The following is a 123,654-nucleotide window of genomic DNA, read 5'->3' as shown; positions in this document are numbered from 1 at the left end:
GTTTGCAAAAACCATTACTCTCTCTTAGCATTGCTTCTTTGTTCTGGCTAACGAGGGTTTTTGCAAGTGGGGTTTCTAGCCGCAGAGAATCCCAATTCTGCGCGACTGACGAAGCGTCGTTCGTGGCTAAAAGAGAACCGCCGACAGGGAGGACGGATTGGCGCAGGCGCACCCTGGGTGGAACCGCTTTAAGCTTCCGAGATTGCGGACGACTCACTCGTGATAACACTGACGGCGCAATAATTGAGGGTGGCAATTTGGGTGTTTGACGAATCGATTACGGAAACCGCAAACTTTTCAAATTTAGACCAGCCAAGCCCGATATATGGCGGCGACGACGCGCGCTAAGCTCCGGAATACAATGTTTTATCAGCTTGAATTCTTCAATCACGTGCTTTTTGAAAGCGCGGTAAGTGCGATTGGCGCGCGCCTGGGACGTAAATTGCTTGATAACCGTCAGGTGCCGCCGCAGTGATACACAAAGTTCAAACAAGGAAACGCCATTTCTCAATCGAACGACGGCACGTAGCGTTAAGGTGTCGCGAGTTGTCCGGGGCGGGAGTCTTAAATTAGTCAAAAATGTCCATGTTTTTGTGGATGGCCCTTTAGAGGAAATTCTCGTATGTTTGGCAGGTTAAGCACTCGCTCCTAACTCCATCAATTTGCTGATTTTCACTATTTAAACAACTAATTTTGCAAAACTTTTGATAGAAACTGGCTTGCTCACTTCTTATTGAGCTATTTATCACTCCATTTCAGTTGAAGACGCCTTTAATTAGCTTTAATTGAATGTCAAAGTTCTGACCTGCCAACATTAGAGGCACGCTGGAATTAGATGCTGTTCCCTACTTATTTTAGAGTACCAACAAATCTAAAAAACCTTAAATTGATCAGAAGAATATCGGTTCAGTGTTTTTTTTTTATATTTACTTCGATTTTTATCAGAGTTCCCAAATGAACCGGTTAGGCTAGGTTCACCTATAAACTTGGTTCGGCTTAAGCCTCCCTTTGTGGTTCAATCCTGGTTCAGTGAACCATGAACCATGGCTTAAGCCAGGCTAACCAGGCTAATAAAAACCATAGGAATAATGCACTGTGTAACAAATCTTATATTGTAGCAATGTTACAATGTAACATTTATTACACCGTAACATTCGTTACACCGCATCATTCGCTACACCGTAACATTCGTTACACCGTAACATTGTTACACCGTATTATGATTACACCGTAACATTGTTGCACCACAAAATTCGTTACACCGTAACATTGTTACACCGTAACATTGTTACACCGTAACATTGTTACACCGTAAATTGTTACACCGTAACATTCATTACACCGTAACATTGTCACACCGTAACATGGTTACACCACAACATTCGTTGCATCGTAGCTATCATTACACCGTGACATTGCTTACACCGTAATAATGTTACGGTGTAATACTGTTACGGTGTAACAAAGTTACAGTGTAACAATGGTGTAACAATGTTACGGTAACAATGTTACGGTTTAAGAATGTTACGGTTTGAGCATACTACGGTGAAACAAAGCTTGCCGTTTAGCCTAAAATTCTTTGATCAGGTTCAAGCCAGGTTCAAGCCAGGTTCAAGCCAATAGACAAATCCAGCGAAAGCTCAACGCTGCTTTTTGATGGTGAGAGATTTGACAGCTCCCATACTAAATGTCTCGATTTTCATACTTTTTGTTAATTATCTTTTAAAATAAAATACTTAACATATGAAAACTATATTTTTAGTGCCCAAAATTCCTGCTGAATCGAATGGTGTACTTATCTCGATTGCAAATTTTTTGAGCAGTTTTCATTTTAATAACATTCTAGGCACATTTTGTGCACCTAATCAATCAATACTTTTATCATAAATAATCATTTTATTGCTTAAAATTGAGTTTTCATGAGCTCCCATATTCAAATACATGGAAGCTGTCATTTCTAACACCATTGGCCACCTAGCGGCCATTTCAAACTGGATTCATCTATGGTTCATTTTGGCTAGCCTCGCCTGGTTTGAACCAAATGAACCATGGCTCATGGCACTCAGTGAGCCTGAGCCGACGATGCTTGCCGACGTGTGGTGTGAACCTGAACCAGAAAAATGAACCTAGCCTAGCCGATGGCTTAGGCTCGTGGGAACACTGATTTTTATATGTAAGTAAAAGTATTTTTTTCCCATGGTTTTTGGTAGATTTTTTGGTACTCTAAAATAAGTTGGGGAACAGCATCTAATTCCAGCGTGCCTCTAATACGGAGAAAAATGAGTTCCCAAAATCTTGAACAAGCGTTCATGAAAATGGGAACCACGAACAATGTGTTCAAATCCCATGGTACGTTTTTGGAAATCGAGTCCTGTCTCGGTGGAATGGTAGGCAGTTGGATTAACAATCCAAAGGTCGTCAGTTTGAATCCCGGGGTGGATGGAAATTAAGGTGTAAAAAGAGGTTCGCAATTGCCTCAACAATCTAGCCTTCAGACACTTACACACAAAAAATAATTCCGAATGTTACATCATTTATGATGTAACACTTTTGCACGTCATTAAAGATTAAAATTCAAATGCAATTTGATGTAAATAAGTAACAAATTATACGTAAAAACATGATTCTACTTGTGATTCAACCGTTTACGTCGAATCTCAAGATTACATCAACTGAGTTTACATGTGATTCATTTTTTTCCGTGTGGAGTAAATTCACATTTTTTTCTGTGTAGTTTCGAGTAGGAATCTCGCAATTGAGAACGCCAAGGCAATGCTGTAGAGCGAATAATTTGATTTGATTTTTTGATCATTAGGTAGGCTTACACAAAGCAAAGTTAAATTGAAACAAATAAAATTGAAACTTAAGAAATCGGTCGAGCAATCTTCCAACTTCAACCATGAAAATCTCGCCAACACCTCGCTTAAAAAGGAACACGTGCGTAAAATGTTGTGAGGAAGATGATGGCGAGGTCAAATCATAAATTAAAATAAGAGCTAAATGTGAAAATAAGTTTATCCTATATTCCTTAAGGTTTGAATTTAATTTCAGTATGCTGGAACTTTTTTACTTTTTTGAGCAATTCTCTGAGATTTCGGTCACTCGATTTTTTTTTTTTTTGTTTTTTTTTTTTTAATCCGGTTGAAACTTTTTTGGTGCCTTCGGTATGTCTAAAGAAGCCATTTTGCATCATTTGTTTGTCCATATAATTTTCGATACTAATTTGGCAGCTGTTAAAATTATATGAGCAGTTCTCTAGGATTTCGGTCATTCGATTTTTTTTTTGTATTTTTTAATTCAACTGAAACTTTTTTGGTGCCTTCGGTATGCCCAAAGAAGCCATTTTGCATCATTAGTTTGTCCATATAATTTTCCATACAAATTTGGCAACTGTCCATACAAAAATGATGCATGAAAATTCAAAAATCTGTATCTTTTGAAGGAATTTTTTGATCGATTTGGTGTCTTCGGCAAAGTTGTAGGTATAGATACAGACTACACTGAAAAAAAATGATACACTGTAAAAAAAATTTGGTGATTTTTTTATATAACTTTTTATCACTAAAACTTGATTTGCAAAAAAATTTCAACTTCATTTCTCGATGTAAAATCAAATTTGCAATCAAAAAATTACTTCACTGAAATTTTGATAAAGTGCACCGTTTTCAAGTTAAATCCATATTTAGGTGACTTTTTTCAAAATAGTCGCAGTTTTTTCATTTTTTTAATGCACACCCACTTTTGGTTTGAAAAGCTGAGAAAATTCTCTATATTTTGCTTCTTGGGACTTTGTTGATACGACCTTTAGTTGCTGAGATATTGCAATGCAAAACAGGAAAATTGATGTTTTCTAAGTCTTACCCAAACAGCCCACCATTTTCATTGTCGATATCTCAGCAAGTAAAGGACCGATTTTCAATGTTAATATATGAAACATTTGTGAAATTTTCCGATTTTTTCGAAAACAATATTTTCAAAATTTTTAAACCAAGACTTACATTTTAAAAGGGCGTAATATTGAATGTTTGGCCCTTTTGAAATGTTAGTCTTGATTTGAAAATTTTGAAAATATTGTTTTCGAAAAGATCGGAAAATTTCACAAATGTTTCATATATCAACATTGAAAATCGGACCATTACTTGCTGAGATATCGAAAATGAAAAATGGTGGGCTGTTTGGGTGAGACTTAGAAAACATCAATTTTCCTGTTTTTAACCTTTGCATTGCAATATCTCAGCAACTAAAGGTCGTCCAAAAGCTAAATATATAGAATTTTCTCAGCTTTTCAAAATATTTTTCAAAAGTTTGGTGCAATAATTGAAAATTGAAAATTGCGACTATTTTCAAAAAAGTCACCTAAATATGGATTTAAAATGAAAACGTGCACTTTAACAAAATTTCACTCAATACTTTTGATTGCAAATTTGATTTTACATCGAAAAATGAAGTTGAAAAATTTTTGCGACCAATATTTCGATTTTTTGAAAATCAGTATTGATTAAAAATTCATAACTCGGTCAAAGATTTTTTGCACAACCTGGAAATTTCTGAAAAGTTGGCATTTGATGTCCTCTAAAACATATAAAAAAATAAAAATAAAAATAGTGTTTTTTGCAAATCAAGTTTTAGTGATAAAAGTTAAATAAAAAAATCACCAAATTTTTTTACAGTGTATCATTTTTTTCAGTGTAGTCTGTATCCATACCTACAACTTTGCCGAAGACACCAAATCGATCAAAAATTTCCTTCAGAAGATACAGATTTTTGAATTTTCTTGCATCATTTATTGTATTGAATTGAATTTTTTGATCGATTTGTCTTCGGCAAAGTTGTAGCTATGGATAAGGATCACACTGAAAAACAATGATACACAAAAAAATGTGATTTTTAATTTCACTTTTGTCACTAAAACTTGATTTGCAAAAACACTTTTTTCATTTTCTGATATGTTTTAGGGACATAAAATGTCAACTTTTCAGAAATTTTCAAAATGTTCGCAAAAAAAATTAAACTTCATTATTCGATGTAAAATTTTTCGATCTTTTCGAAAACAATATTTTCAAAATTTTAAATCAAGACTAACATTTCAAAAGGGCCAAACATTCAATATTACGCCCTTTGCATGGCAATATATCAGAAACTAAGGGTCGTATCGACAAAGATCAAAAACGCAAAATATAGAGAATTCTTCAGCTTTTCAAAAATATTTTATCTCCTAGACCTACGTTCACCGATACATATCGACTCAGAATCAAATTCTGAGCAAATGTCTGTGTATGTGTGGTGGGACTTTTATCAAAACAAATATGGCACTAGATTATCTCGGCACTGGCTCAACCGATTTTGCCTGTTTTGGCCTCATTCGATCCGTCTTGGGGTCCCATAAGTCGCTATTGAAAATTATAAAGTTAAGTTATGTACTTCAAAAGTTATGCAAAAAAAAAACAATGTTAACCAAAGTCCGGGAAATTGTAAAACGGGTGGCTTTTGTTAGAAACCCCTCCATGTTATAAATTTTTAGAAAGATATTGAAAATTCCTTCCCAACGAGTTCAAAAGATTGAAGAACTGATAACCCTATCAAAAGTTGTAAGCACTTCAGTGTTATTTAAGCACTTTTTGGAAGCCGAATCTCAGATATTTTGATGAAAACGGATCTACCAGGTGACCTGTCGTTGGATAGGTAATCCTTTCTAACGAGTTCGAAAGATTGAAGTTTTGACAACCCTATCAAAAACTGTAAGCTGTTTTTATTATTATTTTTCCGTGTTGTTCCTCTTGTTATAAAATACTTTAAGCAACAGCTAACATTCAAACCAATTCAATCACAATTTACTGAAAATTGCTTGTTGAGGTACATTGAACATCCCCTTTTACAAGCTCAGTGATTTATCTTTATTCTTTTTCATTTTGCAAATAAAAAACTTCATCCTATCAATGTCACCCCGGTTTACGGTAACTGTAGTAATATTTTATGATATACTGTTTTAAAACATCAAAAATGAGGCAGGAAAATTTGTAAGGCAGGCAGGAAACATTGTATTAAATCAGTTGTAGACTTATTCTGATTTTTTTTGTAAAATTATTTTTATTAGGTCCTTTTGGTACTGGGACCTGGTTGGGACTGAGTTGGCTTTTGTAATTACATTTTACTTAAAGCTAAGAGTAATTACAGAGGATTTTGTGTGTAAATGTTAGTGGGAGGGGAGCCGATTACTCGGGACCTACATTCTGAACATTAAGGAAAAATAACAATTTGAATAACTCTTTTCTTTTTTTTTCAAAAGAGTTATCTAATATGAAGCTGAATCATGCGTAACGCATTCAGACCACCTGAGTTTATTGCGTGTTGATAAAAACGAAACGCTGTCACAAAATAATAAATATTCAAACTCAGCTGGACTACGATAAGGATGTTTGTTGATTAGAATTAATAAAAAACCCCAAACTGTAAAGACAAAACAAATCACACGACATTATGGTTGTGCAACTCTAAATACTTAAGATTCGATGACGCACAAGTGTAAGCTTTTATAGCAATTGGTTGTCGATAAAACACTTTTTCGCTTAAAAAACAATGCATTGAACAAATCCCTCTACAAATAGCTAGTAATTCTACAAGTCTACCACATTTCGCGTTATCGTTTTACAACTCTAAAGTGTTACGTAGCAAATTGCTGGCTCACAGTCATATGATCGGCGAATATTCAGCCTATCTCTGTGGGAAACGCGGAGACAGTAGGGAAGCACTCACCCTATCTATAACGAGGTTAAAAGCATTGGACGATACGCGTATCAAGCGATAAGGCAGCTGTGTCAACGGCGACACTTTACTGGTGAGATTGTGTTTGCAAATCTGGCTCAAACCTCCTTCTATAGAAATTAATTATTTACATTAATGTGTTAAATACTTCAATATTACATCCTGCTTAGAACCCACTTTAATCGTTTTTCAAAGATTTTCTTCAGTCTACAATAAAAGGATAACCGTATTTTTTTTAGATTTAATGAAATGAACATTACATTGGATAAACCACTGCTCCCACATGAGTTCATAGTCCGAGATGCGGCTCCCTCAGGTAACTTGTAGAGGAAAGAATGGCATTGTATGTATCTGTAAGTCTGTGTATCTTCTACATGTAGGCATTTTCAGCAACAGCTGAAGCATGAAAGCAAAGTGTTCTTTAGGTGGTGTTCTTCGTGAGAGAGGAGGATAAATAATTGCTACCCTTCCAGGAACATGCGGTTTTCGATCAGCTTTGGTCCATCTCATGGCTTGAGGATTGCAGTTTTCGCTTCAAACGTGTGGCACAGATATCCCAAAAGCTCCTTCATTTGCGGCAGGGTGTCGTAGATGTTATGGAAAGTTTTGGCAAACCTTCTCAACGCGTTGATTCTGTTTGTGTGTCGCCCGAGCGATTCGCACTTCTTGAATGACCGATTTCTTCCATTTTCACTCGGTTTAACTGCGTCACCTTGGTGTTACAACATGTTAAATCAATTTAAAAACAGTATGAAAGCTAAATAATAAGCAAAAAACACTTTTAAGCACTTAAAATTGCGTTTTTAATACGCAACAAAACACACACTCGCGCGACCAACTCAACACAAACCGATGAACTGAGGCGCTTGTGCAAGCAAGGGAAGGAAAATGAATGACGGACAAACCATTCATCCCGTCCGTCATTCATTCATTTCTCTTCTTCTCTCTTGTGGTGTTTTTGGCTAACGTAACTTGGTTTGCTTCAGGTACAGTACGAGTGTTCGATTAACGGAAAAACATTGCATTCGAAATTGTATTTGGTTAGAAGTTTTCGAAGTAGGTATGTTTTGTTCCAGAGGTATCGAATTGTTAAGGTTTGAAACAGTCCAGACTCGATTATCCGAAGGCCTTGGAAAAATTTCACTTCGGATAATCGAACCAGGATTTTTTTTATTGTCTTATTTTTGATTCTTGAGCTTTAGTATGGCCAATCAACTACTCTAAAGTAATTTAGGATTTATAATAAAGAAATATTGAAAAATGCATTTTGTATTTTATAGGCAATCAACTACAGTTAAACTCCTGACGCGAAAATCGGCGACGCATACACGATTTTTTCAGATCCATTCACTGAACCGCAAAATTGTGACATAAACAAACCCGACTCAGTCGTGAGTGCCCTAGCTCACTGAGCAGCTGCAATAGAGATATCCACGCGCGAGAGTGTGTTAGTTTGGAGTTTAGTTACACGCAGAAGCAGGCAAATCGAGTAGAAAGATTCGTCTGTCAAAATCAGCTGTGTCCTTTGTTATACCACGAGCACGTGGTAAACGGCTGGTTTTTACAGGCGACTAGTCTACTCGATTTGCCTATGTCTGCGTAAAAATAGTGTAAACAAAATCAGCTGCTTGAAATTCAGCCAATCACAATCGATCAAACCCAAAACAATACTTTAATTACGAATACTAACACAGAATCATGGTGTGTGTGAGAGAAATCGTACACTCAAAAAAATTCACACGTAGATGCTACGTGAAAAATCACGTAACCCCAATTTCCCCTAGGCACGTTTTACGTGACACACGTAAAAACAATGTGTAAGTGTACTGGCAAAAAACATATTTCACGTTGATGTTACGTGAAAAACCTCATAGTATTTTTCCACTAGGATCTTTCATGTAGCTTTTATGTGTTTGGAAATGTAACTTCAACGAGATTCAAGTGCGTCATTCGGCCAAATTTCTACGTGATTATTTTAGTATGAAAATTGTTGGCGTACGGTGAAGATCTGCTGCTATTTTGTTTTAATAATTCATGTTTATTTTTCAGATCTTTTGAAGCAGTATCTTCTTTTCTGGTAACCATGGAATTCTGGCCATACCCTCGAAAGTATTCCCAGGCGCAACTCTGCGATTTGGTCCGTCGGAATGACATTCATGGTCGAAGCTACCGTGGAGCGCGAGGCCACCGGAAATGTCACGAACATGGCCAACGGGTCGTCGACCTTTTCTAGTGTGCCCCGGAGAAGTTCGAGTACGGATTACACAACTCGTTTCAGGTCATAGAGCTAGTGTCCGGCCTCTGTCCGAGCATCCACTCCGGGTTTTTGTGGCCACCCTCTCATCGTCCGACTAGTTTCGTTACAACCGTAAGTTAAATTCGGGTTAAAGAGATTTTAACGATGATTTTAAGAAACATTATTTCTTTATTTATCAGGAAAAATTCAAATCACGGTGACAGTACCAACGAGGACAAAACGGCAACGACGGGCCTAGACGGGGCCAATCTTGTATGCCATCACTCGTAACAAAGATGACCAGTTAGACCAGCTGTCAGGTCACTCCGTCGGAACGATCGCCCTGTGGCCAACTTCGATTCGTCAAGCGGAAGTCAAAACGGATGCCCAACTTCGACACGGAACACTACAAAATCGTGAATTTGAATTATTTACAAAATGTTATTAAAAGAAAAGTTCAATAAACCATTTAATTAGAATTGAAAATTGCATTATTTTGTTATTTTAAACAGAAAAAATAATCTGAAATAAGATTACATAAGTACTAAAAGGTTCCTATAAAAATCACTAAAACGTTCATGTAGAATTCATCAGCTGATACATTTAGCTTTCACGTGTGAAACACGTAAAATCAACGTGAAATGATCTGGCCAAGCATATTCCGCTTCCACTAGAACCACCTCGTAGAAGTTACGTGAAAAGTCTAGTGGAAAAATACCACATAGCTTTTCACGTAACTTCGACGTGAATATTTTTTTGAGTGTGGAGATCTCTATGCGAGGCAGTAGTCGACCAATAGAGTTATCTACGTGCGCATGTATTGCGTGTACGTACACGAAAAAGATTGAGGTTAAAATTTGTACCCTCCAGCAAATCAAATGGCGTGCTAGTGTGCGTGAGATCGGGCTTAGATAACTCTATGCTCATTCGACGTTGCACGCACACACATAAAGAAACAAGTTTTTACACAAAAAGTTGGTATTTATGCGTGGAAATGTAATTTTGAATATAAGTTATGGTTGTTTTAAGTGTTTTGCACAGTCTAGAACCATTCAATTGTTTAAAAATAGTCAAAATAGTGTTTAGAGAGGATTTTACGAGTCAGTCATACGACACGAATTGAGTGAGTGTAGCTCATTTTTTCACGTCTCTCATTCTCCAGCAGCCGACCGGCACGAGTCAGGCGGCAGTGGTTGAACGGACACAGTAGGCTTACAGTCACATGCTAGCAGTGAACTGACATTTTGGTTTGCTTCATGTGTACGCTGGGTTGGAAACATTTTGCAGGCCTGCCTCAGATCATATCTAGATACCTACTGAGAACTTTGGCTCGAGCCTCGAGTCGATCTGGCTCGAGATCGAGCCTGAATCGAGTCGAGGCTCGAGCCAAAATTCTCAGTAGGTAGCCTCAGCGAGGTTCAGGGACTAGTCTACCGATATGTGGAGATGTTTTGATGTTTTGTTTTGTTTTACTATTGAAACAATTCAATGTTTTAAAATGTTTTCAAAATGCAGAGACGGACGGGAATGTCAAGTACCTATTTTGAGGGGAAAATCACCCGAGCAACGCGACCGAGTGTCGGTCGCGAAAAAGGAGGGGAAGTAGCAGGCGGAAAACATATATAAGAAGGTGCGCCAGTTTTCATACCAACATTCACGTCTCAGACGTCGGACCGGCCAGACCAGCAGCAGCAGAGCAGAGAGACCAGAACACCAGCAGCAGCAGCATAAGAGAACCAGAGCAGCAGGAGAGAGAGGGACTAGAGCTACAACAGAAGCGCGCATCGCCTTGTCAGCCAATTGCCTCTCGATGGCCGGACCGTTTGAATACTCTGAGGAAGGGGGTGAGGCCTGTCCAACTCTTCGGAGTTGCCCTCACTCCCCGTCCCTCGTCCCACCCGGGACGAGTCTGCAACGAGACGAGGCGCGCGCCTGCTGCCTTCTCGCCGAACAGTTGCCATGGCCAAGCCACCCGGGACTCCCTCTCGTCCCATCCGGGATGAGTCGGTGAAATGCCTTTCAGGAACGAATGTTGGTCTTCGGGGTGACGAATTGCACAGCTTTTGAGGCTACTCGCCCCAACCCCTCTCCCTCCCTCAATCTACTACCTAACATTCATTCGGTTCGCGAAAAATCGTTTTTCGTTCTTCTCTTTCCTTCCTTCTATGTTGATGTTTGAATAAGGCTTTCTAGTCAAAGATTTACCAACCCATTCAAAATATGTTTACATAGAGTTATCGAAGTCCGATCTCATGTACATTAGCACGCCATTTGTTTTGCTGGAGGGTGCAAATTTTAACCGCAATCTTTTTCGTGTACGTGCACGCAACACATGCACCCGTAGATAACTCTATGGCAGCTGCAGTTTTGTTCGCATTACATTTGCCATCTCTTTCTAGTGAAAGTCAACTTAATCGGAATTCAATTCGAATCGTATACGAATTCCGTTTCAACAACCAGTACGTACAAGTTCCGATTGACTTTACTGGCCTAAGAGTGTGTAAGTTCTGTCTTGTTTATCTAGCTAATTCTTCAAAATTAAAATATGGAAAACTCTATGTCCACATATCAAAACTTTACGTAGTCTACGCCATTCCGGTTATGTCTATGACATAACTACTTTGACTTTTGATAGTACCATCAGCCTTGCCAAATTTGAGCATGATTGGAGAAGATAATTTTCCAGGTGTTTAAAAATAGTAACGTTTTTTGTTTTGAGACATATTATTGAACAAAACTTTTTTTTCGTTATCTTTTTACAATAAATAATGGTCCTCTTAAATTCATTGTATCTATCCTACACCATGCATCAACAAATAAAATATCGGTTAAATTTGATATAAAAATAACAGTTTCCCTAAAATGAACAGGCGAACAAACTTTTTTTTCAGGTGGCTTTTTTCTGCATAAAAGCAATTAATTAATGAAAACGTTACTTAATCCACCGTAAGGTGGTTGATTCCTTCCTCACATATTATAGTTTTCAGTTTAAATAAAAATGTACAACCTACAAATTCTCTCGAAATAAAACTTTATAAACTTATAACTGGATAGGGTTGACAGATCATTGATCTTTTGGACTCGTTGGATAGGTATTTTGATTACACATACAACGATATGTCGCATGATTGATCCAGCCATCGTTTTTATCGAAATATATTAGATCCGGTCTCTAAAAAGAGTATAAATAACACTTAAGTACTCATAACTTTTGATAGGGTTGTCAGATCTACGATGTTTAAGCTCATTGGAAAGGACTTTTAACATCTGTAATAACAACCCTGCAATGTCGACATACAAGTCGACAAACCTTTGTAAGCAAAGTCGATAAGCTAGTGTGAGCAATAAGACTCTGTCTCTTCTACTGCGAACCACCGACCTACTCGGTCCTGTTTTCCTTATCTCATCATCCGAGTCTTAATCACTTTCACTTACATTAAAGTGGCGACGACGGAGAAGTACTAGTAAAGGAAGGATTCTTTTCTCTTGCGGCGGTGGTTTTACGCTGATTTTCTGCACCGGCTGCTGTGGTCTTCGGTCATTCTTGACAAGGTCATCTGGTTTGTAGCAGATTAACAAGTAAGTTTCACGTTAGCAGTAAGAAGTTCGTTTGTTTGGACGCTGAAAATATTTATTCGAGACACGTTTGGTAGTCTCCAAATTAGCAACTTGGGCACCATTTTGTTTTGCCATTGTGTGTTAGAGAATAAAAGAGTTTTTTGTTGTTTTGACGCCATTGTTTAGCACACGCGGTAGTCATCAGCTTTTGACGCGACACTTGAGTGTCTGACGGTGTTTAATAATTCAAAGTTGTGTGGCATCGCATCGGGCTTAACAATTTGACAGTTTGGTTGCTCCTGTTGCATAGTTTGCCAAGTTTAAATCGGCTGTGTTTTATTCTCCAAAATGCCCAACAGCATGACGCTGGTCAACCAAATCGAACAATTCATTCCCGGGACCATCCCGTTTGCGCAATACCTCGAGCAGTTGAGTGGGTTTTCGCTCACCACCAGGTGGAGCAGGATGAGGATAAGAAGAAGGCGTTTTTAGCTGCGAGTAGCAGGGAGGTATACACCGAGCTGAAAAGCTATTCCCGGGAAAGACCTCAAAAGGAAACTTTCGTGTCGATTACTACTGCTTTGCAAAAAAGATACGATAAAACCGATAGTGACATGATTCAGCGATTTAAATTTTATCAGCGCAAACAGCGGGAAAACGAGAGTGCTGAAGATTTCATTCTAAACGTGAAACAGCAGGCGGAGCTTTGTGACTTCGGGCAGTTCAAGGATCAAGCCATTCGGGATCGTCTTGTTTGTGGTTTGAACGATGAAGTTCTTAGGCAGCGGCTCTTTGACGAGGAAGATCTTACGTTAACGAAAGTTGAAAAATTGATCGTAAACCGGGAGCTTGCTACAGTGCGGGCCAAGCTAGTGTCGGACAATGATGTTTATAGAGGAAATGTGCTTAATCGTGTTGGTGACCGTAACAGGAACAACAGAGCGAACGGTGCGCCCAGTTTTCGTGGTCGATCGCGCAGCAGGGGACGTCCGGGAGGTAGGAGAGAGAAGTCGTTCGTTCTCTGCGGGTCGCAGGCATCGTTCACCGGCGGCGACTAATCGTAAATTTTTCTGTAATCACTGTCGTCGGCCTGGTCACACGCGTAGTTATTGTTTTGACTTACCGGAAAATAAAAAAGCTGTGAAATTTTTGGACGAACCAGCTTCTACTTCCAAAAATGTGAATCGTCGGCTGGTTAACTATCGTGAAGACGAGAGTGATTATGACGAAGACATGAACTGTCTTATGATCTCGTCTATCAAGAAGTTGAGCGAGCTTGCTTGCGCCAAGTTTACGTCGACGGAAAACAGCTGGAAATGGAGGTGGATTGCGGAGCAGCAGTTTCTGTGATTAATTCGGTTGTTTACGAGAAGAAGTTTAAGCATATCCCTTTGATGAAGTGCGACCGGAAGCTAGCCGTAATCAACGGAAGTCGGCTGAACGTTGAGGGCAGATTTCCGTCGAGGTTGTTTTCAACGGCATCAGGAGTAACGTCAAGCTGATCGTGCTTCGTTGTAGCAGTGTTTTTGCACCTCTTCTCGGGCGAGACTGGCTGGATGTGTTTACTCCGCGCTGGAGAGATGCTTTTGGAATCAGCGCTGGGATCAAGCAGCTGGACGTTTTTCAAGATCATATGGTCGAGAAGTTTAAGCGTAAGTTTCCTAATATTTTTGATAAATCTCTGGCATCACCAATTCAAGGGTTTGAAGCAGAACTTGTTTTAAAATGTGACACTCCAATTTTAAGCGTGCTTATGATGTGCCGTTAAGGTTGAAAGACAAGGTGATTGAACATTTGAAAAGTTTAGAGCGTGATGGTGTGATTACACCAGTAGATGCAAGCGAGTGGGCATCACCAGTCATTGTTGTGATTAAAAAAGACGGCGGTATTAGAATGGTCATTGACTGTAAAGTTTCTATCAATAAAGTGATTATACCAAATACTTATCCTTTGCCTTTAGTGCAGGATATTTTTGCGTCTTTGGCTGGTGCTAAAGTTTTTGCTCACTTGACCTTGCTGGTGCTTACACGCAATTATTGTTGTCAAAGAAATCACGTGAAATAATGGTAATTAACACAATTATTGGTTTGTTTGTTTATAATAGACTACCACAGGGTGCGTCTTCCAGTGCTGCTATTTTTCAGCGCATTATGGAGAAAGTTTTGTTTAACATAGATGGGGTCTATTGTTATTTGGACGATGTTTTGATTGCAGGCAAGGACAAAGAGGACTGTGTGTAAGCTTGAATTAGTGTTGGAGCGTCTCTCTAATGCTAATATCAAGGTCAATCTGCAGAAATGCAAATGGTTTGTGAATAGTTTGCCATTTTTGGGCCATGTTTTGACCGACAATGGTTTAATGCCTAGCCCAGATAGAGTTGAAACTATTCGGAGGGCTAAAATTCCGAATAATGTTTCTGAACTTAAGGCATTTTTGGGTTTGATTAATTACTATGGTAAATTCATTCCCAATTTGTCCACACGCCTCAGTTGTTTGTATCGTTTACTTAAAAAGGAAGTGCGTTTTGTTTGGAGCTCTGAGTGTAATCGAGCTTTTGAGCACTGCAAGCAATCTTTGTTAAACTCAAAATTGTTGGAATTTTTTGACCCGAGTAAGCCTGTGATAGTTGTGACTGATGCTTGTAGTTATGGTCTGGGTGGAGTTATTGCACATCAGATAAATGGTGAAGAGAGACCAGTTTGTTTTACATCTTTCAGTTTAAATAATGCACAAAAATCTTACCCAATTCTGCACCTTGAAGCATTAGCTGTTGTTAGTACCATTAAGAAGTTTCACAAGTATTTGTTTGGCAAGAAGTTTACAGTTTTTACTGATCATAAGCCGTTAATTGGAATTTTTGGCAGGGAGGGGAGAAACTCGTTGTTTGTGACACGGTTACAAAGATATGTTTTGGAGTTGAGTATTTATGAGTTTGATATTGTTTACAGACCCTCTGCCAAGATGGGGAACGCAGACTTTTGCTCGCGTTTTCCTCTACCTGAAGAAGTTCCAGCTGCGCTTCAGCGAGAGTATATTAAATGTTTAAATATTACCAACGAGTTTCCTTTGGATTTTGCCCTTATTGCAAGGGAAACCAAAAAGGATAAATTTTTACAACAGGTTGTTTATTTTATGAAAAATGGTTGGCCAGATAAATTGGACCGGAACTTTCGGGATGTTTACGCTCAACATCAAGACTTGGAAGAAGTTGAAGGTTGTTTACTTTATCAAGATCGTGTTTGTATTCCAGTTTGTTTACAAAAGCGGATTTTAAGTTTGTTGCATAAAAATCATTCAGGTATTACAAAAATTAAGCAACTGGCAAGAAGAACTGTTTACTGGTTTGGCATGAATCATGACATTGAATGTTTTGTTAAATCATGTAATATTTGTTGCGAAATGAACGCTGTTTCAAAACCAGTCCCTCACTCACCTTGGATTCCGACTAAAAAGCCTTTTGCTCGTATTCATGCAGATTTCTTTTATTTTGATAAGAAAGTTTTCCTGGTTATTGTCGATAGTTTTTCAAAATGGTTGGAAGTTTATTACATGAAGTTTGGAACAGATGCCAGGAATGTAAAATCAAAATTTATGAGTTTTTTTGCCAGTTTTGGTCTGCCGGATGTTGTTGTTACCGATGGAGGCCCACCGTTTCATTCTCGTGAGTTTGTTGATTTTTTGGAGAGAAACAACATTAGGGTGATGAAGAGCCCACCGTATAATCCATCCAGCAATGGGCAAGCTGAGCGAATGGTTAGAGTCGTCAAGGAAGGGTTGAAAAAGTTTATGTTGGATCCCGAGATGAAGGGAATGAACATAGAGGACGTAGTTTCGTTTTTCTTGTTTAATTATAGAAATACCTGTTTGGATAATGGTTCGTTTCCGTCCGAGCGTTTGTTTAATTTTAAACCCAAAACATTATTAGATTTGTTGAATCCACGGAGCAGTTTTAAGAAAAATTTGACGACTAACGAGAAAGCTGAAAGTGTACCTGTTGCTCCAGTGAAAAGAGATGAGATTGACAATCTTCGGCCGGGAGATCTAGTTTATTTTAAAATTTCAAATCAACAGAAATTCGTCGTTGGTTGGAAGCAAAATTTCTTAGACGGATTTCTTCTTATACATTTCAGGTGTCCGTTGGGGGCCGCGTTTACCTGGCCCACCGAAATCAGATTAAGGTAGCGCGTGGTGGCTACACCCGGGGCGGTCTGCTGGTGGCGTCGAGGTACGAGAGAATGCAGAATCGAAAGAGAAGCCGCGAAGAAGAAGAAGACGATGCCGATGATGAATTTTACGGGTTCGTCTCCGATTCTTTCGTCTTCCACGAGCCGATGGACGTCGACCAAGAAGGTTCTCGCGAGTTCGATCCCCAGGAGGGTTCATCAAGAACTATAAGGTGCCCTGAGAATTTGCATTCAGAAGGTCAACAAGATCATTCGGAATTCAATCCGCGTAGATCGAGCCGATTGAAAAAGGCTAGGAAAGATAGTCGTTTTGTTTATTTCTAAAAAAAAAAGCAATGTTGAATTTCTTGTACAAATAATTGATTGCATTTTTAATTGGTGTCTTTCATTCAGAATTAAATATCAGTGAAATTTTGAAATATTAATTGTAATAAACTATAACTCAAAAAGGGAAGAACTGTAATAACAACCCTGCAATGTCGACATACAAGTCGACAAACCTTTTGTAAGCAAAGTCGATAAGCTAGTGTGAGCAATAAAACTCTGTCTCTTCTACTGCGAACCACCGACCTACTCGGTCCTGTTTTCCTTATCTCATCATCCGAGTCTTAATCACTTTCACTTACATTAAAACATCTTTCTAAAAATGTATGTATGTGTATGGGTTTTCTTACAAAAACCACCATTTTTACAATCTTCCGGACTTTTGTTAAAATCGTTTTTTAGCATAACTTTTTAAGTACTTTTCTAAACTGCATAATATTATGAATACAAAGAGACGAGTAGTTTGTTTTAACTTCGCTATATATGTCAATATCTTGACAGATAGTACTTACCTACGTACTTCGTCTACTACTTGCAGACTTCATCAGTGTTCTGTTCTAGTCGAGAACAAGTTTGGTTCAACTGTTATTGGGAACAAGCCAGAAAAAGGTCAACAATCAACCGTGCGGCCCCGCTGGACTTCTAATATGGAATGTGATAAAAACGAAATAATAAAACAACCATTTGATTCAATGTTTACCCTTTGAAGACATTTATTCAATATTTTGATCAGCAAATTTCTGTCTTTTAGCTTATCCATTAAACACCAAACGAGGTCTCCTCCCTTGCATTGGGAGAAATATTAGAGAAAACAGAAATCAACAATTTTTCATCTTTCCTTGCTTAAACACTATCTCGCTAGCGAGAATGTGCGCGTGTCTTGGCGGCGGTCACTCTGCATTTCGTGATCCACACAATCTCGGTTTGTGTTTTGGTTATAGCGCGGGAAGTTACACGTTACGAGGGGGGGGGATCGATCCTTTAAAAGTATTCTTCTCAGTCGGCATGTAAAAAGTCTTAAACTCTGTGTAATGTTTCATCGCGGGAAAGAAGACTTTTTTCGCTTTTTTGTTTGCATGTATAAATCAACGCGCGGCGATGGTGCACCAAGAGTTTGTGGTTTCTTGCTAATAAATATTGGAATTGGACTAGATCTTGTTCTATATCTTCTCGTGCGTCAAAGTAAAACTGGTTATGTGGTTGATTTTGATTATTTGTTGGTGGTCGGCTTGTTTTAACTACTTTGTTATGTTAACCATTGTTCAACAAGATTCATGTATGTTTTAGTACAAATTTATGAAACTGCTTCTAAAAGATTTTAGCAAACACTCCCGAAACATACTGTGTAATAACCAAAAGCCTCTTTTTACTGATTTGTGAACACACGCGAGTGCTTGTTTTTTTTGGACTGACTTTATAATCTTTGCACGAGAGCTCAAAAGTAACTTTTAATATGTCATAACTTTACTATATTTACAGTTTTTTTTTATTTAATCCAAAACTACTCAAACAGCGTGCCAGCTCAGAGAGAAATTTGTAGTATTTGGCTGTCTGGTGTCAGTTTGCATTGCTATATAATACTATGTTTTGTTTTGTTCGAGTTTGTCTTAAATCTATTTTTTTCTGATGAGTTGAATGAGCAATAGCCAAGAATCATGACGTTTGATAAAAGAAAAAATGTTTTTTTATAATTTTAGTGGAAGAAACATTCGACTGTACGTTTGATTTGCTTTTTATTCTTTGGAGATCATGTTTAACAGTATTGCCAGCAGACATGAATAACGGTTTGGTTATGAAAATGAATTTCGAAAGCAACTTATTTCCGACGAAATAATATCACACTTGTGTACAACAATTTCAAGGATAGTAATAAACTTTTACTAGTCTTCAAATCACCTAACAAGACTTAGAGTTAACGAATAATGAATAAATTAACTACCATCATGTGTCCAACTACTTTCCTAATCTTACAGCTGCTTCTTGTCCTCCCCATCATCGACTGTATCTTTACCACCCTCGTTGACCGACTTCATTTTCGGCGAATTGCTGTACGTCTTTCGCTTCAAGCTCGCGTCAATGTCCGCCTCTATGTTGGTACACTTGGGCTGCGCCGTCCCCTTTTGCTGCTCCGTCGTCCCACTCCCTCCCCCAGTTCCAGCGCCACCATTACTCCGGTTGAGGTTGTTGGCGAACAAAAGCGGCGAATTGCTGGCCATAAAGTGCTTTTGCTTTTCCCGCAACGCCTCGATGTTACCGTGTGCGATCCAGAAGCGGCGTGCCGTCAGCATGCAAACGTCCTTCACGTACAGCACGCACTCAAACAGCTTGAACAGCACGCCGGAAACGGTGTCGAACTCGTTCGGGATGATGCCGTCGACCGAGCTTTCAAAGTAGGAGAACATCGGGAACCAGTGCTTGGTGCGGGAGTCGTGCGACATCAGTGCCTGGCGAGGGGAGAAGAACAAAATTGTATTTTGGAATTATTCGTTGAAATTATTGAGGTAGCCGGACCCTGAAAGTTCACGTTTCCCGGAAAGAACGAAAATTCAAATTTCAAGCCTAAATTACAAAGCATGACACAATTGTCCACACTCTATACAAAAAAAGTTGGTGTCACGCTCTCAGAGAAAAAAAAACAAGGGAGAAATTAAACAGGATGATTTCAAGCACACAGACACACTTCCGGATTCGGTCGAATGGTCAAATACTAAAACAAAACTATGAAATTAAATTTTTGACATTTAAAAATCAACTCCCAGAAAATCCCGATCACTGATCGTAGTAACCAACCAAAATCCACCCCTCGAAAAAACAACGATCACCACGGCCAGCCGTAACCATGGTAGCCATAGTTACCCGAAATCAACAAATCAACAGGCTGAAAAGTTATAGTGGTCGAGTGCAGTCCCATCAACCAGGCATACCCGCTTGAGAGGTTGTAGTGAACGGACGCTACTAATTTTTCTCTTTCTCGTTTCAGGAATCATCACGATGGGAGCGAAAATGTCTCGCCGAAATGGGCGTAGAGCGGCCACGGTTACTCTGGATGACGATATGCAGACGGGGGGGACGGAACTCGACCGGGTTGCGAGTAGCGGACGGGTCGATGCTAAGCCGGAGGTTCCGGGACCGGATCTGCCGGTTGTCGAACCAAATTTGAATAAAGTTTCTTTTGAAAATTACGACAATCCGGCAGATTTGGTTCTGGAATCGCCGTCGGTAATTAATATTTCATTAAATAATTGTTTGGACATGACTGCGGCGGTATCCATCTCGGAACCGCCTGCAGATGAAAATTTTTCTTTACAGGTTGTGACGACGACATTCGAGGAGGTGGTTCCAATGCCGGATCCACCGATAGAGGAGCAAAATTTGATGAATTGCGATTTGGAAATTTCCGAAAAATCGGTGGATCCGGCATCGGAGCCACCGAAGACCGACGACGACTCAAATACGCTTTCGAATCCAACGGCGGAGGTGGTTTCCACCGTGGAACCGCCCGCTGACCTTAATTCATGTAAACTTGAAATCTCTCTTTCAGATAACGATCCGGAACCACTTTCGGAACATACAAATCTAAATTTAGAAACTAATTCTCCCCAAATTCTAGATGATCCCGGACAATGTTCGTACTCCGTTTCGGTCGAAATTCCTCCGGAAGTGGTTCCGGGGCCACCACCAAATTCCAAATCTGACACAAAATATTTTTGGTGCTACGTTTGTCAAAATTCAGGTACAAACACATTGCCATGGTTGCTTCGATTGAAGTATTCCAAGCCGGCAATGTGTTTGAAATATTTGTTTACAGGCTCGATGTGCTGCATTGCTCTAGGGTTGCTTGTTTTTGTTTAACTAATTTTTGTTGTTATTATTTAATTGCAGCTTCACGTTTCTTGTTTCATGAGCGATTCTCTGTTGCTTACTGATGATGATTTCCGTTAATTGGATTGGAACGATTGGAGATATTTAGTGCAATAAATAGAATTGGTAACTATAAATAAAACCAAATTTAATTGAAAACTACAACTGCATTTTGCATTACAGACTGTACTTTTTGAGGAAGACGATGATGACGTGGAGATGATGATACTACTGACCATATGAATATATTTGATGTTGAGAAGATTAAGGTAATGAAAATTTCAATAGAAATAGAAGCAACTGTAACTAATTCAATGCTCTACTTTAAACAGGCCGACTGGACGATTAGGTCGATGGCGAAGGAGCACGATGGCGAAGACGCACGATGGCTGCAGCGGATGTTTGAAGACTTGAAGATTTATCATATTAATGAATTGTAATATATTGATTTGTATTGATATTTGAATTGTTTGGAATAAACGATACAAAAAAACCCAACAATCTCGGCAACAATTTTGTTTTCATTTCAAATATGAGAAAGTTAACCATTAGGGTGGGTACGGATTTTGAAAAGTTCTCAGATCAAGTTCTGGTGTGGTTCCCCTTGTAGGGCATACCCATAGGGACTCTCACGCCAAATTTCAGCTCATTTGGTTGAAAACTGGCTTGTCTCAAGCGGTTCAAGTTTACATGGAAATTACCATGGGAAATTTTGAATTTTCATTCATTCGCTCCTACAGGCCTGGGGAAAACATGTAGAAACTTCTAGGATCCGGGGCTTTCGGAACCAACGGTTTTCCCCAGAAAAGCATCAAATTTTCCTTAGCATGCTATGAATGCTTGATGAACACCTCGACGCCACATGTCAAACATCTACCACGTGGACTAGCATCGCCTATAAAAAATTACTTTTTATTACTTTTTGAACCATAGAATTATCATTCATGGTGATCAGGATACCATTCAGCTGTATTCTGAACCTCCAAATAAAAAAAAACTTTTATGGTGCAAATTTTACAATCACGTGGTAGCTGTTTGACACGTGGCGTCGCGGTTTTCATCAAGCATTCATAGCATGCTAAGGAAAATTTGATGCTTTTCTGGGGAAAACCGTTGGTTCCGAAAACCCCGGATGTATTGCCGTTGAGCTCGATGGGGGTTGAACGAATCGACCTGGTCCCTTAGGGAAAGTTGTTCTCCAGACGATTCCGCTCATTTCTGGCCATCCTAGAAGTTTCTACATGTTTTCCCCAGGCCTGTAGGAGCGAATGTATGAAAATTCAAAATTTCCCATAGTAATTTCCATGTAAACTTGAACCCGCTTGAGACAAGCCAGTTTTCAACCAAATGAGCTGAAATTTGGCCTGAGAGTCCCTTTGGGTATGCCCTATAAGAGGAACCACACCAAAACTTGATTTGAGAACTTTTCAAAATCCGTACCCACCCTATTAACCATACGAGGCTCTAGTTTTTTTTTAAGATTTTAGGCAAATTTTTAAATTGATTGTACTCAATTTGACTTCGTTGTTTAACTGAAACTACGACTTAGGGTTCTTTGCGCTATTTTAAACTGTAACATTTTATTTTACACTTTTCAAAACCTTATTAATCATAATCACCCAATGGTGGCATGCATTTTTCACAGATCTTCATAATATTTTTTGAACAATAATAGAATTTTATTTATGTTTCACTTAGTTAATCCAAAAAATTGCTGCAAACTCATAAACATTTAAAACAAGCAAAATACAAAAACTCGAATAGAAATTCTGTTTTTACGAGCATAATTCATTACAGTTAAAATATCCGTTTCGCAAACGATTTGCGAGCAAACAAACTATTGTCCAAATTTTTAACACTGGGGTTTTCTCCGCCAACTCACACAACAGTTGCCCCGACCCATCTTCGATTTGCGTGAAATTTTGTCCGAAGGGTTAACTTTTGTCCCTGATCACGAATCCGAGGTACGTTTTTTTTAATATCTTGAGACGGAAGGGCGACCCTTAAATTTTGAACATGCGAAACGATACATGTTTTTTATAATTTGCAGCCTGAAAAGGTGTTGATATAGAAAATTGGTGTCAAAGGGACTTTTTTGCAATTCCGTCGTGAAACTACTTACTTTTCCTGTCATTCTTGAACGACGAAATAGTTTACTTTTCTGTACCAAAAATAACAGAATCGAATAGCAACACTTTTCAAAATAAATGCTGAAAAGTTCTACTTTTCAGCACTCAAATAGGTGCTGAAAAGTTGAACTTTTCAGCACTTGTTTTGAAAAGTAACACTTTTTAACATTTTTTTGATTGAAACGATGTATTGACAAAATACATGAAAATTTGACATAAAATTTCACTCAGTGTGTGTTTTTTGGAATCGCAAAAAATGTTGTATGAAACTCGTTGCAAAACTTGATTTTTTGAGCACTCTTCGTATTTATCCAACTCGGTGAACCTCGTTGGATAAATGTACGACTCGTGCTGAAAAAATCTTCTTTTTGCAACTTGTTGCATAAAATACTATTATGTAAAATTGGACGCCCGATTTGATGGCGTGCTAAAAATATTGAAACAATTGATGAAAAATCGATAAAAAACACAAAAAAAATTAAAAACTCTGCCATTTTCAATCAAAATTAAATTATTCGCTCTACAGCATTGCCTTGGCGTTCCCGATTTCAAGATTCCTACTCGAAACTAGGTGTCCGAAGGCTTGATTGTTGAGGCAATTGCGAACCTCTTTACACCTAAGCTTCCATCCACCCCGGGATTCGAACTGACGACCTTTGGATTGTGAGTCCAACTGCCTACCAGCGACTCCACCGGGACAGGACCCAGGGAGACGACTCCTACACCTGGACTGAGCTATCGACCTAACCTATAGGTTAGACCGGGGCCAACATTTACTTCCCCATCCGACGGAAGGCGTGATCAGACAAATCTCGTCTCAAAATTTGCCACCGGGACCTTCTGGGATCGAACCCAGGCCGACTGGGTGAGAGGCAATCACGCTTACCCCTACACCACGGTCCCGGCTTATCTGCCATTTTACGTTACTTAATTGTCCATTTTTGGAACATGTCATTTCAAGGGATATTTCCAGAGCAACATTTGAAAGGGGCGGTACGACATTGCTCTTACGGCCTTTCATTACACGCGTTTAAATGGGACGAAAGGCCGTAAGAGCAATGTCGTACCGCCCCTTTCAAATGTTGCTCCAGATTTAATGTACTTTCCGAATCTACATAAACCCTGAACGGCATTTTTTCATTTAGAACAAAAATTTTCATTTTTAAATGTTGTGTTATTTTAACTTTAACTGGTTATTTTTGAGAGTTTAACAATTTTCTACACAGTGGTAGAACAGACAATTACAAAATTGTTGATGTATAAACATAAGGAGTTTTTTTTATTGGAAATTTAACGACATACAAACATACATTAGAATGGAACAATGGGCTTGTTCCGGTGAGCGCACTGGCACTGAGTCCAAATTCCAAACATGAGCTTGATTGAACGTAACAGGAGCCGTCGCACAGTGTGGCAAATCATCAAATTCTCGAAAAAAACTTTTCCTGCTTTCTGGTTACATTTTAGAGCTTTGGTGTCTTCGGCAAAGTTGTTGGGCATGACAAGGCCCATCTAGTGGCATACCAGGTTAGTTCATTTTTTGTCCGCATAGGTGGCGCTGAAATCTAACTTTTTACCCTGAATGTTTAGAGGTTTGGTGTCTTCGGCAAAGTTGTTCAGCTTTCAATTTTGAGCAACTTTGTCGAAGACACCAAAATTTTTTGACAGCCCGGTAAAAAGTTACAGGCATTGCAATGTTATTAGAACACAGCGCGCGTATTTTGTTTGTCAAGATTACGTTTTCATATGCGTTTTCGTTAAATTAAAACTTTTTTGAACTTCACGTCATTTGATCGTCAAAAATCGGATATACAAGCAATAAGTAATCGGTGAAATTACATGCTGCTCCCCTACGACTTTGAATAATGTACAGCTCGTTTGGAGTCACGCACACATATTATCAATTATCACTGAGTGTATTAGTGAGATGATGTGATTGTCATTTCATTTTAGTTTTTTGCTTAGCAAAGCACTTTAAAGCGTGCGCATCTTGATCACGTGTTTGATGTTTAATTTGAAATTATATTCGTAATATTTCGTGAAATAATACTTTGTGAACCGTGAATAATGGAGAACCTTGAACTTTTTACTGGAGCCTCGGGTAAGTCATATTTAATTTTGTACTGGAGGTAAATCAGCAAGATTTGTAATCAGGAAAGTGAAACACCATGTGACTCCATACTTTTGAAAAGTCCTCAGCAGGTCTAAGGAAGTGTGATGTCCATTATATTTGTTAAAAATAGAATATCATAACTATAAAAATGAATTGCAGATACTTGATATATGAAACAAATTTGTCCGCGGCAATCCTTACTTGGTCTTAAGGTCTCATAAAAAAATGCCAGGGCTTCCTAACTTTGATCAAGCAAAACGAATTTGTCATTGCATTTTAACTTTTATAGTCATTTTGAGTACCGTCAATGGGGGTGACATTGGGTCTGGGGGGTGAGATTGGGTCAAAGTATTTTTTACGGATTTTACCATTTCTCAGGTGAAGTACCTGAAACTGAAATGAGCTGTCTAAAGTTGAGGTACGGTTATGGCCAAAAATTACCTCTCGAAAAATCAACTTTTTAAATTATTTGTTGGAATTGATCAAAAAGTACCCAAATGTTTGAAAAACTCTACTTCAAACATTTTAGCATGTCAATACGATTCCCTCGAACAAGAAACACTGATGACTTGTTTTGCCATATCTTTGTATTTGAGCATCATTCTAGTTTCATTTGACCCAATTAGGTCAATTTTCAAGCGATTGCCATTTAAGGTAGAGTTTATCAAATTACACCATATTTTGGAAAAAAAATGTTAGTAAACCATCTAAGATCAATTCTACCATAAAAGATTTTCTTTGTTATTTAAATTGTTTTTGTTATTGAAAAATTACGAGAGGTGCATCGTTTTTTGACCCATAGTCACTCCCACTGACGGTATGTCTAAAAGTTACACTTAATTTGCTGCCTAGAACAAATTCAAAAATCTATCTGTGTGCCCATGATAACACAAGAACTCGGAGATGTAGCAATGTTTTGAAATAATTTTTGCTCGTGTTTAAGAAACATAAAAACTAACTTCTAAGCTAATTTCATCTTGATTAGTATTGATGGAAATTTGCATCGAGAACATAAATCTGATACATTTGGAAATCTAAGAAGCAATACACTGCAAATGGACCAAAACATGGACTTACGTGATCATGACATTGAATTTGATATTTGAATGTGTTGAGTTTTACCAGAAGTACTCTTTGTTGAGTACATGTACTCTTTTTTTCATTAAATTATTTTTATTAGGTCCTTTTCGGTACTGGCTTTTTTCTTAAAGCTATGAGTTATTATAGAGGATTTTGTGTGTAAATGTTAGTGGAGGGGAGCCGATACATGTACTCTTTTGAGCCGAAAAAATGCGTACTCTTTTTTCAAAAACTAGCTTAGGGTACTCTATTTTGAACTTTGTGGGAGAGTCTTTAATTTTTAAATTATTTTTTACGTTTATAACAAAGACTTCGCAAACAGTTCTATATAATATGTCTAGACTTTTGCACATTTTTCAATTCAATTGGTGTTTATTAGAATTTAACAGTTCTGCTCCAGGATGTTACATTTGCAATTCAGAGATTTGGAGAACCTTTCAACTGAGATCAATTCATAAGCCTTTACAGGGAGGGTACATGTTTCTATGTTTAGATGTTGCTAGCTGCGTGCTCTTTTAGGGAAAATAAATTTTGAGAAAAAACCCTAACTTTTGCACATATTTTCCATAGTTTCTTATTTTTTTAATTAAACATAACTTTACAACTTTACAATCTAACTGAATAAAATTAACAAATTTTTGTTTTCGTTTTGCGACCCATTATTATCATTATCTTTATTTTTTATCAAAAAAAGAAAAGATTCGATTCCCAAATCATTAATTGTGTTCATGAATTAGAACAAAATTCAAGGTTTAAGGAATTCACTATTTTAAATATACCGTTTTTTTTTCAATTCGAAGAGGAAAGTTATAAACTAAGATCATGGATTGATTGAAAAACCATTTTGTGCAAAAGTTCAGGGTTTTTTTGCAAACTCGTTATTTTAAAATGATTTTTTTGATGATTTCAAGAATTTTCTTTGTTGAAAAATGCGTACCCTCCATTGCAACGCATTTATTTTATTTGAAAAATGTGGCCAGCTATTTTTTATTTTTTTTACGGAAATTTTTCAAACATAAAAAAATAGTTAAGGAAAATAACAAAAACATTGTTACTTAAAAAAGACATGACATCTTCATCAAATACAATGTTGTGGGATCAAACATTTTACCATTTCTAACATTTATATCAATTTGATTGATTTTCAAGTTGAATATGTTAGTAAATCCCAAGTTTATTCTTCTATTATTTCATGAATTGAATGATTACAAAGCCCCACTATGGCTTCGTAAAAGTAACATATTGCTTAAAGAATTATTAGTAAGCATTCCTTTTATGATATTTTATCCTATTGAAAATTTATACTCTTTTTTCACGGGCACCATCTGGTAATGTGTTTTATTTATTTTAAAAAGATTGGGCAATAAATTCTAGCAACTAGAAAATGAGCTATACTTAGAATAACTGAATAAAAACAATTGATAATAGTTCAATTAATACGCAATCCACAACATTTTTTAAACAGTTTGTAAAATTAATTATTGAACCTATGATTATTTTAAAAATAAGTTGTCTCGGTCTATTTATATTATCGGCTTATCAGAACTTTGATCATGGATTACAGCTTTCATATAGTGTTTTTGACTATTTCAAAGTAATAAATAGCTCGAATAGATTTTAACAAGCAACTCTCCATTGTTGATTTATGTGAAATTTCGTTTGAAACAGCAAAATAAATTTGAAGGCATTTGGTTGAATTATGACCTAGATACAGCCATTTAAAGTTAGCAGTTTCAAAAAAGAGGTGCCACGATATCTCAACACTGCTTTGACTAAATTGGTTCAAAATTTTGGTGAAGACTCGTGTGCATGACGAAGGCCGATTTTCAAAAAGTTAACTAAAAAAAAGATAAAAATATTTTCATGTTTTTCATTTAAAAAATATGTTTTAGATTTACTACTTTTTGGAAAAATTATTTTTTTTTAATCGGGTTTCGTCATGTACACGGGATATGTCTTGAGAGTCTTCACCTCAAATTTAAGGCAATTCAATCCATCCAATCTCGAGATATCGTGGCACCTGTAAATCAACTCGGTGTTTCGAAAAAAAAAACGCTCAGAATGTTTGACAGTCCACTTTGAACAAGGCAAAATTTCAAACTCAAATCATCTATTACTTACTCAAATCATTAAATTTCTTCATGGATGTTTCAGGAGTGTTTGGATAGCATCTTTAGAAAGAAAGAATTTACTGTAATATGATACTTTGAGATTTTCTACATTTATGTAACCCCTCAAATGTTTTTCTGCAGATTGAAGTGCTTGAAAACATGATCGGTTCAATCTCCATGAATTCCATAATTAACTAAAGAAAACATTTTTTGGAGATCTCCAAAAAATGTCTGTTGTTGTTGTTTGATACAAGAGAATTATTTTTTTAGATAATTATGAAATTCATTAAGATTGAACCGATCATGTTTTCAAGCACCTCAATCTGCAAAAAAACATTTAAAAAAAACTACCTCCAAAAACCCCGGAACATTTCCGATGGTCAGGAACCATTTTTCCGAAACTGATCTTATCCTGAAAATAGAATCAGTAAAAATATTTGGGTATTTTGTTCTAAATTTCCAAACTTCTACCAAACATGAAAACAGAATCGCCAAACGGCATAATATGTCATAATGTAAGTTATTATTGTTTAAATATTGGTTTTTTTTTTGAATATATTTTTAAACTTTCCTAACATAATTGCTCGTCTTCTATTTCGTTGTTTTGTACCAGAATCAAACTGTGCTGATATTTTTATAACGAGAAAATCCTTTGCGAGCAAATCAATTATGGCAACTCGGATCCCGAAGAGCAGCCAACTATTCTGGAAAATTTTATTTCAAATCTCACTCATTGTACAAAAGGCCGAGCCAAAAATTTGAAGAGAGCAATATACCTTTTCATGACTGATTTTAATGAGCGGTGGCAAGACTCTTCTCGTACGTACATGATGTTCATCTCGGCTAACAAAGAGTGGTTGGCCTCATCAATTGGATTTAAAAAGTACTCCGATAATCAAGGTCGACCGGAAAAAGATTTCGACAAGTGTACACCAACCGCGAAACGGCTTAAAACTGCAGAACTTAGAGCAAACAATTCATCAAAAAAACTGGGATTCGCGACCCAGATGAACCTGCGTGAAGATGGGTTTGTTGATGCAAGCAAGCTGGTTAAGAAGATTAGTGAGCATCCGGAGATAGCAAGTAAATACCTGACAGCAATGAAAAATATTGAGAATGTACCAAAAATGTTGACTGGGGCGGAAGCCTTATCACATTATGTTCAAACCAAGTTAACTGTGGATGATTACAATGATTTAAGAAAAATCGACAAGCAAAAGTTTCCGCCCTACAAAGTTGTAGCCAAAGCAAAAGAAGAGTGCTATCCAAGATCAAACTCAATTAAAATTAACGAAAAGGGAGCAGAGATTGAATTACAATCGTTACTAGACCATACGGCACAACGGATTCTGCTGTCTCAAAAACCTGTTTTGGACACACTTACGAATAAAATTTTAAGCAATGTGACACTTATTTCAAAATGGGGCATGGATGGCACGACTCAGCCAAGTTCCCAGCAAACGTTTGCTGATAAACCATTCGATGATTCACACATTTTTATATCATCAATAGTACCAATTAGAATGGAATCACACGGAACAATAATCTGGCAAAATCCTCGACCGTCCTCGACGCGTTACTGTCGTCCAATTGAGTTTAAATTGGAAAAAGAAATAGACGAGCTAACCCGGTTTAAAAAATCAATGATGGATAAACAAATTGAAAATCTCATCCCACTAAAAACATCAATAAATGATAAAACCATCAATGTATCTTACAAAATGATGTTTACTATGGTTGACGGAAAAGTATGTAACGCTGTCACAAGCACTGGATCGCAAAGATGCTATCTTTGTGGTTTAACATCAAAAGATTTTAACAAGTTGGATATGGTTCTAAGAGCAGACATACAAAATCACGAAAATCTTAACCTGGGCCTTTCGACACTTCATGCTTGGATAAGATTTCTTGAGTGTATCCTTCATGTATCATACAGGTTAACTATCCAGCTGTGGGCTGCAACTGGTATTGGTTCATCAAATTATAATGTAAAATAATATTTATAGTAAATTCTTTTCCAGGTCAAGCAAACAAAGATATTGTTACAGAGCGACGAAAGAAAATTCAGAAGGAGTTTCGTGAAAAACTAGGCATACTTGTAGATGTAACTAAACAAGGTTACGGAACTACTAATACTGGACGAACGGCAAAAATCGTGTTTGCCAATTGGGAAGTTTCTGCTCAAATTCTTGAGCTTGATGAAAACCTTCTATTCAGGTTTAAAATTGTATTGCAGGTAAATTTTAAGCAATTTAGGGAAATTTGTTTTATTTCAATTTATTTTGTTAACAGACGTTATCCAGTGGGCATGATATTGACATCGATCGCTTTCGGGAGTATACCTTGGATACAGCTAAACTCTTTGTAGAGTTATATTCTTGGTACTCAATGCCCACTACTGTGCATAAAGTGTTGATGCATGGGTCTGATGTAATCTCGTCTCTTCTGATTCCAATTGGCTAATTAGGAGAAGAAGCTTCAGAAGCAACAAATAAGGATTATCGCAGGTAACATTGAGTGTTTTTTTCTAGTAAATATGTTTATATCATCCCTATTTTGTCAACAGGAATCGCGACTTTCACTCACGGAAAATTTCAAGATCTGCCACTAACACCGACATTCTTCACGCCTTACTTATATCATCTGACCCATTCATCACGAGCTTGAGAGTATTACCAATTCGAAAAAGTGAACCATTCCCACCAGAGGTAATAGCTTTATTTAAAGCAGCGGAACAAATTGTGTCGGATACCACCTCTGATGAAAGCTCTTCTAGTGACAGTGAATAAAAGATTTTTAAATAAATATTTCTTGTATAAAACAATATCATTTTAATTTTAAAGACATTTTTGAATTGTTGCTATAAAAACCCTTGTTTAATCATCAAAAAGTCTCAAATAAAGCCATATCTTCAAAATAGCAACATTTGGCACTCAAATGATCTATAATTTATATTTCAGTACTCATTAACACCTAAACTTCCAAACTCGAGAAAAAGGTCAGGAGCTTGGGAGTTTAGGTGTTAAATTTGAAAGAATATCAGTTTTGGTATTATTATGATAAAGTAAAAAAAGTATATATATTATTATGATCCTTCGCATAAATGATTTTGGTGTGATTTCATAGCATTTTACCATGTACAAGGCAACCAAGGGCACATTTTGGTCACTGTTACTTGCACAAGTAATACCATTTGGTATTTTCATGGCCAAGCATCTGAGAATGACTAAGATTTACAAACAAAAGTAATTAAAATGAAACTGGATACAAGCTCACCAAAAGTTTTAAGAAAACTATCAAATGTCTCGCAAATCAAAATATGTCATTAGAAAAAAATATATGCGTTAAAATTTTTGGATAAAATTATTTATATACTGCAAAAATACCAACAATTGGTGTTCCAATTCAGAGAATCTTCAACGATTCAAAAAAATCTTCGGGGTATATTAAATAATCAACAAAGTCAATTTTGAAATTTGCTTTAGAACATGATTTTGTCGCAAAACTAATGATCTAATCTTTCCAGAGGAATTTGATAAAAAAAAGACTGTAATACTAAAAAAATACCGGAATTGGTATGATACCAAATTTTGCTCTTAAATATTCCATCCCGGGCAGACGATAATAACAAAATTCATGCCATTTCAATAACAAATACTGTTAAAATAACAGAAAGTGTTATGGAATCTTCTTGAAAAATCCATTTTTGCATAAGGGTTTAATAACAGTTTATGTTATAATAACAAAATTTGTTATAGGTCTGATATTGGTTGAAAGCCAAAACAACTTTGGAATAACATTTTTTGTTACGGAAGAATAACTCCAACTGTTATTGGGGTGATCGGATTAGTTGTTAAAATAACAAAAAAATAATAACAAAGATTTGTTCGAAGAATAACTTCAAATGTTATTAGTCTGTTATTATTATAACAATCCAATAACAAAAAAATGATAACGACAAATAACAAATCTTGTTATAAATAACATAAAATGTTATTGGCCTAGTATTTTCAAATATCAAAAAATGTTATTCCCAAGTTATTTCCGTCTGCTCGGGATAAGACAAATTTTAAAGGGTTACCTGGGAATACCAAAATTTGTTATTGATACAAGAGAAAGGTATTATAAAGCATTTCCCTTGTTCTTTAATCTCGCTCAGGATATATAGAGGGAATGGTCTAATTGAGAATCTTTTATAAAACAAACTTTAAACAACTTCCTAACCAGCCTATTTTTTTTAAATAAACAAATTTATATTTTTAGTGATTTAAAAACCTGATTCGGATTTTTTAAAGAAATGTTCAATATTTGTCATGATTTGGCGCTTGAACTAGTATCAAGGTACTAGTATTACTTTGATAACTTGTTTAAACAAGGTGAGCAATTTTAGGTTTTGATCAGGGTCAGTAGTTTTTTTCCAAGAGGTTTTTAGAGTTATTGAAGAAAGACATTTGGTTCTAAGTTGTAACTTGTTGTTTTAAGAATGTTTCAACTAGTCTTTAAAGACATGTTTTTGAGAAATTAAAGATACACGTTTCATATTCCATCTAGTTTAAGAAACTTACCATAAACAATATTCAATTCAATTCAATTGGTATTTATTAGAATTTAACAGTTCTGCTCCAGGATGTTACATTTGCAATTCAGAGATTTGGAGAACCTTTCAACTAAGATCAATTCATAAGCCTTTACAGGGAGGGTACATGTTTCTAAGTTTAGATTTTGCTAGCTGCGCGCTCTTTTAGGGCCATAAACAACATCGTATAAAATTATGACAACAAATCTCTCAAAAAAGATACGCTTGACCGATCGACAAAATATTTTGATTCATCCCTTATAATGTTTACGGTGACAAATATCGGACAGGTTTTATTTTATTTTTAGGATGATCTTCAAAATTCACCGTGTGGGGAAGGTGAAATACGCGCGCGCTGTATTCTAATAACATTGCAATGCCTGTAACTTTTTACCGGGCTGTCAAAAAATTTTGGTGTCTTCGACAAAGTTGCTCAAAATTGAAAGCTGAACAACTTTGCCGAAGACACCAAACCTCTAAACATTCAGGGTAAAAAGTTAGATTTCAGCGCCACCTATGCGGACAAAAAATGAACTAACCTGGTATGCCACTAGATGGACCTTGTCATGCCCAACAACTTTGCCGAAGACACCAAAGCTCTAAAATGTAACCAGAAAGCAGGAAAAGTTTTTTTCGAGAATTTGATGATTTGCCACACTGTGCGTCGCTTTGTAATTAAATTTTAAATAAGAATTTACCCGTTAAAAGATTTTTTTTTCAAAAATTACAATTTTTGAGGCACTTTGGCCATTACAGTATTTATTCATAACATCACTGGCGTGTAGGCCAGACCCTTGAGAAAGTTTTGGTATATAAAATATTTATTTTTTGACCATTCTGGAGTTCAAGGGCCAAAATTGAGCCTTGACAAATTAAAAAAATCAAGACATTGTAAAAGTCACATAAAACAACCAGCTCCATGAATTAATGGTCGTGACTTCTGCCCCTCCAGTAGAAGATTCAGGGATCAAACCCTGACAGCGCCATCCCCCAATTAAAGCTCGGTTTTAGAGGGTTAATAGTTGTTTGACTTTAAACCATAGTTTTGTAAAAACAAGTCAAACTAATAAAGCAGCTTTTCAAAAGCTGTTCAAACAACAACCATAAAATGTTGTTCAGCCACTTATTGGAGTTTCCCGAGTCAATACTAGGTTTACGAATATTTGGAAGCCCCCGCGCGCTCTCTCACCTGATTGTTGGCCAGCGTGTGATAATAGAGAAACAGTCGTGAAGAAATGTAGAACGCCACAAAAACGTCGATTGAGTAATGCTCGTGGGCGGCCAGTATGAAGAATATTCCAAACATGTTGAGAAGCCATGTCAACGTGTGCAGAAAGTACAAATTACGTGGCGTGTCTAAAAGAAAGAAAGAATGAACAATTACGATTAAAATTCGCGCCACAACTAGCACCGCTTTCGGTGTTAAGGTCACTCACATTCGGTGATGAAGAAATTGAGCAGCGTCAATGCCACCGTGTGCCCGCTGAACATGTAGTCGCCGCACGTCCTCACGCCCTGAATGGACATTCCAAGCCCGCTCCAGATGGTGTAGGCCCGACTCACGCGCAGGTAAATCATTTCGGTAATTTCGGCCGTGCTGTCGTCGAATTTGTGGTCGTTTTTGGTGCACTCGAGGTGGGTCCCTGGGACGCTCAACGACGTAATCAACATCGTGACGCACCGCAGCAGGAACACGGTGCCGGCCAGGGCAAAGAACCGACGCAACAGAACCATTCTGCAAAAAAAAGGGAGAAAGAGAATTAGACGTAATATAATTAGGGCCGGCCGGTGGCCGCTTCACTTGACTTACCGGTGTTTATGCACAATCAGCACGCAAACCCAGATGCAGAACAGCAACGTTCCGGTTACCTCGCACATGTGGAACGCCCAAGGAATGTGCGGAACGTTGTCGAGGAAGATGTCCGGCAGGGGAGGGTACTTTTTCATGTCGGGAACGCGCTCGTGCACCACCACCATCACGAACGCCGTTATCCAGGTGACTAGGAAGGCATAACCTGCGAAATGGAACGGAGAAGTGCGTTATTAGGGTATTTTCCCCCTTCTCAATTTGTTAGTCATGTTCTTGACTGACCAACCAACGGGTGATCGAACTTCAATTAAAGTGCAGACAGGCCGCGTGCGATTTGCAAATTGTTTTTGAAGTTGAGTGTCCTTATATTATTTGTACGTTGGACCCTGTGTTAAAAGAAAAAATGCACTGAAATTCGTTTGCTGTAGAATGTTTTTTAAGTTTTCTTTTGCTACATTTAAGCATTTTAAGAAGCTTTTTTATCTTCAAAAATACATAAATCATTCGTTTTGTGTTTTTTCTACATTTTAGGAACTTTACAAGCATTAAGCTTGTTTAGATTTCTTTGTCTTATGTTTTAACCCCTAACCTTTAGTTACTTCTCAATTTTATTTTATTTTCTACATATTTTCCAATCTCTCTAAAAATCAATGATAGGCAACTAACTGACAACTGTTTTCATTAAAACTCTTGAACAAGTGGTAGGCTTGGTTGCCTCTCAACCCAGCTGGCCTGGGCTCAAATCCTGTCGACCACGGTTAGCGTTTCTTGAGACGAAATATTTGATCAATGAAGTGGGAAAGTAAAAGTCGATCTGCCCTGATGTTTTTACTTGTCTAATGTTTGGTCATTTCTTGGATTTGTTTTAAGGGGTTACATGCATGTAAATCTTCAAAACTGTATGAGGTTGGTTTTAGCACACATTTAAACTTTATTCGAAATGTTTTTGCAGGGCATTAAAATATACATTTTTATCTATTAACAAAATAAATATGAAGACATTTGGATGTACCATTGCCGTCTCAACACTGCTTTGACCAAATCAGCTCAAAATTTTGGTAAAGACTCGTTAAACCAGTCCTGTGTGCATGACGAAGGTCGATTTTCAAAAACTTTATTTTAAAAAAGAAAAAAAATAAATGTATGTTACACCCCAAATTTCAGCCAATTCGGTCCATCCCATCTCGAGATATCGTGGCAACCGTAAATCAACTCGGTGTTTAAAGAAAAACGTTCACAAAGTTTGACAGTTGGCTTTGCGCATGCCAAAATTGTGAACTTAAATCGTCTCTTACTCAGTTCAGTAATGAAATATCTTTACAAAACTTTCAGGAGCGATTGAAAATCATCTTTTTAGTGAATTTAGCAAATTTTCTGTAATATGAAGTTTTGTGATTTTCTACATGTGTGTAACCCCTTAAAAAGACGTAAGAGCCATTGATAACCAAAGATCTCTTTGCATTGGAGCAGTTCTCTACGGAATCGGTCTTTTTTCTTTAATTTTATTTTTTGTATATTTTAATCCTGTTGAAACTTTTGTGGGGCCTTCGGGACGCCCAAAGAAGTCATTTTGCATTTTTAGTTCATTCATATAATTTTCCATACAAATTTGGCAACTGTTCGTACAAAAATGATATGTGAAAATTCAAAAATCGTATCTTTCGAAGGAATTTTTTAATCGATTTGGTGTCTTCGGCAAAGTTGTAGGATATGGACTACACGATATAATTTTTTTTGGTGATTTTTAATTTCACTTTTTGTCACTAAAACTAGATCTGCAAAAAGAACACTATTTTATTTTTTTTTATTTTCTGATATGTTTTAAAGGACATCAAATGCCAACTTTTCAGAAATTTCCAGAATGGGCAAAAAATCTTTAACTGAGTTATGATTTTTTGAATCAATACAATTTTTTCAAAAAATTGAAATATGGGTCGCAAAAAATTTTCAATTTCATTTTTTGATGTAAAACCGATGTAAATTCAGAATCGAAATAAGTAAATAAATAAATCAATAATTTTAGTGTCCATGATTGCCCACCTTTGAAAAAAATATTTTTGAAAAGCTGAGAAAATTCTCTATATTTTGCTTTTATGAACTTTGTTGGACAAACTAATTATCCAAAATGGTTTCTTCGGGCATACCAAAGGCACCAAAAAAGTTTCAGCCGGATTAAAAAATACAAAAAAAATGAGAATTGCTCATTCGACCTACTTACGAAAAACCAAATTTAAAAATGCTTGAGATTGTTCATTTACACGTCCTTCCCTAAACTTTAGTTAGAAGTATTGGAGTGGTAAATTTGTTTTAAAAAATAATTAAATAAAACATTTTTGAAAAAAGAAATAGATCTTATTTACACTTTGATCAATACGTCAAATGCTGTATATCAAGTAGGCGAAAACCTGTTTCACCCCTAATCCAACAAATTGTTAAAAAATATTTTAATTCCTTCTTAATAGCAATTTTTCCAATCAAATGTACAACTCCAAATCTTTGAAAAAAAAAATATTTTATTTTTTTTAGATCAAGACTAACATTTTAAAAGGGCCAAACATTCAATTTTACGCCCATTTAAAATGCTAGTCTTTATATAAAAAAATTCAAAATATTTTTTTCGAAAAGATCGGAAAATTTTATGCATGTTTCATGTATTAACATTGAAAATCGAACCATTAGTTGCTGAGATATCGTCATTAGAAAATGGTGGGTTATGTTGGTGAGATTTAGAAAACTTCAATTTTCGTGTTTCTTTTTCTTAAAGCGGCTCTATCTCAGCAACCCGAGGTCCAATCTTCAATGTCTCTTAGACAATTTTATAGCAAATTTTCTGAACTTTGAAAAAACATATTTTTGAAATGGTCACTCATGGTCACTATTTTGAAAAATCGAAAACTGCAAATCTGGAGTTTTTTTTTTTTTAAAGGACCTATAAACCAAATTTTAAATCAAAAACTTCCATAGAGATATGTCAAGTAAGAGGTCAAGTTTAGTTCTAGAAGTATTATTCCAATGTGATGAGTGGTGTACGACATGCTCTGCCTACGTAGTGTGTTGGGGGTGCTTACAAAATCAATCAATTGGTCATCTCTATGCGAAAGAGATTTGTGCTTCATATGTTAAGCAGTGAGATCTATTTTTCGAAACGGTTGTAGGAACGGTTGGAATGGAAACAGAAAAGAAATGGTAGTGATTTTACGTAAAAAGTGTGTGACATATCGCGATCAAATAGTTTGAGTGAAAACATAAGTGTTTTTGAGAATGAATGATGTTCAAAGAAGAAGAGCATGTTGATCGATAGTTGGAGTTCTGACTAAGTAAAAAATGTGGTCTGAGGGTAGGGTTTACATGCCACAATGTTGTGAATGATGGCGAAACAAGCACTTGTTGAAAGATTTTCGGGTGAGTTCGTTTCATGTCGTGTGCGCGTGTGTGTGTGTGTGTGTGTGCGTGGTAGAGAGAGAGAGAGAGAGAGAGAGAGAGAGAGAGAGAGAGAGAGAGAGAGAGAGTCCGCGTTTATAATGTTTTTTTTTTTTTTTTAAATAAATCTGTATCGCCGTGGGGTTTTGTGCACTCAGTCGGTTCGCGTCGTGTCCGTCGCGTTTGATTTTCGTCGCTGTCGATTTGTTTGATTCTGAATGACACCCGGTTCTGTGCACTCTGCCGGTTTGCGTCGCGGCCGTCGCGCTTGATTTTTTTTGTTACGGTTCTTGATACGATGCGCGGGCGATTTTCCAGTAAAGCGGTTCATTTGAAATGAATAGTTGATTTCGGGAGAGCTCGTTTCATGGCGGTTTTTTTTTAAATTTAGGGTATTTTGCAGTTAAAATTCGTTAATTTTAGAAATTTTGTCATCGACGCGTTATTGATTCAAGACCGGTTATTGATTTTGTTAATTTTGTTTTCACGATGTCGCGATATCAATAGATTTTGTTTCGTTTTGTAGTGTTTTCGTGTTATCCGCTAGAATTTTAAGTACACGTGACTAGACCTTTCCTTAGCATCGCAGCTCGTAAGGCAGGGTGATAAGTATTATTTCAACGTGATTATTCACGCCATTTCTATAGCGTCGCAGACTATCCCGATCGTACGCCATACGTATAATTTAATAATCAAGTATGTAAACCGCTCCAAATTAACTTATTTAGGTTAATATTTTACCCTTTAACTACATATCGTTTTGGTTTTATCTTTCCACAGCCGGCTGTCTAAGATAAAAACACTTCATTAAAAATTTAACAACAGTTAAACGGGAAATGTCTCATCCGCAGCATCCGATTGTTTGCCTTGAGAATAAAATATAATACCTTTCAACAAACACTATGATTTTGGGTCGCATCATCATCTTCTATGATGAATCCTGACCAAACACCCTATCCTACTAACAAGTTTTCAGGTTCCTGGCGCTCGTGGGGTGTAAGCACAGAGTAAATCAGCTGCCCTAGTAGCAACCAGCGCTAACTAACATTCCCGTCCCTTTAAAATCGAGATCTACAAACTGACATGGCGGGCGCCGTTGGTGGCCAATGACTGTTACCTATTCACAACTGATCTAGTTTTGGCAATCATGGTGTTCTATCTTTTCAGCGCATTCATACATGCTGTTGATAAGGGAAATACCACTTGATAGTCGAAGCCTATGATCAGTAGTGCTGAAAGGATATTACGGTTCTGTTCAGCAACGGAGAAGGACAACCATGGGTGGTCTCTCATGCTCATGCTCATGCTCCTATAAACCAAATTTTAAATTTTTGCTTTTTGGGTGTTTTTAGAACCAAAAGCAAAAATGAAAATTTGGTTTATAGGACCTTTCAAAAAACTCCAGAAATATTTCGCTGAAATCAAACTTTCCGTGACTAGGGGAAATCTACCCATTTTAATCCTAATAAGCGGGCGTGTTTGAATGATGCTGGATAATCTAGAGTCTCCCTTGAATTTTACTAAAACCAAGTACACCAACGAATAGAGCAAGTTTTTGTGAACATTTTTGTTTATTTTCACTTTCACTAAAAGTTATTCTATTTTTTTACCAAGCATTTAACAAAAAAAATCCCAAGGGTATTCTGATCGAGGCGAATGCATTGGGCCACGCCCATTTTTCTAATATCGGCTTAGTTCTTTTTTCTTCCAACACTCTGTCGAGTGTTGCCATTTGCGCTGACAGTTCAAACGAACACTCACGAAAAGTGGCATTTATAGGGAAAGTTTCCTGGCATCGCTGGCTTTTTTGCCTTCGTCTCTCGCTCGGTTTTCTTCAGCCTTCGATTGGAATGCAAAGTGAAAATTGAAACGTCAAACGACTTGGCGCGTTTGGTTTTTTTTTGATGGCGCTAGCTAATTTATTACATTTTTCGGGATTATTCTTCAAGTGAGTGCATTACTAATGATCAAAAGAACATGTTGCCGGTACTTGGAAGCAATTTCATATCTTAAGCGCCGTGAAAAAGTAAGCGAAAGTGAAAAGTTAATTTTGGCGATATTCATTAAGCGTTTGAGGGATTCTCGTGTGTGTCACTGTGTGTGCCAACAAAATGATGAGAAGTGGTCTCGCAAAATACAAATTATGATCAAAAGTGCATTAAATGTGATCTTTTTGGCCAATAAGTGGCATACATTTGAGTGCTTACTCGAGGCGGTGCTGTTGCTGGTAAGTTTATAGCCCAAATAGTATTTTTGGAGCTTTAATCGAGCATCAAACTCTCCATATGACGAAGGTAGGTGTTTGATTGGAAAGGGTATATTTCCCCTATATCTTGAAAACGGAGCCCTTTATCAAAAAATCTGTAAAGTAGTTTTCGATTGCAAATTCAATTTTGCATTAAAAAAATGTCAAATTTGTTTTTGCATAAAACTTTGATTTTTCCAAAAATCAAATTTTTTTCAAAAAATCATAACTCGGCGGCAGATTTTTTGACCATGTTTCTCTATGACTCAAAAGTTGCGGATTTTTGTCCCCTAAAACAAATCAAAAAATCTTGAAAATCAAAAAATACGTATTTTGGGAAATTGAGTTTTAGTGAAAAAAGTTGATTATTGCACAATTCCACTAACTTGGACATCGCACTGCATTATTGCTACCGATCGCACTATTGCGACTTGTCAAACCGGCTTGGAAAATTTAAAATAGATTGAAACTACTTTTATATGAAAAGTGACAAAAATTTTCGGAGCTTTTTTGGTTTTCATTGAATATCTTAGGATTGAAATCGGATTTTGGGGATCTGTGAAGGTCAAAAGATGTGGCATTGTGAGATGCACAAAATGGTGTTCTTAACTCAATTTGGCCCAAAATGCACATACGACAAGTTAGCACGACGGCGACGGTATGGGAGTATGGGTGTTGGAGACTGTTGCAAAAAGATATTAGGGTTTTGAAAAAATTCGACCCTGGAAGTCTATGGCCCATTTTAAGTGTTTAAAAGACCTTTCAAATGCATCTACGAGAGCTGGAATTGATGAAGTTTTACGGAAATGCGAGCAATTTTAAGATATTTTAGGTTTTTTGGACCTCAAACTTCGAAGCCCGTTTTCTCATGTATAGACAAACAAACGCTAAAAGTTTCTTCCAAATCGGAGCACATCGATACGACCTCTAGAACAATCCGAGCAGAATTTACAAATACTGCCTCTTAAATTTATAACTTGTTGACAGGAAATTTTGCTATAGAATGGCTCACACCACGTGGACAGTAGGACAAAAATGACTTTTTGGCCGGCATCAAGGGGCTTGTTCCAATGGACGTACTGAGCCCAAATCCCTTGAAATATGAACTTGATTGGACGTAACAGGAGCTAGCGCTTTGCATTTTCATTTTTCAAAAAAACACTTTGTGAGGCAAACTGCTAAAGCTGATGCGTTCATTATTAATATCATTAGCGCCAGCCTGGAGCTCGGTAAAGGCCTCCAAAATGTGGCATTTTTTTTAGAAAAAATCGACCCAAGCAAATTCAAATGGCGCCTCGGGTGTCGCAAGGTGTGACGCCTATCTTTTTTGCTGGGGCAAAACTGTAGTGGACAGCCATTTACAAAAAAAAATCATATTTGCTATCCCTTTCTTATGAGTTATTGTCCATACAAACGAGTGTTTTCATGATATTTAGAAAAAAAAATTCTAATAAAAAAAAATTATAAAATTCTAAATTTCTAAGTTTATTATATTAAAATGTGTCAAACAAGTCTACTCGAGATCTCGTCCAGTTTATCATTCTTAATTACTGTACATGAAATGCAACTTGCAACAACGCCGCATCGCTCGAAACTCTTTGCTGCTGCCGGCCACGCCGGGTTTGTCGCTTGTAGGTAAATGGAGATAAAGAAAAAGCCTAAGAGCAAAGAGTATGAGCCAACATTATGTGTATGTGCAACCCGAAGTAAATACACCGGCCAGAAAATTACCCGTACTGGGTGCTGCCGGGTGTCGACCGCCAGTGACGTGATGGCTATGATGATGTAATCACTAATTAAAGTGGAGAAAGCTGACCACCGAGTGACCGACTTATGAGCAAAATCTGCTGCACCAACATGTGAGCAGATTAAAACGAAGAGCGCTGTCTTTCGTTACTTTAACGTGATTTTTTGTTTAACACTTAATTATCTCAAGCAAAAACACAATTTAAGAACAAGAAATAAGGTCATTGTTTTAAAACGTTCCCAATCACCTAGCAGAGATAAAAATTGAAGCCATCAACCTTTGTTGAGGCAATATCTTATCGTACAGCTTGGTCTGTTCCAGAGAAAACATACTGTCTACCGACAACAACAACGAGGGTTTCCCAGAAAGAGAAGTGGCAAAACCATTGGAATTCGTCGTTATTTTGACGAGTGTGAAACGAGTGACAAAGAAACTTTTTTCCCTATCAGTCGAACGGTGGACTTTGAAACCGGAACGCTCGCACTTAGTCATCGTGTTTGTTGATCGATTGCTGAGCGATCGTTGGAGTCGAAATCGATGTGTTTTTTTTCACACCTAAACATTGAAAACTGGACGAGAACTGGACCTTATTCCAGAATGTATCCCACCTGTGCACTGTTTGTTCAAGCCAAGTCGCTTTTGTTACACCCTAATGCGCACACCATTTAGAAGGAAGCGCTTACTCTTGGTATTTTCCTATAATTTCGTAGCCGGTCTACAAACATTTCATTAGTTTAACACACACGCAGAGTACGTATTTTCAATGGTTAAAATTGATAGTAAAGTGAAGTTTAAAAACCGGAATTTTTTTCAGTACAGTCCAGCCTCGGTTATTGGAAGCCCCGATTACCCGAAAGTTTTTATAACACTTCAGATAATCCAATCATGAAAAAAATGTTGTTTTACATCAAATTCGAGTTCTGCTACCCCATTTAAGTCATATCGAATAGTTGATTGCATATCAAATTGATTCGGAATGTATCAATCAAAAAATGGTTTGCTTTATTTGTTAGTCGAAGTATTTTACAATTATTATTTGATTATATTTTCTTTTCAATTTACTATTTCTGGACCACGTAGGGGAAATATGCCCATTTTCAGCCTAATAAGCGGTCGTGTTTGAATGATGTTGGATAATCTGGATTGTTCCTTGAAATTCACTAAAACCAAGTACACCAACGATTAGAGCAACTTTTTGTGAACATTTCTGTTTATTTTCACTTTTATTAGAAGTTACGCTATTCCTTTTACAAGCATTTAAAAAAAATATTTAAAAATGCATTCTAATCAGTCGAGTGCATTGGGCCACGCCCATTTTTCTATTTTCAGCTTAGTTTTTTTTTCTTCCAGCGCTCTTTTGGGTCTGCTTAGTGCTGCCAAAATTGATGAAATTTTAAGCGAACACTCACGAAAAGTAGTATTCATAGCGAAAGTTCCCTGGCAGCACTTGCTCACTCTAACAGGCGCTGCACCAGCATGTTGGTGGTGTTGGTGGCCACCCTTTGTTCTTTATTTGCCTTCGCTCCTCGCTCGGGTTTCTTCAGCCTTCGATTGGAATAGATATTCAAAATTGAAACGTCAAACGACTTGGCGCGTTTTTTTTATGGTGCTTGCTAATTATTTACATTTTTCGGGATTATTTTTCAAGTGACTGACTAAGTAATAGTCAAAAGAACATGTTGCCGGTTGTTGGAAGCAATTTTATATCTTAAGCGCTTTGAAATCGTTAGCGAAAGTGAAAAGATATTGATGGTGACTTTCGTTAAGCAGTTAACCTCTCATCTTGCGTGTGGATGTGTGTGCCACCAAAATGACCAAGTGTGTCTCGCAAAATAGAAATTATAATCAAAAGTACATTAACCTTTCTAAGGTGTAAGGGTCTATATGACCCAGACGGCTTATAAAATGTGCTGTATCTTTTATTCATTCTTACTTACAGACTTGAAACTTTCTGACTTTTCCTAACTTTGTAAAATAAACATTTTGCAACCGGAAGCAACCTCCAGCGCCACCTAGAAAGGGCGCTACAAAAAAACTTACGTTACCAATTGGACCATATTTGGCCACTCCGGAACCGATTCCGGATACACTGGAAGTGGTCAAATGGCTACTTTGGTAAAAGCCTAACGTGCGGCATATCAAACTTCATGGAATTACATGCCATGGACGCTGGAACTAGTAAAAAGCCAACTGGACCATATCTGGCCACCATTTTACTGATTCCAATGTGCATGGCATGCAATTCCATGACGTTTGATAAGCCGCACGATAGGCTCTTACCAAAATAGCCATTTGGCTACTTTCAGGGTATCTGGAATCGGTTCCGGTGTGGCCAGATTTGGTCCAGTTGGCTTTTTACTAGTTCCAGCGTGCATGGCATGTAGTTCCATGAAGCTTGATATGCCGCACGTTAGGCTTTTACCAAAGTAGCCATTTGACCACTTCCAGTGTATCCGGAATCGGTTCCGGAGTGGCCAAATATGGTCCAATTGGTTTTTTGCTGATTCCAGCGTGCATGGCATGTAATTCCATGAAGTTTGATATGTCGCACGATAGGCTTCTACCAAAATAGCAATCTGGCCACTTCCAGGGTATCCGGAACCGGTTCCAGAGTGGCCAGATATGGCCCAATTGTCTTTTTGCTGGTTCCAGTGTCCATGGCATGTAATTCCATGAAGTTTGATATGTCGCACGATAGGCTTTTACCAAAATAGCAATCTGGCCACTTCCAGGGTTTCCGGAACCGGTTCCAGAGTGGCCAGATATGATCCAAATGGCATGCAACCTGTTCCGGAGCGTATGACTCGTATTTTTAGAGATTATTTATAGTTTATCATGCATTAATCCATAGCTAAATCTAATAAAACTTATGAAAGCCGGTTTGCCGGAAAATTTGTTCCTTTGGAATCGATTCCCAGGAACCAAAGTGGCCAAATCGGGTCCGCATAGCACAGGTGCCTTTCTAGACATCCATACCTTACATTTGCGTCCAAAAGAACGAAAATCGGTTGCAAAATGGATTTTTGCCAGCATTTTCAATTCCGGGGTCATATAGACCCCTTAACACCTTTAACGTAAGTTTTTCTTAACATCCCAGGAAGGTTAAATTTGATCTTTTTGGCCAGTAAATGGCATAAATTTGCGTGCTTACTCGAGGCGGTGCTGTTGCTGGTAAGTTTATAGCCTAAATAGTATTTTTGGAGCTTAAATCGAACATCAAACTCTCCATATGACGAAGATAGGTGTTTGATTAGAAAGCGTATATTTCCCCTAGAAGGTAAAAGACACCTTCTACGGTCTCAATCACTTTAGCGTAGTTTAGGGGTCATAGTTTAGCTCGACATCATTTTAAATATTTAAAAACATTAAATAAAACAACAACAAATCTGGTCGTGTTTTATGGGATGTAATTATTTAAATTTTTTTTAATTTAAAAAAGCGTATTTACGTTCAAATTTGTAGAGCAGGCCTACCCAAAGATTAATTGAGTGTTACCATTTTAAAATAAAGTCACATAAAGTTTCCGCATATTATAAAAAAAAATATTGCTTTTTTTTATTTGGCAATAAAATGTTGCTATTAAAAACTTAAAATAAAATTTGTACCAGCCTTATTACACGGAAAAAATGGCGCAAGATTACAAAATTATTACATTTCCTAAAAATGTAAAATATATGAAAAAAAAGGTCTGAAAATATAGAAACATACACTAAATTTTAAAATTCTTACAGTTTTGCTGTGTTTACTTCAAATTGAAGGTTTATTTTTTGAGGAACTATGTTAAACTTGATTTTTTAATCAATGAGTAATTTAAAAATAAGGTTTTTTTGCCTGAACAACTTTAAAGTCATAATGTTTTGTTTAATAAAAAACATGGAAAACTACTGGATTACTACAAATATTTTTGAAAAATATTTAAAAATGTCTCAAATGAGCCAAGAATTAAGGAGAAAAAATATATTTTTTCATCAACTTTGAAATCTGAAGAAAAACTTATTGAAAACTATTAAAAATATATAGGGGAAATTCTCGTATGTTTGGCAGGTCAAGCACTCGCTCCTAATTCCATCCAATTTGCTGATTTTAACTATTTTAACAACTAATTTTGTATAACTTTTGATAGAAACTTGCTTGCTCACTTCTTATTGAGCTATTTATCACTGGAAAGCTCGGCACATTTACTCTGCTTCTGCGGAGCACTTGTGTCTCGAAGGCTGCGGTTCCTTGGATCGCACCTTCTTACGCCGTACTATGTATGGCACCACACCCATCCCAAGAAGGTCATACAGTTCATCGACTGTATTGCGCCGGATTGGGATAAACCATGTCTGCAAAATAACCCCTCGTCTTCCGATCCAATGGATACGAGTAATTTGTAGTATGGACAGTAACCAGGGTACATCACAAAAGATAGCCTTCTCAGGTGGTCGCAGTGAACTTAACCCAATGCCCATTGGGCAACAACAAAAAAAAAATCACTCGATTTCAGTTGAAAACGCTTTTAATTAGCTTTATTTGAATGTCAAAGTTCTGACCTGCCAACATTAGAGGCACGCTGGAATTAGATGCTGTTCCCCTATTCCATACTTTTTAAATATAGTTTAAAATATTTTGTGAAATATTTGAATAAAGGTGCACAACAATGCAAAAAGATTGTTTAGTCAAGACGATTTGGAGCCATATTTTGTTTCAATAAATTTTATCATGCATGCCTCATTGATTTTTTTATGTATTGGTGTGTTGAGCAAATTGAACTTAAAAAACTTGCAACAACAAATGAAATTTGAATGTTTTTTAAAGTTAATGATATCAGGTTGTTAATTGTAATCGACGAAAGCAATTTTAATCAAAATATATGAATCTTCTTAGCAGAACTAGTTTATATATTTGTTTACTTAAAAAAAATCTGATAAAAATTGTTTAACGAAAAGCTAGGGGAAATCTACCCATTTTAATCCTAATAAGCGGTCGTGTTTGAATGATGCTGGATAATCTAGAGTCTCCCTTGAATTTTACTAAAACCAAGTACACCAACGAATAGAGCAAGTTTTTGTGAACATTTTTGTTTATTTTCACTTTCACTAAAAGTTATTCGATTTCTTTACCAAGCATTTAACAAAAAAAAATTCCCAATGGTATTCTAATCGAGGCGAATGCATTGGGCCACGCCCATTTTTCTAATATCGGCTCAGTTCTTTTTTCTTCCAACACTCTGTCGAGTGCTGCCATTTGCGCTGACAGTTCAAACGAACACTCACGAAAAGTGGCATTTATAAGGAAACTTTCCTGGCATCGCTGGCTGTGCTGCTGGTGGTGTTGACGGCCAGCCTTTGTTCTTTTTTTGCCTTCGTCTCTCGCTCGGTTTTCTTCAGCCTTCGGTTGGAATGCAAAGTGAAAATTGAAACGTCAAACGACTTGGCGCGTTTGTTTTTTTTTGATGGCGCTTGCTAATTTATTACATTTTTCGGGATTATTCTTCAAGTGAGTGCCTTACTAATGATCAAAAGAACATGTTGCCGGTACTTGGAAGCAATTTCATATCTTAAGCGCCGTGAAAAAGTAAGCGAAAGTGAAAAGTTAATTTTGGCGATATTCATTAAGCGTTTGAGGGATTCTCGTGTGTGTCACTGTGTGTGCCAACAAAATGATGAGAAGTGGTCTCGCAAAATACAAATTATGATCAAAAGTGCATTAAATGTGATCTTTTTGGCCAGTAAGTGGCATACATTTGCGTGCTTACTCGAGGCGGTGCTGTTGCTGGTAAGTTTATAGCCCAAATAGTATTTTTGGAGCTTTAATCGAGCATCAAACTCTCCATATGACGAAGATAGGTGTTTGATTGGAAAGGGTAGATTTCCCCTATTTGTTGTTTTTTTTCAATTTTAATCAAACATCGCCTGCTTGAGAAAAATCAGATCTGGCTCGTAGGGCCAAAAGGATGGAAACCCCTGTTGTCGAGCGCTTAGTTTGTTCCAGGAAAAATATTTTTGTTATTTTGAACAGCACATAAGAAAGCCATCATGCGATATGTGGTGATGACCTTGGAATAGGGTAGCAAGACACCAAAACAATCGGTGATTTGGCCGGTTTTTTATGGTTAGTTTCTATCACTTTACACAGACACGCTTCAAATGTTTCCCTTCCTCACCCCATTCAAGGTTATTCGTTAAACTGCGTCGATAGCTTTGTTAGCGTACAAGCTGATACGTTTTATTGTTGTTATGAAGGAAAAAATAAATTATCAACAAAATAAAATCTTAATATTTTTTTTTTTAATTTTAATCTAAACTTGTATAGTGTGTTGAAAAAATGATTTTTTTTACTAAATCCTAGTGATCAAAAGTGGCTTAATCGGAAGTCGATTCTAAATTCAGTGCGCGCGCTCGATCATGTGTCGAAACCGTTGACCATGCTCTTCCCGCGCGATTGATCTGTTGACAGAGGCGTTTCGCTGCGTTCGTTGTTGGTGGTATAAACAGCACCAGGATCCATAATTAGCATCCTAATCACGTTTTAATTGTCACAACAGCCCAACCGTAGCGGTTTGATATTTCGGCGTTTAAATTCCGTTTGAATGCCGCCACATCACATTCTGAACTCGTTTGAGTGACAACGGCCAATTGTGGCCGGCAACACCGCACCAGACAATGCAAATAAAAAAGTTGGAAGAGCGCAAACCGATCCAACAACAGCTTCGATGACCTTAATTTGTTTATCGCACTTGCGACAAATTGTTTTTGTTATTAAGTGATTCTCGAAGAAGACACTGCTGACGTTATCAGTATACGATAGATTTGTTTACCAACAGATTTGTGTGTTCCACCCGAAGCTGATTCGAGAGTGATGATGGGTTTCAAGAGTGAGATAATCACGTGAAACAACAAAGACTAATCTATTTCCTAGAGATTTTCTTTGCGATAAGGTTGCAGTAATTGACCGATGGAATTACGATTACAAAATTGTGATTGGAAATTTTGGGGTTCCTCTTTTCCAAAAAGGCTATGATTAATTTTTTTATCCATATCAAAACCAGTTTTCGTCACACTTTTTTTTTAAATTTATTGAAATCCAAAAAATTGTGAAAACAATTTTAAAAAACTGAGGCAAGGGATTTTTTGGGTGTTGTGTCACCGTCACTATAGCTTGCGAGATCTATTCCTATTCCTCAGGATACTGATGTAAGGTATATTCTTTAGAGATAACTTTGCCGCTTGGGTCGAAAATAGGTACTTGCTTCAAAAAAGTTCAAAATCAAATATCTATTTTCGAATGTCACCCACTGACCACGTTTTTTCCAAAAGGCTTCAGTTAACGAATTCACCTTCACCAGATAGCCAAACCGGTTTCGATTTCGTTCAGTATTCAGCCAAAATGAATCACCCCGCCACGCTGCCGATATTTGCCGACCCGAGCTTTCCAATTCCGTCACATATGGCCAGTCCTTATGTGTGAGAAATACGCACAACCCACCCCGTCAATGAAGAGCAGGAATGTGGCCTGATGATGTGATCCGTGACGTAGATTTGCCAGGCGACGAGGCGACCGCGCGCTGGGCCAATTCAACAAATCAACGCTGATTGAATTATGCCCTTTTGAAAATAAATATCATGAGAACAATTTCAAACCGGTGGAATTTCGTTCTTCCTCCTAGAAGGGCACCTCTATCCGGAGAGCGTGATAATGAAATTTGCAACGATTTTCTGGCATGTTCCGATTGAAAGCAAATCGATACACTCTGCAGCATGCGAAAGCATATATAATTTGGAAAGGTAGGCCGTGACCGGTGTATAACGGGAATTTCGCAGCGTGCGGAATGTCCGCGTCATTGAGTATCTCGTCAATTTTGGAATTTTTGGTTTGAAGTGTTGTTGCGTTTAATTATGTATAAAAACAATTTCAATATTAATGTTTCTTTGATGCAAAGCTGTTAAAACATTTTTTTTTTTTTTTTGGGAGGGTGATCCAGTCGCACATCGTTGATGTGGAAACCTCTAAACTGGGCCCTCGTCCTGTCACGTCCGTCAGTAGTCTTGTCCGTACATTACAACTAGAATCAGATATGCCAATGAATTGGTACACTTCGACCAAATAAACACTGACGCTGTATGGATCTGACTCTAGAATAAATGCACAGTTGTGTGTTATTCATAAGTCACAAATGTTCAATTATTCATATAAGTCCAAATATTCATTTGCGGATAACTTCCTAACTTGAATTGACTATAAGATTTAAAGTAACCTATCCGAAAGCTACTCTTATGTCAAATCCCCGACATTTTAATTAATAGCCAAAAAACGTTTCTTGTAAAACCTGTCTGGCTTCTGTTAAAAAAAAAAAAAAACAAAAAAAAAGAATAACAGTTCATATTTTACAAGTCGTGAATTGAAATAGAGACGACCATTTGATCGTCAGAATTCCAGTAGATCCTCGATTCGCAACAATGGTCGATACAATCATAATCCGACAACCGTTAGTTCAACAGATCAACGAACTTAGTCCGATATCATTTCACTATTGATTGATCGAGACACTACGGAAATTTTTACAAATCATAATGGTTTTTATGCTACTTGAATGAAAATCACCGATTCTGACAGAATTACTAAATTCACTGCTACTAATTTTGTCCCTAAATAACTAAAGGCAAAGTATTAAAAGTTGATATTTATAGTTAAAATCCTAAATTCTACAAAAACATTTTTTTAAAAAACCCGCATTCTAACCTGACACCCACATTAAGATAGGGAAAAATCACATATGTAGCGGTTCGTTGTACAAATGTGATATTTCCACTATCGGAGAACCTCCTTGTCTCGATGACAGCTTACCGGCCATCGATTAAGCCTTGAGGCTGCGCCGAAATGGGTTCTCGCAGCATGAAGTGGTGTCCATGTGTAAAAATGGAAGCTTCAGCAATATACTGAACACTTCGATTTTAATTCCACATCGAATCAAATCATACTCTTTGCCAAACAAGCATCAAACCTATGACACTCATTATGACAAAGCCCAGGGATGCAAAGTTGTTAAAACATTGCTACACAAATGATAAAATTATTAATTCAAAGCATAAATTGATGAAACGTACTAAAATATCTTGATCTTGATTTGAAAAGTTATTACAAAAACTATCCTTTTTATTTTAAAGGAAGAGGTGGTATTTGCACAGAAATAACAACTCTGTTCAAAGCTTTTACAACAACGTTAAGCGAATTCGGCTATGATTGACTCATGGTCACGCGAAGTTTCAATCGGTGAAAAATAGTCAGTTTCTTATTACACCTTATGTTCATTGTTGACCACCACGAGGTGGTTCCAAGGCCCCGAGATTCCTGGTCATGACATGTATTTGCATTTTGGCAATGCTCCTGACCTTAAAATTTTGTTGAAAAATTTTGTTTAATGCTCTGGTTCTTCCAGGCCAACTTTCAGCTTATAAGAAGCATTAGCGAGATTTTTTGAGTACTTGCTTTGGAGGGCCTCGTGGCGCATTTAATTTTTTGACAACTCCGACTCCAGCTCCGACTCCAGGTCTATCAAAAATTTACGACTCCGGCTCCAACTCCAACTCCAGCTCATATATGCTCATATATGTATACAATTTAGCCGATTCCGACACCGATTCCAGCTATTAGAGTTTTGACGACTCCGACTCCGACTCCACAGCCCTGATCAAAAATGTATTTTTTTCTGCATTCACATTGTAGCAGGATTGTTTTTTTATTTGACAATTTTGGAATAAGAAGATAACAACTTCCTTGAATGCTGTGCAATAAAAAAGCTTAAAAGAGGGTATTTTTTAATATCATAGAAATACAAAAAAATACAAAAAATTGGCCGCCAAAAATTTCGTGCTGAAGTCAAAAACCCGTTAGCCTTAGTTATCGAGAATTACACCAACACGCAGAAAAATGTTTTGTAGAATCAGCTTGTACGAGGTATGAATCAACAAAAAATTTCTTGAATATAATCAACAACAAAATTGCGTCAAAACAAACCTTGATTTTCTCAATTCCACAAAAATCTAAGTGGATCAAGTAGGTGTTTTTTTATCTTTTTCTGAATTCTCAAGTTTTAAAAGGGATAAAAATGACAACAAGTTACTCGTAAATAACGCAGATAATATTGCATACAAACCATCTATCCCGCACAATAACTGCGATTGTCGTATGACATAATTTTCTATTGTAAACCTTGATCTGTTCGGCCCCAGCATCGGTCAGAGAGATTGAATCGTTTCACTCTGCTGCGCTCGCGAAGGTCACCAAGTGTGCAGTTAGGTGACTGACTGGCTTGGTTTAATGATTCAGCTGACTCAGCTTCAAGACACCGATCTACTCTTTCAAAAGTAGCACCTGTTTCAACGGGTCTTATCTCCCCCCTTGTGACTCACCTAAGCTAATCATTGTTTTGAAGAATTCCGGCTGGATGCAGGTGGCCCGGCCATCGATCGACATGGGTGGTGAAATCCGCTCGATTTCGCTAAAGTTGATGTCCGCCGAGGCGTAGCTCGTGCCCAGGCTGGAAAGCAACGGATGATGGTGATGATGGCCCGGGACTCCGGAATCTATCGTGTGACTTCCATTGCCCCCAAGCGGCAACATTCCCAGGTACGCCAGCGTGGTCACATTTTGTCTTTGCACCAGCCGAACGGAGAACCAGAACCGTTTTATGTCACCCAGCGTTAGTGCGTAAGCATAATTTTCCCGCAGACTTTTGATGTCGTTTTCGCTCAACGTGAGCAAAGCTTTTCCGTCGATTTCTTCCTTTACGATTAAATCGAAAATTTTGCGATTCAGCCCCTCCTTCCGAGCCCACTCGGCCACGTTCTCCCTGGTCCAGTTAATCACTGCCAGCTCGTTGGCCATTTTGACCCCCGCCCCCGGGACTCCGGAACTGTTACTGTTTCTCAGCAGATTGTGCAAGTTGTCACCATACTTTTGCGACATTTGCACGGAAGCTCCGTTCAGTTTCACGCACAATCACTTTATTCACTTTCGCCAATAAAACCTCACAAAACCATCTTTGGCCGCAGCACCAGCAAGAAGAGGAAAACAATATTCGCGGAATCCAACTTCACTTCACTCCGAACTTCGCGCACCACGAAGAAGAGACGACGTCCACTCTGCGAAACAGGCACTGGATGAATGGAAAATGAAAATTTTTGACAGCTCCGCACTGAATGAGTTTGGTTCGCGAGATTTGCGTTTTTGTTTTGGTTTCTTTTCTTTCTTGCCCTCTTCACCTCCGTGAATCGAGCCCCCAGCCCCCTCCGATTTGACCAAAGCGCCCCTAGCGGAAAAATCTGGAACTACTGCTGTGATAGGGTGGTTCATTGTGCTGAAACCAAAACGTCATTTGACGTTTGCTTACACATTTGGTTTACGTTGTGTGCAAAAAACACAAAACTAGAACATTTCCGATTAATTTCTACTTTTCGGCGCTTAAAGTAGGGCTAAATTTGCCACCAAATCCGGAATAAAAATCCACGTGGTTGTGACTCGGTGTGTGAAATGCGAGGACAATTCCTTCTGGTGGAGGAGCTTTGCTTAGAGAGGAGCATTTTTTTTAGAATAAAACCAGGTGAATTTGTTGTTGTCGATGTTCGACTTTGTGTCCAGCTTACCATCGAACCTGGGCCAGCTGGTGAATGGACGCTGTTAGATGGACACGACACGTCGAGCGATGGCCGGATTTGTGAAGCACGGTAGGTTGGTCCACGCGGGACCTGTTGCAATGTTTTACGCTTGGACTGAGATATGCGGTTTTCCGTGGATGGTTCGTTGATTTTGATGCCATGGCCTTACGTTTGCGGAAAGAAGCCATTGGACAAGTGAATCTGAAGTGCCAGCCGGAAGCTGTGTTTGTGGAACTTCAATTATTCAACCGAAGTACAAAAGCCTAGAAGGTTTCATGCTTTGAACTAACCAAATTCATTTGCACTAGAGGTTCAGGCGCTTTCTATAGCAAGATATTGTTTCAGTCATAAGCAACTAAAGGCCTAAACAAGAAAACACAACCCTATTTTTCAAAATCCTCAAAGTTCGAAATGGTAAGTTGGAAACTGTGTTCGGGGACTCTAAAACACATTCACAAAAATTTGACAGCTTGTTCAGCAGGCTTTGAACTATGTCTGGCCCAAATATGAGCATCCTGGATAGGGTCTGGCATGAGTTATGGGACCTTGAGTGAAAATCATGAGATTTTTGAAAATTCAACAAAGTCCCAGATGGTTTTTGGAAAAAGTTGTTCGGGACCTAAAAAACACATTCACCAAAATTTGACAGCTTATTCTGCATGCTTTGAACAAGGTCTGGCCAAAATATGAGCATCCTGGATAGGGTCTGGCATGAGTTATGGGACTTTGAGTGGAAATGATGAGATTTTTGAAAATTCGACAAAGTCCCAGATGGTTTTTGGAAAAAGTTGTTCGGGGACCTAAAAAACACATTCACCAAAATTTGACAGCTCATTCATCATGCTTTGAACAAGATCTGGCCAAATTATGAGCACCCTGGATAGGGTCTGGCATGAGTTATGGGACTTTGAGTGGAAATGATGAGATTTTTGAAAATTCGACAAAGTCCCAGATGGTTTTTGGAAAAAGTTGTTCGGGGACCTAAAAAACACATTCACCAAAATTTGACAGCTCATTCAGCATGCTTTGAACAAGATCTGGCCAAATTATGAGCACCCTGGATAGGGTCTGGCATGAGTTATGGGACTTTGAGTGGAAATGATGAGATTTTTGAAAATTCGACAAAGTCCCAGATGGTTTTTGGAAAAAGTTGTTCGGGGACCTAAAAAACACATTCACCAAAATTTGACAGCTCATTCAGCATGCTTTGAACAAGATCTGGCCAAATTATGAGCATCCTGGATAGGGTCTGGCATGAGTTATGGGACTTTGAGTGGAAATGATGAGATTTTTGAAAATTCGGCAAAGTCCCAGATGGTTTTTGGAAAAAGTTGTTCGGGGACCTAAAAAACACATTCACCAAAATTTGACAGCTCATTCAGCATGCTTTGAACAAGATCTGGCCAAATTATGAGCACCCTGGATAGGGTCTGGCATGAGTTATGGGACTTTGAGTGGAAATGATGAGATTTTTGAAAATTCGACAAAGTCCCAGATGGTTTTTGGAAAAAGTTGTTCGGGGACCTAAAAAACACATTCACCAAAATTTGACAGCTCATTCAGCATGCTTTGAACAAGGTCTGGCCAGAATATGAGCATCCTGGATAGGGTCTGGCATGAGTTATGGGACTTTGAGTGGAAATGATGAGATTTTTGAAAATTCGGCAAAGTCCCAGATGGTTTTTGGAAAAAGTTGTTCGGGGACCTAAAAAACACATTCACCAAAATTTGACAGCTCATTCAGCATGCTTTGAACAAGATCTGGCCAAATTATGAGCACCCTGGATAGGGTCTGGCATGAGTTATGGGACTTTGAGTGGAAATGATGAGATTTTTGAAAATTCGACAAAGTCCCAGATGGTTTTTGGAAAAAGTTGTTCGGGGACCTAAAAAACACATTCACCAAAATTTGACAGCTCATTCAGCATGCTTTGAACAAGATCTGGCCAAATTATGAGCATCCTGGATAGGGTCTGGCATGAGTTATGGGACTTTGAGTGGAAATGATGAGATTTTTGAAAATTCGGCAAAGTCCCAGATGGTTTTTGGAAAAAGTTGTTCGGGGACCTAAAAAACACATTCACCAAAATTTGACAGCTCATTCAGCATGCTTTGAACAAGATCTGGCCAAATTATGAGCACCCTGGATAGGGTCTGGCATGAGTTATGGGACTTTGAGTGGAAATGATGAGATTTTTGAAAATTCGACAAAGTCCCAGATGGTTTTTGGAAAAAGTTGTTCGGGGACCTAAAAACACATTCACCAAAATTTGACAGCTCATTCAGCATGCTTTGAACAAGATCTGGCCAAATTATGAGCATCCTGGATAGGGTCTGGCATGAGTTATGGGACCTTGAGTGAAAATGATGAGATTTTTGAAAATTCGACAAAGTCCCAGATGGTTTTTGGAAAAAGTTGTTCGGGGACCTAAAAAACACATTCACCAAAATTTGACAGCTCATTCAGCATGCTTTGAACAAGATCTGGCCAAATTATGAGCATCCTGGATAGGGTCTGGCATGAGTTATGGGACCTTGAGTGAAAATCATGAGATTTTTGAAAATTCGACAAAGTCCCAGATGGTTTTTGGAAAAAGTTGTTCGGGGACCTAAAAAACACATTCACCAAAATTTGACAGCTCATTTTGCATGCTTTGAACTACGTCTGACTCAAATATGAGCATCCTGGACAGGGTCTGGCATGAGTTATGGGACTTTGAGTGGAAATGATGAGATTTTTGAAAATTCGACACAGTCCCAGATGGTTTTTGGAAAAAGTTGTTCGGGGACCTAAAAAACACATTCACCAAAATTTGACAGCTCATTCAGCATGCTTTGAACAAGATCTGGCCAAATTATGAGCACCCTGGATAGGGTCTGGCATGAGTTATGGGACTTTGAGTGGAAATGATGAGATTTTTGAAAATTCGACACAGTCCCAGATGGTTTTTGGAAAAAGTTGTTCGGGGACCTAAAAAAGATATGAGCTACATTGGACAAACTAAGAGATTGCTGCAAACCAGGTTGGATGAGCATATACACACATATGTCAAAATTGCCATGGAGGAAAAACGGAAAGGATTTGTCCCCCATTTCAAGTCAGCAGTAACCGAACACATCATCGAGGAAAAACATAACATCACAGCTAGCGACGCGGTCATCTTAAGACACATCACTAACCCATCGAAGCTGGCTGTCGCTGAAAGTTTGGAAATCTTCAAGGCAGGCAACAAATGTTTACTCAACAAGGATTCAGGTAACGGCTCAACGTGGCTGTTTAAGCTGTTACCTATACAGGCACAAAGAAGAACGAGGAGGTAGTACCTACAGTAACTACAAATATGGATACACCAGCGATGAACCTTCAGTCGAGAACAGAACACTGATGAAGTCTGCAAGTAGTAGACGAAATACGTATCTGTCAAGATATTAAAATATATAGCGGAATTAAAAGGAACAACTCGTCTCTTTGTATTCACAGTAATGCATTCTGCTAAAACGCTCAACCAAACCACAACTAAAAAACACATTCACCAAAATTTGACAGCTCATTCAGCATGCTTTGAACAAGATCTGGCCAAATTATGAGCACCCTGGATAGGGTCTGGCATGAGTTATGGGACTTTGAGTGGAAATGATGAGATTTTTGAAAATTCGACACAGTCCCAGATGGTTTTTGGAAAAAGTTGTTCGGGGACCTAAAAAACACATTCACCAAAATTTGACAGCTCATTCAGCATGCTTTGAACAAGATCTGGCCAAATTATGAGCACCCTGGATAGGGTCTGGCATGAGTTATGGGACTTTGAGTGGAAATGATGAGATTTTTGAAAATTCGACACAGTCCCAGATGGTTTTTGGAAAAAGTTGTTCGGGGACCTAAAAAACACATTCACCAAAATTTGACAGCTCATTTTGCATGCTTTGAACAAGGTCTGGCCAGAATATGAGCATCCTGGATAGGGTCTGGCATGAGTTATAGGACTTTGAGTGGAAATGATGAGATTTTTGAAAATTCGACACAGTCCCAGATGGTTTTTGGAAAAAGTTGTTCGGGGACCTAAAAAACACATTCACCAAAATTTGACAGCTCATTCAGCATGCTTTGAACAAGATCTGGCCAAATTATGAGCACCCTGGATAGGGTCTGGCATGAGTTATGGGACTTTGAGTGGAAATGATGAGATTTTTGAAAATTCAACACAGTCCCAGATGGTTTTTGGAAAAAGTTGTTCGGGGACCTAAAAAACACATTCACCAAAATTTGACAGCTCATTCAGCATGCTTTGAACAAGATCTGGCCAAATTATGAGCACCCTGGATAGGGTCTGGCATGAGTTATGGGACTTTGAGTGGAAATGATGAGATTTTTGAAAATTCGACAAAGTCCCAGATGGTTTTTGGAAAAAGTTGTTCGGGGACCTAAAAAACACATTCACCAAAATTTGACAGCTCATTCAGCATGCTTTGAACAAGATCTGGCCAAATTATGAGCATCCTGGATAGGGTCTGGCATGAGTTATGGGACCTTGAGTGAAAATGATGAGATTTTTGAAAATTCGACAAAGTCCCAGATGGTTTTTTGAAAAAGTTGTTCAGGGACCTAAAAACACATTCACCAAAATTTGACAGCTCATTCAGCATGCTTTGAACAAGGTCTGACCAAATTATGAGCATCCTGGATAGGGTCTGGCATGAGTTATGGGACCTTGAGTGAAAATCATGAGATTTTTGAAAATTCGACAAAGTTCCAGATGGTTTTTGGAAAAAGTTGTTCGGGGACCTAAAAAACACATTCACCAAAATTTGACAGCTCATTCAGCATGCTTTGAACAAGATCTGGCCAAATTTTGAGCACCCTGGATAGGGTCTGGCATGAGTTATGGGACTTTGAGTGGAAATGATGAGATTTTGAAAATTCGACAAAGTCCCAGATGGTTTTTGGAAAAAGTTGTTCGGGGACCTAAAAACACATTCACCAAAATTTGACAGCTCATTCAGCATGCTTTGAACAAGATCTGGCCAAATTATGAGCATCCTGGATAGGGTCTGGCATGAGTTATGGGACCTTGAGTGAAAATGATGAGATTTTTGAAAATTCGACAAAGTCCCAGATGGTTTTTTGAAAAAGTTGTTCGGGGACCTAAAAAACACATTCACCAAAATTTGACAGCTCATTCAGCATGCTTTGAACAAGGTCTGACCAAATTATGAGCATCCTGGATAGGGTCTGGCATGAGTTATGGGACCTTGAGTGAAAATCATGAGATTTTTGAAAATTCGACAAAGTTCCAGATGGTTTTTGGAAAAAGTTGTTCGGGGACCTAAAAAACACATTCACCAAAATTTGACAGCTCATTCAGCATGCTTTGAACAAGATCTGGCCAAATTTTGAGCACCCTGGATAGGGTCTGGCATGAGTTATGGGACTTTGAGTGGAAATGATGAGATTTTTGAAAATTCGACAAAGTCCCAGATGGTTTTTGGAAAAAAGTTGTTCGGGGACCTAAAAAACACATTCACCAAAATTTGACAGCTCATTTTGCATGCTTTGAACAAGGTCTGGCCAGAATATGAGCATCCTGGATAGGGTCTGGCATGAGTTATGGGACCTTGAGTGAAAATCATGAGATTTTTGAAAATTCGGCAAAGTCCCAGATGGTTTTTTGAAAAAGTTGTTCGGGGACCTAAAAAACACATTCACCAAAATTTGACAGCTCATTCAGCATGCTTTGAACAAGATCTGGCCAAATTTTGAGCATCCTGGATAGGGTCTGGCATGAGTTATGGGACCTTGAGTGAAAATCATGAGATTTTTGAAAATTCGACAAAGTTCCAGATGGTTTTTGGAAAAAGTTGTTCGGGGACCTAAAAAACACATTCACCAAAATTTGACAGCTCATTCAGCATGCTTTGAACAAGGTCTGGCCAAATTATGAGCATCCTGGATAGGGTCTGGCATGAGTTATGGGACCTTGAGTGAAAATCATGAGATTTTTGAAAATTCGGCAAAGTCCCAGATGGTTTTTTGAAAAAGTTGTTCGGGGACCTAAAAAACACATTCACCAAAATTTGACAGCTCATTCAGCATGCTTTGAACAAGATCTGGCCAAATTTTGAGCATCCTGGATAGGGTCTGGCATGAGTTATGGGACCTTGAGTGAAAATCATGAGATTTTTGAAAATTCGACAAAGTTCCAGATGGTTTTTGGAAAAAGTTGTTCGGGGACCTAAAAAACACATTCACCAAAATTTGACAGCTCATTCAGCATGCTTTGAACAAGATCTGGCCAAATTTTGAGCACCCTGGATAGGGTCTGGCATGAGTTATGGGACTTTGAGTGGAAATGATGAGATTTTGAAAATTCGACAAAGTCCCAGATGGTTTTGGAAAAAGTTGTTCAGGGACCTAAAAAACACATTCACCAAAATTTGACAGCTCATTCAGCATGCTTTGAACAAGATCTGGCCAAATTTTGAGCATCCTGGATAGGGTCTGGCATGAGTTATGGGACCTTGAGTGAAAATCATGAGATTTTTGAAAATTCAACAAAGTCCCAGATGGTTTTTGGAAAAAGTTGTTCGGGGACCTAAAAAACACATTCACCAAAATTTGACAGCTCATTCAGCATGCTTTGAACAAGGTCTGGCCAAAATATGAGCATCCTGGATAGGGTCTGGCATGAGTTATGGGACTTAAGGTAAAAATCATGAGATTTTTGAAAATTCGACAAAGTCTCAGTTAGTTTTTAGAAAAAGTTGTTCGGGGACCTAAACAACACATTCACCAAAATTTGGCAGCTCGTTCAGGATGCTTTGAACTACGTCTGACCCAAATATGAGCATCCTGGATAGGGTCTGGCATGAGTTATGGGACCTTGAGTGGAAATGATGAGATTTTTGAAAATTCGACAAAGTCCCAGATGGTTTTTGGAAAAAGTTGTTCGGGGACCTAAAAAACACATTCACCAAAATTTGACAGCTCATTCAGCATGCTTTGAACAAGGTCTGGCCAAAATATGAGCATCCTGGATAGGGTCTGGCATGAGTTATGGGACTTTGAGTGAAAATCATGAGATTTTTGAAAATTCGACAAAGTTTCAGATGGTTTTTGGAAAAAGTTGTTCGGGGACCTAAAAAACACATTCACCAAAATTTGACAGCTCATTCAGCATGCTTTGAACAAGATCTGACCAAATTATGAGCATCCTGGATAGGGTCTGGCATGAGTTATGGGACCTTGAGTGAAAATCATGAGATTTTTGAAAATTCGGCAAAGTCCCAGATGGTTTTTTGAAAAAGTTGTTCGCGGACCTAAAAAACACATTCACCAAAATTTGGCAGCTCATTCAGCATGCTTTGAACAAGGTCTGGCCAAATTATGAGCATCCTGGATAGGGTCTGGCATGAGTTATGGGACCTTGAGTGAAAATCATGAGATTTTTGAAAATTCAACAAAGTCCCAGATGGTTTTTGGAAAAAGTTGTTCGGGGACCTAAAAAACACATTCACCAAAATTTGACAGCTCATTCAGCATGCTTTGAACAAGGTCTGGCCAAATTATGAGCATCCTGGATAGGGTCTGGCATGAGTTATGGGACCTTGAGTGAAAATCATGAGATTTTTGAAAATTCGGCAAAGTCCCAGATGGTTTTTTGAAAAAGTTGTTCGGGGACCTAAAAAACACATTCACCAAAATTTGACAGCTCATTCAGCATGCTTTGAACAAGATCTGACCAAATTATGAGCATCCTGGATAGGGTCTGGCATGAGTTATGGGACCTTGAGTGAAAATCATGAGATTTTTGAAAATTCAACAAAGTCCCAGATGGTTTTTGGAAAAAGTTGTTCGGGGACCTAAAAAACACATTCACCAAAATTTGACAGCTCATTCAGCATGCTTTGAACAAGGTCTGGCCAAATTATGAGCATCCTGGATAGGGTCTGGCATGAGTTATGGGACCTTGAGTGAAAATCATGAGATTTTTGAAAATTCGGCAAAGTCCCAGATGGTTTTTTGAAAAAGTTGTTCGGGGACCTAAAAAACACATTCACCAAAATTTGACAGCTCATTCAGCATGCTTTGAACAAGGTCTGACCAAATTATGAGCATCCTGGATAGGGTCTGGCATGAGTTATGGGACCTTGAGTGAAAATCATGAGATTTTTGAAAATTCAACAAAGTCCCAGATGGTTTTTGGAAAAAGTTGTTCGGGGACCTAAAAAACACATTCACCAAAATTTGACAGCTCATTCAGCATGCTTTGAACAAGGTCTGACCAAATTATGAGCATCCTGGATAGGGTCTGGCATGAGTTATGGGACCTTGAGTGAAAATCATGAGATTTTTGAAAATTCGACAAAGTCCCAGATGGTTTTTGGAAAAAGTTGTTCGGGGACCTAAAAAACACATTCACCAAAATTTGACAGCTCATTTTGCATGCTTTGAACAAGGTCTGGCCAGAATATGAGCATCCTGGATAGGGTCTGGCATGAGTTATGGGACCTTGAGTGAAAATCATGAGATTTTGAAAATTCGCAAAGTCCCAGATGGTTTTGAAAAAGTTGTTCAGGGACCTAAAAACACATTCACCAAAATTTGACAGCTCATTCAGCATGCTTTGAACAAGATCTGGCCAAATTTTGAGCATCCTGGATAGGGTCTGGCATGAGTTATGGGACCTTGAGTGAAAATCATGAGATTTTGAAAATTCGACAAAGTTCCAGATGGTTTTGGAAAAAGTTGTTCAGGGACCTAAAAACACATTCACCAAAATTTGACAGCTCATTCAGCATGCTTTGAACAAGGTCTGGCCAAATTATGAGCATCCTGGATAGGGTCTGGCATGAGTTATGGGACCTTGAGTGAAAATCATGAGATTTTTGAAAATTCAGCAAAGTCCCAGATGGTTTTTGAAAAAGTTGTTCAGGGACCTAAAAACACATTCACCAAAATTTGACAGCTCATTCAGCATGCTTTGAACAAGATCTGGCCAAATTTTGAGCATCCTGGATAGGGTCTGGCATGAGTTATGGGACCTTGAGTGAAAATCATGAGATTTTTGAAAATTCGACAAAGTTCCAGATGGTTTTTGGAAAAAGTTGTTCGGGGACCTAAAAAACACATTTACCAAAATTTGACAGCTCATTCAGCATGCTTTGAACAAGGTCTGGCCAAATTATGAGCATCCTGGATAGGGTCTGGCATGAGTTATGGGACCTTGAGTGAAAATCATGAGATTTTTGAAAATTCGACAAAGTTCCAGATGGTTTTTGGAAAAAGTTGTTCGGGGACCTAAAAAACACATTCACCAAAATTTGACAGCTCATTCAGCATGCTTTGAACAAGGTCTGGCCAGAATATGAGCATCCTGGATAGGGTCTGGCATGAGTTATGGGACCTTGAGTGAAAATCATGAGATTTTTGAAAATTCGACACAGTCCCAGATGGTTTTTGGAAAAAGTTGTTCGGGGACCTAAAAAACACATTCACCAAAATTTGACAGCTCATTTTGCATGCTTTGAACAAGGTCTGGCCAAAATATGAGCATCCTGGATAGGGTCTGGCATGAGTTATGGGACCTTGAGTGAAAATCATGAGATTTTTGAAAATTCGACAAAGTCCCAGATGGTTTTTGGAAAAAGTTGTTCGGGGACCTAAAAAACACATTCACCAAAATTTGACAGCTCATTCAGCATGCTTTGAACAAGGTCTGGCCAAAATATGAGCATCCTGGATAGGGTCTGGCATGAGTTATGGGACCTTGAGTGGAAATGATGAGATTTTGAAAATTCGACAAAGTCCCAGATGGTTTTTGGAAAAAGTTGTTCGGGGACCTAAAAAACACATTCACCAAAATTTGGCAGCTCATTCAGCATGCTTTGAACAAGGTCTGGCCAAAATATGAGCATCCTGGATAGGGTCTGGCATGAGTTATGGGACTTTGAGTGAAAATCATGAGATTTTTGAAAATTCAACAAAGTCCCAGATGGTTTTTGGAAAAAGTTGTTCGGGGACCTAAAAACACATTCACAAAATTTGACAGCTCATTCAGCATGCTTTGAACAAGGTCTGGCCAAAATATGAGCATCCTGGATAGGGTCTGGCATGAGTTATGGGACTTTGAGTGAAAATCATGAGATTTTTGAAAATTCGACAAAGTTTCAGATGGTTTTTGGAAAAAGTTGTTCGGGGACCTAAAAAACACATTCACCAAAATTTGACAGCTCATTCAGCATGCTTTGAACAAGGTCTGGCCAAATTATGAGCATCCTGGATAGGGTCTGGCATGAGTTATGGGACTTTGAGTGAAAATCATGAGATTTTTGAAAATTCGACAATGTTTCAGATGGTTTTTGGAAAAAGTTGTTCGGGGACCTAAAAAACACATTCACCAAAATTTGACAGCTCATTCAGCATGCTTTGAACAAGGTCTGGCCAAAATATGAGCATCCTGGATAGGGTCTGGCATGAGTTATGGGACTTTGAGTGAAAATCATGAGATTTTTGAAAATTCGACAAAGTTTCAGATGGTTTTGGAAAAGTTGTTCAGGGACCTAAAAACATTCACCAAAATTTGACAGCTCATTCAGCATGCTTTGAACAAGATCTGGCCAAATTATGAGCATCCTGGATAGGGTCTGGCATGAGTTATGGGACCTTGAGTGAAAATCATGAGATTTTTGAAAATTCGACAAAGTTTCAGATGGTTTTTGGAAAAGTTGTTCGGGGACCTAAAAAACACATTCACCAAAATTTGACAGCTCATTCAGCATGCTTTGAACAAGGTCTGGCCAAATTATGAGCATCCTCGATAGGGTCTGGCATGAGTTATGAGACCGTGAGTGAAAATCATGAGATTTTTGAAAATTAGGCAAAGTCCCAGATGGTTTTTGGAAAAAGTTGTTCGGGGACCTAAAAAACATATTCACCAAAATTTGACAGCTCATTCAGCATGCTTTGAACCAGGTCTGGCCAAATTATGAGCATCCTGGATAGGGTCTGGCATGAGTTATGGGACCTTGAGTGCAAATCATGAGATTTTTGAAAATTCGACAAAGTCCCAGATGGTTTTTGGAAAAAGTTGTTCGGGGACCTAAAAAACACATTCACCAAAATTTGACAGCTTATTCAGCATGCTTTGAACAGGGTCTGACCAAAATATGAGCACCCTGGATAGGGTCTGGCATGAGTTATGGGACTTTGATTGGAAATGATGAGATTTTTGAAAATTCGCAAAGTTCCAGATGGTTTTTGGAAAAAGTTGTTCGGGGACCTAAAAAACACATTCACCAAAATTTGACAGCTCATTCAGCATGCTTTGAACAAGGTCTGGCCAAAATATGAGCACCCTCAGTCATGGGACTGTGTCGAATTTTCAAAAATCTCATCATTTCCACTCAAAGTCCCATAACTCATGCCAGACCCTATCCAGGATGCTCATATTTGAGTCAGACGTAGTTCAAAGCATCCTGAACGAGCTGCCAAATTTTGATGAATGGGTTTTTTAGGTCCCCGAACAACTTTTTCCAAAAACCATCTGGGACTTTGTTGAATTTTCAAAAATCTCATGATTTTCACTCAAGGTCACATGCCAGACCCTATCCAGGATGCTCATATTTTGGCCAGACCTGTGCATGCAGAATAAGCTGTCAAATTTTGAAGTGTTTTGGTCCCCAGAACAAAACCATCTGGACTTTCCGGATTTTCAAAAATCTCATCATTCCACTCAAAGTCCCATAACTCATGCCAGACCCTATCCAGGAAATGGCCAGATCTTGTTCAAAGCATGCTGAATGAGCAAATTTTGGTGAATGTGTTTTAGGTCCCCGAACAACTTTTTCCAAAATCTGGTCGAATTTTCAAAATCTCATCATTTCTCAAAGTCCTGTCATGCCAGACCCTATCAGGGTGCTCGTCTGTTCAAGCATGCTGAATGAGCTGTCAAATTTTGGTGAATATGATCCCCAGGGACTTTGTCGAGATTTTCAAAATCTCATCATTCCACTCAAAGTCCCATAACTCATGCCAGACCTATCCAGGGTGCTCATAATCTTTGTTCAAAGCATGCTGAATGAGCTGTCAAATGTGGTGTTCCAAAACCATCTGGGACTTTGTCGAATTTCAAATCATCATCCTTGTCATGCCAGACCCTATCCAGGGTGCTCATAATTGGCCAGATCTTCAGTGCAAAGCATGTGAATGTGTTTTAGGTCCCCAGACAACTTTTCAAAAACCATCTGGGACTGTGTCGAATTTTCAAAAATCTCATCATTTCCAAAAGTCCCATAACTCATGCCAGACCCTATCCAGGGTGCTCATAATTTGGCCAGATCTTGTTCAAAGCATGCTGAATGAGCTGTCAGGTGAATGTGTTTTAGGTCCCCAGAACAACTTTTTCAAAAACATCTGGGACTTTGTCGAATTTTCAAAATCTCATCATTTCCACTCAAAGTCCATAACTCATGCCAGACCCTATCCAGGGTGCTCATAATTTGAGATCTTGTTCAAAGCATGCTGAATGAGCTGTCAAATTTTGGTGAATGTGTTTTGGGTCCCCAACTTTCCAAAACCATCTGGGACTGTGTCAATTTTCAAAAATCTCATCATCCACTCAAAGTCCCATAACTCATGCCAGACCCTATCATAATTTGGCCAGATCTTGTTCAAAGCATGCTGAATGAGCTGTCAAATTTTGGTGAATGTGTTTTAGGTCCCCGAACAACTTTTCCAAAACCATCTGGGACTGTGTCGAATTTTCAAAAATCTCATCATTTCCACTCAAAGTCCCATAACTCATGCCAGACCCTATCCAGGTGCTCATAATTTGGCCAGATCTTGTTCAAGCATGCTGAATGAGCTGTCAAATTTTAGGTCCCCGAACAACTTTCAAAAACCATCTGGGACTAATTTTCAAAAATCTCATCATTTCACTCAAAGTCCCATAACTCATGCCAGACCCTATCCAGGATGCTCATATTTGAGTCAGACGTAGTTCAAAGCATGCAAAATGAGCTGTCAAATTTTGGTGAATGTGTTTTGGTCCAAACAACAAAAAATCTGGGACCGAATTTTCAAAATCTCATGATTTTCACTCAATCCCATAACTCATGCCAGACCCTATCCAGGATGCTCATAATTTGGCCAGATCTTGTTCAAGCATGCTGAACTGTAATGAGCTGAACAACTTTTCCAAAATCTGGGACTTTGTCGAATTTTCAAAATCTCATCATTTTCACTCAAGGTCCCATAACTCATGCCAGACCCTATCCAGGATGCTCATAATTTGGCCAGATCTTGTTCAAAGCATGCTGAATGAGCTGTCAAATTTGGTGAATGTTTTTAGGTCCCAACAACTTTTCCAAAACCATCTGGGACTTTGTCGAATTTTCAAAATCTCATCATTTCTCAAAGTCCATAATCATGGAGTGGCAGATCTTGAAATATCCCCAGGCTGGCAACAACCATCTGAGACTTTGCCGAATTTTCAAAATCTCATCATTTCCACTCAAAGTCCCATAACATGCCAGACCCTATCTCTCATATGGCCAGACCTTGTTCAAAGCATGCTGAATGAGCTGTCAAATTTTGGTGAATGTGTTTAGGTCCCCAACAACTTTCCCCATCTGGGTTTGTCAGAATTTCAAAAATCTCATTCCTCAAGTCCTAACTCATGCCAGACCCTATCCAGCTGGCCAGATCTTGTTCAAAGCATGCTGAATGTGTGTCAGGTCCCAACAACTTTCCAAAACCATCTGGGACTTTGCCGAATTTTCAAAATCTCATCATTTCCACTCAAAGTCCCATAACTCATGCCAGACCCTATCCAGGATGCTCATAATCCAGATCTTGTTCAAAGCATGCTGAATGAGCTGTCAAATTTGGTGAATGTGTTTTAGGTCCCCGAACAACTTTTTCCAAAACCATCTGGGACTTTGTCGAATTTTCAAAAATCTCATTTCCACTCAAAGTCCCATAACTCATGCCAGACCCTATCCAGGGTGCTCATAATTTGGCCAGATCTTGTTCAAAGCATGCTGAATGAGCTGTCAAATTTTGGTGAATGTGTTTTTAGGTCCCCAGAACTTTTTCCAAAAACCATCTGGGACTTTGTCGAATTTTCAAAATCTCATCATTTCCACTCAAAGTCCCATAACTCATGCCAGACCCTATCCAGGGCTCAATAATGGCCAGATCTTGTTCAAAGCATGATGAATGAGCTGTCAAATTTTGGTGAATGTTTTTAGGTCCCTGAACAACTTTTTCCAAAACCATCTGGGACTTTGTCGAATTTTCAAAATCTCATCATTTCCATCAAACTCATGCCAGACCCTATCCAGGATGCTCATATTTTGGCCAGACCTTGTTCAAAGCATGCAGAATAAGCTGTCAAATTTTGGTGAATGTGTTTTTAGGTCCCGAACAACTTTTTCCAAAACCATCTGTTGAATTTTCAAAAATCTCATGATTTTCACTCAAGGTCCCATAACTCATGCCAGACCCTATCCAGGATGCTCATATTTGGGCCAGACATAGTTCAAAGCCTGCTGAACAAGCTGTCAAATTTTTGTGAATGTGTTTTAGAGTCCCTGAACACAGTTTCCAACTTACCATTTCGAACTTTGAGGATTTTGAAAAATAGGGTTGTGTTTTCTTGTTTAGGCCTTTAGTTGCTTATGACTGAAACAATATCTTGCTATAGAAAGCGCCTGAACCTCTAGTGCAAATGAATTTGGTTAGTTCAAAGCATGAAACCTTCTAGGCTTTTGTACTTCGGTTGAATAATTGAAGTTCCACAAACACAGCTTCCGGCTGGCACTTCAGATTCACTTGTCCAATGGCTTCCCGCAAACGTAAGGCCATGGCATCAAAATCAACGAACCATCCACGGAAAACCGCATATCTCAGTCCAAGCGTAAAACATTGCAACAGGTCCCGCGTGGACCAACCTACCGTGCTTCACAAATCCGGCCATCGCTCGACGTGTCGTGTCCATCTAACAGCGTCCATTCACCAGCTGGCCCAGGTTCGATGGTAAGCTGGACACAAAGTCGAACATCGACAACAACAAATTCACCTGGTTTTATTCTAAAAAAAATGCTCCTCTCTAAGCAAAGCTCCTCCACCAGAAGGAATTGTCCTCGCATTTCACACACCGAGTCACAACCACGTGGATTTTTATTCCGGATTTGGTGGCAAATTTAGCCCTACTTTAAGCGCCGAAAAGTAGAAATTAATCGGAAATGTTCTAGTTTTGTGTTTTTTTGCACACAACGTAAACCAAATGTGTAAGCAAACGTCAAATGACGTTTTGGTTTCAGCACAATGAACCACCCTATCACAGCAGTAGTTCCAGATTTTTCCGCTAGGGGCGCTTTGGTCAAATCGGAGGGGGCTGGGGGCTCGATTCACGGAGGTGCCCTCTTCCCTCGCGGAATATTTACACGCTGCGGGAAGAATACACATTGAATGATTCTTCTTACTGAAAACTACGTTAGGGTGATCCGCAAGACAGAAATATTTGACAGATCTGAATTTAGATTAATTTTTGTGGCACAACCTCTGACTCAACTTTGCCTGGAAAATAAAATATTGTCGAAATTACTTAAAATACACGTCGGAAATCATTCTCAAACTACGGGTCTTGTTTTTTTTTCATGTAATTTATCCACGAATTTATCAGTAAAACGGTAGTTAACACGCTACTAACACTTCAAATAGCGTTATATCTTACGATAAGTCAATGTACATACTATTTAGAATTGTTGGAAGCCTTTACTGCCGTTCTACGCATAATTGTCCCATGTCAGTTTTGGGCGATTTTGACTTTATGACATTTTTAAGTTTAGTTTGATGTGTACTTTAAGAAAAACACATAAAATCTGGTACTTTGTTCGGAAACTCATGAAAACAACACCAAGTCTGTTTGTCCCATCGTTAAACTTCTACGCATAATTGTCCCACCAAGTATTTTCTTACACGGAATCATTAGTTTTACTAAGTATTATGTCTTGTTTACCTTTTGTATAGCAAGAGAATCACAAAAAGAGTGATCAACTGCTAACTGGGGCGATTAGGGACACATAGGGCGAATATAGACCCACGGGACAATTATGCGTAGAAACACAGAAAACGGTCGAAAAATTTCAATCGCGTTTTTCTCAGTTGCACTTTTTCGAACATGGGACAATTATGCGTAGAACGGCAGTTTAGTTCGCTTCAAATTGTTAAAATAAAAGTTCTAAATTAAGAAACGATCACGACCGTCATCTGGGCGAGTCGGGACAAATGGGGCGAATTATTTCAGCTGCTTTAGTCATTTTGAAGGATAATATTAAGATATTTTTGATTGGTTTCGGATATAACAGACACAGAACAACACAAATAGTGTATAGTTTCCCAAACTTAAAGCTTTAAAGTGTTCTAAATACTGCTGTCCCTTTCCAGGCTGTAGTCCCGATTCGCTCCGTTTGACTGTACACTAGGACGACAATAAAAAACGTTACTTAATCCACCCTTAGGTGGTTGGTGCCTTCCTCTCATTCAAAGGGTAATGCAATCCAAAATAGACTCGCTCGTGGGAAGGTCTTTAAATTACCTATCCAAAGATAGGTCGCATGATATATTTGGAATACGTTTTCATCTAAATATCTGAGAACTAGCCTCCAAAAAGTGTATAAATAACTCTTAAGTGCTTATAACTTTTGATAGGCTTGTCAGATCTTCAATGTTTTGGACGCGTTGGAAAGGTCTTTTGATTACCTGTTCAACGACGGGTTGCATGATAGATCCGGACAACGTTTTCATCGTGATATCTGAGATCCGGCTTCCAAAAAGTGCATAAATAACACTTAATTGCTAATAACTTTTTATAGGGTTGTCAGATCTTCAATGTATTGGTCGCGTTGGAAAGGTCTTTTAAATACCTTTCTAAAAATGTATAACATGCTGGGGTTTCTTACAAAAACCACCCTTTTTACAATCTTCCGGACTTTAGTCAAAATCGTTTTTTTAGCATAACTTTTGAAGTACTTTACTAAACTTCATAATTTTCAATAGGGACTTATGGGACCCCAAGACGAATCGAATGAGGCCAAAACGGTCCAAATCGGTTAAGCCAGTGCTGAGATAATCGAGTGCATATTTTTTGGTGCACAGACCCACATCCCTACACACACACACACGCACACACAGACATTTGCTCTGAATTCGATTCTGAGTCGATAGGTATACATGAAGGTGGGTCTAGGAGGTCTAATTGAGAAGTTCAGTTTTCGAGTGATTTTATAGCCTTTCCTCAGTAAGGTGAGGAAGGCAAAAACGTTACTTAATCCACCTTAAGCTGGTTGGTGCCTTCCTCACATTCATGTTGTTTTTTAGGTTGTATTTTCAAATTAATTTTAGAGTTTTTTTATAATTATTGTTTTTACCAGAACAGCAATTTTCAATTCTTTTTTAACCAAATCTCTAAAATAAAGGAGAAAGGGGGGGGTTTAGGTATACATGAAGGTGGGTCTAGGAGGTCTAATTGAGAAGTTCAGTTTTCGAGTGATTTTATAGCCTTTCCTCAGTAAGGTGAGGAAGGCAAAAACGTTACTTAATCCACCTTAAGCTGGTTGGTGCCTTCCTCACATTCATGTTGTTTTTTAGGTTGTATTTTCAAATTAATTTTAGAGTTTTTTTTTATAATTATTGTTTTTACCAGAACAGCAATTTTCAATTCTTTTTTAACCAAATCTCTAAAATAAAGGAGAAAGGGGGGGGGGGGCGCTGTAATTGAATTTAAAAGTGATGATATGCCAACATTAGGTGCACTATGGAATTGCATGCTGTACCCCTAGTCTTAGTAAACAATGTCTTATGAGTTGTATATTTCAGTAAAAAGTTCGTGTAAATAAAATGAATACATCAACATAATTAATACAGACTTTTTCCAGGGTCTTAGGGGACCTCAAAAGGAACAGAATTAGGCGGATCCAGCCAAAATCGATTCAGCCAGTTCTGAGATAATCGTGTGGAAAGAAATCATGTCTACACACATCCCCACAGAAATTTGTTCAGAATATGATTCTGTGTCGATTGGTATACGTGAAGGTATATCTAGGAGGTGTATTTAAGAAGTTCATTTTTCGAGTGATTTCATGGCCTTGCCTCAGTGAGGTGAGGAAGGCAAAAATCGACATCAAGGATACCCGATTGATCGATTCCTTTAAACGGTGTATGCACTTCGGAAGGAATCGGTCAAGAAATTTTTTAAATGGACAGCAGCGGCAGCGGAAGCAAGCCTGAGAGGGTGAAGAAAAGCCCCAAGAAAACGCTCCCTCTCCCTTTGCTCTGCTGTTCGTAAAGCAGTTTCTTGACCCCACTCCTTCGCCCTCAACCCCCCTCTCCCCTTCGTGATCCATTTCCATACAATACACATATTTGTCACTTTGTACTGTCACTAGAGATGTCAAACTAAAAAGTGATCTCGTTCGTTTGACAACAGTTGGTGTCAAACCATCGGGGTTTGAGTGTAATCCGAGCAAATCCGATTTTTTTTAAAGCCGAAATCTCGACGAAATCGATCGGCAACCTGTCAAACGCTATGTCAGAAATGACACAAAGCATTCGAATAAACTGCAAATTTGGATGAATTCTTGGATTCTTGAATTCGCCGGGACCCGTGGTGTAGGGGTAAGCGTGGTTGCCTCTCACCCAGTCGGCCTGGGTTTGATCCCAGAAGGTCCCGGTGGCATTTTTCGAGACGAGATTTGTCTGATGACGCCTTCCGTCGGACGGGGAAGTAAATGTTGGCCCCGGACTAACCTAAAAAGTTTAGGTCGTTAGCTCAGTCCAGGTGCAGGAGTCGTCTCCCTGGGTCCTGTCTCGGTGGAGTCGCTGGTAGGCAGTTGGACTAACAATCCAAAGGTCGTCAGTTCGAATCCCGGGGTGGATGGAAGGCTAAGGTGTAAAAAGAGGTTTGCAATTGCCTCAACAATCAAGCCTTCGGACACTTAGTTTCGAGTAGGAATCTCGCAATCGAGAACGCCAAGGCAATGCTGTAGAGCGATTAATTTGGATTAAATCGATGAAATCTAACGAAACAAATCAACGAAAAAGATAAAAACTGGTGTTTTTTTTTTTGAAAAGGTCCAATAAACCAAATTTTTAGTTTTTGCTTTTTGGGTGTTTTTTTTTGAATACCCCTGACTATGCCCTGACTCAGGACGGCTTTAAAAAAACCCAAAAAGCAAGAACTGAAAATTTGGTTTATTGGACCTTTTCAAAAAAGGCTCCAAACCGCAATGGATCACCGTTGTTCCACTCACTCTTCCATAATTATTCAGCCAGTCCGAGGGTATTGGATTCGAAAGACAGAACACACACAACTGGATTTTGTGTTTAGAGTTTTTTTTATCAATTTTTGTCGGATAAACGGTAACGGCTGTGATATACCAAATAACATTCCATCCCATAACGTTTATTACGATTATTTATTAATCAATGATCCTGTATTGTAAAAATAATAATAATAATAATTATAATATATAGCATAAGCTGATAGTTTTGTCTTCTTGTGCAGAAGGGAAAATATGTTCGCCTCACATAAAAGTGTCGCACGTGTGTTTGTATTGTATGTGTGCATCGCACAAACTCTCCTCGGAGAGGGAGGGCGGCGGGCCGGAAAATAATTTCGCTAGAACACACACTGGAATACTTTTTTTCAACTTGTTTTTTTACTTTTTGTTTTTTCATCACATACTAAGCGAAATTTGGTTTTCTTCTTTTTTTTGCAAAACTAATGCTTATGGCGCCAAAAATCACATCGAAACGGTTTCAATGTCTTGAAAAAATCAACTCACACACTTTGTCTCTCGCTCTCTCTCGATGGCTAGTTGATGCAAACATTTAATAACTGTGACAAAGAAAATAATAAAATGATCATCTCATTCTGCGAACGACGACGGTTACATTTGATGCACTTTTTGCTACAGTCAAAATAGTCTTGTTTACTTATAGTGAGGGGGCTAATCGACCATCTTCTGTTTCCTCTTCTTCTTATCACCTAGTTTATAGAGCCGGTTGCGTGTTTTGTGTGTGATTTTTTGTTTCAGTGTGGCGTGACTTGTTTTAAACAGTTAATAGTGAACGCGCGTGTGTTTGTGTTTTTTTTGTGTGAAAGGAGGCAAGAAAGAGATTTTTTTGCAAATAGTCCACACTTGTTCCGTTACTCTATCTATTCGACTACTACAGCTGTGTAGGTATGTCCTAATGCTCCTCTTGCTTCCGTTATGCTTTGAAATCCACGTGACTTGTTTATATGACTGCGGGTTTTGTGGGTTTATTCGTTATCTTTTTCATTTCTCTTTCTTTATTTATTTCTTTTCTTAGTTAGGTGCGCTCGTCTGTTGCTTTTTTTTATCTGTAATAGTTTTGTTTTATTTCTATCTTTTGTCATTTGTATGAATATTGCGTAAGCGAATGCGAGTGTTTTTTGTATGTTTTCTTTTTCTTTTCATAAAAAAAATCATTTACATTCGTGCGGTTTTTCCGTTTCTGAATGTGTGGCTTTATCTGTAAGTCTATGTGAAAGAAATTAGGGTGGCCACCCAAAAACCTTTTGCGAAATGTTGACCTTTCCCTGTATTTATTATCAACAAATCACGAGAACTGTTGTACGCAAAGTATTTATGTAGACAATCAAAAATCAAATTCCCAAAAATATAAAAAAAATATATATGTTAAAGTAGGACCTTTATTGCTGGCAGGAATGGTTCATTAGAGGTAGTTACCACCTGAAACCCAAGACTGAGATAATCTATATCAGCGCAAACCAAGTCTGACATAGATTTCACATTCCTATAATTTCACTGCCGGCCATCGGATATTGAATTAATTACAAATTGATCATATCTACGGAACATGATTTCAAGAAAATTGACAAATTAATGCTCACTTAAAAGATTTTTTTTCTCTAGAGGAAAGTCATGTATTTCCCATGTTGTTCAAATATAATTTAGCTCATCATACCATTATAAAATTTAGCATTTTTTACAATCTACAGAAATCTTTTTTTTGGAACAACTGCACATAATTGGTTAGGTATTTGAAGAAACTTTCAAACATGTTGAAATTTCGATGATCTTGCAACACTTACCGGAGATATTAAACAAAACACTTCCGGAACTACTTTTGTGCTTATTATTAGAGAATATTTCTTATTTTTTTTCGCTAAGTTATAGAGTTGCATTATATTTCTCCCATAAGGAATTAATTGCAAAAATGAGATAAAACTGATCGAATGGAGGTAGGAGTACTTGGGAGTACTTCTATGAAACAATAAAATAAAACGGAATAATTTGCAAGTCAGAAAGTTGTCATCTAAAGTTTGTATATTTTTTGTTCGTAAAGTTTGAATTCCTGGTTACCCTTTTATTAATAAATCTACACTGAAAGAACTGTAAATTTACGTACACGAAAAAGATAATGTAAACTTGTATGTTGTAAACTGCAGTTTCACGTAATCATGTTTTACATATGATCTGTTGCAAATTTACATAAAATAATGTATGATGACGGGCAAAAGTGTTACACCATTTATGATGTAACATTCGGATTTTTTTTATGAGAGATATTTTACACTCGAATAAAGTAAATTTAAAAGGCGTTAAGTTTGAAGGTGCAAATTTGCCTTTTTGCTGATGTTTTGCAATTAGTTATGTAGAAAAATTTAATCACATGGTAATTTGCACACTGTTTGAGGCAAATGAAAAAAAGGTAAACACCTGCCACAAAATCGACATAGAATACAATATATTACATAAATAACATGTAAATTTCCAATTTTTGTGTGTTCCCCTTCTACAATGGTACTTTGGATTTAGTTCTGTAATGAATACACAAGAAAAAACTCATTTTTGCATTAATGATTAAAAAAAATCATTATTTTATAGAAGTTATGTAATTTTACAGGTATAAAATGTAGCACATCATTACAGGAGCGTGTGCTACAAACCAAATTCCCGCAGGCTTGAAAAAACCGCCCTAACTCTTCATAAAACTTTGCAGAAAAACCATTCGACCTTGTTTAAATATTGTTTGAAAAATTCAAAGTGCACTTGTCTCTAGGGACCTCAAAGTTTATGCTTCCCCTTGAGTTGAGCCTGCCCAATATTTTTTGTTATTTTTTGAAGGTCATCGATTTTGAATAAATCGATCCAAAAGTAAATATGAGTAAACCATTTTGTAACTTCTTAAATTTATGAGCTTTATTTTTTTTTTCGTGAACTGCTTCAAATTCCCGTCTTTTTCCCGGATGTCTTTTCGCGACTTGGGTGGCCACCCCGGGTGATAAGTACTGGTTCTGATACGATCGTTTCGATACCATTAGTCAATAGCAGCTGAACATTTTTCCTCCTCCTCCTCGGCGATAGCGACCCTGTTATCTTCTCCCTCTTCTCACGAACCCCCAGATCCTTCCGTGTTACAACAACTAGCAACATTTTAAAATTCCTCTATCATTAGGTAAACGATTCCGATGACGCGTTTATTCTTCTTCTTCGTGTTTTTGTTTTCTTCTTGTTTATAGTACGATAATCGACGACTAAAGAGAGGTGTTTAGAGCGAAAACGAACGCAAAATTCAAAACGCGCCCCGCGTGTCTTACTTTTCGCGATAACATTTACAGAATTTTGTAACAGATCGTCTCTTACTCAAAAAAAGGCGTTTTTTTTCTCACGCGAACCGCACACTCACTGAATTTTGTTTTACAAAATATCGGTACAATGACTAATTCGTAAATAAAAAAATTATATATGTATAAGACGTAGTAAATCAGTAACAATAAAGCGGCGTTTCATTTGCTCCTTGTATTTTTGAATTTTATGTTGTTTTCCACACACATTTTTTTTCAGTTTGTTTGCATTGCGCAAAGATTAATCCGTTCCGATCGATTTCAATAGGTGCGAGTGTGTGTGTGTGTGTGTGTGTGGATGGGTATCATATATAATAGATATAGTATTGTATTTATAAAGACGATCGCGTCCTACTCTCACTTAATCCTTACACATTGAGGTATCCATTGGACTGGCCGGCTGCACAAAGGACGTATTTCCGCTGAACGACACATTACTGCTATTGTTTTGTGTTGAGGACGACGAGATGCTGCTGTTGAGCGACGAACAGGCGCCAATTCCACCACCGCTGCTAGAATAAAGCAAACATTAAATCTCTGACCCAAACTTCGCACAGCATCTCCAACTCACGTCGCGCCACTGTTGCCGGCCGAAAGCAACGGGAAGTTACTGCTACCGCTGCCGCCGCTACCACCCGGCGGAACACCGGCACCGCTGCTGTGATGATGGTGCAGCACGTTCGGCGCCGACGTGTTCAACCCCAGCGGAATCGCCGGCTTGATGAACCGCTCGCTGGTTCGACGGTTGACGAGCTGGCCGCACGCGTGGCACCGGCCCAACCCACCCGGACTCAACGGCCTGTTGACGCCCCCGCTGCCAAACACCCCCGACGACACGTTCTCGTTGAACAACCGCTCCTCCTCAAACTCCAGCGACGACTCCGACTCGGACAGGTGCCGCGACAGGGCCTCGCGCCGTTCCACCTCCTGGGCGAGCTTCCGCTGCAGGCGCTTGTTCTCGTCGCGGATGCACTTTTCCTCTTGAGCAAAATGCTGGGTTTTCTCCTGGCTCTCCTTTTCGGCCGCGGCCAGGTTACCGCGCAGCTGGTCCACCTCCGAACGGAGGTTCTGGATGTGGGCCGTCAGCTGGGAGGCGGTGTCGTTGCCGTTCTCGATCCGGTGGTTGATTTCTCTGCAAAAGGAAAGGATTTGAATTAAATTTGTATTTTCAAATGCCAACAAAACCCAATGTTCGTTGTACTCACTTCGGACTAGTCGGATCGGACACGGGCTGGTCCAGCTTAATCTGCAGCGAGCGCTTTTCCGCCTCCAGCTTGTCCATGCGCTTCCACAGCTTGTTGACCAGCGCTTCCTGTTCCTGCTCGAGCGTATTCTCCAGCTCCACCATCTCGCGCCGCAACTGCTCGAGGTTGTTCTGCTTGGCCGAAGTTTCCGCCTCGAGCTTCTCAATCTTGCGCATCAGCTTGTTCACCAGACATTCCTGCTCCTGCTCGAGGGTGAGCTCGAGTTTGCACTTTTCCTGCCGCAGCTGGTCCAGCTTGCGGGACAAATCGTTCGTCAGACATTCTTCCTCGCGCTCGTAGTGATGGGCAAGCGTTTCCTTTTCCTTCTTCAGCGCTTGGATCTTCTTGAGCAGCGTGTTTGAGATGTACTCTTCCTCTTGTTCGGCTTTCGCTTGCTAAAAACAGAAGACAAAGAAGAAAAGTTGAGTTTGAGATTACGATTATGCATTACGAATTTGTTGCACTTGTTGAGCTCTGGCGCTGGCAAACAAACAAAAGCCGGCAAACGACTCAAATAGCTCAACGTTCGCTCGTTGATAAAACGGAATAAAAGAACGAAAAACCGAAAAATAACAACGAAATTAGCTGCCGCGCTAATGGGACGAGAAGGAGAAGGCAAAGGAAAAGATAGCCGAGCCCGAAATAGCAGCGCACAAAAATCGAATAATGCCCATCCCAAAAAGAAACGAACCAACTAGCTTAACACTGCTGCTGGCTTAGGCCACCACAGACAACGGGACACAGGAATTAGCCAGTTAATCTACAAAATAAAATAAAAATGACTCACGATGATAACTGAAGCCTGACGCAGCGCACGGTTCTCCTCCTGGATGACTTTAACGCGGATCTTGTAGGTTTCCAGCTCGACTTTCAACACCCTGTCGGTCGAAAAAAAAAAGAATTAATATACGAAAAATTTGGGATTCCTTCTCGCGTCGGAACTCACTTGTTCTGCTGGGTGAGGCTTTCGATGCGCTTCTGGAGTTGCTCCCGGGAGACCGGACTCGGCGGCAGCATCACTCCGCCGTCCAGTGAACTTTCCGATTCGCACGGGCTGTCCATCATGGCCCCTCGGAGTGGTTTTCGTAAGTGCGGTTGAAGGTGGTGTTGTTATTGTCGTCGTCGATGCCTATGGGAATAAACAAAAACACAAACACAGAGAGAATGAGATGATAAGTAAGTGGCACGTTTCGTTGGGTTAAATCAGCTGGAACAACAACAACGAATAGCTTGCTAACTTGTGCCGAGAAACTGATTTTTCTTGTTGGGTTAACTTTTTATTGACATTGTTGTTTCCTTAAGAAATGTCTGGGCTAAAACTTTTAAATTAAAGTTTAAAAAAAACGTTACTTAATCCACCGATGGTAATTGGTGCCTTCCTCACAATTATGTACATATTTGTTTCTGTAGTAAGAATGTCAAACCTACAAATTTTATCTAAATTTTACTTCTTACAACATATCTACATGGAGTATGTGGTCTAGCATCCCAAAAATCATTGGACGTAATATTAGAACAACACCTACGGGACTGTTTCATGAAAATTGTTCACTTTCAATAGTTATATTACTTTAAAGTTTTGTAAGCCTTCAGGCAGTAAAAAAATATATCTGTTCATTTTTTCCCGGGAGTTTCAAATCAACAAAATCCCGGGAGCCAGATCTCCGGATAGATCCGGACAACTTTTTCATCAAAATATTTGAGATCCGGCCTCTGAAATGTGTACAAGTGACACTTAGGTGCACATAACTTTTGGGGTTATCAGATCTTCAATCTTTTGGGCTTGTTGGAAAGGTCTTTCAAATATCTTTCTAAAAATGTATGATCAGACGGGTTTTCTTACAAAAAACAACCCTTTTTACAATCTTTCAAACTTTAGCCAGAATCGTTTTTTTAGCATAACTTTTGAAGTACTTATCAAAACTTCATAATATTAACTAGGGTTTTGTGGGACCCCAAGACGGATCGAATGGGACCAGAACGGACCAAATCGGTTCAGCCAGTCCGGAGATAATCGAGTGCATATTTTTCGGTGCACGGACTTACAGACATACACACGCACAGACATTTGCTCAGAATTTGATTCTGAGTCGATAGGTATCGTATACGAGCAATTCCATGTCAAATAGGGAATCTGTTGTACCCGACCTTCTCCGATTTCAATGAAACTTTGTAGACATGTTATCCTAGGCATATATAAGCCATTTTTGTGTATATGGAGCCAGTTACACTCGATAATGACATTTCAGAAGGGCGTATGTGTTTTCAATATTTTTGTATTTCGTAATTTAAATATTGCTGTATCTCGAAGCTGTTGCATCGTATCAAAAAGTGGTCAAAGACAAACTTGTAGGAAATTTGACGGGCTTTCCGAAAAAAATACACTGAAAGAAAAAAACACTCCACTTTTATGAGATTTTTTGATTTTTAAGTTTAAAAGTCAATTTTAAAGGTGAGGCCACGATTTTTTTTCGTTCAAAATTTTTGTGAAAATAGCCTAAGATGTTACAAAAAGACTCACAAAAAATGCAGGATGGAGCGACTCACCTAAAAAAATAAAAAAAATCATTTACTGAAACTGTTTTTTTTTTTTTGAAAAGTGCTTTAAACGTCAAAATTTTCAAAAACCAAACTCGAGAGTCGATTCTCCAGACAATTTTACATAAAAGTCTCCATATTGATAATTGTCCTAAGTCCAATCCTTGTGAAGTTACAGCGGTTTTAAAAATAAAAATTTTGAAAAAATAGGTTTTTTGATGGTTTTTGGCTGTTTTTATATGACGGACTTGATTTTTCAGTTTTGAAAATATTTTTACCGAAAAGCTCGTCCAATTTCCCATAAGTTTGTCTTTGACAAAATTTCAATTGGATGTATGGGCTTACAGATATAAACTAATTACATTGCTCATAATTCAAACATAACATTTTTTCAGTGTAGTAAAGTAACCTGGATAATAAATTCGCTTATATCTGTAAGCCCATACATCCAATTGAAATGTGGTCAAAGACAAACTTATGGGAAATTGAACGAGCTTTTCGGTAAAAATATTTTCAAAACTGAAAAATCAAGTCCGTCATATAGAATTTGCCAAAAACCATCAAAAAACCTATTTTTTCAACAATTTTATTTTTAAAGCTGCTGTAAATTCACAAGGATAGGACTTAGGACAATGGTCAATATGGAGACTTTTATGTAAAATTGTCTGGAGAATCGACTCCCGAGTTTGGTTTTTGAAAATTTTGACGTTTAGAGCACTTTTCAAAAAAACAGTTTCAGTAAATGTTTTTTGTATTTTTTTATGTGAGTTGCTCCATCCTGCATTTTTCGTGAGTCTTTTTGTAACATCTTAGGCTATTTTCACAAAAATTTTGAACGAAAAAAAATCGTGGGCTCACCAGGCCTGCAAAATGTTTCCAACCCAGCGTACACATGAAGCAAACCAAAATGTCAGTTCACTGCTAGCATGTGACTGTAAGCCTACTGTGTCCATTCAACCACTGCCGCCTGACTCGTGCCGGTCGGCTGCTGTAGAATGAGAGACGTGAAAAAATGAGCTACACTCACTCAATTCGTGTCGTATGACTGACTCGTAAAATCCTCTCTAAACACTATTTTGACTATTTTTAAACAATTGAATGGTTCTAGACTGTGCAAAACACTTAAAACAACCATAACTTATATTCAAAATTACATTTCCACGCATAAATACCAACTTTTTGTGTAAAAACTTGTTTCTTTATGTGTGTGCGTGCAACGTCGAATGAGCGTTAGTCGACTTATGCCTCGCATTGCAGCTGCTCAGTGAGCTAGGGCACTCACGACTGAGTCGGGTTTGTTTATGTCACGGTTTTGCGGTTCAGTGAATGGATCTGAAAAAATCGTGTATGCGTCGCCGATTTTCGAGTCAGGACCCCTGACATTTTCAGCTCTGGGGCTCACCTTCAAAATTGACTTTTAAACTTAAAAATCAAAAAATCTCATAAAAGTGGAGTGTTTTTTTCTTTCAGTGTATTTTTTTCGGAAAGCCCGTCAAATTTTCTACAAGTTTGTCTTTGACCACTTTTTGATACGATGCAACGGCTTCGAGATACAGCCACCGACACCGACGTAACACTCAAGTAAAAAAGATGACCCTTCTTTGCATCACCCCTCCGGTAAGTCCGGTGAGCTGTCACACGGTTTTTCGAAAAATGTATTAGCAAGGCAACACTGATTCTATTTTGTTTGTAAACACAAATCAGCTGATTCATTCATAAACTACGTTTTGTTTGCAAACAATGGGTCGAGCAGTGTTGCGAAATATATTTTTATCGGCAAGGGGTGATTCCAAGGAAGTAATTGGGGTGAGTCGTGCTGGGACACATTTCAGCAGATTTTTTACCTGGAGTGTTACGTCGGTGTCGGTGATACAGCAATATTTAAATTACGAAATACAAAAATATTGAAAACACGTACGCCCTTCTAAAATGGCTTTATCGAGTGTTACTGGCTCCATATACACAAATATGGCTTATATATGCCTAGGATAACATGTCTACAAAGTTTCATTGAAATCGGAGAGGGTCGAGAAAAAAGTACCTAAAAAATTCCTGTTTTGGGCTGGAATTGCTCATACGTGAAGGTAGGTCTACGAGGTCGAATTAAGAAGTTCATTTTTCGAGTGATTTTATAGCCTTTCCTCAGTAAGGTGAGGAAGGCAAAAACTAAACGGAAATAGTCTCGACAGAGCAGCATCCGATTGCTTGCCTTGAGAATAAAACTGTTATTTTTACTCGTGAACACACTATGCCAATCGTCGCAACGCTTTCCAAAAACCGTCCAACTCTAAGCGAAACTTCTTCGGGGATACCGTGGAGATTTTCCATTATCCGCTTAAAAAAGTGGGTCATCAACATTTCCCAATTATAAATTCCTTGGCATTTTGAGCTTAGACAATCATAACTTCACATAGCGAAATCCAGTCTGCCATCCGCTAAAATCAAGGTTTCCTAGCGAAGTAAAGCAAAGATTCTAAAAAAACCATGCTTAATCCACCTTAAGGTGCGTGACGCCTTACTCACATTAATATACTCATGATAGATTTTCATCCTATTGCATTCTTTTGATTACAAATCTAACGATGGGTAAGGATAAGGACATAATTTTCATCAAAATATCTGAGATTCGGAATCAACAAAGTGTATAATTAACACTATAGTGCTCATCACTTTTGATAGGGTTGTCAGATCTTCAATGTTTTAGACTCGTTAGAAGGGTTTTTTTTTTTCAAAATGTGTAACATGACCACCCTTTTTACAATCTTCCGGACTTAAGTCATAGGTAATCGTTTTTTTTAGCAAATATTTTTCAAAGTTTATGTCGCCCCTCTTCAAAATTAGTCTGAAAAATCAGAAAAAAGAATATTTTTTCAAAACTTGGAAAAAATAGAAGTCAAATCAACTGAAAACATCTAAAATGCATTTTTCTCCATGGATAATCATATTTACAAGCTTAAATGAATGAAGATCTGACAACCCTAGTAAAAGTTTAAAGCACTGATATTTATACTTTTTTTAATCCGGATCTATGATATTTTGATGAAAACGTTGTCCGGATCTATCATGCAACCCATATGGGATATCATTGGATAGGTAACACCAGGGATCTGACTCGCATGCAGTTTCCTGAAGTCAATAATTATTTAATTATTAAATCAATAAATCTAATTCCCAAATTATTTTCAATTCAATTCGGTTTTATTGGTGAATAATTAAGATACAATGAGCTATTTTGAAGTGCATAACAGAGTTTTGGAGTTCCTTACAGCTGTGTGTTGCATCATAATCCATTTAGGAACAATTATTTCTTTAACTAAGGCACTAGCAAGAGTAAGAAAAAACTATTAAAAAAACTTACAGAAATTGCAAAGGAAAGGGGATAGAGGAAGAGAAAGCATATCTAGATCACAGGTAATTTATCCTTTGTAGATGTGTTTGATCATCAGTTCCCCACGGGCCAGGAATTGTTCTGCCTTGTTCCGGCAGCTCCGAAACCGCGTCATCATCTCCCCGCGAGCAAAGAACTCCGGCAGGGTGAAGAGATCTTCCCGGTGACTTCTTGCTGGGCCGTACTGCCGCTACCGGCAGCGACCACGCTGGCGAACGAACGCCCCCAACCAGGAGGGAACGCTGAGTTTTCCGCTGGAACCGTACGCTGTCCAGCTGCAGGAACGGCTGCGCTCGTACTTCGCTGAGGAGGGTGGGACGCTTTCTTCTTCCTCTTTTCCTGCTCCTCGAGGTAGGCCTTGCGCGCGACGCATCCGCGGTAATTGCCGGTATGGTTGCCGTCACAGTTCGCGCATTTTAGGCGCGGCTTGGTTTGTTCTGCCTTGTCCCCCAAGTCCGCCTTTCGTGGCAGTGCGCACGCCTCCGAGAGGTGTGACTCACCGCACTTCACGCAGCGGGGCTGGAGGTTGCAGTTCCGCGAGCCGTGACCGAATTTCTGGCAACGGTGGCATTGCGCTACGTCCGTCGGGTTCTTAGTGTAAAACCGCCAGTTTACCCAAAAACCGTCCAACGTTTTAGTCCGCCGCAGGTCTTGGATCTTGACGGTGCCGCGGTCGAAGTACAACAGGTACAGTGTGTACCTGTTACCGTTGTCTTGCGCGAGAGCACTTTAATCTCCCGCGGTTTTATTCCGGCGTCCGAAAGGTGACCCTTCAGGTCGGAGATCGGACGGTCTTGATAACCCTGCAAGACGACCTTAACAGGGGGCTTCTCGGGGTTGAATGTGTAGAAGTTGAAGTTGCTACGCTTCAATTCTTCAAACACCAGGTCGAAATTCTTTTTGGTCAGTGTGATCACTTGCACTGCCGACTTACCGGTTTTCAGACAATATCCGAGACCTTCCAGCAACTCGTCAACATCGTCCGCTAACGTGTCCAAAACAAAAATTGGAGGTGGTCTACGTTCCGCTGGACAGTTGTTCATTTTTGACGTCGGCACTTTTTTCCGTGCACGACCATCATCGTCGTCGTCGTCGTCGGTAGTGCTGCTACCGTCAGAGTTGTTATTTTCTTCGTCGTCGCTCAGCATCTGGAACTCATTCCTGATGGGGATGTTGGCTGATGTTGATGTGCCACTGGTCGTGGCACCGGAAGTACCGGAACGGGTTCGCACTGGTGATCTTGGGACATATCCGGGATGTAGTAACTTTTTGTCGATGCCTTCTGCGTTCACGCTCCCCTGCGCGATGGCGGTCGACACGGCGTTGGTTTGTTTACCTTTTTGCACACGGCCGGTAGACGAACTTCGCGGGTTTTTCGAGGCCGCACTCGAACTGCCACGGCCACGGCCGGCCTTTGGCATGCTGGAGAAGCTAACTCGCGGGTAACCACAATCAATTACGGCGAAAAAACTCGAAAAAACGATGGAGCACTGAGCACTTCACTGCTGCTTGCTCTCGTGCGTACACGGAGGGAGTTGATTCCCAAATTATGTATTTTGTTGTTAGTTTCCATTTTCTTTGTGCATGTATGCGAGATAATCACAAGTATTAAATTTTTTCACATTTAACATTTATTAGATCAATAAAACAAAGTTCTATTAGATCATTCAAGCAATACAACACAACACACTGGACTAATTCGCAATTCGCAATTTTCAGTGTAAGAACGGGCCTTGACCGATCTTATGCACCAGGTTCCCGAGGAACACGCACTGCCCTTACACCTACATCTCACCCTTGCTCTGAGTCAGTACGAGCAACACGCTAGAACACGCTTTGAGTGTTCGTGCCAGGCATGCACACCTTCTTTTCCGGTTACGCATTTTAACTCGGCCGGGGGTGGTACATTACGTAGGGTTTGATGTAAGTATAAGCGCCTAACCATTTATAGTGTGCCTATCAACTTTCATAAAGCAAAAACTGTTATATTTTTAGTTTGAATTCAAAAACTAATTGTTATTTACTGTGTATTGTTTTCTCCTGAAATCTTCTTTATTGTTGTGTCGTGTTTATCTGTTGCTATTTCTTTTGTCGCGGTGTTTTGTTACAATATTTTGGTCCTAAGCATGTTATAAAAGTTTTTCAAAAGTACAATAGTAATATTTGCGTTAATCCTTTAATCATTTCATAAATTGAGTCAGGGCTCGAACCTCACTTGCTTAAGAAAAAGGTGAAGTTTCAAAACAATGGACAGTCAAAGAAATATACTATGTAAAGAATCAATAGTAAAAGAAAGATAGTAATTTATGAAGAAGATAAAGAAATTAACAATAGTTAATAAATAGAGGTAACAAACATGCTTAGATTGTATTGAGGGCAATTTACAGGGAAGATGAGAAATTATTGAAATAGATAAATAAAGAAAAGACACATGATAAACAAAATTGACATCGCTGCCAAATTAAGGGAAAGCAGACAGTTTGTTGCAGCAGCATCAATTAGTAAAATAGAGTGGAAAAGCGTTGAGAAATAAGAGAATCAAATAAGTAAAATCGAAATCAAATGGAGGATAGTAAACAAAAGCCGTTTAAGAAAATCAGTGAAACAAAATAAACAGATGATAGATGGTAGCTGGAAATGGAAAGGAGAGAGGAAACCCCGTTCTGCAACGTTCAGGTACATCCACAGCAGTTGACTCAACATACTGCGAATCTAAACAATACCGTCTACAATCACAAATTACTTCCCTTTCCCACATTGACGCGCCCCTTTCTTCTAGCCGTCTCGACTCTGACCCACGCTGGTCAAAGATTTACGATCCGTTTCCACAGGCCACCAGCTAGGTCATCATGAAAACCAAGCCAACGTGGAGGTAAGAAAATAGGACACTTGCAAGGAACCAGAGCTATACTGTCCTGATCAAGAAAGATCTAACAGGACTACGGACGTAGTCAGAGACGCTCCTTCCAGGATGTTCCTCGCCTGAGCGTCAACTGAAGAGATATCATCAGAATCATTCGCACTTGGCCTGCAATATTGTTTAAATTTGGAGAAAAAGGAAAATTAGTATCGGAGGTCACGGTGGCTCTTACGGCTTTTTGAAAACTCATCCGAGAAATAGTAAAAGAATGATAGACATTTATTAAGTAGATAAAGAAATAAACAAAAGTTAATAAATAGAGGAAACAAACAAGCTTAGATTGCATTAAGGGTAGTTTATAGGGCAGATGAAAAATTATTTAAAAAGATATATAAAGAAAAGGCACATGACAAACAAAATTGACATCGCTGCCAAATTAAGGGAAAACAGACAGTTTTTTACAGCAGCATCAATGGAACACCCGATTCGAGTGGTAGAAATGACAGTTCTCCCATAAGGAATACATTGTAGAAAAAAGCAAAAACTGCTCGAATGGAAATGCTCCATTAGTAAAATAGAGTGGAAAAGCGTTGAGAAATAAGAGAATCAAAAAAGTAAAATCGAAAACAAATGGACGATAATAAACAGAGGGTGTGTTAGAGAATCAGTAAAACAAAATAAACAGATGATAGATGGTAGATATAATTGGAAAGAAGAGAAACCCCGTTGTGCGATGTTTCAGGTACATCCACAGCAGTTGACTCAACATACTGCGAATCAAAACAATACCGTCTAAAATCACAAATTACTTCCCTGTCCCACATTATCGCGCCCCTTTCTTTTAGTCGTCTCGATTGTAACCCGCGGCGTTCGAAGGTTTACGATCCGTTTCCACAGGCCACCAGCAAGGTAACACTTTGTCATCATGACGAAACCAAGCCAACGTGGAGGTAAAAAAATAGGACACTTGCAAGGAACCTGTGAGGTACTAGATTACCATAATGAGATAGACCCTTTGTAATGTCTGTCGCTATAATGATTGGGGCTGAACATAGGGCTGAACACACTGCGCACAACGCTTGGTCTAGCTGTCAGCACAGTAAACAACCGAGCAGCGGCAAGTCCATTTCCGCAGTCGCAGCGTGCGGATGCAACTCCCGTGTTGGGGATTCTCTCTGGTGGCTGGCCAAATCCCACATTGGCGATCCTGCCAGGAGTATCTCCGGGACCCCGGCGATAAGGTACGGAACCTGCTTCAACCTACGGAGAATCCCCAACACGCGGAATAGTGAGTGTAATTCGGTTTTTATTATTTTTGCATCGGTGAGGAAACGGAGAGTTTTCTGTCGTCGTCTTGGTGGTGGTAAGTTTCTGGGTGTTGTGTTCTGGTGGTGTTGGTGTTCTGCATCGACGAAAAGTTTGGAGCGGACTGGGAAAAGACGAGGGAGGCAGGTCCACAATGGATATTTCTTATCGAATATTCCAAAAAGGCACAGCTAACCCTGGATGGCTCACGATATTTTTTTTAATAAAATATCTGGTTAACCCTTGACGATCCAGCAGGTTGAAATCGATCATTTTTTGAAGATCTTGTTTGAATTTGCGAAGCACGAGATTAAAATTTTGTTTTTATTTTCTAAACATGGGCTGGCAAGAAAGGGGGATCTGGGTAAGGTCATGTGCTGAATAAAAATGGTGAAATGACAGAGTAATTTAAAGGTAAATGTGTTTTTCCGTGAAGGGACCCCCGCAGGGGGTTAGCAAGTACTGTCAGTGCCATTCGTTGAGTACAACAGTGTTGTCGCTCACCACGGTGGCGTCGGCGCGTACTCGTCACTCGAGTGTGCACACGTGCTATCAGAGGAGAGAGGTTGGTTAGTCTAAATCACGATACCGAGCAAGCGTGCGGCAGGTTCGCCTATGTCCGACTACAAAACGCTTTGCTGCCACCGGTTTGCGAGACCTTTGCACTCACGCACGGTCGACTAGCACTCCTACCATTCTCCTTCGATCACATGTGAAGGTCCGAAGGATTGTAGCGTGGAATGTTCGTTTACGAATCGATCTGGGACGGCCATTAGGAAATGTCTGTTTACGAATCAGACAGGCAGCGGATCAGAATGGCTGCTAGAAATGTTCGTTTGCGAGTCGAACTAGGACGGCCTCTAGGAAATGTCTGTTTACGAATCAGACGGAAATGTTCGTTAACGTATCGAACTGGGACGGCCACTAGGATATGTATGTTTACGAATCAGACGGAAATGTTCGTTAACGAATCGAACTGGGACAGCCACTATGAAATGTCTGTTTACGAATCAGACGGAAATGTTCGTTAACGTATCGAACTGGGACGGCCACTAGGAAATGTCTGTTTACGAATCAGACTGGCAGCGGATCAGAATGGCTGCATGGAAATGTTCGTTTGCGAGTCGAACTAGGACGGCCACTAGGAAATGTCTGTTTACGAATCAGACGGAAATGTTCGTTAACGAATCGAACTGGGACAGCCACTAGGATATGTATGTTTACGAATCAGACGGAAATGTTCGTTAACGAATCGAACTGGGACGGCCACTATGAAATGTCTGTTTACGAATCAGACGGAAATGTTCGTTAACGTATCGAACTGGGACGGCCACTAGGAAATGTCTGTTTACGAATCAGACTGGCAGCGGATCAGAATGGCTGCATGGAAATGTTCGTTTGCGAGTCGAACTAGGACGGCCACTAGGAAATGTCTGTTTACGAATCAGACGGAAATGTTCGTTAACGAATCGAACTGGGACGGCCACTAGAAAATGTCTGTTTACGAATCAGACGGGCAGCGGATCAGAATGGCTACATGGAAATGTTCGTTTGCGAGTCGAACTAGGACGGCCACTAGGAAATGTCTGTTTACGAATCAGACGGAAATGTTCGTTAACGAATCGAACTGGGACGGCCACTGGGAAATGTATGTTTACGAATCAGACGGAAATGTTCGTTAACGAATCGAACTGGGACGGCCACTAGAAAATGTCTGTTTACGAATCAGACGGGCAGCGGATCAGAATGGCTACATGGAAATGTTCGTTTGCGAATCGAACTGGGACGGCCACTAGAAAATGTCTGTTTACGAATCAGACGGGCAGCGGATCAGGATGGCTGCATGGAAATGTTCGTTTGCGAGTCGAACTAGGACGGCCACTAGGAAATGTCTGTTTACGAATCAGACGGAAATGTTCGTTAACGAATCGAACTGGGACGGCCACTAGGAAATGTATGTTTACGAATCAGACAAAAATGTTCGTTAACGAATCGAACTGGGACGGCCACTAGAAAATGTCTGTTTACGAATCAGACGGGCAGCGGATCAGAATGGCTACATGGAAATGTTCGTTTGCGAATCGAACTGGGACGGCCACTAGAAAATGTCTGTTTACGAATCAGACGGGCAGCGGATCAGGATGGCTGCATGGAAATGTTCGTTTGCGAGTCGAACTAGGACGGCCACTAGGAAATGTCTGTTTACGAATCAGACGGAAATGTTCGTTAACGAATCGAACTGGGACGGCCACTAGGAAATGTCTGTTTACAAATCAGACGGAAATGTTCGTTAACGAATTGAACTGGAACGGACACTAAGAAATGCCTGTTTACGAATCAGACGGAAATGTTTGATGACGAATCGAACTGGGACGGTCACTAGAATATGTCTGTTTAAGAATCGAACTGATTGTGGAATGGAGAGGTTGCAAGGAAGTGTTCGTTTACGAATCAAACTGGGAAGGCCACTTGTAAATGTTCGTTTATGAGACAAACTGGGAAGACAGCTAAGAAATGTGTGTTTACGAATCAGGCTGGTTGCGGGCCGGAACTGCCGCTATGAGAATGTTTGAACCGAACTGTTAAATGCCAAGTTACGTTACGAGTTTGACTGATTGTGTAGTTAAAGTTTATGTTGGCAAATTCAATGCTCGTTTACAAATCGATCGGGAAGGTCACTTGAAAATGTCTGTTTGCGAATAGGACCGGAAAATTGCGTTGTGTCCAATTTGTAGAAAAGAATACGAAATTTCAGGGTTTTTTAAAAGCCTTGGGTGGAAAATTACTGTATTAACTAGTTGCAGGACAACATGAATGAGGTGAATACGACGTGAACTCCCGCAAGTAGGTACCGACATAAAAGCCGTTACGTGATAGCTGTCGGAACTGTGTCAGCATGGTTCTTACTAACCACGAAAAAAATATTGCGTGCTCGGCGGTGGGTTGAATACGTCAGGTTGGACAAAGGTTCTGGTGATATGTCCGCAAAAAACACAGCACAGGCTGTGCAAAGTCTTCGAGTTTGTCACCAGCGTTGCTACAGTTAGCTGTTTTGGTTTGAGTCCGAATAAAAGAATTGAGAAGTGATGAATGGCTTGAGAGAACGGTGTCCTAGTGCCAAGGTGACTTATTATACCTCGTAGGGTGCATTTGGTATAAGTTCTCGAGCCTTCCGGAATTCGCACTGTAACACATTTGTATGGTCATTTGTAAGATAGGTTTTTTTTTTAAACAAAATCACAGGATAAAAGAAAGTATTATCGTGGGCGTCAATAGTTAGAGTCCAGGCGCGCTGATATTACCGCAGAAAAATGGCCGCATGACAGCCGCAGAACAAATTTTCGGCTGTTGTCAAAAGTTGCCTTGAGTTTTCAGCTCGCTTTTTGGAAAATATTGAAAACAAATCAACTTGTCAGCCAAATCAGCGCGGAATTTCAGTTCAAAAATTCAAAGGATATGGATATCAGCAAATCAGAAATACCACTCGTTTAAATTCACCTGGTCAACGGTATAATTATTGAAAAGAATTATAAAACTGTAAAATATTGTATGCAAAAAAGATTTTAAAGAGTTTCATCTTATGTTTCTTTAAAATTAATTGAAGAAACTGCTTCATCAAAAATCCATTGTTTTCATATAGCATGTTTCTATAAAAGAACTTGAAAAGAAAATGATTTTCTTACGTTTTCTTGGATTGTTGAAATGTAATCGAATTTTATGAAAAACTGTCCACTAGCAAATTATCTATAAATTTAAAATATTCCCTGAATAAAACTTTTAATAACAAAAATTGCCATAAAAAATGTTAATTTACCCCACTGATGTATGTAATTTCGTAGTTCAACAACTCTGGATGAAAAACTCATGAACAAATTGGTAATTTTCTACTATCTAATTAATAACCGATGGATAATTTCTACTATAGTTTTATAGATAAAAAGAAAAGATAGAAAGATGATAGATAGGTGTGTCATGGATTTTAAAAGAATGCTAAATTCTTATGTTAAATTCTTTCGATAGGGTTCTTAAAGTTTGTTTACGGGTTGAGCTGTACTTGATTCTCGAGAATGCTAGTTTAAACTTGACGTTGGTTCCTTCTACTTTTTTTCATCTAATACATTAGTAAATCTCCTAAGTGGTAGTTTTAAGAGAGGAAGGAGGATGTGAGGTACTAGATTACCATAATGAGATAGACCCTTTGTAATGTCTGTCGCTATAATGATTGGGGCTGAACATAGGGCTGAACACACTGCGCACAACGCTTGGTCTAGCTGTCAGCACAGTAAACAACCGAGCAGCGGCAAGTCCATTTCCGCAGTCGCAGCGTGCGGATGCAACTCCCGTGTTGGGGATTCTCTCTGGTGGCTGGCCAAATCCCACAGAACCAGAGCTATACTGTCCTGATCAAGAATGATCTAACAGGACTACGGACGTAGTCGGTGACGCTCTTTCCAGGATGTTCCTCGCCTGAGCGTCAACTGAAGAGGTATCATCAGCAGCATTCACCCTTGGCCTGCCATTCGGCCCTTTCTAAATATTTTTGAAAAAATCAACGTGCACGTGTTTCTGGGGACCCCAAACTTAATGCTTCCTCTCGAGTTGAGCCAGTTTTGTCAATTTTTGAAGGTCTATGCTGCCGTTCTACGCATAATCGTCCCATTTTCAAAAAAGTGCTACTGAGAAAAACGCGATTGAAATTTTTCGATCGATTTCTGTGTTTCTACGCATAATTGTCCCGTGGATTCCTATTCACCCTATGTGTCCCTAATCGCCCCAGTTAGCAGTTTACCACCCTTATTTGTAATTATCTTGCTATACAACTGCTAAACAAGACGTAATGCTTAGTAAAACTGATGATTCCGTGTAAGAAATACTTGGTGGGACAATTATGCGTAGAAGTTCAACGATGGGACAAACATACTTGGTGTTGTTTTTAATGAGTTTGCGAACAAAGTACCAGATTTTATGTGTTTTTCTTAAAGTACACATAAAACTAAACTTAAAAATATCATAAAGTCAACATCGTCCAAAATTTACATGGGACAATTATGCGTAGAACGGCAGTATGTAATCAAAAGACCTACCCAACGAGCTTAAAAGATTGAAGATCTGACAACCATATCAAAAGTTGTAAGCACTTAAGTATTATTTATAAACTTTGTATTTGTATTTGTAATTATGCGTAGAACGGCAGTGTATAAGTCGTTTTTTTGGTTTAATTTTTTTCATATTTAGAATCTTTTAGAAATTTCATATAAGTTTGATGTATTAAAGTTGTAAATTTCATTGAAAAATAATGTAAAAAGAATCTTATTAACCCTGTGATTATTACGTATTTCGATCACAAAAGTGAGTACCCGTTCCACCCCTCATTCGTTCAAATGTCATTGGTCTTTTACAGAGCCATGACCAAAAATATTACGAATAATACACAAAAGATATTACATTAAAACCCCACTAGCTTGAATAACAATAGTTTTGTTCGTTAGTTAATCTTTGTTTACAGAAATAAATCATTAAAAAATTTAAAAAATATAAATACATATAACTTGAAAAGGATCAAAAACAGTTGATAAATATTTGGACAAATTGCACCAAACATAATAAATTGAAAAAATGACAATCACATTGTTAGTTTTCGATGGTGGCCTGCTTAGTCTATTTTTTAGACAGCGTTAATTTATCCAGAAACGCACCAAACTTTTCCCAAAGGTTTACGATTCCTCACCGGGGGGGAGGTCATGGACAAGAAGAGCAAAGAGCGCAACCCACCGAGGAGTAAAAAGGTGGTGGGTTGGCCTCTGCGCCTCTGCTGTCCGTTCCCGAATTTGGCTTGTTGCTGCCAAGCTGGTGGACACCAGGCGGGGGAGGGTAACGATGGGGAAAGAGCAGACACGAAGAGCCGAGCCTCATCGAAGGGGGCCGCGCTGCCTGGGTGAAGAAACGGTGGCAGAGTACTTACTTTTCTTCTTCACACCGTCGTCGTCGTCGCCTGCTTCTTCCTTTCGCGACCTCTGCTGCTGCAGCTGCCTGCTCGATTTCTTGTGGAGGAAGGTCCTGCTTCTTCTCTCTTTTCGGACTAGCGGCAAGTTTCCGGCACTTTCCCGGACCACTTCCGGGCCAAATCACACACCAATCACTTCCACCTGGTGCGGGGTCCAACTTGCAGCCACACTTGCCACGCGCCGAGCGGAATTTATGGCGATTTTCACCGATTTTTTTCGCAGGGCACTTTGAAACACCTTTTTTCACCACCAATCCAAACACGACGAAGACGATGAAAACTGTGACGACGATCGGGCAGGCGGCAGGGCGGCCAGTTTGTGGGAGTCTCAGTTTGACAGACGAAATCGCAACGACTTTTTTATTTTCTGTCTGCAAAAATTCGTTGAGATGTGTTGCTCAAGTTTTATTATAATTTTAGGGCCTTTATCAAGAATTTTAAGTTATATCTTTATCAAGAGTATCAAGAATCTGATGTTCATTGAACTGAAAATAGAATAAATATAGCTTTCCAACAAAACGAAAGACTGGCAACACTTGCTCGGTAGACGGCTGCTCGAACTGGTCGAAAAAAGATGGCAGCCTGATTCCCGGATTGTTTTGTCAACCCGACATGAGCCGCACGTCGATGCAACCCAAGCTCAGGCACTATGGACGGTCTCCATACAAACAGGTGGCAAAAATCCAAATCTTTTTTTGTGATAAATGCGAGGATAAATCCGTAGCTAAAGACAATTCACGTCATGTAAGAGGGGGATAGACCGGATAGACCATTGTTTACAATCGCAGATTTGCCCTTTCAAACTAAAAAGTGTCAAACGAAAAAGTGACCAAGCACCGGGGGTTGAGTGTATTACTATTGAAATGCATAATTTTCGAACAGGGGGTTGTTAACGGCAGCCATCTTGAGGGTTGAGATCGATGTCACGTGCAAAACTGCGCACAGTAAAAATAGTAATATTTCTTTATTTATATTTTTTGAACTTAAATTCTGAATTACTGTAGCGAAAGTCAAATAGCACAGTCGTTCAGTTAAACGTTTCATGTGATATAAGTACAACATTAAATTAAGTTATCGGCCAGATGTGTTCTTAATAATACCAACTTCACTACACTAAGCAAAACTCCCAAGGCGCATCGAAGTGTTTCGCACATGATCTGGCCCTGCTGCACAGAGCATTAAATATCAATCGCAAAACACTTGAAATTTCGGTGATTGATCATGAAATAATTTCAATAACCAAACACTTGAATTTTAAATGGTGTTGAAAAATACAACAATGTTTGCCAATTTGACCGTTCTACCCCCAATTCCCCTAGTAGAACAAAAGAAAAGTTCATCCGCGGTCTGTCAGAAGCGCGCTGTTTTGTTTGCTGATCAACATTTGGAAATGTCGAACGGTGAAGGAAATCGCTTCAAAAAATGGAATTTAGCCGATTTCAAATGTTTTGGCGGCAAATGAAAGGTAATGGTACGTTCGTTTGAACAGCCAGTGCGGCACTGAGTGCCACACTCGTCGGTGCCAGTTTTGGTTCAAACGAACATTCTTTTTCAGTGTGCATGGAACTCGCATGAAACTGAAAAAATATCGATTGCGGCACTAGAGTTTCAGTTCCAAGATGGCGGCGAAACTCGTGCGGAACTAGCGCGAGTTTCTTCAAACAAACACTGGAACTAGCCCTCAAACGAACGTACCATAAGGGTGGCTAATCCTTGATTCCGATCTGTAAAACTAGATCTGGCGAGGGTTCTGTGCACTGCGTTGCTTCCAGTTGCATTTGATTTGAGAAGGTTTTTCAATCCACCAGGGAGGGGCTTTTTCGGGGGCAACAGTTTTGGTAATCCGGAACTTCCGGTAAATTTCATAATTGTATTGTTAAGCATAAAAAAACAAACTTAGACCAATCTTTCAAACCAGTTTTTTAAATGTACAATAAATTCCCAAAGTGTGCTCTTTTTGGGGGGCGCAAACCGAGGAAAAGCGCAATTGGGTCCTAAAATGAAGCTTAGATAGCTGATATTATTGTTTACCGCGATAAAGCTTATTTTTCTGAGTACAACGACCCTTTGTACGATTCCAGACAGAAAAGTTCCTACTTGACAGCTCGTTCCAAGGGGAACATAGTTGATCCATCGAAAAAATGTTGTCTTGCCAATATTTTTTTTGCATTAAAATGAAAAAAAAGTGAAGAGAAATGGTTTTTAATCGTGTTTTTTACCGTTGTGAGCATGAGCATGAGCATGAGCATGGTTGACTGCCAATGAGCTGCTACTCCGTTATTGACAGATCAGCTGAAGTTAAACAATGAATCAAAAATGATCAGTGGGAGCCAACCATCCGTTCACTGTTTAACCCCTGAAGACCCCGACTTTATTAGTCAATACCGGCGCCCTCCCAAGAAGCCTGCAGTTCAACAAAGGGAGGAATGTTAGTCCGATAGTTGAAGTTGCAGACTCATCAAGCACATAGTTTTTCGCTATATACTTGTTGATACCGCTTGAGACCGTTGAATCCACAGCATCTCCTTCAAGCATCACGTGATTATTTTTTTTGGGTTAGTGGGATAAGGTATTGGCTTTTCGATGCCTCCCGAGCTACGACGCTATGGGGAAGACTTTCATAACAGACCCGTCGGCGAGCCTTCCGAACAACGATGCTATGGGAAGGTCTTTCTAATTAGCACACCAAAACACTCGCGCACAGGTATTTAAATACTGAATAAATGTAATTTTTCATCACGATTACCCAGACGACATTGATGATATAGGAAGGACTTTTTTACAGTCTTTTACAGAAATACTTAAACTTATTTTAATGCAACAATTCACACGACGTCGTGCCTCCCGATCAACGATGATGTAGGAAGGACTTTAGCAAGCCAATCAGGATGAAACACGAAATAAAATTCTTTTCTTTTCACACACAATGCCACATAATTGACCGCGCGTCACCACCCGTCACCACCCAACAAATTGAACTGATTTTCTTCTGCTTGTGGGCAAGCCAATCAGGATGAAACACGAAATAAAATTCTTTTCTTTTCACACACAATGCCACATAATTGACCGCGCGTCACCACCCAACAAATTGAACTGATTTTCTTCTGCTTGTGGGCAAGCCAACCAGGATGAAACACGAAATAAAATTCTTTTCTTTTCACACACAATGCCACATAATTGACCGCGCGTCACCACCCAACTAATTGAACTCCTTAATCGTGTTTTTTACCGTTGTACATAAAAATTGACATAGGGCTTTAGTCCCAATTCGGGGAAGCGTTATTTCGGGGTTTGAGCACAAATCGGGGGAGCGTTATTGAGGGGTTTTGGTGTAAAACGTACAGTTTGTCTAGGAAACAGTATGGCCAATGTTTGACAGATCGAAATGCGCTGGACACCAAACGCCCTTTACGCCCAGCAAAACTGGCAAAAGTTAGGGAATTTCATGGACTATAAGCCTACGGTAATAACTTTTTGGCCAATCCGTGGGCCAATCGCAGTTTTTCTCATAGTTTTTCGATTTTTCTACAACAAATATTTTACAACGTTAGTTTTTGCCTTGTAGGCCTCCATAGCGGCACTTTATGGTCTCAATTTTGTCATATTCGGAATCCTCGGAAAATTTCACATTAGTTAGAAGTACTGAAGTGGTAAATTTGATTTTAAAAAATAATTAAAAAAACATTTTTGAAAAAAGAAACTGATTTTATTTACCCTGCGATCAATGCCTCAAATGCTGTATCAAGTAGGCGAAAACCTGTTTCACCCCTAATCCAACAAATTGTTAAAAAATATTTTAATTCATTCTAAATGGCAATTTTTCCAATCAAATTTATAACTCCAATATTTCTAACTAACGTGAAATCTTCCGAGGATTCTAAATATGACAAAATTGAGACCAAAAAGTGCCGCTATGGCGGCCTACAGGGCAAAAACTAACGTTGTAAAAAGTTTGTTATAGAAAAATCGAAAAACTATGAGAAAAACTGCGATTGGCCCACGGATTGGCCAAAAAGTTATTACCGTAGGCTTATAGTCCATGAAATTCCCTAACTTTTGACCTATGGGAGTATGGGTGTTGGAGGCTGTTGCAAAAAGATATTAAGGTTTTAAAAAAATCTATTTTTAACAGTAATTTGCAAAAGCTATGAGAAAAAGTCAAACTGATCCTGGATGTCTAGTGCTTCGAAAGACCTTTCAAATGCATCTACGAGAGTTGGAATTGATGAAGTTTTACGGAAATGCGAGCAATTTTATTTTTTTTTATGTTTTTTTGGACCTCAAACTTCGAAGCCCATTTCACCCCACATCCCTTTGTCGTAGAGGGCTCATATTTGGCATGAGTTCATCTCATGTATAGACAAACAAACGCTGAAAGTTTCATCTAAATCGGAGCACCTCGATACGACCTCTAGAACAAACCGAGCAATATTTACAAATACTGCCTCTTAAAAGCATTTTTTGAAACAACATTTAGATCAGCGCGTTGCGAGCATCGAGCAGTTTTTGGACCGAGGGGTGATTCCGGTGATTAAATCGTTCTAGCCTGACCTGCACTAGACCACTTTGCCTGCTGCTGGTGACTCATTTGCAATCTGTCAAAGTGTTGTTTTTGTGTTTTGTTGTTGTAAAAATTTCGTCTTGTGAGTCACTTGGCTGCGAAATACGATTTTACCTTCTAAAATTTAATTAATATTCTTTTTTGTGGTTCGCGTTAGTGTAAAACTCTTGGCAAACATGTTTTCCAGTGGACCTAACTATACTAAGCTGAAAACGAACCTGCGACTGGCGGTTAACCGTTTGAAGCTGCTGGAAAAGAAGAAAACAGAGTTGGCTCAAAAGGCTCGGAAGGAAATTGCGGATTATTTAATTGCTGGAAAACCGGAACGGGCAAAGATCCGGGTAGAACATATTATTCGCGAGGATTACCTCGTCGAGGCGATGGAAATCGTGGAGATGTACTGCGATTTGATCCTGGCCCGGTTCGGGCTGGTCACTCAGATGAAGGAAATTGACGAAGGAATCGAGGAAGCGGTCAGCAGCATAATCTGGGTCGCCCCAAGGTTGCAGGCGGACGTTTCGGAGCTGAAAATTTGCTCGGATATTTTTACGGCCAAGTACGGTAAGCCGTACGCGGAGCAGGTCCGCGCGGCAATTCCACCGCACAAGGTGTCGGACAAGCTGATGCATAAACTGGCCATTCAGGCGCCGCCGCGGCTGTTGGTGGAGAAGTACTTGATAGAAATTGCCAAGATTTTCAACGTGGATTACGAGCCGGATCCGCTGATCATGAAGGACGACAAACCAAGCCCGGGAAACAGCATATTGATTGACCTGTCCGATCGGAACAATCTGGACGGTGGAAGCGGGGGAGGTTCCTCTTCTGGGGGAGGTGGCGGTGGGGGTGCTCCGGCGCCTCCAGGATTCATTGGATATCCGCAGCCACCGGCGCTGCCTCAAATGCCGCAAATTCCGCCGTCGGCTCCGTTTAGCTATCCGGTAGGTTTGCTGTTTGCTGACTAAAGTACAGTACAGATTCTTGATTAAACTATTCCATTTTAGGGATCAAGCGGTCAAAACTTTGGCTCTGCTTCGGCGCCGCCGTTCAACTATAACATCCCACCGAATCCGTCCGGACCGCCGGCTGATGAGGAGAAGGATTTGAACATCAACGCAAACTTTTTGAACCAGGAAAAGCACTCCGCGGGAGAATCCGGACCGCCGCCGTCGTACGCCTCGCTCAGCCCGGACGATAACATGCAGGTACGATTCACTGTTTTTTACAGTTTTGATGTTTGTTATCCTTTTGTAACCCCAACTCTCTCACTTTTGCCTTGTTTCACTTCCTACTAACTTTTGGTTTTTGGATTTTTGTGAGTACACTATCGTATGAGAATGACCCAAGTCAACCTAAATTAATGTAAGCCCAAAGCACCAACTCAAAGCCCATTCGTTAAAAACACTATTCCTTCATCTCGCAGAATTCGACCAAACCTAAACCGCAGCCCCGGTCAAAGATTTCCCCGGAGATGAACTTCCCGATACTGCCGAACGTGCCCGCGGACCTGCCGGATGTTCCCAACGATAGCACGCCAACCAGTGGTGCGGCAGGAGCCCGAAACGACAACGACGAGATTGATTTTGACGAGCTGTCCAGACGGTTCGAGGAGTTGAAAAAGCGAAAGTGAAGAGTTGCTCAACTTTATAGAGGGCAGATATATTCAAATTTTTCATATATTTTAAGGCTTGGAAATGAAATACCGTTTACTTTGAAGATTATTTTGATTTATTCACTGAGCATGTGTCGTTCTATGTTTATTACGAAAGGATAATAAAGTATAATATTACCAATAAAGAATCATTACTCGTCTTCAATCTCTTTATTTTGGAACTACCGGTTGATCAGGTTGGGGAATGCGACGTGGCGGACGGACAAAGACCTTTTTGCACCGCAGACATTTGGCGTGATCGATTCCGGCGAAGCCGCAGTTCGGACAAACCGAGAGGAAGCCTTCGACTAGCTTCGGATGCGGATGCATTCTGGAGTCGTTTGTCTAATTATTAAGAAAGATGCTCTGTTTGGTGTAATTACCTGCAATTCACTTTTAATTCCGTAAACAGTCAAAGAAAAATCCTTCCGACTTCTGACCTCGACTCGCTTTCAGTCGATTTTGGCGCCAAATTAGAAAATTCTCCGTGAGAAATGTAGCGCCACTGCTTGTCGAATTGTCATAGCAATCAGACCCACATCAGCCCAAAATTTCGCACTGGGATTTTCATCCGCCATTTTAAATTTGGCAGCTTACGCCTCATCGACCAAGCACGCACACGCTCAACCAAAAACAACTCATTTAAATATAAAGAGAAAAACACGTACAAAATGTTTGTTGAATATAATCAACGCCGATTTTGCGTTGAAACAAACCTTAGGGCTTTTGTTAATTTGATTTGGTTAACCGTGGTGGATTTTCGTGGAATAATTCGAACTGTCAAAAATCCACCAAAGCATCTACCACATTGATCGCACAAAAATCTGTGGTAGAAAAGTATCCACCGGTAGATGCTTTGTTGGATTTTTGACAGTTCGAATTATTTCAAGAAAATCCACCGCGGTTAACCAAATCAAATAAACAAAAGCCCTCTTGATTTTCTCTATGGAGCATTTCCATTCGAGCAGTTTTTGCTTTTTTCTACAATGTATTCCTGTCATTTCTACCCAAGCTAGGGACCCTAAATAGACGAAAAATATTGAAAAAAAGGTGCTTTGCTATTTAATATGCAATAATTTTATCAAATTTGATTGAAAAAAGGTCGCAAAACTCGAATTTGATGTTAAAAACAAGAAAATAAAAAAAAAAAACATTTTTTTTTGTGTTTGTGATTTGATTATCCGAAGTCCTCCACAAACCTTCGGATAATCGAAATACGGATACATTCAACCCCCCAGACGGAAAAGGGGGGCGCCTGGCGGGCGTTTTGTCTTGGGCGCTGCACTTAGCTGCGCAAGACGTCTGGCAGATTTTCCCCCCGACTGGCCCAAGAATGTTGCCAGAATTCTGGCGAATATGCAACAAACCGGTCGTGCACGGTTCAACCGATTGAACCGATTGGTTTTTGTGCCAGACAGCTGTGAGTTATCCCGCCAGATTTTCGCCAGATTCGTCGGGCGTCACGCAAAACCTGGCTAAAAGAAATGTGCCAAGTGTGTCTGAACTGCACGACAAACGTCCGCCTGCGCCAGACACTCAAATTTACCAGATTTTTTTCCGACCGGGCCCCGGCAGTTGGTCACTTTTTCGTTTGACACTTTTTTAGTTTGTAGTTGGTCAAAGTCAAACGAAAAAGTGACGAACTGTCACTTTTTACACGGCGCTCACGCGCACTATCAAAACAAACGTTTCATAGTGTGTGTGAACTCCGTATAAAAGGGGTGTCAAACTAAAAAGTGACCCCGTTCGTTTGACAACAGTTGGTGTCAAACCATCGGGGTTAGAGTGTAATCGAAACTTCGGATAATCGAAGCTTCGGATAATTGAGTCTGGACTGTATTAAAAAAAATCTCGAAAATAAAAAATATACATAGATTTTTGGGAAATTGAGATTTTGTGAAAAAAGTTAACTAAAAAATCGGCTTCCGTGAACCTACTTTTGTTTAATAGTCCTCAACAATACTTACAACTTTGCCGAAGACCAGAAAACTCATTCAAAAGTTGCAGATTTTCTAGGGCCCCGACAAAGTTTGAGCCAATTCAAAAAATACAAAAAATCGTATCGTATTTTTTTCGACTTTTTCAATTTCATCCGGACAAACCAAAATTGGTATAGAGATACCTAAGCCCGATCTCACGCACACTAACGCACTATTTGTTTTGCTGGTGGGTACAAAATTTAACCTCAATATTTTTCGTGTACGTACACGCAATACATACGCACGTAGATAACTCTATTGAAGTGTATGTACCTGAAAATTCGAATGAAAAGTACAAAAATTAAAACTTTCATTTGGTAATTTCTTTTAAGCGTGTTCCCACTAAAGCTCCTGCCCAGTCAAATCAATCCGAATTCTGAAACGGAATCTAATTAGAATCGTATACAAATTCCGTTTCAAACGCAACAACCGGTTCCGTGTTCGAACCGGTTGTTGCGTTTGAAACGGAATTTGTATACGATTCTAATTAGATTCCGTTTCGGAATTCGGATTGATTTGACTGGGTGCTCAGTCAACTCAATTCGAATTATGAAACAGAATTCAATTCGAATCGGACACGAATTCCGTTTCAGAATTTGAATTGAATTGGCTGGGTGTCATCTGTCATGCATGCGTCACCGCTGCTGTCACCCTGCTCCAACCCCGACACATCCATGCATGAATGGCGGTTCGCTTGGGCTTCCGCTCCGCCTCACCCTCAGTGGTCCCACTCTTGAACGGCAGTGGTCCCACTGACTAAACCGTCTGACGTCATCAACTTATGAGGTTATGTGCAACTTTTGAATGACCTCTTTGCATGTGTGTGAGTGTGGGTTTGTTTTGCAATCGTTTTAATCGAATTAACGAGTTTTGACGTCGTGTGCATCACGTTTAATGAATTAAGCTGGCGATGAAATTTAATTGCGCATTCGTTTATCGATCGGCCATCGCCACGATAAACGCCCAAATCCGGTTTCCTTCCTGCGCTTTATCTTCATCCCCTTCCAGTGACGTCACCGTGTGAGCCAACCTCGCGCTGTCAGTTTACTGCGCTGTCACCGAAATTCCAGAAGATGGCGGTCGTGCACAGACATCAAACGGAAGCCTACTGCGACGACGACGACGAACGCAAAGAAAAAGTAACACTTTTACGCTTTTGAATTCCGACGACGACGGACGGTGCCTCGCGTCAAGTCCGAATTTTGTCCCCGTCGGAGGTCGCGCTCCGCGTCGAAAGTGGTTCCAGTGCGTCGGGGGTGGAAGTGCGCTCACGGTGCGGGTAGAATTTGCGCGAATCGCGACCGATTTGGGCGTGAAAAGTGCCGTTGAAAGTTCCGACATTTTGCATGGCATTTTTTCGCTTTTTCTTTTGAGAGGAGAAGAGGGAGAGTTGAGTGTGTGCGTGCAGCGGGTGGGTTGTGAATGAAGCCTTGCGTCACTGTGTGAGTGCGGCTCGAGGCAGAGAGGGTGGAATGACAGACGGAGAAGCAGCAGCAGCAGGAACAAAGCTGTCTTGGATCGAAGAAAAGTGACGCGCTTTGACAGCTAAGAGAAGAGTGTGATCAGACAGCAAAGTGGTGGATTTTTTTTATTTTCAATTTTTAATGAACGCAAAGTGAAAGTTTTAGCGATTTAAGGATCGATTTGGTAAAGTGTAACGTGAGGAGTAGATTTGGATAAGTTTGGAAAAGTTTCGGTGGGTGTGAGGGAAGAAAATTGATTGCGTCAAGTGAGACCCAAAATGGTTTAAGTAAAAACAAGAAGAAAAGTGAAATTTAGGGCACGATGGCTTACTACCAGATAGTGCCGACGGATGAGCTGAAGAATCTGTACCCGCAGCTTAACATCGAGAATGGTGGGATTCAGCTGGTGATGGGCGACGACGTCCAGTTTGGTTCCCAGCAGGTCATTTTGTCCCAGGACCAGTCGGAGTTGTTGCTGAACGATAACAATCAGCAGTTGCAGCAGATCGTGTATCAATCTCCGCAGGCTCAATCGTCTCAGCAGCAACAACAGCCCCAGCAGCAGCAGCAGGAAACGCATTACTTGATCCAGCAGGACGATGGCGCCCTCACGGATGCGTTTGGGCAGCCAGCTCAGCCGCAGCATATTTACTACTCGGAAGTTCCGAACGATGGCTCGCAGATGATTCAGACGAACCTGGTCCACGAGCAACCTCAGGCAACGACGCTGCATACGATGCAAACTGCTTCCGAGCAGCTCCAACAGCAGCAGCAGCAACAACAGCAACAGCACCAACAGGTACTGCAGGTTGTTCACGGTGTGCCACGTCCTGGCCAGCAAATCATCCTAAGACAGCATCCTCAGGAGCCGCCAAAGGCTCAGCCGCAGCAACAAATCACAATCCAGCAACCGCAGCAACACATTCTAACCCATCAACAACCTACGCAGGTCATTTTGCAGCATCAACCTGGCCATCAGATTGTACACAGACCACCCCAACAGCAGCACCAACAACCCCAGCAGCATCAAATCATCTACGAACATGTCCAACCTCAGGGTCACACCCTGCAGCAAAACATCCAGCTTGCTCCTCAGCTGGTCCATCAACCTTCCCCCCATCAACAACAACAACAACAAGTCCAGCAAATGCAACCTCAGCAGCAAACTCAGCGGGTCACAATACAAAAACCTCCCCAACAATACGTTCAACACCAAATCCAACACTCCCAGCCGCAGCAGCAGGTAATCCAACAGACGACCCAGCAAATGATGCAGCAGCAGCAGCCCGTGGGCGGAAATCGACCGTGTCTAATCATTACCAAACCTCAGAATCCGCAGGTTCCACAAACGACGGTCACCGTCACCCCCCAACAACAATTGCCACAAAATCCCGCGAACGTGGCCCGCATTCGCAACTATCGGCCGCGAGCGCCCAAAACCCCGGCCAGTCCACGCGCTCGACCCGTCGTTCCGGTGACCTCGGTCGCCCCCGGCCAAGTCCAAATTCGCCCCCCGCGACCGCAGCTCACCAAAGTTGTTCAAGGCCCGGTCATCCGGCAACCGACGACCGTCGTTCAACAACCCCAACAGCAACAGCAGCAGATGCTTGGCCAACCACAAAACGTCGCCACACCCCGAACCAACATCATTCTAACCAGCACCGGGCAAAAGATCGTCACCCTGACGAATCGACCCCCGCAGCTCGTCCCCGCCACGTACAACGCCGCCAAGGCGCAAACCCAGCGACGCGTCCTAACCGCTACAACCAGCACTCAACCACCACAGCTGGCCCCGGTTTCCCAACCGGCGCAACCTCAACCAACCCAACAACAGCAGCAACAAGTGCCGGTTGAACAGGTCGCTCCCGCGGCCACCACCGTCGCGTCCCAGAAACCCCCCGGCTACTCGAACGATCTCGAAGACCTCGAGGACAGCATCCAGGCGGCGGTCGTCGCCAAAGCGCCTCCTTCGGCCACCCAACCGGGCTCCGCCCCCGCACAGCAACAACAACAACAGCTGGATCAGCAAACCTACCAACCGGCGACCTCTCAACCGATGCAGCAACCGCCCCAAATGCACCAACAAACAGTCCCCCAGCAAGCCCCCCCACCACCACCCCCTCAACAACAACAAATCCAACAACCAACCCCCCAGCAGCAGTTCGACGACTCGTCCAGCATCATCCAGCTCGGCAACGGCCAAACCATGACCGCGGCCCAGTTCCGCTCGTTCCAGGAGAAGCAACAACTCCGCCAGCAGGAAAACTTCCGCGGCGGGTTCGCCCAGCGTGGCCGTGGCAACGCGACGCCCCGCGGAATGGTCATCCGCAAAACGGTTCCCATGAACCGCCAGCAGCAGCAACTCGTCCTCCAACAGCAGCAGCAGCAACAGAACGCCCAAATGCAAATCTCCCAGCAGCATCACCTGCTCCAGCAGCAGCAGCAGCAGCAGCAAATGGTTCAGCAACAGGCGGCGGCGCCACCACCGCCGACTCCGCCCGAGCCGGAACCGCGCGAAAGTGCGAAAATGTTGGTCATTCTTCAGAGTGGCGAGCAGCGGCTCATCACGTTTACGCTGCCGAAAGAGAGCTGCACGGTGCAGGAGTTGCTGGAGCAGGTCGGAGTGCAGTTTTCGCCGGACAGTAACATTCAGTGCATCTCGAACCCGGGCGGGGACATTGATTATATCGTGACGGTTGGCGTGACGATGAAGGAAACCAACGAGTATCTGAAGGCGGCGGAGAACACGATCAAGAATCAGCAGCAGCAACAGCAACAACAACAGTTGCAACAGCAGCAGCAGCAGCAGCAGCAACATGTGGTGAGTAGAATTTTAGAGTCCATTTTAACATTGGAAGTTACCGCACCTTTGTATTTTCTTCATCTGCAGATGCAACAACAAATGCTCCAACAACAGCAGCAACAACAACAACAACAACACCAAATGCATCAACCTCCAATCCATCACCAACCCCAAATGGGCATTCCCCAGCCGCCGCCCCAGCAACAGCAGCCTCCCCACCAGCAGCAACTCCAGCAAACACCGGTTCACCTTCAGCAGCAGTCCCGCTTCAATGACTCGTTCCGGGCCAGCATGGCCGGCACTCCGTCGGGACCCTCGACCACTCCGATGCACATGCAAACGCCCCAACAGCAGCAGCAGCAACAACTTCAGCAGCAGCAGCTCTCGGTGGCCGGAGAAACGCCCAAAGGGGTTGCGGCCGATGCGGGCGACTCCAAGAAGGAACCACCACCAAAGCTCATCAAGGGCTTCCTCGCGGTTTGCTCCAACTGTGGCCTCACCGGGTACGACCACGCCAAGTGCCAGCGCTGTAAAAAGGTCTTCGCGGGGCCACCGCGCCGTATTCCGGAGCCGGACAAACCGATGGTTTCGCCCCATCCGCCACCGCTCGTGCCGACGGCGTCCTCAACGCCCATGCACAAGGTCACGACGACGGTTGGCCCCGCCAGTGGTGGCGTCGATCCGGCCAAGGTCGGTGGAGTCTCGCTGCAGAAGAAACTGTCCCAATCGTCGCTGGGCAGCATGCTGTCGGTGCGGGGATCGGGCCGGGGTGGTGCCGCTGGGCGGGGTGGCCGCGGACGGGGTCGGGGTGCGTCGTCCAAGTACCAGGAGCTGGAACCGGTCGTGTTTACGCTGAGCAGCGATGACGAGGATCACGACGGTGGCGACAAGACGAAGAATGGCAGCAAGGTCGCGAACGAAAGTGGAGTCGCAAAGGTGGGTTTTGAGAGATGAAATGCGGGTGTGTCGGACTACTAATTTCGTTTTATGTTACAGGTTGCTACTGCCACCGTCGAGAAACGAGAACCGCTCAAGTGCGAGCCGATCATCGAGGACTCGGATGAAGTTGTGGGTGAGTTGCAATACGTTTTCTTTTTCGAATTCCTGTTTCTTTCTACATGATGACCATGACACGGGTTCGTACCTAATAGTCTTAAAAATCGAACTTAAAAAAAAAAAAAAATTTGCTCGCGTCAATTTAGCTGAAAAAAGATTTTTCAGTAAAAATCTAAAAAAGATTTTGAAATTCAAAGTTGTCGTTTCCGTTTCGTGGTCCCTCGCGTACAGTTAATTCTCCCAGGAAGAGGAGGAGTGCCCCTGCAAATGAATTAGTGTTTGAAACAGAAAGGAATTTTTGCGAAGAAAAATTCTACTGTTTTTTAAGAGTGTAGAAGAAAAAAATCCGGGTGTTTATGGAGCGCCAGTTAAAACAAAGAACCTTGGAAGTTTTTGAAGAGAGCCTTTCATGGGATCGTGACCTTTGGAAGTTTGAAAGAAGATGGATATCGGTACTGTTAAGAGTCCGATGGCGCTGTTGTGGGAAACCCTGGCGCAGTCGAAGCTGTTGGGCGGACCGACTGGAACGGGATAAGGTTGCGGATGTTCAGCAGAATCCCGGTGAGAAAGTTCCATTTTTCTTATTTAATAAATTTTGTCATATATGCTAAGCCATGGCAATGACTTTTTATAATTGTTTTGTGTCAAAGTTCTGGTTTCCATGGCCTTCTTATTTTTTTATTATTATTTTTTCGAATCCACACCGGTTTTGATTGGTTTCGCTCAATTAAAATTTTCAGTGTTTTACAAAAATTTTCACATGATATATTAAAAATATATATTATATATTTTTAAATATAGAATTATTAATTTTTTAAAGGTACTCTGTTTATGTTGTGGTGGATATTGGAAAATAATTCAGTTTTTTTTCTGATTTTATGATTTGAATGTAATAAAGTTTAACAGATTACAAATTTTGGTTCAAAAATGTTTCTGCTATAAAACAGATACAACTTTGATTCAGAGTAAAATTATTCATAATTTTAATGAAAAAATAAAACTGATTGAAATTTTGGCGACATTCATTAATTTATTAACGTCCGTTTTTATCAATTTTGAATTTCCAATTTGTTTACATATTTAAAAATAGAAGTGTGGGTGAAATTTTGTTAAAGTGCACCGTTTTCATTTTAAATCCATATTTAGGTGACTTTTTTGAAAACAGTCGCAATTTTTCAATTTTTCAATTAGTGCACATGTTTGCAAACTTTTGAAAAAATATTTTTGAAAAGCTGAGAAAATTCTCTATATTTTGCTTCTCCGGACTTTGTTGATACGACCTTTAATTGCTGAGATATTGCAATGCAAAGGTTTAAAAACAGAAAAATTGATGTTTTCTAAGTCTCACCCAAACATCCCACCATTTTTCAATGTCGATATCTCAGCAACTAATGGTCCGATTTTCAATGTTAATATATGAAACATTTGTGAAATTTTCCGATCTTTTCGAAAACAATATTTTCAAAAATTTAAAATCAAGACTAACATTTCAAAAGGGCTAAACATTCAATATTACGCATTTCATTTCACTACTTTTTGATTTCAAATTCAATTTTACATCAAAAAATGAAGATAAAAAATTTTTGCGACCAAAATTTCGATTTTTTGAAAAAATCGGTATTAATTAAAAAATTCATAACTCGGTCAATGATTTTTTGCACAACCTGGAAATTTCTGAAAAGTTGGCATTTTATGTCCTCTAAAACATATCAAAAAATAAAAAAAAATTAAAAATGTTTTTTTTTGCAAATCAAGTTTTAGTAATAAAAAGTTAAATAAAAAAATCACCAAATTTTTTTTACCGTGTATCATTTTTTTTCAGTGTAGTCCGTATCCATACCTACAACTTTGCCGAAGGCACCAAATCGATCAAAAAATTTCTTCAAAAGATACAGATTTTTGAATTTTTACATATCATTTTTGTATGGGCAGCTGCCAAATTTGTATGGAAAATTATATGGACAAACTAATGATGCAAAATGGCTTCTTTGGGCATACCGAAGGCACCAAAAAAGTTTCAGCCGGATTAAAAAATACAAAAATTAAAATTGAAGAAAAAAGACCGATTTCGTAGAGAATTGCTCAAGAGTAAAAAATTAGGGTGTTTCATAACTAATGCAAGTCTAACTTTTCAAGAATATTTTTGGGATGTTTTTTGTTTGCTACACACCAATTTTTGATTACTGAATTCAGTTAAATTTACTAAAATTTTCAGTAAATGAAAACTTTCTGAAATTTCAGCAAACTTTGACAGCTCTACACAAATTTTAACTGAAATTCAGCGAAAAACTAACTGAAAATTTTAGTAGTGCAATTTTCAGTAAATACGATCATCAGAATTTGCTGTGTAGAAAGTTGTTGGGTTTGCCAATCCAAGCAACTTTGTCAAACACACCAACATTTTATTTCCCAATCTACGCCTTCTACTACCAAATTAAGAGAAAACATCTGTGCAAACCTTCAAAAATCAGTTTTTAACGTAGCAATTCAGGGTTAAGTTTAAAGAGTAAAGTGATGTTCGTGGCACTTTTAAAGCTCTAAAAAACAAACATTTAATTTTTTTGGCAGGCCAATTGGGACTTGAGTGGTAGAAACAAAAAAAATGTGGATTTAAAATTAAAATATCTCAAAAAAGCGCAGGCCAAATTTTGAGCGTCAAGTTGCTTTCGATAGGACCATCCACAAACCACGCGGACATTTTTTTTTGGAAATCTCCCCATCGTGGACAATTTCCATACAAAACGTTGCTTAATCCACCTTTAGGTGGGTGGTGCCTTCCTTACATTCATAAAGTTAATACACTACAGAGCCTCAAAAAAGAGTATAAATAAGACTTTTTTTTATCAAAATATCTGAGATCACCTCCGTGTACGCACGAGTGCAAGCAGCAGTCAAGTGCTCAGTGCTCCATCGTTTTTTCGAAAATTTTCGCCGTAATTTACCGTGATTAGCCGCGAGTTTGCTCCAACAGCATGCCAAGGGCCGGCCGTGGCCGTGGCAGTTCGAGTGCGGCCTCGAAAAACCCGCGAAGGTCGTCTACCGGCCGTGTGCAAAAAGGTAAACAAAACAACGCCGCGTCGACCGCCATCGCGCCGGGGAGTGTGAGCGCCAAAGGATTCGACCCCAAGTTACTACACGCTAATTACCGCGTCCAGGATCGCAGCCCTATTAGGCTCCGTTCAGCTACTTCCGGCAATCCGTCGACCGATGGCGCTTCAACATCCGCCAACATTCCCACCAGTAACAAGTTCGCGAGGCTGAGTGACGAGGAAAGCAGCTACAACAACACCGACGGTAGCACTACCGACGACGACGACGACGATGGTCGTGCACGGAAAAAAGTGCCGACGCCAAAAAAAAGTAATTACTCCAAAGGAACGACGACCACCACCAATTTTTGTTTTGGACACGTTGGCGGACGATGTTGACGAGCAGCTGGAAGGCCTCGTGTACTGCCTCAAAATAGTGCAAGTGTTCACATTTGACCAAAAGAACTTCGACCTGGTTGTGGAGAAATTTAAGCGTAAAAACTTCAAATTCTACACATTTGATCCCGCGCAGAAGACCGCTGTAAAGATTGTCTTGCAGGGGTACCAAGACCGCCCGACCTCCGTCCTCAAGGAGCACCTCTCGGGTGCCGGAATAACGCCGCGAGACATAAAAGTCCTCTCGCGGAAGACAACAGTCACAGGTACACACACACTGTACCTGTTGTACTTCGACCGCGGCACCGTCAAGATTCAAGACCTGCGGCGGACTAAGGCGTTGGACGGTTTTTGGGTAAACTGGCGGTTTTACTCCAAAATCCGACGGACGCAGCGCAATGTCACCGTTGCCAGAAATTCGGCCACGGCTCGCGGAACTGCAACCTCCAGCCCCGCTGCGTGAAGTGCGGTGAGTCACACCTCTCGGAGGTGTGCGCACTGCCACGAAAGGCGGACTTGGGGGAAAACGCAGAACAAACCAAGCCGCGTGTAAAGTGCGCGAACTGCGGCGGTAACCATACCGGTAATTACCGCGGATGCGTCGCGCGCAAGTCCTACCTCGAGGAGCAGGAAAAGAGGAAGAAGAAAGCAGCAGCGTCCCACCCTCCTCAACGAAGTACGAGTGCAGCCGTTCCTGCAGCTGGCCAGCGTACGGTTCCAGCGGACAACCCAGCGATCCCTCCTGGCTGGGGCGATCGTTTGCCAGCGTGGTCGCGGCCGGTAGCGGCAATGCGGCCCAGCAAGAAGTCACCGGGAAGATCTCTTTACCCTGCCGGAGTTCTTTGCTCTCGCGGGGAGATGATGACGCGGTTTCGGAGCTGCCGTAACAAGGCGGAGCAATTTCTAGCCCTCGGGGAATTAATGATTAAGCACATCTATAAAGGATAAAAACTGTGATCTAGTTTTAAGCTTTCTCTATTTCTATCCCCTTTTCCTAGCAAGTTTAGTAAGTTTTTTTTTTAATTTTTCTTACTCTTGGTAACACCTTTATTTACAAGCAATAACTGTTCCAAAATGGATTATGATGTAACACACAGCTGAAAGGAACTCCAAAACTCTGTTTTGTACTTCAAAAGAACTTATTGTATCTTGATTATTCACCAATAAAACCGAATTTGAATTTGAATTTGAAAATATCTGAGATCCGGCCTAAAAAAGTGTATAAAAACACTTAAGTGCGTATAACTTTTGATAGGGTTGTCGGATCTTCAATCTTTTGAACTCGTTGGAAAGGCCTTTTGATTACCTATACAAAGATAGGTCGCATGGTGGATCCGGACAACGTTTTCATCAAAATATTTGAGATCCGGCCTCCAAAAAGTGCATAAATAACACTGCTTATAACTTTTGATAGGATGTTCAGATCTTCAACATTTTGGGCTCGTTTGAAAGTTCTTTTAAATACCTTTTTAAAAATGTGTAGCATGACGGGTTTCCTTACAAAACCACCCTTTTTACAATCTTCCGGACTTTATTCGAAATTGTTTTTTAGCATAATTTTTGAAGTACTTTACTAAGCTTCATCATATTAACTAGGGTCTTGTGGGACCCCAAGATGGATCGAATGAGACCAACACGGTTGAAATCGGTTCAGCCAATCCGGAGATAATCGTGTGCATATTTTTCGGTACACGGACTCACATCCAGACACACGCACAGACATTTGTTCAGAATTTGATTATGAGTCGATAGGTATACGTGAAGGTTGGTCTATGAGGTCTAATAAAGAAGTTCATTTTTCGAGTGATTTTATAGCCTTTCCTCATTGAGGTGAGGAAGGCAAAAACGTTTCTTAGTCCACCATTAGGTGGTTGGTGCCTTCCTCACATTTACACAGTAATTCAACTCTTAAGTTGTCCTAATCCAATTTTCCAATTAAATTTATTTTTTGTAAATTACTGTTTGTGTGTTTTCACTATCTTTTGCATATAAATTTGAGATGATTACAAGTATTAAGTAAATTTTTCCACATTTAACAAATATAATACCAAAATATTTAAAGGTTTTCAATATATCAAAATACACTAAACTAAAAAAGAAATAGATTCAATTTCCTTGAAATAACATAAATTACGTTTGATTCTGCCTGACCGTTGGTTTAAAATAAATTGCGCTTTTAAAATACTCACTAAATTTCCGTAGAACATTATGTACTCGATGGAACTAAATGCTGATCCCCAAGTTCGAGTCCAAGATTAAATCTGGAGGTTTTTTTTGAAAAGGTCCTATATACCACATTTTATTTTTTTGCTTTTTGGGTGTTTTTGAATACCCCTGACTCAATGCTTGAAAAAGGATCTATCACTTATCGATACTGCTCGCTATTTGATAGAACTTTCTGTCAGCGATCATTTCCCCAAACGATATTTGATCGCTGACACACAACGCCTATCATGACCGTCATTGCTTGGCGACGGTCGATGAACGTAAACACGAAGACGAAACGAACGAAAAATGAGCCCGAACGAGATAACGTGCTCTTTCTCTTTCTCTCGTTTTTGTCTCTCTCTTCCTAGTGTGTGCTGCGTAGTGACAGAAATCATATGATTGCTATCATTGGAGAGATGATCGGAATCTCGGTAGAATGTCAAACGACCGCTCTCTAGGCGATTTTTCTCCTGGAGGGAAGTCAACGATTGTGTGAGTGACTTTGCATAGCACTCATTCCTTCGTGTGTGAAACGAACGAAAGCAGAATGTAAAAATCAAGTTGTCGTGGTGAAGACGATTGGAGTGCTCTGTCAGCTATCACAAACAAAGTCGAAATTTCGCAAGCCCTGCCCCTGACTCAAGGCAATTCTAAAAACACCCGAAAAGCAAAAATTGAAAATTTGGTTTATTGGACCCTCCAAAAAAAAAAAAAAAAAAACTCCAGAAATGTAAATCTTTTTTAAGGGCAAAAAATAAACTAAAAAAAATGTAAATTATGACCGATGCACATACGACCATTTCAAACGCTAGCGTTCTTTTATTACGTAACGCAAAATTTGGGATTTTCAGTGAGGGAGGCCAAAAATATTTTTTGTATGGAGCGTAAACAATCACCATATGCACTGATTCTTTATAAATATTTTCAAAAGCCTACAAAATAAATATATATTAAAATGTGTCTTAAATGTAACGTTAAAATTGTGAAAATGTGTTTTAAGGTTACTTTACACTTAATTTACACTGAACGCTAGAGCCCTTAAATATAATCAAAAAATAAAGGAGCAAAAAATAGTTGTAAAATCCAGAGTAAAATTTTCAATAATTATTCTTCCCCAATGGACAGATTGTTTCTACATTTTTAAGGCCGTTGCAAATATTTGTTTGAAGTTTTTGTCCCTCGACTCTGGCCAAAGTGGGGGAAATAAAAAAATGTTAAACTTTTAATTACAAGCCATGGGAGGGACCATCCATAAACCACGTGGAAACTTTTCAGGAATGTTAAACGCCGGAAAATGCATTTCAAATTGTTTTCGGATTGTTAAACTTTAGTTTCCTATAAAATTTTGAAGTTTTTTGAATTATTTTTGGCCTTTTGATTTTATTGAACTGATTTTGATGGGGGAGCAACATAAACTTTGCAAAATATTTGCAACGGCCTAAGCGTTTATTTTGTTCATTTCGTTTCAACAGATGTCTTTTTCAAGTTTAAAATTATAATAAGAACATATGAAAATTAAAAGATTTTTTTTAAATAAACTTGAAAGTTGAAACATTTGGCAATTTTTAAACAGCAGCATAACTGGGCCTAGAAAGCCTTGTACCCCTAACTACCCACGAAAACTTTGAACGCCCTGGTCGGCCTTCGTCAGACTGTTTTCTTTAACCATCAGACTGATCGGAGCGTTACATTTCTCAGAGGGTCAAAACTTCAAAACAATTTCAGAAACACACAAAAAAAAAACAAAAAAAAAATTGGATCATTTTGAGAAAAAAGCTGCTAATATGAAGATAGGGGTGGGGCAGTTTTTTTTTATCACGAACCAAAAAAAAACTCCAAAATATTCCTTCAACAGTAAAAAATAATTTCAGCAACTAGTTTTCAGCGTGCACACTTTACATTTTTCATTCGCGCAAAACAAGCCCCTCGTTTCGTGAGCCAAACCTGATTTTGACGTTTCGCTTTGCTCGCGTCATCCCTTTTTGGCCGTTGTTGAATCGTTTTTTGCCCAAAACGACAACGACAAACGAATGCCATCACACTCACACCAACGCCCCGGATCAGACAGATGCATGCCTTCTTTTTCTTCATTCCCTCCTTCGTTTGTCACCTTTTCTCGGGTTGCCGACATTCGAGCCACATTTTGTAAATTTCGGGTGTGGAAAATTCGGGTTTTCGGCGTGCAATTTACGCGAAAGTTGGTGTAATTTGGCCGGGAATCGGTTAGCGGGAAGTGGTGACGGAGTGGGGTTTAGTCGTGGACCGGATTCGTTTCGGGTTGTTGTGACCGCCCAGGTGGCTTCTTGCGTTTTTTTTTTTGGGTGTTTTCTACGTTTGGGTTGCTGCGTCCGTGTTAAGGTTCCGCCGTCTAGTTGGCCAAAATGGGAGATCGAGGTAGGCCGTGGGAGTGTGCGGTAGCAGTCTGGTCTGGGGATGGTTTCCCGGAAGAATCGAAGACGTTTTTCTAATGTGGTATTTTTTTTTTGGTTCTCTTCCACAGAAATTGTGCGGTACGACGTGACCGACATTAAGACGATGCCGGACGGTTTGATTACGAATCTGGAGTGCCGGAACATCCGGATCGGGACGCTGAAGTACGAGTCGCCGGATAAGGTAGGTGGTCGTTGAAAATTTTTGATAATTAGAAAAATGGAGTATCTTGCTTGTTTTTTACCTGTTTGTGAAACAGGTGCAAAAAGAGAGAAAAGGAAAACGTTTGACATCTGCGATGGATCGATAAGTTCACAGAATGATGGCACACATAACCTTGCTTTTTCATAACGTTCCGGAGTAAACAAAATCTGTGTGAAAGAAAATTGTGGAGATACAATCGGGATTGAATGTTAGAATTTGTTATTGCAACTAATTTTGCAACTAAGGCCAGCACAACGCAAAAATGATTGTTGTGAGAAAATGATTATACGGACCATGGTTATACGGATTATGGTCTTAGCCGTCAGTGCTCTGACATAGCAAAGGAAAAAAGGTTTTCTTAAAAACAAAACGCACTTCTTTAGTTTATATTCGAGATTTAGTATGTTTCTTCATTCATAAATAATATTAAGAAGACCGTTTAAATGTAAAATTCTATCATATGTAGACGAACCAAGATCAATTGATTCAAAAATTGCTCAAAATCTTTAAAAGCTTAATATCTAAACACCCTTAGTCCCCCCCAAATAGACAATTTCTCAATACTTGAAATGAAAACAATATTTAGGGGGTTTTCTGTATCGTTTAATTCAAAAACAATCAAATATCAATACAAATCAATATATTACAATTCATTATAAGAAAAATAATCTTCGCCAAGTCTTCATTCGTCTACATCGGTCATCATGCTGGTTCGCCGTCGTCCTCATCGTCCAGTCGGTCTATTTAAATTAGAGCACTAAATTAGTTAAAGTTGTTTATACGGGTAACGAAATTCACTTTCATTACCTTGTACATTACTCAATAATCTCCTCAACATCAAATATTATGGTCAGTATCGTCATCATCATCATCGTCGTTATTCTCAACGCATCAACATCAACATCGGTAACAAAGAAATCGCATCGGGAAACAAAAAACGCCAACCTGCAATTAAATAACAACAACAAAAACAAGTTAAACAATAACAAGCAAACCCAGAGCAATGCAGCACATCGAGCCAGTAAACAAATATTTCAAACACATTGCCGGTTTGGAATACTTCAATCGAAGCAACCATGGCAATGTGTTTGTACTTGAATTTTGACAGACGTAGCACCAAAAATATTTTGTGTCAGATTTGGAATTTAAAGGCGGCTCCGGAACCACTTCCGGAGGAATGTCAACCGAAACGGAGTACGAACATTGTCCGGGATCATCTAGAATTTGGGGAGAATTATTTTCTAAATTTAGATTTATATGTTCCGAAAGTGGTTCCGGATCGTTATCTGAAAGAGAGATTTCAATTTTACATGAATTTAGGTCAGCGGGCGGTTCCACGGTGGAAACCACCTCCGCCGTTGGAATCGAAAGCGTATTTGAGTCGTCGTCGGTCTGCGGTGGCTCCGATGTCGGATCCACCGATTTTTCGGAAATTTCCAAATCGCAATTCATCAAATTTTGGTCCTCTATCGGTGGATCCGGCATTGGAACCACCTCCTCGAATGTCGTCGTTGCAACCTGTAAAGAAAAATTTATTTCTGCGGGCGGTTCCGAGATGGAATCCGCCGCAGTTATGTCCAAACAGTTATTTAATGAAATTACAATTACCGACGGCGACTCCGAAGCCAAATCTGCCGGTTTGTCAGAATTGTCAAAAGAGTCATCATATAAGTTTGGTTCGACAACCGGCAGATCCGGTTCCGGAATCTCCGGCTTGGCATCGACCTGTCCGCTACTCGCGACCCGGTTAAGTTCCGTCCCCCCCGTCTGCATATCCTCCTCCAGAGTAGCCGTGGCCGCTCTACGCCCATTTCGGCGAGACATTTTCGCTCCCATCGCGATGATTCCTGAAACGAGAAAGAGAGAAAAATTAGTAGCGTCCGTTCACTACAACCTCTCAAGCGGGTATGCCTGGTTGATGGGACTGCACTCGACCACTATAACTTTTCAGCCTGTTGATTTGTTGATTTCGGGTAACTATGGCTACCATGGTTACGGCCGGCCCTGGCGATCGTTGATTGGTTACTACGATCAGCGATTTTTTTTCTGAGTTGACTGTCAAATGTAAAAAATTTGCTCTAAATTTTAATTGATTAACTGATTCGAATCTCTTTCATACCCCTTCTAGGTGGCAATGTCCTCGCGGGGTGTCCGCATCATCGCGCCCAACGTGAAGCGTCCGGCCGAAAAGTGCATCCTCGATCTGCAGCTGCACGAGGTCGTCAAGGCGGTGGTCCACTTTTCCAAAGCCCTGAACGTGATCTTCCTGTACACGCTTCCGTCGTGTGGCTTCTACATCCGCGAGAGTCTCGAGATGGGCCTGCCGGACGATCCACGTGAGTGCCGGAACTTGGTTGTAGCGGGACATTGTGAACTTATTTTGGGTGGTTTTTTTTTTCAGTGCCGTACTTTAATCCGGTATGCCGGAAGGACGATGCCCACCGGAGGATTACGCTCGTGATGGATCGCGTCACGGAGGAGTCCAAGTCGATTTTGAAGAGCATCTTTTCGACGGAGCGAATTGAGGAGATTAGCGCGAGGGACGCGAACGAGCTGCTGGTGCGATCGTGCGGAACCGGAACCGTCGGAAGCAAGGGGACGGAGAACAGTTCAAACAAGTAAGGGATTTAGGCTGTGATTTTTTTTTAGGGTGGAGGACTAATTTTGAGGGTTGTCTTTGCAGCACGACGACGAACGCCGCGACGGGTGACGTGACGGAGATAAGGAAGATTTTGATTTACCCCCAGGGCAAGGGCGGTATTTCGATCAACACCGAGGATTACATGTGCTTGGCGATCGATCAGTATCTGAACGATGTCATCATTGACTTTTATCTCAACTATCTGAAGCTGGAGCTGCTGAAGGCGGAAGAGCGGAGAAACATCCACATTTTCAGCACGTTCTTCTACAAGCGGCTGACGACGATCGGGACGAGACAGCGGGGCCAGGACAAGGACCAGAAGCTGACGGCGGCGCAGAAGCGTCACGCGCGCGTTGCCAGCTGGACCAAGAAGGAGAACATTTTCGAGAAAGACTTTGTCATCATTCCAATCAACGAGCAGTCCCACTGGTTCCTGGCGATCATCTGCTTCCCGGGGTTGGACATGCCGCTGACGATGAATAGCAACACGCCGACGCCGATCAAGCGCAAGAAGGCGGCGGCCGCGTCCAAGAGCAAGAGCAACATTACGCTGCAGATTGGCAACACCACGATCACGCCCGTGTCCAAGCGCGAATTGGACGCGATCAACCTCGGGGACGACGAGCTAAGCGAGCGGGACGAGGCGGAAGGTGACGACAGCGAGCTGGCCAGCGACACGGAGGAAACGGACGAGGAGCCGGCCAACGACGGCAAGCAGCAACCGGTGAAGCAGTGAGTACTGGCAGATTGATGGCGAGTTGGGTGCGTTGAGACTAATTTGTTGTTCTTTCTCTCCACGCAGACCGATCATCTTGATCTTTGACTCGCTGACGGGCGCCTCCCGGAGTCGGGTCGTGGCCACCTTGCGCGACTACTTGACGTGCGAGTACAAGTGCAAGATGCCCACCAAACCGGCCAAGGTGTTCAACAAGAACAACATGCCCGGTCACTGCGTAAAAGTCCCACAGCAGAACAACTTTACCGACTGCGGCCTGTACTTGCTGCAGTACGTGGAGCACTTTTTCCTGGTACGTTACGGGTTTCGAATATCCCGGGGGGTGAAATTACTAATTTGTTTCTTTCCGCTTAGGACCCCATCAAAGACTACCGCATCCCGATCAAACTGCAGGACTGGTTCGACACGATCACGGTGACGAAAAAGCGCGAAGACATTTCCAACCTGCTCAAGGAACTCATCCGGAAGCACAATCCGGACGTGCTGCCCCTCCCGGACATTAAATTCCCCACGCTGAACGGTAATTTCAAGCTTGCTCAAAATCTTTCAAAAGCTAACTCTGATTCCCTCTTAGGCAAACTGATCATCGACCCCGAGGACAGCTTCAACGATGCCGAGTTTGAGGAGGAAGAGATGGAAGAGGAAGAGTACGTCCCGGAATCGTCGGCGGACGACGCGGCCAAAGCGACACCTGCAGCGGCATCGACACCAGCGGCGACACCCGTCCAGAAGAAGACGATCAAGCTGAAGCGGTTCAACTCGGCCGGTTCGGCGAGTTTAGGTGGCACGCCGACGACGACGACGACGACGCCAATCAGCTCAGCCGCCGGACAGCAGCAGTCACTGCTGTCGGTGTCCCAGAAGCGCCCGCTGGACAGCAGCAACGGAAGCAACAAATCGAGCACAGACTGTAGTAGCATAAGGCCCAAGGCGCCCAAAATCAGTGATAGCCCTAATAAAGTAGTAACTACCCAGAACTAGAGAGCGTGCGTGAGACTGAATGACCGAGGAATTTACTAGAAATAATACTAATAATTAAAAAAAGCAGGAACTTCACTCTAGCGATGTAAGTACATGGCGAACAATTGTATGAAAGAGAGCGAGCGAGATTTGTTCCTAGCGACGCATGATCATTTGAAACTTTTCCTAACTGATAAGACCAGATTTTAAGGCGAAAATTTAGCAAACGGTTGATTGACGAAAGGTTCGAGATTTTGGAGGTGGCGGCGCGCACACATTTTTGTGTGTGGCCGCGTGAGCTCGTGATGTATTGATGATCAGTGTCACCTCCCCCTTTTTTTAGTTAGCTAGATGTGTATTTTGGAACTAATTTTTATTTGCAAAATATAGAAAAAAATACCAATTTCAAACTCAAACTCCTTTTATCTAACAGCTGATTGACTTGTTTACACCCCTCGAAATTCATTCAACCTTCTTTGCTCCCATGTATGCGTTCGCGCTGGAGCTTGTTTACACTGCACAGCTGATTTGTGTTTACATGCAAAACCTAACCTCGAACATAACCTGCAAAGTTTAGTTCCAACTGTTTCTCACAGAGGTCAGGTCAACGTGTTTTGTTGTTTTGAGGTTAGGTTGCCCATGTAAGGAATTGAATGGATCGGGCTCGTAATACCTGCTGTACATGGTTTGCATAGTTTTGAATAATACATGGAGCTCCACAACTTTCAATACATGGAATTTTGTTAGGTTATGTTGATAGGATTAGAAGATGCTAATAAACACTGTAAATATAACCACCCCAAAACAACAATATTATAATCTGTACGTTTGATTGCATATGAGCAAAGTGAAATAAAAATTTATTCATCGCAAAAAAAAACTCGCCTTCCTTCATTCATCACCGAAATTCCTGCTCCACTTTTGCCCAATACATGCCAGTTCAACCCGCGTCCCCACGCACTGCTCCATGTATTCGACCGGCCAGCGTACCAAGTTGAGGTTATGTCAGCCTTTGCTCCGCTTCCGCATAGTACATGGCATGTGCGGTAACGATGACGTCACGAACCGCGCGGAGCAGCGTATTTAATTAAAGGCCTCCCTCGACCCTCCCACCCCTCCTCCCTTCTTTCCGAGCATCTTGTTTCGTGTTGCTCGGGCGATGGCTGTTTTCGGTTTCTGTTTTGGTTCTAACTTTGCGGGGTGGCGGGTCTGTTGAGGATGTGTGTGTGCGTGTGGTTTGTATGGTTGTGTGCAGAATCGGCTCTGGTCGGGGTGGGGTGGGATGGTGCGTTGTAGAAGGGGTGAATGAAATCTTGTGGAGTAGGGTAGTGCAGGGTTGTTACGGACGGCGCGGGTCGCGCGGATGGCGCGTTTCGCGCGGATAGCGCGGATTTGGCGCGGATTTGCTGACTAATTTTGCTCAGGCGCGGATTTCGCGCGGATGGCAATTTTAATAAATAAATAGATAAAATTACTTTCAAGTTTGTTTTTTTTTTCATTGAGTTGCAATTTCAATTTCTTATTAATAGATTTTTTTTTGAAAATGATTGTTTGTATTTTCTTAGTACGAACCGTCGAAAAATTAAGATGAAGATTATGTAGAGATTATTTTTCAAATGTATGGTTGAGAATTTCTTAAATTTAATTATTACTACACTTAACTCATTTCTTAGTATATCCGGCTCTAAATATGTAATTTCTTTTGAGTTTTGAGTAATGTTTTTTTAACCCTTATTTATTTTCAATTTTTTAGTGGATTTATTCAATTTGCCTTTGAATTGTAGATGGGATTTACCCGTAGAAATATTTTTCTAAATTTAAACATTCTTGGTGAAAAATAAAAGATCAGAACATTCCAAAATTATTGCTCTATCATTCAAAATTCAAATTTCAAAAATTCGAAATTTTTTTATATTTAATAGTTTTTGAATCAAAATTTTTAAAATTCAGATTCAACCAATTTTGAATTTCTAAAATCGTAATTTAAAAATCCTAAATTTCTAAATTCAGAATTTTAAAATCTGAAATTCAAAACTCCAAAAACTAAAAATCCAAAATTCAAAATTTAGAGAAAAATCAAAATTAAAAAAATTAAAATTAAAAAAATCTAATTTTGAAAATAAAAATATTAAATTTAAAAAAAAGGAAATCTAAAAAAATCTCCAATAAAATTTAAATTCTTAAATTCTTAAATTCTTAAATTCTTAAATTCTTAAATTCTTAAATTCTTAAATTCTTAGATTCTTAAATTCTTAAATTCTTAAATTCTTAAGTTCTTAAATTCTTAAATTCTTAAATTCTTAAATTCTTAAATTCTTAAATTCTTAAATTCTTAAATTCTTAAATTCTTAAATTCTTAAATTCTTAAATTCTTAAATTCTTAAATTCTTAAATTCTTAAATTCTTAAATTCTTAAATTCTTAAATTCTTAAATTCTTAAATTCTTAAATTCTTAAATTCTTAAATTCTTAAATTCTTATATTCTTAAATTCTTAAATTCTTAAATTCTTAAATTCTTAAATTCTTAAATTCTTAAATTCTTATATTCTTAAATTCTTAAATTATTAAATTCTTAAATTATTAAATTCTTAAATTCTTAAATTCTTAAATTCTTAAATTCTTAAATTCTTAAATTCTTAAATTCTTAAATTCTTAAATTCTTAAATTCTTAGATTCTTAAATTCTTAAATTCTTAAATTCTTAAATTCTTAAGTTCTTAAATTCTTAAATTCTTAAATTCTTAAATTCTTAAATTCTTAAATTCTTAAATTCTTAAATTCTTAAATTCTTAAATTCTTAAATTCTTAAATTCTTAAATTCTTAAATTCTTAAATTCTTAAATTCTTAAATTCTTAAATTCTTATATTCTTAAATTCTTAAATTATTAAATTATTAAATTCTTAAATTATTAAATTCTTAAATTCTTAAATTCTTAAATTCTTAAATTCTTAAATTCTTAAATTCTTAAATTCTTAAATTCTTAAATTCTTAAATTTTTAAATTCTTAAATTCTAAAAATCCTTAAATTCTTGAATTCTTAATTTTTTAGAAGAAAATATTTCAAATATTGGAAATGCAAATTATTTTGGAATGAAATTTTAGTGAGAAATTTGTAATACAATCTGTATTAAAATACATAGATTTTGAATTTATAGAATTTCGAAATCTAAAATTTAATCATAATAAAATTTTAGATTTTGGTTTTTTTAGCCAACATTTTTGAAGTTAAATAATGAATAAATAAATTAGATTTTTAAATTTTGTTTATATTGGTTGATAATTTTCTATTTTGTTTATATTGGTCAAAATTATTGTAGTGTCCTTCTGATTTGCAAATAGTTTTTTTTTTGGTGACACTTTTCTTGACGTTTCTTGAGGTATTTTTAAAAGGATTTTTTGCTTTCATTCCTTCAAACATAAAACGAGTTTAATTTTTTTATCAAATGCTTTCTGTATTAGTTTTTTTCTTTGGAAATAACATTTCTTGAATATTGGTCGCGATTTTTTTTATATGGCGCGGATTTCGCGCGGATATAGGTTTCGGTCGGCGCGGATTTGGCGCGGATTTTTTTTCGACTTTCCCGTAACAACCCTGGAGTGGGATCAGTTTTTGGCAGTTTGTTTCGCTGAAACATTAAAAATGCAAGCGGCATCCATGGCGGGTCTCGGTCTGAGTCACGGGCTGGGTATTAAAATTAAATCTACGAACAATTACTTTCTTTCACAGCGG

The 123,654-nt window shown here is 39.6% G+C and overlaps 5 protein-coding genes and 1 long non-coding RNA gene across 15 annotated transcripts; 4 read left to right on the top strand and 2 right to left on the bottom strand.

Moving 5' to 3' along the window:
• Positions 1-6,762: 6,762 nt before the first annotated feature.
• LOC119769713 lies at positions 6,763-17,309 on the top strand. 7 transcript variants are annotated; one of them, XR_005278495.1, is made up of 3 exons: positions 6,763-6,835; positions 7,002-7,078; positions 7,236-7,318. XR_005278495.1 is itself a non-coding variant. In XM_038263172.1 (3 exons), exons 2-3 carry the CDS (start codon positions 7,064-7,066, stop codon positions 17,062-17,064), a joined length of 393 nt encoding a protein of 130 aa, XP_038119100.1. In that variant the 5' UTR covers positions 6,763-6,835; positions 7,002-7,063; the 3' UTR covers positions 17,065-17,309. The 7 variants fall into 7 exon arrangements, 4 of the variants coding, with proteins under 4 accessions (XP_038119100.1, XP_038119101.1, XP_038119102.1 ...); XM_038263172.1 differs by lacking the exon at positions 7,236-7,318 and adding an exon at positions 16,687-17,309; XM_038263173.1 differs by lacking the exons at positions 6,763-6,835; positions 7,002-7,078; positions 7,236-7,318 and adding exons at positions 14,291-14,622; positions 16,687-17,309.
• Positions 17,310-17,747: 438 nt separating this feature from the next.
• On the bottom strand, positions 17,748-53,361 carry LOC6033454 (sphingomyelin synthase-related 1). Its single transcript, XM_038263162.1, has 5 exons — positions 52,551-53,361; positions 34,745-34,949; positions 34,371-34,669; positions 34,124-34,290; positions 17,748-19,508 (listed from the first exon to the last, which is right to left on the bottom strand). The coding sequence occupies exons 1-5, from the start codon at positions 53,104-53,106 to the stop codon at positions 19,032-19,034; spliced, it is 1,704 nt and encodes a 567-aa protein (XP_038119090.1). The 5' UTR covers positions 53,107-53,361; the 3' UTR covers positions 17,748-19,031.
• LOC119769716 lies at positions 19,580-21,418 on the top strand. Its single transcript, XR_005278497.1, has 3 exons — positions 19,580-21,051; positions 21,109-21,194; positions 21,258-21,418. It is a non-coding gene; the product is annotated as an uncharacterized LOC119769716 (long non-coding RNA).
• A 20,614-nt stretch (positions 53,362-73,975) lies between the features above and the next one.
• Positions 73,976-94,097, bottom strand: LOC6033452 (coiled-coil domain-containing protein 6). 2 transcript variants are annotated; one of them, XM_038263163.1, is made up of 6 exons: positions 93,769-94,097; positions 78,662-78,844; positions 78,503-78,593; positions 77,677-78,110; positions 77,043-77,603; positions 73,976-76,983 (listed from the first exon to the last, which is right to left on the bottom strand). In XM_038263163.1, exons 2-6 carry the CDS (start codon positions 78,778-78,780, stop codon positions 76,833-76,835), a joined length of 1,356 nt encoding a protein of 451 aa, XP_038119091.1. In that variant the 5' UTR covers positions 78,781-78,844; positions 93,769-94,097; the 3' UTR covers positions 73,976-76,832. The 2 variants fall into 2 exon arrangements, with proteins under 2 accessions (XP_038119091.1, XP_038119092.1); XM_038263164.1 differs by having other exon boundaries at positions 73,976-76,980; positions 93,769-94,096.
• A 4,327-nt stretch (positions 94,098-98,424) lies between these two features.
• On the top strand, positions 98,425-100,171 carry LOC6033451 (IST1 homolog). 3 transcript variants are annotated; one of them, XM_038263166.1, is made up of 3 exons: positions 98,425-99,309; positions 99,373-99,573; positions 99,828-100,171. In XM_038263166.1, exons 1-3 carry the CDS (start codon positions 98,548-98,550, stop codon positions 99,996-99,998), a joined length of 1,134 nt encoding a protein of 377 aa, XP_038119094.1. In that variant the 5' UTR covers positions 98,425-98,547; the 3' UTR covers positions 99,999-100,171. The 3 variants fall into 3 exon arrangements, with proteins under 3 accessions (XP_038119094.1, XP_038119093.1, XP_001843898.2); XM_038263165.1 differs by having other exon boundaries at positions 99,816-100,171; XM_001843846.2 differs by having other exon boundaries at positions 98,426-99,309; positions 99,792-100,171.
• Positions 100,172-103,136: 2,965 nt separating this feature from the next.
• Positions 103,137-120,334, top strand: LOC6033449. The gene is made up of 10 exons (XM_038263151.1): positions 103,137-106,282; positions 106,352-107,200; positions 107,261-107,336; positions 115,454-115,566; positions 117,716-117,923; positions 117,989-118,205; positions 118,271-118,960; positions 119,031-119,256; positions 119,319-119,484; positions 119,539-120,334. Exons 1-10 carry the CDS (start codon positions 103,784-103,786, stop codon positions 119,943-119,945), a joined length of 5,451 nt encoding a protein of 1,816 aa, XP_038119079.1. The 5' UTR covers positions 103,137-103,783; the 3' UTR covers positions 119,946-120,334.
• The last annotated feature ends 3,320 nt before the right edge of the window (positions 120,335-123,654 follow it).

The sequence above is a fragment of the Culex quinquefasciatus genome, chromosome 3, assembly GCF_015732765.1.
Source record: "Culex quinquefasciatus strain JHB chromosome 3, VPISU_Cqui_1.0_pri_paternal, whole genome shotgun sequence".
Classification (NCBI taxonomy): Eukaryota; Metazoa; Arthropoda; class Insecta; order Diptera; family Culicidae; genus Culex; species Culex quinquefasciatus.
This window is presented reverse-complemented; position numbering and strand designations above follow the sequence as displayed.

Bases quoted from the DNA above. Each gene is read 5' to 3' on its own strand.
- LOC6033452 (XM_038263163.1), bottom strand. From the start codon at position 78,780: ATGATGGACAGCCCGTGCGAATCGGAAAGTTCACTGGACGGCGGAGTG. The intron at 78,594-78,661 runs GTGAGTTCCGAC...TTCGACCGACAG, and splicing joins AGCCTCACCCAGCAGAACAA to GGTGTTGAAAGTCGAGCTGG. The intron at 77,604-77,676 runs GTGAGTACAACG...TTCCTTTTGCAG, and splicing joins TCCGATCCGACTAGTCCGAA to AGAAATCAACCACCGGATCG.
- LOC6033449 (XM_038263151.1), top strand. From the start codon at position 103,784: ATGGCTTACTACCAGATAGTGCCGACGGATGAGCTGAAGAATCTGTAC. The intron at 107,337-115,453 runs GTGAGTTGCAAT...TCTCTTCCACAG, and splicing joins GGACTCGGATGAAGTTGTGG to AAATTGTGCGGTACGACGTG. The intron at 115,567-117,715 runs GTAGGTGGTCGT...TACCCCTTCTAG, and splicing joins AGTACGAGTCGCCGGATAAG to GTGGCAATGTCCTCGCGGGG.
- LOC119769713 (XM_038263171.1), top strand. From the start codon at position 16,179: ATGTTGTTGTTACCGATGGAGGCCCACCGTTTCATTCTC. The intron at 16,218-16,686 runs GTGAGTTTGTTG...TATACATTTCAG, and splicing joins AGGCCCACCGTTTCATTCTC to GTGTCCGTTGGGGGCCGCGT.
- LOC6033451 (XM_001843846.2), top strand. From the start codon at position 98,548: ATGTTTTCCAGTGGACCTAACTATACTAAGCTGAAAACGAACCTGCGA. The intron at 99,310-99,372 runs GTAGGTTTGCTG...ATTCCATTTTAG, and splicing joins CGGCTCCGTTTAGCTATCCG to GGATCAAGCGGTCAAAACTT. The intron at 99,574-99,791 runs GTACGATTCACT...TTCATCTCGCAG, and splicing joins GCCCGGACGATAACATGCAG to AATTCGACCAAACCTAAACC.
- LOC6033454 (XM_038263162.1), bottom strand. From the start codon at position 53,106: ATGTCGCAAAAGTATGGTGACAACTTGCACAATCTGCTGAGAAACAGT. The intron at 34,950-52,550 runs GTGAGTCACAAG...TCCATTTCGCAG, and splicing joins CAAAACAATGATTAGCTTAG to GTTATGCCTTCCTAGTCACC. The intron at 19,509-34,123 runs GTGAGAGAGCGC...TCCCCTCGCCAG, and splicing joins ACACGCTGGCCAACAATCAG to GCACTGATGTCGCACGACTC.